Source organism: Enoplosus armatus, chromosome 8 (genome assembly GCF_043641665.1).
Source record: "Enoplosus armatus isolate fEnoArm2 chromosome 8, fEnoArm2.hap1, whole genome shotgun sequence".
Classification (NCBI taxonomy): Eukaryota; Metazoa; Chordata; class Actinopteri; order Centrarchiformes; family Enoplosidae; genus Enoplosus; species Enoplosus armatus.
The window spans coordinates 14,889,826-15,034,004 of record NC_092187.1 but is presented as its reverse complement, the minus strand read 5'-3'; the positions used below and the strand labels follow the sequence as shown (position 1 = coordinate 15,034,004).

Genomic DNA, 144,179 nt, shown 5'->3' with positions numbered 1-144,179 from the left:
CAGTTGTACACTACTCTGTGGTCAAATAATGACGTTTTTTAACCAGGAATTGGTCTCCAGATTCAATGTTGTTTTGTATCAACTTTCAGTGGAAACATATTATGATGATATTAAAGTAGATTGTGTTTTCCTATCCAAAATTCTGTCTTCCAAATGAATCATTCTAAGATAATTGTACATGTATACACTTACACGTGTGAAAGATTTTGATGTAATAAGTAACAGTGGAACATTTATTACATTGAACAGCAATTTGATGATTTATATGTATGTACATTTGGCATATCAATATTGGAAAAAACTGTTGTGTGACCCCTTTGAACCAGATGTCCCCAAAATTACAGTCACCCTCCTTCCTCCTCTTGGGGCTGAAAATGGCATTTCAGATATTTTGCCTTGTCTTTTTGCAGTCTTGTTCTTCTGCTAATTCATTCATCTTCTGTCCGTAATTCCTTCTCCTCATCTTACTCCGGAGATTTGGATTAAGTGACAGAAGAGATGCTGAGGAGGAGCCACTGGGCTTATAAGGAGAATGGGCTACTTTTTGGGTTATCTGTTGACTAAAGTGTGCGTTTGTGTGGACGTGTGTAGGACTCTGTAGTTGGGCAGATTTATGCATTACTCATGCATCCTCAGGCCGCTGTGCCAAGCCGTGTTCGGAGTGCCACTGAGTGCCCATTCCGCCCTGCCACATTGTATGTTGAGTGCATGCATGCGTATGATTCATGTGCCACTGAATTGCAGAAGAATACTTGTTTGTTTGTGATGAAAAGGAAAGAATGAGGGGTCCAGGAGGTAAAACTGAAACAAAATCAGATCTTGGCCTCATAAGCTGTTGAAATGTTCCCTTCTGTTCTGATAAAAGTAATTTCTGTGTCCATGTTTTTTTGTACGTGTGTGTTAAATGTGCAGCTAGCCAGAGTTTGTGTATACTGCAGACTCAGGTCCTCGGGTCCATTCATTCTTTTTGCCTCCTAAAGAGGCATAATTGGCAGAGGAATCCCAGAGCAAGGCTGGCAAGGATCGCATGCTGCAGCACTGTGTGGCATCCCTAGCACTGGAGGGCTGGAAGTTTTTGTAGCTGACATGAGCGTGTGTGTGTGTGTGTGTGTGTGCATGGGGGTGAGCACAGAGAAACGGCAGATACAGAGATGTGAATTGTGAATTCTCAGCTTTTCGCCTCTCTCTTTCTCCTGTCTTCTTCTCTTTACCTCAGAGACAGAAACTGCGGTTCCAGTCTGGGCCTGTAACCTAGCAACGTAAATGGTGTGTGTCTTGAATAAATCAGACCGTGTTCCTCCTCTGTCCTCCTCAGGGGTGTGTCAGTTCGCCTCACCTCCATGCTACCACATCCATGCAACCACCCACACACGCATGTGGAAACACATGTGCACGTGCTCACACGCTGTTAACAAACGCACACAAATAACGTAGTACAAAGTTGGAGAAGGTTTTATTTCTTCACTCCTTTTGTACCAGTTGCCCTATTAACCTTTGCTCTGTTGTGTTTGTTTTATTGCGCAGCCCATGTTATACTGCGTGTGAAACTGAAACAGCAGAAGTGCTTGTAGTGTCTCTGAAGGAGTGAGATCATTTGGAGAGCCTCCCTCCGTTTAGTGGGAGTTATGCATCAGAGTTGCTCGTGGTTTGCCGGGTGTCTGGTGAGTGTGGCCTGCACATGCTGAAGCCTGGAGCCACATGTCTCGTCCCACTCACTGTTGAGCCTCTGCCAAGCTCTTCACACTGCCACGTCCATCTGCACCAAACAAGGCTCAACATCGAACGCACATTCATCACACATTCTTCCAGAAACTTTACAAGTTGACCAACACAGATACACTTGGAAATGTCTTACATTATCCTAAAGTGTACAAGTCTCTTCCTGAATGCAGCCTAGCTCTTAGTTTATTTACATAAAGCTAACAGTTGTAGCATTGCAGCAAAGATTTAAACTTACAGAAATATTCATATCTTCAAAACCGGGATAGAAAGTAATTAAAAGCCACTTCAGTGCAGTTGTCAAGCGGAAATGTTTATATTTGTGCAAGAATACATACATTGACAGATAAAGATAAAAAGATATAAAGATATAATCGGTGCACAATGATGCTAAAAGTTGGTGGTCTGGTATTTCTTAAAATATTAAGTAAAGGCTTACAAACTAAGTAGGATTAAGTACATTTTTAGTTAGATATTTCCGTAAATTTTTTTTACTTATTTTGTGTAGTTCTTTACAAGACAGACTACACCTTATTTCATCATGTTATATATAAAATTGGAGCTATGTATATGATATAAGTGTTTCCCTCTATGAGCCACTGGGTAATGAGATTCCCACTACATTACTGTTCCTGCTAATTCAACAGAGATAAGATGAAGACTGTGAAATTGGTGATTATTGTGCGTCTGTATGTGTGTGGGGGCATGTCTGGATGCAAGCGTAAGTGTGTGTTAATGATAACACTGGTATAAATTTATCTGGTTTATAAGCATTGCATTATATTATTGGCTTCTCCCCCATAATGTGAGTCATTTATTCCTGAAAATTTGTGGGTGACGGCGGCGAGGTTGCATGAGGAGAACCCAATCTCCTTGTCCAAGCAGGCTTCTTCTCTAGGGGAGTCTGGGAAAACATGCAAATGAGGGGGGAGGGAGATTCGTTCCATACTGATAATTCATGGGTGACGGATGTTATGAAATGAATGTGAGTTGCTCTCCTTTCGCTCTTTTGTTCCCTTTTTAAACTTTTTTTTTTGCCGTCTTAGAGAAACGCCTCGGGCTGAGGTGCAAACCGCATCCAACTGGGCTCATGTAAATTGGCAAAGGCAATGTTGTTAGCAATGGATACTCGCCTAAGCGCATCTTCTAGTGAAAAAAAGCCAGTCGTCCTGAGTGAGGATCGCTGGGTTTGAATTCCCTCAGAGCACTGGCTGTCTCTAATAGGCCTGAAAGACTGAGAGCCTGAAAGGATGAATGGCTTTTGTTGAAGCCTCCAAGGTTGGACACAAAGAGAAAGGCAGTGGGTGCCATTTGTGTGTGTGTGTGTGTGTGTGTGTGTGTGTGTGTGTGTGTGTGTGTGTGTGTGCATGTGCATGTGCATGTCAGCTCTCTGCCCCTTATGAGTTAGATAGAAGTAGCAGGAAGTGGAAAGGGGACAGAAATACTCTGCCAGAGCTACCTCTACCTCCAGGCCAGTAAAGCAGAGCGTAGAGGAACACGGTGCGCAAAGTGACTTCAACACACATAAATACACACATGCAAAAGACACGTATACTGTACATACACACATAAAACCAGATTCTGAATGTCTGCTGAGGGGCACTCTAAACAATATAGAACTTTGAAAGCTCACTGACGTTAAGAGGTATACGCACGCAAATGCACAATACACATAGGCGGGTCACCGGTGAATATGAAGAGCACTTTGCTGGAAAAACAATGTGCTTTTCCCCCCATTTATTTTAAGGATGTGATGCTTCTGTCTCCTGTAAGCACATAAAGTGTATACAGACTTTGAAACCAGCTTTCCATCAGAGTTGTTGTTGCATGGACTCTAGTTTAGGTTGGACTACTGTAGAATCAGCCATAGTTGGTGTGAGTATGAAGAACTTTATTCTGGTGTCATATGATCATTTTGTCTGCCATGTTTTTGCATTGGACTACTGTAGATGATGGAAGAGCCAGTGAAACGTATGTCAATCACAGCTCATCTGGGAGAGCTGCTCTTGTCTGAAACCTCTGGGGAGCTGCATAGTCAGCCATTTACACGTTTTTTTGTGATTTTTTTTTTTGTTTGTTGCTCTCTTTCTCTCTCTTTCTCCCTGTCTCTCTGGGTCTGCTCTCTCATTCTGTCTCTTTTATTCTGCAATGTTTGCACTTGGGATACATAACAATGAGAACACACGCTGCGTGAGCAAACACAATCATCGGGAGCCAAAAGAACTGTAGAAAATGCGCCGAGGCTGCACTGCAGTCGTTTCACTGTACAATGAAGATTAACGGGGCAGTGTGAATCTAGCTGTTGATGGTTATAATGAGAACAAAGGCCATGATTATGATGATGGGGATGCAGGTGGCGCTGTTGATGATAATGATGATGTTGGTGGTCGTCCCTCTCCCTCAGGCCCGTGGGCCCCGGCGGTGTGGTTGAGAAGATGGACAGGATGAAGATAATCAAGCGGAGGCTGTCCATGTCTCTACGTAGCGCTCGGCCCGTCGACGACTCCCTGTCCGAATTGGCAGAACAGATGGCCTTGGATGAGCCATCGGCAGCCAGGGACAATGGTGAGACAAGTCAACAAGTGCACTCACACACAGGTATATACAAGCACCTAAGCAGACACAAACTTAAAAATCTGTCATGTGAATAACTTGTGTGTGTAATACTTGTACATACTATACTATGTGGATTATATCTATATACTGCATGTAAATACAGTGTATCCGTCCATAACAGAGGAAACAGCAGAGAAAGCTTTCGAAAAACGGCAGCAAGGCAGCGTGTGTTGTCATTATGATGAAGAGAAATTGTGTCACCTCCATAACCCTCTTGGGAGTCACACAGTGATTAGTTCGACTCCAACATCTGTTGTGGCTGGCGTCTTACCACACAGGAGCAGGCGAATCACGTTATCAAAGAGCAGTTTGCCATGTGCTCCCCCAGTTCAAGACTTCATTTGGAGCTTTTTCAGTACATGAAGAAGCATTAACTGGTGTAGTGGTTTGCAAATGATGGTGTAGGCAGGGAGAGGCAAAATAGAGGTCATAACTGATCATTACAGGAGATGCAAGAAGGTTGCACTGTCCTCCTCTCTTGTATGTCTTCCATTTACACTAAACTACTCCCTGAAAGAAAATATGTATTTGTTAAAGCCAGTATCTTATGAACAGTTTGTGCCTGTGTTTCAGAAATGTTTGTGTGTTTAATATTTATTAATATGCACTACCCTCATGAAGGCATACAGACATGCAAATACAAAACTGACACACACACAGGTTTCACCTGAGCTTTTCAAGTCATCAAGCCATCGTGACCTTCATCATCTAGACCTCATCATCAGCTTCATCGCCATCACTTCACTGTTCACTTCACTAGTTAATCGTCAGGACTGAAAGCAGCAGTATACAGGAAATGTATGTGAGCTCACAAAGCTTCGTTGTGAATTCAGTTGCATGCATTTGTGTATTCACATGAGCAAAAGAGAAAGTCTTAGCTCGAAAGTGCAAATAGCAATGTCATTCTCAGAAACTCTGGGTGCCATCTGCTGGGCATCTTCCAGGATTGCAGGTTTCTCTTTGGAAAAAAATCAGAGACCTCACCTGACACAAACACTGTGTGTGTGTGTGTGTGTGTGTGTGTGTGTGTGTGTGTGTGTGTGTGTGTGTGTGTGTGTGTCCTACTCTGGCTCCAGACAGAAACCAGGTCAGAACAGAGTGAGGGAGGTTGCCTCTGTTTCAGCAGATGCTTTTGTCTCAGAGACAAAAGAAAGTGAAAAGACAGACAGAAAGTGAGAACACAAGAAAAGTCTCAGTGTTCAAATATAGCTGTGCTGTGTTTTAGGCTAGAGATGTTGGCTGCTTTGCAGTTTGGATACAAGGAGTGATAATGTTTGTTCATTGTTGCTAGTTGTTTCGTTTTGTTAGTTGTTTATTCCAGCTGCAACACCCATACGTCGACCTTATTAATTTCACTTTCTGCCATCTCTGTCATCTTCCTCCTATTTTTACATCCCTCTCTTTAGTCTTAGCTCGAGCTATGTCAGGAAGGGAGAGGGAGCTGATGGAGGAAGTGATGTAGAGGATGAAGAGAGGGACATTAAACTTTAACCGCTGCTCTACATCTTGTGCTTACATCTTGCGCTTACAGCTCCTCTTGCCCTTTTCCCTTGCTGTATCACCCTCCCGACCCCCCACATCTCTATATATCTGAGTCAGACTGTGCAAAAGAGCGGTGAAAATTACTCCACACATTTTTTTTCACAAGTGCTAATTAGAAGCAGCGTCAACTGTGGTGCTGTCCTTAGATCTGTTCTTACACTGTGTTCTTGGAGGACCCATGTTACTGGAGGGCGAGTCTGTGAGGGAATCATGTGAGGATTTTAGAGGAACATTAAACCCTAATGCTTGAGGATCACAGTGGAATTTACAGTGCAATGTGGAGGAAATTGGGGATTATTATTGAAAGATAGGAGATGTGACATGTTGGCTTCCAGCCGCGTTCTGCAGAAAGGATTCATTAATACTAATGAACGTGAAAGACAGGTGATGATACATGCATGATGACAGGGTGTTTGTCACATTTATGATTGGATGAGTTTAGGTATTTTGCTTTGAAAAGGTCAAAAAGGAGCATTTGTTTATCCATAAGCTTAAATTTGACCCAGAGAACAGTTAGCTAAATATCTATTCTAGCTCTGCCATCGGTGATTCGGTTACTCCCTTACCTCTGTGGCCTGTTTCCTTTATCAGTCTATGACTCAACATATTTTCCACTATGCATGCCTCATGCCTCATACGCTTTCCATGGGTATTTCTATTACTGTGTGCCACAACTGTTTGCTCTTCTAACATGAGTACAGCAGCTGTATGCATTCCCACTCTACTATCTATCACTACTACACATTGTACTGTTCCTACATGTTCTGCTACCTCTCTGTGTGTGGTCTCTCTGTGACCTTGTGTCATCTTTTTTTCTCTCTCTTTTTGCTGCTTCTGTTCCCTCTCTTCTGCTATTCCTAAACTCTTCGTCCCTCTCTCTCTCCCTTTTTCCTTTATTCTCATCTTGCTTTTTTCTGGTTTTAACCCCCCCCTCTTTCTCATTTGTATCAACCTGCTGTCCCTCTGAGCCTTCTCCTCACTCTCTCGCCTTCTCTCGCACTCTCCTCCTCTCTCTCCTTCTCTCCCTGGCTGTCCGTCTGCATTGTGTGTCTCAGAGCCCATGGTGGTGTGTGCCGTGCACCCTCCCGCCTCCCACAGTGCTCCCTCCTTCCTGCGTCAATATGCCGGTCATCTGGGCCGCACCGCCCTGCGCAGAGAGCCGGGTGGGGGGCTGGAAAGAGACAGAGCCTACCTGAGCCTGCACAGAACTGGATCTCTGGGTACACACACACACACACACACACACACACACACACACACACACACACACACACATTTATACAGTGATGCATGCACACAGAAAAACATATAACTGGATGTGCTAAGTAAACTGGTTTAATTCCAAATTTCTTTATTCAGTTTGGAGAATTAAACCGAAGCCTGAAGCACATTTTATGCCAGAAGTCAGTAAGGGAGTTATTTTAAAACAAACCAGTGGTGGAAAGTAACTAAGTACTGCAGCAGTAGTAGTAGTAGTAGTAAACAAGTACTGAACTTACTACTGTACTTAAGTATTTTCATTTTATGCTATTTTATATTTCTACTCCACTACAATTAGGAGGCAAACATTGTCTTGTTGACAGCTATAGATACTAGTTGCTTGGAATATCAAGGTTTTATGTGATATAATCTGTTTATAATGATGCATTGTTACAGATTATCCAACAGTATATAAAATAGCTTTACTTAAACCTGCATGCACAATATGAACAATGACAGGAGCCATTCTGCTGCCTAATGAGTACTTTTGATACTTTTGATATTTTGCTACTAGTACTTCTGTGCTTCTGTTTAAGTAAAGATTTGAATGCAGAACTTTTACTTGTAGTGGAGTATTTTTACCTTGAGGTATTGCTACTTTTACTTGAGTAAAAGATGTGAGTACTTCTCCCACCACTGAAACGAACACACTCCCTCACATTACACAGCTAACCACACTGTTTCCTGTTTCATTCCTAGTCCAGTTTTTCTTTTGTCATTTTCTTTGTTGTAACAACATTTTCTGCATATTTTCACTTCTTCTGTGTGTCAGTATTTCAGTAAAGAGAACTCTTCTGTATCTTTTTGTCCTTGCATGCATTAAGAATAACTTAATATTCTGCTGTGCATTTCTATAATTTTATGAGTGTTTCACAAGAGCAATGTCAAGCTGGAGCAATACTGCCACCTGTGGGTGGAAAACTCACACACACGCTGATGTCATATAGATGTCAATATTGCTCACCATAAAGGAGAGAGAGTGTGTGTGTGTGTGTGTGTGTGTGTGTGGGGGGGGGGGGGTTGTGCGTGCATGCATGCATGTGTGTGGGTTTTAAAAACGTATTTACTGACACAACCTGGCTATCCTCCCAACATTTACTACCAATCTGGAAGGCTAAAACTCTAATGACCTTAATCCAACATACACAAACACACACTCACATGATCACTACACCCACACGCTCACACAATCACTTTTTCCTTCTGTCTGTCTGCATTATGTAATGGAACGTGTTGTCCGCAGCTATATGGATCCCAGTAATCTCATTTCCCACTGTGGCAGAACGGCTTATATCAGGAGCAGTGGGATGGAGTGAGGAAGGGAAAGTCGAGGATGGGGGCAGTAGGAAGACTTGGATGTTGGAGATGGCTTTAGAATGAAATGGAGCTTAGAAAATGGCGAGAGATTGATTACGGGGGAGTAAGCGATAGAAAGGGAGAAATGAAAAGTATAGATGAAAGGATGAAAGCGACAGACAGAGTGGTAGGGGAGTGGTAGTTGCACAATGACTCCTTCAGGAGTCGTATTAGCTTTGTGCCGTGTATCCCCTCCTTGGCTGAGTGAACTGCAGATAGACCACAACGGGACTCCTTGCATCCATTGAACTCTGGCTGACAAGAAAACTAGTCTTGTATCAGGAGCTTACAGTTCATTGCGATCCTGCAAGCTGGGAATATGATAAGAATGGATGGATGAAACTTAGATGATCCCTGTAAAGAAATAGGGACAGTAGTACAAGGCTGAGTATAGTTAATATCATACCTAAGTTTCAGTACCAATATCAAAACAGTTCATTTGGGATACCGTACTTTGATAAGTATAAATGTATTTTTCATTCAACAAAAGAGTTCTCAACTCTAGTTCTCAAATCTTCAATGCTATGTAAACACCAGAAGCTGTGAAAGAATTTTGCCTAAAAGAGATTAGTCTACCTGATCAAATAATAAGTAAGTTAGATTACGAATCAAACCAGACAATCAATGCCAGCTTTCAGCACTTGATGATTTTCAATACTCTGTGCTACGGATACATTTTAGTCTGTACCAAAAAAGGTTTTGAGGGGCAGCAGTAGTAGGATGCAGTCTTTGTGCTAACCTAAGGGAACAGTCTCCTGGCTGTGGCTTTTTAAGATTTGTTTTTTTGGCATTTCATACCTTTTATTAGTCAGCAACAGTGAAGAGGCAGACAGGAAATGGGAGAGAGAGAGATCAAGGGCTATGACATGCAACAAAGGTCGCAGACGGTTGCGACCATGTGGCCATGTGGCATGCGCTGTAACCATTCGGCTATGGAGGCGCTCCCTGGCTGTGGCTTCATATTTAATGAACAGATACGAGTGGTATCAATCTTACCGTCTTGCACTTGGCAAGAAAGTGAATACGCGTATTTCCCAAAATGATGAACTATTCTTTTAAACATGACAAATGTTAGAACACGAGAACGTATCGGAGCTATAAGAATGGACACAATCAAGCAAATTACTTTTCTAAAACTCAGCAAATTAACATAGTAATAATAGTTATAAATGTTTGAAATAATTTGCAATATACTGTCTGAGAGATGAGAAAAGTGTAGGGAAGAAATACCATGGAGAAATACCAGTCTTAAACCCATAGACTGTTGGTCTGGTAGAGTGACTTCATTCTGTGGCATCCACAGCTGTCTCTGAGCTCAGAAAAGGACGTAGCTTGATTCAGAACCTAGAATAGATGCTATTCTATTATTAAAATCGTGATACGATATAGTTTGAAATGTTAAGAGGTACGCTGTGCGTGTGTGTGTTTCCCACTGGTTGGTCTCGCTGACTCACTGTGTGCCACTCAGCAGTCAGAGCACGTCGCACCCTTTAATAGAGCGACATGATGATGCAATCTTTCTTCCCTGCTGCACTCAAGAGATTGCCCACCCTCTCTCTCTCTCTCTCTCTCTCTCTCTCTCTCTCTCTCGTTCCCTTTCTCTGTCTTTTTCTAAGTTGCTCTATCCATAGGAGTATTACATACACTTTTCATCTGTGTAAGTGGCCCTGACTGCAGTGTCATACGTGTATATTAGAGGTGTTTGGCCAGTAGCCAGAGCCAAAGACTTTTACAGGTTTGTGATTCATCTGTTGTTAACTGGGCCAACACCCACTCCCACCACACTGTACTTACAGTGGGGAAAGATGAGCACCGCACTTTTCGTTTTTTGCTTTTCACCGCTACCTCACTTCTTTCTATCCGTGGAGATCTGTAGTTACACTGTTGAGGATTTGTCGGCCCTCCTGTCTGTTTTCCTGAGAAACAGGACTCTGCTGAAAGCTGTCTACTCTTCACAAAACCCCGTCGCAGGCTGCTATTTCTGATACTGTCACAGATGTCTCCTCTCGTTCCTTTCTCCCTTCTGTCTCTGTCTCTTTCTCTCTACATACATCAAAATACTAAATTTAACCTCCAGATAAAACCAGAATGGGGCAAAGATAAAAGATGGAAAGCTTTTTAGACCACCCTTATCTCTCCCTGTGTATTGCACACCATGAGAGACCTCGTCTCTGCCAGGGATTTAATGTAATGCATTAACACTGCATTAATCGCTGTAGTCCTCTCCCTCGCTCCCTACACTCTCGGCCATCCATTTGCTCACACTAACCCTCTTCGCTCACTCCCAGATTGGATTTAATGAGAACAATGGAGTGGACTCCTTTTTTGTAGTTGGTCTTGTAAGCTTTTTGTGTGTGTTAGGGAGGCTTGCTGTTACACTAGCTAATGCTCGAGGCGAAGTTGTTGTTAAAGAATGCCGGTGATTTTCAGAGCTATATAGGAAAGGAAGGCGGTGGGGGAGGCGTTGGGGACCAGCATATACGGAGCCGGTAGCTGACAGTAGGCACTCCGGTCCCAGTAATTGAATAATAAGATTCCTTAGATGCAGATAAAAGGTTTAGAGGTAATTACTGCAGTCTAAATTCTCCCTCCCTCCAGACTTGTGAGTGCGTTTCTGTACACGTGTGTGTGTGTGTTCCTCAGGGATGTTATATGCACTTTGATTTTTATTGTCTCACAAGTCTGGAGGCAGACTGTGGTATTTATGGTAATTTATGGTATGTTTCAATTGGAAGGGTAGCCAAACAAATGTGACAATAAAGAACAAGGTGGCAAGAAAAAGTGACAGTGAACGAGACCTTGAAGGGAGTGAAAAGCTGCGTGAAAGTAGCTGCAGAGTGAGCGAGAGAGAGAGATCTTTGATGTATACAGTTGCACTTGTGAATACAAAGAGACAGGGAGACAGTGATGGGTGGAGGGCTGAGTGGCGAGCTTTTGTCCTTGACTTTTTAAGCTCAAGGATGCAGCACTCTACATCAATATATGTCTGTCAATGCACTGTAAATGGCCATTACTCCTGACTTGAATCTAATGTAAAGTATAGAGTAATGGGCCCAAGGAAAACAATCATAAGTATGTCTCATGTACAGTAGCTGAAGGGAACACTGTACACTTACCCAGTCCTCCCAAATATTTATTTTAATACACCGTCCACACCTAGTTAGATTAAAAGATGTGCTAGGTATACAGTATGCCAGTGATCCCACATATTTACTTATCTAATCCAGTTGTACCATTACATTTTAGCTGTCAATTATGGTTGTGTGTGTGTGTGTATAAATGGTCTTATAATTAAGTGCATCATTATTGACATGCAGGGTGTGAGAGCTTTTCTGCATGAGCGTGTTTTGTTAGTGAAGGCCTACAAGACACCCTGATTATTGACACGGAGGGAGAGGTGAGGTTTTATCTCACAGTTGTCGAACACATTTGAGGAGCAGTTTTTCAAAGTGTTAATCCGGTTTGATGCTTTATCTCGCTGACATTTTGGATGCAGTTGCCACTCGACACGTTCATGCTCTATAAACACTTCTTTTTATGTTAGTTTCTATGGTGGCATGGTCCACGGTTCCATATGAAACATAGAGGGAAATATGCATGCACACACACAAAATGGTGGTGATGTGGAAGAAAAGAGCTAATAGCCAACACACTGGCATTGGTAGCTTTTTTCTCAAAAATACACTATAGCTGAATTGTCCTTGAATAATTGAACTGTCCTTCAAAAATACAAAAAATACATTGGATTATCTTATTATCTTATTTCCAGCAGTGGAATAGGTATTCAGATCATTCACTGAAGTAAAAGCACCAATACTGTCAAAATACACCATTAAAAGTAAAAGTTCCTTGATCTTTCATGTAAAAATACAGAAGTATTAGCAACAAAATGTACATAAAGAATCATAAGTAAAAGTATTCACAGTCAATTTTATATGATTATGTTATTGGATCATTAGCCTATTATTAGCCTATTATAGTTGGTCGAGGTGGAGCTAATCTTAACTGTAGTAGTTAAGTAGTTACTGTCACTAGTAGCTATCTCTGTTAAATAATAGTAGCCTAGGGAATAAAAAGTACCAAAAGGTGCCTCTGAAATGTAGAGGAGTAGAAGTATAAAGTAGCATAAAACAAAAACCAGTAAAGTACAAGCACCTCAAACTGTGTTTGAGTACAGTGCTAGGGTAAATGTACTTAGTTACTTTCCACCGATGGTTATTTGATAGAAAACACTTCACCTTCATTGGTGAGTGTACTAATAGGTGTAATAACTGTAAAAAATCCAAGCTAATGAAGTTGGCACAAAATTTTCACTTATCCCTTTCTGTCAGTCCAATCAAATCAATACTCTCCATAACTAACAGCCCATAGCTTTACGCTTAAGATTGATCCCTCAGTGTCGTGTTGCAACAGGAAATAGATCGCATTAAGGAAGTAATGGGACCTTAAAGCATGCTGGTCACGCTATAGAACACTAAAAAAAACAAGACTTGAATGTGTGTGGTGCTGCCCCCCTCAGTCGATACTGCACATTGTTTTTGGAAGTTTGGGATCTGTACAAACACAAGTGCAGCAAAACATTCCTGCTGAATAGTTCCTTGTTTGACGAATGTGTTTGTTCATATTGTGTGTGCTCTGCAGGTGTGCCACATAGAGTCATGTATTTTGTATAGGTATGTACACTAACCGTGTGTGCAATGGCATGTGTAAGGGATAGTGTGTGTGTGTGTGTGCACGGGTTGAGGATGAATAATGGCCTGTGCTTCATGTCCATCGGCAAGGACGTAGGGAGAAAGAGAAAGAGGAGGGAGGAGAGAATGTATGAGAGTGGGAAGATGGGAGCTAGGATGCCAGAGGCGTCACTCAAAAGCCTCAGGGTTTCAATTTCTGCGCCAGGGAGTGATAAGGACGAGGAGGCTGAGGGTGGAGAGGAGGGAAGGAGCAAGAGAGAGGGAAGGTGAATGAGATAGAGCGATAGAGACGGAGTGCAAGAAAGAGGCTGATCAGGCAGAAATTGTTATCATTGCCTCCTGAGTAGAAAGAGAGGATTGTACTGTATATTCAACACCATCTCTGGACCCAGACAGAGATAGGAAGAGCGAGAGAGGGAGAGACAGAGACAGGAGGAGGGGTGGAGAGAGAGAGATTGTTATCACATGAGAGGGAGGAGAGTAATAGCAAGGTGAGGGGAGGGAGGACTAACAACACTGAAAGCACTGATAGGGGCGCCAGAGGCAAGGAGGGAGCAATCGAGAGAGGGAGTGGAAAGAAGGAGAGCAGCACAACAGCCTGAATAGAGTGGTGTGCTGAATAACATTGGAAGAACGGGGAGGACAAAGGGAAGAGATCTGAGAGAAGGAGAAAAACATCAGGGAAAAAGAAGACGGCACTGGACTGGGAATGAAAAAGTAACAAGAGAGAAGGAATAAGCTGGGAGCCAAATAGGTCAGATAGTTGAACACCAGACAGATGAAAGTGTTTTTCTGCCTGGGAGGAGCTGTAAGTTTGGGTCTCTGCACATGTGTGTGTGTGCTTCATATAGATGGAGACAGAACATCTGTTTTTCTGAGATGACAGTTTCCATCTTGTGTGTGTTGGACTGACTGCAGCATTTTGCCTACCTGCACGGTGTTTGACCTTCCTTAGTCAGCAAGCAGAGTGTGACTGCAGAGAGAGAAAAAGAGCGAGGAAAGAAGGAGAGGTGGAGAGAGGGAGTGTCTACGGAAAGAGAGAGAGAGTGCTCAAGTGGAGTAGTAGTCGAGGGAGTTGTTGCATTGTGATTAGCGTGCCTGTGCAGTCTGCGCTGTCTTCCCAATGTAAGACCTGTTCTTTACTGCATGGGGTTCTACTTGAGATACAGACACAGCCTGAAGATTGGATTTTGCCCAGAACGCTTTGACCCTCAATCAGCTTCTCTTGAAGCCCGGGTCCCACCCAGACTTGTTGACTGGACACAAAGACTGGAATGAAGTGGTTTCAACTCCTCGACAAGGCCCGTTTTTCTTTTTTTGCCCCCCATCTTTTGCGAAATGTATTTTTGAATTTTTAATCGCACTTTCAACTGTTGTGCTTTGAATCCTCTTTAACAATGGATATGTCAGGCAACCCCCAAGGGTGCCCTACTCGCGGTCCCAGTGTGGGAGACTCAAGGATGGGGGAGGCTAGAATGGGAGAGGGGATGAGAATGGGGGAGAGAGACACCCCGCTAAGGCTGTCACCTTTCCGCATGCTTCGAGTGCTGGACTCATGCCGTCCTCCAGGAAACCGTATTGGTGAGTCTCAGCACTGTCATCTCCATTATCAAGTTCATCTACATCCTGATCCTCCTTTAAATCTGATTCAATTAGAGTTCCAAAACTTTACTGATGACAGATGACAGCAATATTTATAACAATATGTGTGTATGTTTGATAGAGGTAAAATGTTGTTCAATAGATGATACTATAAGCTACTCTACATCTTCTACTTAATGGCCATATAAAGGCCTAGAATTGTTGTATTCCCATTGCATCAACATGTTACATGTCTGTATATGCTGATTTCACTCTGTGGGACATTAGATTAGGATCTCAAGAACATTAGTATCCTGAGATTTTACTAGATACAACGACGTGGATATATGTTGGTTAGCTTTCTCTGAGAATCTACGGATCCTACAACTTTGAACATCGTAAACGAACATCTAAAACATTAGTTCCTTTATGTGGCTGGTTTGAAGATTAGATATGCAGTGGGTTGGCCCAGGACAGTATGTGTGGATATCTTCAGGGATCCCACGGACTCCATAAAGAAGTGAAGTGAGACCTGAAGTTCTTCTGAATATTTTATTCATTTGCTTGTTAAGCACAGTGACTGCAGTATCTCTATTCCTGCTTCTCATGCCAAATTCAGACAGTCTGCTGTCTTTTGCTTAAGAACAGTTTTGAGAACTCCTGGCCTAAGAGCAAAAAGAAGTAAAATGATTCAGTTCAAAGCCTAGTAATAATAGTGGGCAATGCATTGGATGTGGACAGTGACTATTAATTCCACCAGTGCACCCTTGAGAAACCCACTGAACTCCATGTCTGGCCTTGCTGAGTGAGGGCTTACGACAAAAAAATCCCAAGATTTCCATTACTCTTTGAAGGGCTCTTGAAGCGAATCTTAAATTTACTTTACTTCTTTTGCCATCCTTTCCACTGGCTTTTCAATCCTTTTCTGAGGCGCTGCCAACATGTACCGGAGATGGATTTCCAGCTAAGTGGAGTACATGCAGAGTTGGGTGAGGTAAGGATAGTCCTAAAAGCAACCACTCACTCTTCCAGACGTGCTAGCAGGGAGTCAGCAACCCTAACTAGGCCAGCCTGGCTCCACACAGGGAGGCAGTGGTAGCTCATGACATTTACTGTCTGCTCTTAGTCTGCTATGGAAATAGAGCAGAAAGAACCTGCAGGAGAACGGAAAACAATGTCCTGTGTGATTAGGAAGTACGTGTGAGTGAACTTGTGTATTCATTTTGAGGTGAGAAAGTTGGGGAAGCTGGTGATAAATGCATGTACTCTAAGTGTTAGCAGAACATTGTCGTGTCATATTGTTTCAGGGCCCAGGTAATGGAATTTTCCTCCTAGGTCAGTCATCAGGTCTGATCCACCCGCATCTGCTTGACTGTTTACACAAACAGACGAGATCAGGACCTCTCCGAAAGTGAGAAAGACCTCTGACATAATAGCAGTACTGGATACTCGCTCGTCATAAGCATGTGGGCATGTGTGTGCGTCTGGTGGTATGTAGATATCCTGGATCAATTTCCCCTCACTCTGGTGTCAGTTACCTTGAGTTTAATGTTTCACCATCAGGGTTGTGAGGGTTGATTCCTGATATGACTACAGGCTGCTCAGTTTTCTTACCAAGCTATTCAATATGCATTCCCTGTTTTCTTGTGTCTGGCTTTGAGGCCACAGGCAATGCATCAGACTTGGAGACTGAAATGACTACGAAGAGATTTACTAAGCATTTACACAGATGGTTTGTGTTTGGGTTGGGTTTTGCTAATGAGCATATGCTTCTTTTGTCAACAGATAGCTAGACCAATGGACGAATGTAGGCTGAAATTAGCAGCTGGGATCTGCACAGGTAGTTGACTGTGTCAGTAAGAAAACCTCTGATGCAATTCATATGTAATGTTGGCTTTTGAAAGAAATCCATTTAAAATCTGATTTAGAATGTATGAATAGTTTTCATTGATTATTGGAAGGTTTATGGAAGGCTTAAGTAAAGTAGGGCAACAGTAGGTTTTTCATTTTAGGTCAGAGGGTGACATACTTTGACATAAATTAACCTATTCATAAATTGTGTAAAAAATATATAAATTAATCAACAATTTGTGAAATAATTGAGGAAATCATTAAAATATACCCTTGATGCCGAGAAGTAAACAAAGCTCACAACCCCTCCTAGCTAGTTAGCCAGCTAGATAGGTAGCAGGTGCAGCCTTGTAGAGTTAAGAACGTTGCCAGAGATGTTAGTTTCTATGTCTCTGTACGGTGTGTATTTGCAGGTGCAGCTAGATAGTTGATTCAGAATGACTTTGACACTGTTGCTGCTCTAGCTACCAGATGCTAACTGGCTAAATCTTGCTAGCTTAAGAGGCAGGGCGACATGTGATGAGTCCAAAGGTGAGAGGGCTGTGACAACACCACTGTCATGAAAAGTGACATTATGAAATAAAAAAATAACATTATGAAAAGTGGCATGAAATAAAAGTCTAAATAAAAGGGGAAAATGCTGTTATGAAAGAACAAACAAAAGGGGCATTTTTAAATAAAAATTAAGCAATATAAAACCCTGAAAATAATAATGAGTTGCTTTGTAATATTTTGTTTTCATTTAAACAATCAATTCCTGTGATTATTTATTTAATAATCACTTATTTATTTATTTAATATTGAACACTTTGGGGATCCATACATGCATTTTATATCATATTTTGATAGTGTTTAACAAATAAGAAATCCTTCTTGCGCCAACTATAGAAAAAAGAAAGCTATATTGAAAAGCTAGCTAGCTTCATTTTGTTGATCCATTGCTCATAGAGTCCATATTCCATCTTTCCCATTTTTTAGCCCTGAGGCAGAATCTATAGACCGGCTTGCCTTTTTCAAATCCTAACCTTGACTACATGAAAGAGACAGACACAAATGACCTAGAATCAGCCTCAGGTGGTGTTGCCCCACTCCACCGCTGACAGACAGTGCACCATAATAAATAGCTTTACCTATCCGGCTCTAAATCGTTCTATCTCACGGCTGACGTGTCACAATCACTCAAGGGACTTATTTTTTCTTTCCACTTCTTCTTCCTACCCAAACCATCCTCCCCCCGATCCCCTAATGGTCCCCCTATCTGTCACTCCTCTGCCTATGGTGGGTGTTTAAAATGTAAACAGTAGATGATAGTATGGTAGGATGTTACCAGCGTTAGGAGTGAGCTTTAACATCTGCCAGTTCCTCGTGAAGCAGTTTCTTCTACCAAACACAAGACAAACATGCACAAGCACACACACACTGTACACACACATGACCCAGACTTATTACGAACCATACACTGAAAACCAAAAAGCGATGGCTACACCCTTCCCCCCACATTTACTCACAACCCATGGAGGGAGGCAGTCTTGTCTGCTGCACCGTGACTCATTAATCAGATGGACTGTGGGGGGGAATGGAGGTGTGGGGGGTGGCAGGCAAAGATGGGAAAGCTCCCATTGCATGGAGGGTGATATCGATCTCTGACCTCCTCATCTTACCAATGGCATTTTATACACACTCGGCTCACACCCCTGCATGGCTGGTGGTACAATCCATCATCTGGGGATGGGGACCCTACTATGGCTTTCCCAGAGGGATGAATGAAATCTAAGAAAAACAAAAGGTTGTGTGGAGGGGAAGGGAGTGAAAGAGGCATAGAGCCATAAAACAAAACTAAAAAGCACTCCAAAAGTCACGAGTTGAATGAAAGTACAGTGCAACTCCTAACAAAACAATATTTGTTTGTCTGTTTGTGTTGTAGGTATCGTCCATGAGAATGTGAAGATGGGTTCAGATGGGGAGAGCGACCAGGCATCTGGGACGTCCTCTGATGAGGTCCAGAGTCCAGTCAGGGTCCGCATGAGGAACAACCACCATCGGCGCATCTCTAATGAGGTATGGGAGGCCGAGACACATCTCTCAGATTATTCCTTGGCTCTGTCCGAAAACATTCACTCCTTCACTACTCAGTATTCACTACAAACTATTATAGACTATATAGTGTGTTAGAGCGTAGAGCTAGACCGATGTGTCAGCTGATATTAGCTTATTGCACGTATAGCGGTATCGATATATATGTAGGCCGATAAGAAACAAGAAATTTTAGCACAGATGTCAGACATGCCAAGCTAGGTTTGAGGTACTTTTGAAAGTGTCTCCATTACTTAGTTTGTCCACCAGAGAGCACTGACAAAGTAGATTTTTAGAACGTAAAATGTCTAATCTAATGGATCTGTATCAAGATTGTTTGTGTTTATGTTTAAAAACAATTGGCTGACCGTTTTAAACTCTTATGGGCTATAGCAGGTTGCAAAAAATTCGATTTCGGAGTTAGTGACCTTCGATTTTACAATCATCGATTTTCTAACTCTTTGTGTTGTAGGATTATTTGAGTCCAATAATTATGGTATATACTGTGGTGGACTCGTGTACATAGTGAATAGTGAACGATTTTGGACACAGGCCTGGGCTTAACACACAATCCTGTCTATGTGAGTGCACCTGTGCTGTCTGTGGACCGTGTAAAGTTGCCATTTCTTGCTGCGTCTTGCCCCATCCCTGAGTATGTACTCATGTCTCGGCCAGAGTGTGCGTGCGTATGTGTGTGCCTGTTTGGAGGAGTTGCAGAGTGATGAGAGCAGCAGTATTACGGGAAATGCCTCTGGACACACAGGCTGCTGCCTCTGACTGCTGTGAACAGTGGAAGGGACTAATTTAGACCATTTTTACCACAGAGAGAGAGAAGGAGAAGGGGGGGTGGGCAGTGAAGGAGAGGAAAATGCTAGGGTGAGAGTAATTAGGGAAGTAGGAATAATTATTGGTATGACAAAGAAAGATGAGATTCAGAGGAACAGGGCTGGAGAGATGATAAGAGAGAAGAGGGAGAAGGAGAGATGGAGGACAAAATGACGTTGGAAGTGAACAGAAAAACAATGTTTCCTCTCAGCCACCCCCCTTGGTTCACCCCTTCCCCCCCATCTGCCTTTCTCCCCTCAGGAATCTGTCCATTCCTCTCTCCTGCTCCTGCTTTCCCCCTCCCCCTCCCCCTCCTCCTCCTCTATTTTTCTTCCTCCTCCTCCTCTGAGCATGTGGATGGCACTCTACCACGGTGCCAGCCTCTCTCCCTCTCTCCCTCTCTCTCTCTCTCTCTCTCTCTCTGTGTCAGTGTGTGTGCAGTCATGTGGCAGGTCAGAGACATGCATCGTAGAAAACGCATGTGTGTGAGTGTATAGAAAGACACGTTTAAGGAGGACAATGAGGGAGCTACTAGAGCTGTTCTGCATTGTGAGTATGGGGACACGTGTGTTTGTGTTTTTCGTGTTGGGGTCTTCATTCAGTCTATGCCAGTGAATAAGAGGGCATGAATGTCATTTTGTCTATTGTTGCTCTTTTTAAAAAGGAGTAGGGATAGCTCAGATCTGTTGTTTTGGTCATCAGAAGTCGCTGGCTTTATGAATGGCCTGAAATATGATGCATATTAATAGAAAAGTTGTAAAAAATGTGTATTTTTCTGTGAGGAATATGCAGCTTTAGTGTGTTGTCCTTACCATGTATGGTGTTGCAGTGTTTGCTTTCAGTGTGTTTTACTCTTTTATGATTCAGAAATTCAGAGGAGCTCACAAATGTGTAAATTACTCATGTTAGTGCATGTGTTTGTGCCTTATTTCTCCTAATATGTGCTTATGCTGTCTGCAGAGCATTGTTTGACGGTTTCAGTGTGTGTGAGTGTATGTTTTCAGGATGTATGTCGAAACTGTGTAGTGTGTCACTGTCCTTAGGTGATGGCTTGTATGTAATACTGCATGTATTTATGTTGCCAGTGATTTGAGATAAAACCAAAACAGGCGTAAAATCCCTCTGCCTTTCATCTTCAGGCATACACACACTTTCTACCCTCCCACTAACGCTCACATGTAAACACACATATCATTTCACACACATAACGTGGGGCTGTTGGGACTGGGCCAGCCAGCCACCGCTGCCATGGAAACAACGTGTGACTGGCACCTTGCCTGTGAATGTGTGCTACGTGGATAGCATATAGGAGTGATGCATTGTGGGAAAAGCAGCATCACACAAATTGTATTCAAGCAAGGGCCAGGAAGTGAGAGTTATTCCCACTGATGTGGAGTAGGTTGGTCAGAGGTAAAATATCAAGCATATTTAATAATCAAGACTGGTTCCAGATGTGTTCCAGATGAGTCTGTGAGTTTGGGAATAGCAGTGCGCCAACCTTCTCACTCTGCCAACAATGTATTTAGCAAAATTAGCCGGAAACTTGCCAGGATCTTGTCTGGAACTTGTCCCATCATGTAGTGGTCTTGCGCTGGCCTTTCATTCAGCCTTACTAGGCATACATTTCATCCACATCGTCATTCATCAGTCATTCACAGCAGATGGCTCATAGACCAAAAGTGTGTATTTGAAATGCAGTCACTTGACAAACTGATTGCCAGGAGTGACAGATGGAGAAAACAGATCTTTTTTTTTTGAGTGGCACAAAAGTAGGCCAAATAACCAAGGCTTGAGAAAGACTTTTGATGCCAGATCACGGTTATCGATTAAGGCAAAAAGTCATCAAAGAACTGTCAAACGGCCAAGAAATATGATGTCACATAATGTCAGCTAAATAGAAATGATGAACACAATTAATTAATAGTTATTACGCTAATCCACTGGTTAATGCAGAATCTGTTTTGAGAGAAGTAGAATTACAAAGACCAGTTGGTCTTGACTATTTTTGCTTCATTCATCTTCATTGTCTTTTTAATATTACAGTACATGTTACAGAAGACTTAAAAGATGCCAAATAACATATAAAATACATCATCTTATATTCAGGCCTCAGTGGTGTACATTTAAATTACTATGCTTAAACATGTATGAATATAAACGGAGAGTTGTTTTTAATGTGTATGGAAACCCTTACCTCATACATGCCACCACCGTCATAGGGTTTCAATAATAATAAAAGAAAATGTAACCTCTTATTTCTGTGTGATTTAAAATTTTCACCCCGTTTCTTCCCCTTGAATCCCTCTCTCTCTCTCTCTGTTTCAGGACATAAACAAACGTTTGTCTCTCCCAGCTGATATCAGGCTACCGGAGGGCTACTTGGAGAAGTTTGCCATGAACAGCCCGCCCTTTGACAAGCCCATGAGCCGCAGGCTACGGCGCGCTTCATTGGTCAGTACTCATTGTGTCTGTGTGTATATTTGCGTCTGTGTATATGTGTGCAAAACAGCTGAAACTAGTTGTAGTCAGCTGCTTTTGTGATGTGTTGGTCGCTACTTAGCATCTGCATGTGTACTTTTGCAAGTACAGCTGGGCGTGTGCTGCTCTTTTGATGTTGCTTTGTTTTGAAACAAAAGTAATATGAACTTTGAATGCCTTTGTGCACTAGTAAAATGGCTGACTAAGGCCATTATATCCTGTGACACACTGAAAACACACAAATATAGACTCACTTTAAACACACACTAAGTTATGCTATAAAGCTTACAATGGCTCAGTAGGGGGATGAATGATGAAATCATTGTGTATTATGTATCCAGGCCAAGAGCATTATGGGTATGAATCTGGGGGTGGGGGAGAGAGAGAGAGAGAGAGAGGAGGGGTTTGCTTCTGGATGGATAGAGAGGGGGATGATGGGTAGAAATAGGCAGATATTCATGAATATGCAGCATGTCCCTTTATGCCCCTTTGTATTGCTGCTGAAGCACTCCTGCTCTTTCGCTTGGTTTTTATTTTGGTCACACTTAACTCCACATTACTCGTTTGTTTCTCAGTCTTACATGCTTGCTGTTTTTAAAATTAAATTAAGTCCGCTTTACTGATACATTTTACTTTAAACACGATTACCAAAAGCCTCGGTATACTATGGGAAAGCATAAAGGATTCGCCCTCCATCATCCACCTTTTGCTGTAATTATTGAACAGGGCCGGTGCCCTGCCTCTGGCTCTCAGCTTGAGGCGATTTCATGACGCAGCTTTTCTGCAGGAGTCTCACAGAGATGAAAAGAAAGAATCTTTGAAGAGATGTTTATGGTGTAAGGGTGGATGAGAGGAAGGAGATAGACTTAAGAGATGTTTGTGTTTTTACAATGTTAATGAGTGGCGGACAGTTTCTGACATGCTTGGGTTTGTCCACTTGGGTGTGTGGCTGTGTATCTTTAGGGGTTGTTGGATGCATGTGATGCAATAGATCAATCAATAATTCAGCAGCAGTGTCAGACTCATTTGCTGCAGCTCCGCTCCTGACGAGGATTACACACCGGGACACCTTGAATTGCGCGAGAGAGCACAGAAGAGGGAGGGAAAGATGCAGAGAGGGATGACGAGGAAATATTAAGGGAATAAAGGACAGGGAGACATTAAAAAGTGGTAAGATGTTGAAAGCATGGATCAACAAATAATGGGGAGAGGAGTATTGTGTAAGAAAAGAAAAAATGGCTGCTGAGATTAAATTTAAAACCAGTCTGTACTTAGTCTCAGGTTGAATAGGAAAGGAAAGGTTTTATTTTATACACCTTGCTGAGCCTGCAGGGTGTATTTAGGAAGCTACAGCACAGCTAGATTGCTTTTATTAGAGCGGCTCATACTGTTTACTTTATGTAGTGTGGTGCACTTTTGCAGGAATATGTTCTTGACTGTGCAGTACACTTTGCACTGTTAAAAGTTTCACTTAGTATGCTTCAGGCCTACTTTTGACATGCTCTTTGCTGGAGCCTTGGAGTTAATTAGGTCGCCACTTGTATGCATTCCTCATAGATTTTAACTCTGTCTCTTAGGTTAGTTTGAGCCCCTTTAGCTGGAACTGACACAAAGTTTGATGGGTCAAAACCTAGACCAGGTTGAAAAATGTTGGCATGACAAAATAATGATGAATAAATGTCTTAACCCCTCAGTCTCACCAAATGTGAATGCAGATACAGCTGTGTCACAGAGGAACAAGTGCGCTTCATTTAAAAATGACAATGTGTGTCTGAGCACACTGATGGCTTTTGGGCTATCGGCGTGCTTGTCATTTGTTACCGTAACATAGAACATGTGTCGGGTGTCCCATAACAGATACTCACATTTGAAACCGTGTATTCTGATCTTTGAATCGCTTCCAATGTAATGTAAGTGAAGTTGGTTGGTGTCAGTTTTCTCTCATGGCTGTTGCCCGTTGATAATCAATTATTCACAGCAGTCCATAGAGATTCAGTGTTCCATGGTGCCGAGGAAAGAGATGTCATTTTATCTCAAACCACAACACTTAACCGTGTTATGCAACGCTCAGTTTTTTTCTAACCCATTCAACCCTGCAGTGGCACAATATGAAAGTTTATAACTGTAAAACTGAATGTCCAATTAGGGAAGACACTATTTCATGTGCCCTTATGCTATTGTTACTGCGTACTATTTATAATGATATTGTTGTTTAATGATGAAAACTTAAAAAACTATAGCTGAGCTCAAGTGTCGTCCCGCTCCTTTGGGTCACACCTTGTCTGTTTCTATCGGCAGGTTTACATGAAAAAGGTGACACTGTGCAAGATGTTTATTGGTTGATTGATTGAAGGCCAGAGGACTGGCTGCATCATGTTAATGAAAGGGCTCTTCTTTCCTCCCATCGCCTGCCACCTCTTTTCTTAGCAGAAGGCTGTGATTTTCCCCCTCCCACTCAGTACTCTCAATCCATCCTCTCTCCCTCCCCATCAAGCCGTCTTACAGGCGGCACAAGGAGAAGCCCTATTTAAAAAATGAAATGTGGTCGAGGTAATGGACTTTCTTCTCAATACACATTAGAACCCAGCTGACATCTCTCTTCTCACATTTCTTCCCTCTGCTGTCAGTCCGTCCATCTTTATGTCTCCTCAGTTCCTGTACAGGCTCAGACAGAACACACACACACACGCTCATTTTGTTTGGTTTTATGTTGCTTTAATTTTGTCACAAAAACTTGGTCTGACCTAGTTCTGCTGAGTAAGCTCGCTGGAGCGTTGGGAATGAAATGAACCCATTGCCATCGAAAGCATACGCAGGCGCGCACACAAACACACACACACACACACACACACACACGAAAAGGGTTGCAAGGTACACAGAGAGAGAGCATATTTGCATGCTATAAGCAGAGAGTGGGCTGGAGGTAAAGCGCTGGGCCTTCCTTTGTTTTAGAGATTTATTTACTGGAGTGGGATTGGTGTGGGGGAGGTGGCCATGTGTTTTTGTATGTTTTTGAATGTCGGCGTGTGTGTGTGTGTGTGTGTGTGTGTGTGTGTGTGTGTGTGTGTGTGTGTGTGTGTGTGTGTTTGCTCATGAGACTGACTCCCCTGCCAAAAGAGCAGCACAGCTCAGCAACAGCTCCTGACAGCCCCTGTCACAAACACAGAGATGGCAGCTGTGTGTTTGTGTTTGTGTGTGTTTGTGTGTGTGTGTGTGTGTGTGTGTGTGTGTGTGTGTGTGTGTGTGTGTGTGTGCGCAGGGCGAGTATGTTTACATTTGAGCATAGGCTGTATGTCTCATCACGAATATTCTCTTGCCTACAAGCACACACAGCCACATACATACAGTACATGCCCCTGCACACACTATACTTACATGCGTACACACACACATGCACACACGTCTCCACAGTTTGTAGTGATAGATTTTCTTTCATAATAATTATTTTCAAGCAGTGCAAATTACCAGATACAAAACAAGATATTAATTGTAAAACACAGATAACATTATGGCTGTTAATTAATTATGCCAATTGCAATTTGTGCATACCCATGCACACACACGCACTTGTTTCAGCGTGTAAGTGTGTCATCTTGTGTCCGAGCTCATTCTGACATTGGCTTTTGGGCATGCCTTTAAAGAGATCACATGCTTCATCAGCTAACTTGGTCACTGGAGACCCTCCCCCCCTTCATACGCACACACACACACATGTACACATGCGCATAAGCCGAGCATTGGCCCGGCGTTCATATTAGCATCATGATGGGATGGGCCGGCACAAGATTGAGAGAGATGGGTAGGCTCAGAACACAGATAAAACGTGGCCCTGACAGAGATAGACAAATAAGATAGGAAAAGTGACAGCGAGAGGCGTAAACACTGACAGGCCTGTGGGTATCACAGCTTGACATAGCTACAACCATCTATAATTCATGACCTCGAAACCCAGGGGCCACATACATTATGCAGATAAACCTTTATTAATTTGAATTCAGGATTAATTCAGAATTTACCATGCACACACAAATGAGGTACGCCTGCTGGATATCTATAGAAATGTTTAGAAGTAAATATGTAACCCCCATTAAGTTGTCTGGAGTGCGTGCCATATTTGTTTGTCTTTGTTATACTGACTTCCTGTGGCCAAAGAATACATGTGCAGCTGACAACGACATCACTCTGTAGCATTAAATCGACAAAGGGAGGAGGCACTGAGGAGAAATTTCAGATTAGACCAACATAGCCTTTCCTTTCCCACTATTAGACACGTGTGTCTGCGCGTCCGTACATGTAATGCAATGTGTATGGTGTTGAATGATGTTCAGTGACCCAGACAGGGCAGTGTTCATGATGCAGAGCTGTCTCAGCAGCAGCATAGCAGTGCAGCAGAGATGTAACATACTGTAAGTGTTGGAGAAGCTAATGTTTTAGCACACACACACACACACACACACACACACACACACACACACACACACACACACAGAATAACAAGGCCTGGTGACTCAGACCCCTGCAGTTGTAGGCCAAATGTTGACAGCAGTGGGACTGAAATCTGAACTAACAGCCGTGGCCCAGAGGATTTGGTTCTAGAGATAGTTAGCTTAAACATGTTGGAGTGGCCTTGCCTGGCCTACACTCAGGCTGTAGCCAAAATAAATGCAAACTGGTTGAGTGATAATGCACATTGATAGCGCTCATACCTTCCTCAACTATTTTTATTTCCCATCTTTTCTAGTCTGAAATCGGCTTTGGGAAACTTGAGACTTACATCAAACTGGACAAACTTGGGGAGGTGAGATCAATTAAGAAAATCAGCGCAAGTGAAGCTCAGCACAAACTTCTCAAATACTCTGTTTGCTTTATTTCACAACGTATTCACATGCTTTCTATCTCTGCAGGGGACCTATGCTACAGTGTTTAAGGGGCGAAGCAAGTTAACAGACAACTTAGTAGCTCTGAAAGAGATCCGACTGGAGCATGAGGAGGGTGCGCCCTGCACAGCTATCCGAGAAGGTACTGAACTGCTGTTAGCAAGTTGAAATCATGTGTTTTGGAAGTAAACAACTCATAGTTCAACACAGGAGCATACTGTCAAGAAGCTTGTAAGGTGTCGTTGGGACGTACAATACCTGCTAATCCGTATTGCCTGGTAGCTCCCTGAGCTGTTTGTGAACTACAAACTGTTTTAGTTTTGTCTGTGGTTGACTGACAGTCTCTGATATGTCTCCCTCTTCTAGTGTCCCTACTGAAAGACTTGAAGCACGCCAATATTGTCACTCTCCATGACATTATCCACACTGACAAGTGCCTGACACTCGTGTTTGAGTATCTGGTGAGTGTCTGTACTGTACATGTATGTATATTTATAGTGTGTGTCTTTAGAGGGCGTTTTATACTAATCTAAATATCTGCAATGCATCATTCTTTCTTTTTTTTCTGTCTTTCTGTCTTTCTTTATTTGCTCCCAATCAGGAAAAAGATCTGAAGCAGTACATGGATGACTGTGGGAGCATCATGAGTGTTCAAAATGTCAAGGTAATGCAAAGTAATCCATCTGTTCAGTGCTGAGGAGAAATGTGTAGTAATGAAAGTATTGTTGTTGAATGTAATCATATTTTCAATAGTTAAAATTTATGATAACCTCTTCTATCCAAGCCTCCATCTTGTCTTGATTTATACTTTGGCAAAAAATTGGCAGGCAACTTGGCTTCTGAATGATAAATCTAAAAATGTATTCTTCTTTTTTGATCACTGTGTGGTAATAGTGCCACATGTTTTTCTGTTGTAACAATAAATTATTTGGTTTATTATTGTTTAATGTGATAACAAGTGTGCAACAATAAGTCATACTAATCTCCTCTCCAGATATTCCTATTCCAGCTGTTACGAGGTCTGGCGTACTGCCACAGAAGGAAGGTCCTCCACAGAGACCTCAAACCCCAGAACCTGCTTATCAATGAAAAAGGAGAGCTCAAACTGGCAGACTTTGGTATATCACCACTTAACTAACTAGAAACACACATCAGTCTTCTATATCATCTTGAAACTTCCTGTATTGGTTTAACTTCTCAGATGCTCTAGAGTAGAGGCACCACATATGAAAATGTTGATTTTGGTGAAGTGGCAACATTTCACAAATTCACCTGCTTTATACAGACAATAAAAGCATGTTCTCTTTGGTTGCCAACCATTTTTATTGGAACATAAGTTATAGATGTAGCCCCCAGTTCTACATGTATCCAAATACCATTAGCTGGTAATTTACAGAGAGTTCAGTTTTTTATTCATCTAAAATTTATTTGATAAAAAAATATTAGAAAACACAAGCAAGAGTCTCAAAGCCTCACTAGTGGCCCCTAAAGGCCACACTGCTCCTTAGACCCAACAGGACAACATAATAAAGTGACTAACCACTCAACACTGCCCTCCTTAGGTAATAATCAAAACATGACATGCTGTACATACTCCAGTGTTCCTCTTTGTAAATTACTAAGTAATTCTGTGTTCGTCAGATAAAACAGAATCCGCATTAGGAATCACGTCATCCACTGACTTAAAACATTTTAATTCAGTGTACCGTTTGTTGTAAATTCAATAGAGTAAGAACAAAGTGTATAAGAGTCAAAATGCAAAAAGTGTTTTTAATTCTGAACTTTCATTCTGGTATGATGAGTCCTGAGGTGCCCCACAACACCAAAAATAAAAAAATAAATGAAGCAATATTCACATAAATTAACGTGACTTTTTGTGTTTGAATTAAGGTTTGGCACGAGCCAAGTCTGTTCCTACAAAGACCTACTCCAATGAAGTTGTGACATTATGGTACCGACCACCAGATGTGCTTCTGGGTTCCACTGAGTACTCGACACCCATCGATATGTGGTGAGCCAACACACATCTACAGCAAATACACACAGTTTCAGAGAAAAACACGACACTACCCCTGTTCGTCTGTCTCTTTCTTTATGACTTTTTCTTAGTTTTTGTTTTTATCTAAAGTGCTTCTGTCAATTCCCCATGTTTTTCTTTTGCTGCTGTCACTGTTGGTTGTTTTGAAACTGAACATACTGTTATTCATAGTTAAGGTGCAAAGTTTAAACAGAGGGTTGGGAGGACATCTGGGTATTTAGGGATGCTTTTGGGTTCCTATAACACATTTAACATTTGATGTACATTGTAAATTTCTTTCTGGACTCAGTTTTGGAATTTGCTTTTCCTTTGCTTTGATGTGGTGTTTTATTACATTTGATAGTATGTTGTGTGATACATGAACTCTTATAGTACTTGATACTGAAGTGATTAGACAGAAGCCATAGTTTTAGTTTTAGTTGTAGGAGCAACATTTGACACTATTTTGTTGCACTTTGCACTTAATTTATGATAAAAAACATTGTGGAACTTATTAAACAGCACTCTTTTGTGAATAGTTTTGTAGAGAACTTTTACCTCTATATTAGCTCAAATTGTATTTTCTCTTCTTTGCACTTGCATTTAAATAGTTATGGACTCATTTGTGTGTAACAACGTCATCTCTACGGCTCTATAGTACAATTTTAGGTTATGTGACATTAATGTAGTGTTGCATCAGGGTTAACAAGTAAACTAAGCAGTTTAAGCACAGTGTATGTTAATGTCACAAGTCACAACCTATTTAGGTGTTACGAGTATTATATTTTGTACTGACCTTTGTTTGCTTATTCCACTGTTCCTGTGCCTTGGTCCAGGGGTGTGGGCTGCATCTTTTATGAAATGATCACTGGCAGACCTCTCTTCCCTGGATCGACTGTGGAGGATGAGCTTCACCTCATATTCCGCATTCTTGGTGAGACCACACCAGCAGAATTCAGATGAGCACTTGCCTATGTAATATTCATGCTTCATGTGTGTGTCTACGTATATCGACTGACCCCCTTTATCTTCAACAGGTACTCCTACAGAAGAGACCTGGCCTGGTATCACCACCAGTGAAGAGTTTAAGACGTACAATTTCCCTCAATACAAGGCGGAGCCCCTTGTCAACCACGCACCCAGGTGTGTAGTTATGGCTACATGTGAGTGTTGTTTTAAGACAGTGTGAACCTAGCCTTTAATCCACACACAGTGAGATGCCCATATGAACACTGAAACAGGTTTTCTTGCTGTAATGATTTTGTCCCCCATCGCTTACATTGAAATTGATTTGGGACCGGATCTCTTAATGACCAGTACGGACAGGAGGAATGATTACAACAAGCAAAGCCTGTTGCAATATTCATATGGGCACCTGACTATTGTGAACATAACCTTTACGTGGCTGTGATATGTTAGATGTAATAAGATAAGGATTGATTTTCAGTAGGAACTGCAGTCAAGCGTTTCCGCCTCTGTTGAAATGGAACACTATACTGCTCCATATTTCTTAGGTCAGCATTTGACCCTCAATTCTCTCTTTCTGTCACTTTCCCCTCCTCTCTCTCACTTTTCCCCTTGTTTTCTGTGACACAGGATAGACAGCGATGGTCATGAGTTGCTCTCAATGCTTCTACAGGTAACCAACATTGCTCATAATGATGAATACTTTTAATATATGTACACCAATTGCATTGGATTAAAAACTAACCTGTCTTTATACCCCCTCTTTGTCGCTATGTGTCTCTAGTTTGAGGCTAAGAAGCGGGTATCAGCTGAGGATGCTCTCAGACAAGCGTATTTCAGAAGCTTTGGGGAGCAGGTCCAAACACTGGCTGACAGTGAGTACACACAGTCTGACATGTTGAACATACGCATGCAGTGTACAAACGCTGTCTCACTAACACTCTGTTGCTTTCAGCTGCATCCATCTTCTCTGTAAAAGGCATTCAGCTCCAGAAAGATCCAGGGAAGAGATCGTCAGTCTACCCAGAGTCAAGTAAGTCCTCCAAGATAGAAAAATAGAGGGGGAAAAGCAACAAATGAGGAATTCTCAGTGGGAACATGATATAGAATAGGTCTTGCTCCCTGTCCACTTCCTCTTCTCTCTCTTTTTCTCTCCGTCTTGCTTTATGTCGTCTCTCATGTCACTGTGTGGTCATACATGTCACACACAGTTTCCAGGTTTGTGCTTCCACTACATACAGATCCCAAACTCCCAATCTTTACAACATCTACTGCAGTACTCTTTAAAGCGAGTATTAAGTCCAAATACTGTTTAATACCTGTATCAGTTACAGCTGGGCTCTGTGCAGGGGGAACAGGAGATGACATAAAATAAAATGTGACATTTGTACAGATATTCACATGGTTCACAGACGATGAATCCTAATGACTTTGATGACCCCTTTACTTTTCCTCAAGTGCTACCATGAGGTTCACGTTTGTGGTTTTGAGTGAAATGTCTTGACAACTATTGAATGGATTACCATGAAATGTGGTACAAATATTCATGTCTCTTTCAGAATGAATTGTAACCACTTTGGTGATCCCTTAACCTTTGCTCTAATGCCATCATCTGGCCAAAATTTTAGTTAAAAACTAAAAACTAATGACATTCCCATCAGCCTCAACTACACTTTGTGTTTAGTGCTAATTAGCAAATGTTAGCATGCATACAGCTACACTAAGACGGTGAACATGGTAAACATTATAGCTGCTAAACATCAGCATATTAGCATTGTCATTGTGACCACGCTTAGTATTTAGCTTAAAGTACCACTTTGCCTAAGTACAGCCTCACAGAGCCGCTAGCATGGCCGTAGATTCTTTTAGTTTTTATAGCATAGTAGTACAATGATTTGTGTGATCAAAAGAACATTGTGCCATGCAGTGAACAAATCCGTAGTGAGGAAATAAATCTATCCTGCCAACAATCCACAATAGTTGGACATATACGGTATTGTGAACAACCAAACCAATGGTCAACATTGCCTGAAGCTGTCAGATTTAAAAGTATACAGTTGTTACAATGTAAAAAAAAGTGACATAAATTACACAATTGGATGTTGAAAGATGCTAAGACTTCAAGCTAAAGATGGAAGTCCCATCATAGATATTTGATAACCCAAATAAGTAGGACACCCAACCACTGAGTTAGCACTCAGTTAGATTACTTAGATTTAGACTTAGACTTTTATTAATCCCACAGCGGGGAAATTTACACGTCACAGCAGCAAAGACAGAAAGGTGCAGAAACACACAGCAGACAAGCACTGTGTCAATAAGAATTAGAAGTATTTTTTAAAAAGAAAAACAAATTACATTACAAATAATAAATACAGATATAAAAAATATGGGGGACAAAAATAAATATATACACGGAAAATATAAAGTATGTACAATTTGTGCAGAGTTAAACAGTCTTATAGCCGTAGGAATGAACAACCTGCGGTACTAAGGCTAGTGAAGTGCAGCTGAGGAGTTTTTCCTCCTTCTGAGCTACTATACATTAACTATGTGTACCTGATGTGCCTTTTTGACATTATATTAGATTTACTTCAGTGTTTCTGTCTCTATCACAGTCTCAGCCTGCGTGTGTCTCCTTCTTTCTGCTTCCGCTGCCTCTCTGTCGTGTTCTGATAAACTGTCCCTTCTCTTTCTTGGTGCCCATGCTCTCTTCTTTCGCAATGTTCATCTTTTCCTTAATCCTTTCTATCTCCCTTGTGTGCCCTACTCCAACTCCTCCGCAACACCTCAATATTCCCAACCTTCCCCCTTCTCCCCCCTGACCTTTAAAAGCGATGGCCCATAAGCTAGGCTCCGCACCCTCGCAGTACTTCCAGAGAGAAGCAGCCAATCCCAGGGCTCAGAGTCACAATCTCTCCTCCACTTCCACTGGCTGAGTGGCCCCTACCGTTCTGGTAAATACGGTCTCTTTCATTCTGTCTGTCTTCTAGCCAGTCCCCCTTCTCTTTTTTCTGTTTTGCTGTCACCTGGCCTCTTCCCTTCTGTCCATTTGCACTTTGTCTTTGTTACAATCCCACTTAATGTATGGCTGTCCCAGTTGCTGATCTGGACTATGTGTTGGTACATTTCATTTCCTTTCTTGCATTCCCTGAACACAAAACAAGACATTATTTGTTACCTGTTTGTCTCTATTTTATGTTAATACCTCTCCCTCTCCCCATTCTTGCTCCTGCCGGCCTTCCCTCACATTTCAAGCCCCGCACCCACATGCATCATCTCAGCTTTCACTTACCTTTCTCGGCGTGAGCCACTCCCAGTGTTTAATTCAGGGATGAAAGGGGCAACAATATATTCAGAACAGAGAAGAACGTGAACAGAGATCATTTGAGTCATTTGATTCTTTTCATTTGCAGTCCTGTTTAGGTTTCTGCAGCGAGAGATGTAGCCTTTTTGTTGAGTCTGTAAGTGAGAGTTTATTGTAGTGTGTGTTTGGTTGGTTGTGTGATATAAATGCATCTTCTATCAGCATGGATATGGGTTTTGTCTAACTGCAGCGTGTTACAGTTACTGGTAAGTATGATTTAGCTTTAGCAACATGAGATTACACACAGTATTACAGGTTATAGAAGTATATGATCCAGTTGTTTAAGTCTTGGCACTGATAACACCACCGCTACACTATATAGCCAAAAGTATCTGTCCACGCTTTTGTGTACTTTCAATCTAGGGCTAATAGACAATAATTTGCCACAGTTTGGGGAAAGCCTTTTCCGATTTCAACATGACAACGCTGCCATAAACAAATGTTGTTTCTAGTTTGTTGTGGAAGTACTTGACTGGCCTGCTCAGAGCCCTGAGGCAATTATTTATCAAATCTTTAAGAATTACACTTAATTATGCTCTAATGCTCAATTTAGGAAGATGCATAGAAAATCCCAACTAAATCATTGCCAGCTTTACTCCTGCTGTTTGCACCCATGACAAAAATTGGAAGAATGTTCAAAACATAAAATAAAAGTTTCAGCTTCAGCTAACATATTATTCATCATGACCAATGATATTTTATTTTTATATAATCATTCCAAGTCAGAGAAGGTGTGTGCTCCCCTTTATGTGCTACAGTCATCTTGGATCTACTCTTAACCCATTTTAGAGACTTCTTAGAGTGTTTTTAAGTCAAAAGAAATTCGATAAATAGCGGGGTTTTAAGTTTGTGACTAGGAGTGAAAAGTGAAGGATTTTTACTTTTATCTTTCACCAAAATCCAAGCCCCAAATTTTACTTTGATAAATATGGGCCATGACCTCAACCCCATAAAACACTTATTGGATGAACTGGAACAGGTTAGAACCTTATTGGCCAACATCAGTGTCAGTCCTCACTAATGCTCTTGTGGCTGATGGGAGCAAATCCCTGCAAACCAGGTTCCAAAATCTTGTGGAAAGCCCTCCCAGAAGAGTGGAGGCTGTTATAGCAGCTTATTAACGCCCTCGGTTTTGAAGGAGAGGTTCAGCAATCACATATGTGTGTAATGTTTGTGTGAACAGAAGATAAACAGAAGATAAATCAACAGCTATTTTAATAATCGATTAGTTTGATTGGTCCAGGTTCTCAAATGTGAGAATTTGCTTCCTGTGTTTCATATTAGACTAAATTAAACATTTTGGAGTTTTGATCTGTTGGTTTGGACAAAACAAGACATTTAATGACGTCACCATGGGCTAAAGAAAATTGTGACAGGCATTTTTCAAAATTTTGTGATGTTTCATGGACCGTTGATTGATTGATAATGGAAATAGCTGTTAGTTGCAGCCCTGTGTTGTTCAGTGCTTTTGGCTATATAGTGTATATTTTGAGTTGCTGGCATGGAGTGAAATGTGCGGGTGTGCGGTGGTGTGTGTTTGTGTGTCTAAATGAAATCCAAGCCTTTTTCACATGTGTCTCTCTCTCTTTCTCTCTCTCTCTCTCAGCCCAGGGGAAGAGCAGGAGGCAGAGTGTGTTGTTTTAGTGCTGGCGGGGGCGCTGAGGTGAGGAGGACAGTGACACGTGGAGCTGTCCTGTCAGACATACATTCACTGACCCTGCCACACACACACTGAAGGAGCAACACACACCCTGCCACATAAACACACACACACACACACACACACACACACACATACAGTAACATAGAAACCACACATAACTAAGGCTGAAGAATTCATACTAAAAAAGAAAAAGACTCAACCCTAAAGACAGAAAAAATTTCAAACAAGAGAAGTGCGTGATGCTGGAAGAAAAGTGGGAGAGTACAAGATTCTCCTTGCTGCTACTACGTCTGCTGTCCAGAAGAGGGCAGCGTTTAGGACGTGGGCTCACTCGGGTTTTGAACCGGACTTGCTGCATCAGTGAGCTGTGAGGAAGAAGGAGTGGAAAGTGGACACGGTTCAAAGGCAAAGAAAGAGAGAGGAAACCTGTCACTTTCTCTAGTGCTTTCCTCTCTTTTTTTGGTCGGACTATTGTTGTACATAAAGAGACTGAGCTGTAGAACTCTTGCTTTTTCATAACACGCCTCAGCCTGAATCCAAACTCTGAATATTGCACCTCAACCCTAAAACCCTCGCCTAACCTCGTGGCCCTTTATTACATGATCTTTGAAACAACACACACACACAAACACACACGCTCTCTCTCTCTCGCTCTCTCTCTCTCTCTCTCTCTCTCTCTCTCTCTCTCTCTCTCTCTCTCTGTCTTTCTGTATCTCTCTTAAATACACAAACATAAACACACACACACACACACACACACACACTGATGACTCACTTGAAAGTTCAGAGTGTGTAGATCAACGGAGTTTACAGAGATAAACTTTAGCACCTTATTGTCCAATAGAGGTCGGGGTTGCTGTCATTACGTTACCTCATCAGTCACTCAAGCAGAGTAGGATGTAAAGAACGTTCTAGATATTAGAATGAAGAGGAATCAAAATAGCAAACCAAAAAAGACAAACAACTCACTAATCATAGGACAGATGATATTTACCTTCACCGGTGGAATTGGACACTTTGCAACACTACAATTAAAAAAAAAACACTTAAACCAGTAGTGGACAGTAATTACATTTATCACATGCTCACATGCTGTAAAGAACACTACTACGCTGCAAGACGCTCTTGTTTAAGTACAGAAGAAGGACAAACTATAAGGACAGAGAGGTAAAGGAAGTGTACAAATCCTCACCTGCTTATTCTTAGACACCCCCTTCCTCTTTTGCCTTGACTCAGAAGTTGTCTTGATTTGTTGTGTGACGTACAGGTGTTGATGTTGAAATGTTCTCTTTGCACCTGATTTTTTTTCTTCTTTAGATCATAAGTAGAACATTCAACAACCCCAAAAACCTCTCCCTCGCCCAACTCCACCTGCATTTATTTTTACTCTTTTTTTTCAATCTGTATATATGATCATAGTTTTTACTTGTCGGAAGCAATGATAATTCCAGGATGCTGTTCTCAGTCTTTTACTGTGTTCCCGCCGGAAACAGTGTGGCGACTGGCTGGGGACGTGTTGCACATTCCTTGAGCTCAGGACTTATTGCTAGTGTCGTTTTGTGGATGCCGTGAGGCACAGCAGGTCTCGTTTGTCTCCCCGGTCGAACGTGGCCTGAAACTCTTTGCAAAGCTGGTTCAAAACTGTATGTGAAGAAGAAGAATCATTTCTCAGCATCAACCTGTCAGTCTTGTGTGTCATTCATTCTCTGTTAATTTGACCATAATATTGCTGTTTAGGTGACTACCTTACCCATGTCTTTACTTGCCATTTCCTCAAGCATGTTTGTGTATTAAACACAGCTGTTTTCAGTTGGTATGTGAAATAGCTGCAGCTGGAAAAAGGAATACCTCCACTTGGTTTAAATTGTGCATGGGACATTACCATATTACATGATTTTTACACCACGTTAACCTGTAATGGCTCCTCAATGAGTCTGGGGACTGTACCTTAAAAAGATGAGGACAACACAGTATTCAGCAACAATGTGACGTGCTGCCAGCTTTGGGACCAGGTAGTTTGTATGACAAATCTGACTCAGCCTCAAGCTGTATAGTACAGTTATAACTGTTATGTACCTTGTGTACCTGGGCACTAACATTTAGCAGGACTTGAAGCACTCAGACACACTGTTGTTTCCTGCTGTTATTGTTACAGGCTGCCAGAAACAACAGGACCAAATCAAGCCTCCAAGCACCAGGTGTTCAAGCACACAACTGTTTCACACACCAATCAGTTGACGCGTCAACATGTACTGTATCTGTGAGAGGGCCCGTGAGTGTAGATTGGAGTTCCCTGTTCCTCAGGCAATGACCTCGCGTCATCTTTTTCTGAAATGGATTCAGAAAGAGGTGAAGTGATCCCACGCTGCGCCTGTCAGAAGGACTACTCATTTACCCAGAGTGTGACAGTATGTAGCATGTACATAGATGATCCCTCACTCTGTATATACAAAAGTGTACAGGTTTGATACAGCTATTCACACTCTGGCTTTTTTTTTTGTCGCGTTTCTTTAATGAAAGTCATAGCAATATTTCTGTAATCAATAAAAAGCCAAGGTAATAGGATGATGAGTATGATTGCATTTGTGTTTATTTAGAGAAGGAGAAGTGACTGTGAATGATCAAACTGTGAGACTTGACTAAACTGATGACAGGTTTGTTTGTTTTTTCTTGCTGTTTTAACATGCTGGATCCAAAAGGCTGGAGTGAAGTATCATGTTGCAAAGGAGTATAACACACTGATTATTTTTGATTTTTATCAATGGAAGCCATAAAGGTCATATAAAGGTGACAAAGGTCTGTTTGTGTGCCAGGGGGTGTGTACCATGTTTGAGCACAGACCTTTAGAAGCAAAGGGGATGTGTACACGTAATGAAAAAAATAAATATTATGTAATTACTTTTATTTCTTGTCATAAATCCTTTGAAAGTATATTGCTGTGTGATAGATGCTATCCTACATTTGCATGCCCATTGTTCACCATTACACTGTTTTGTCAGTTTGCAGCAAAACCTTATTTAAATTTCTTATTTTGCTCCTCGATTTTTGGGGCAAATATGTACCAACATTTTAACTTCTGCTATAAGATCTGTGAAATCTGCTATTTGATTCAAGCTAGACTTCAGAAAATTAGTACATCTGCATTTAGACATTTCATTTAGGCTCAACCAAGTTAAGTGTGTTTGTGTGTGTTTTCCTTATAACTTACACTATACTATGTGTAAGCCTCTTAACTCAAGTAATCCAGTTACTGACTAAAAGGAAAGGAAAGGAAGATTATTTTGCTGGCACTATAGAGAGGTTTTAAATTATATCTGTAAACAATTAATGACATGCACGCACATGTTTATTCTATCATTCACTTAAGAATATATCTTATGTATGTTGTTTCTATGTAAATGTGGATTTGAATCTTTAAAACTTTGAATCTTTACTCCGTTTGAATTTGACAGAACTCCCACAATCCTCATGGTGAGATCAAAAGGAATTATACATGAACAACAACGTCCATGACAGAGAACAAGACAAAGGGGTTGTCTGTATTGTCAGCATACATAAAAAGGTTTGAGCTCATGGAGAGTCTCATATGATGACGGGTTCCTTCTTCCTTTTCACAGCTGCTTTCAGGGGACTAAGCAGAATTTGTGCAGCCTCCATCATTCCTGGCAGCAGTCGGTTATCCCGGGTGTGTCTGCATATGTTGTTTCAGATGTTGTCTTAAAGTAGTGAAATGAATGTCCTTGCAGTCCAGTGCAGAGAGGGTTGGCTAATGGCTGGAAGTAGTTCTGAAGATCTGGTGCTGTTTCAGGAGTGAGGCCATGAAGGATTCATTTACATTTTTATTCTTTTAAAGATTCTTTAGGTGAGGCTTTTTGGCTCTTGTTGAGAGACGTAACTGTGGCCTCACCCTCAGACATTTGTGCATCTGAGGCCCACGGGTTCCACCCACACAGGGCAGTGGGAACAGCGTAGCCTCGAAACTGGAAACACACATACAGCACACGTGGTCAGTACAGGTAGATGACAATGTATGATTTCTGAATTCCTTTTCTTTTTCTGTTCGTGTGTGTGTGTGTGTGTGTGTGAATATAAATGTACATGGTGAAGGATTACCTGTCTGTTCATGAAAATGTATATGATAGGGTTGTAGACAGTGCTGCTTTTAGCCAAGTAAACAGGTATGGTAGCGATGATGGGGTCAATATGTAGACTGGAGTCCATGATGACAGCAAGGGCCATGGCAGCATATGGCAGCCAGGTCACTAGGAAGGCCAACACCATCACAACTACCATACGCGCCACTTGCACCTCCACGCGGTTTGTGCTGCCAGCCTCAGATACCTGCAGCTTGGTCACCTAGGACACAAAAATACAAGCAAAGAAACTTTGTTGTGATGCTGGCACAAGCAACCAAAGTGCACACTTTGTCCTCTTTTCAGTACTTGGTTGCCCACATGCCCAACATTTACATTGCTGACCTGGCGGAGGGTCCACAAGAGTCGTGAGTAAGACACCGTGATGATGGAGAAGGGCACAGCAAAGCAAAGGAAAAGGTATATGATGATGTAGGACATGTTCCCAGCATCCCGGCTGTACCAGTTCGGGGCGCAGGAGGTCTTGACGCCCTCCAGCTCATAACTTCCCCAACCAAACAGAGGCGGGGTGTTCCACACAAACGACCACACCCAGGACAGCACCACTCCAGCAACTGCATGTCTGAGGACAGCAGAGATGGGTGTCACATGCTGGTGGAGCAAGCAAGTTTTGTACTCTGTGTGATGCAACCATGTGAAATCTTGATGGTCACTACTGTACCTGGTCTGGAACAGGACGGCACCCATGGGATAGCACACCACTATGTAGCGTTCAACAGAAATGACACCTATTGTACACAGACTTGCTATACCTAACAGAAAAGAAGGAATACGTGAAGGCAAAATAACTTTTTTGTGGAAAATATCCTGCTATTGAGCTTTGCACCAATTAATGACATGCAAATTCAGTGGTGGAAAGTAACTAAGTACATTTACTTAAGTATTATACGTGTACTAATACTCCTACTCTCCTACATTTGTCTGACAGCCATAGTTACTCATTGCTTTTCTTTAGAATTAAGATTTTACATAAAACACATATGACAACCTTATAAAATACAACACATTGTCAAAGACTAAACCAGTAGTTCCTGACGTTTTTGGTTCACGACGCCTTACAAAAGAGCAATGTCTAGTTGGGGCCCCTTGTCACATTTCAGATATCTATGAGTTGTTAGCGATTGTTAGAGACATTTCCCCTCTAAACTTCTCATTTAAATAACTTATAATTCATTTATAATGAGCTGTTTTTGCTGCAGAACGACTGCTTTTACTTGATATTGATATTTAGATTGAAGTACATTTTGTTGATGATGTCTTCATTGCTGCATTGCTACTTGTACTTTAGTAAAGGATCTGAGTACTTCTTCCACCACTGTGCAAAGTAAATCATACCAAGTTGTAAGTAACACTTAAACTTGCAAACTCCTCTGTTGCACAAAAAAAATCATGCATACTTGCTATGAATTAACTCACCAAAAAAGGCTACAGCAAAGCCCTCTAACACGCAGCCCACACGTCCCAGGCTGAAGTGTCCCATGGCACTGGTTACTGTGGTGGGCAGACCTCCAAATACAGCACAGCCCAGGTCACATACGGCCAGGTTAACCAGGGCATAGCTGAGCGGCTGTCTCAGCTGTCTGTGTCTCACCGTCACTACGATCACCAGGACATTGAGGATGATCCCCGCCACAGAGAACACACCCATGATAACGGCCAGTATTGTGTAGCCAGTCCGAGACAGGAGCTCTGTGTGAGACGATGAGGAGTTTCCGTGTAAGACAAGGGGCTCCATTTTGGTCAGTGTAGATCAGGTGAGTTCTTACTGCTCCCTGGTATGACAATAAAGTGTCAGCAGTCCATCTACAACCTCAGCTCAAAACATATCAAGTCCTAAATATCCACAAGTAAAAACTCACAACATATAAAACAAAAGTGAGAATAGAAGGGTGCTTAATAAAAAAATCCATTTAGTAATCCATCAATATTAACAACCAATGAAGTCTTTCTCTACAGATGCTGCATGTTTGCTGCTCTGGTGCAGCTGGAGAGGAGAGGCTCTCTTAATAAGCCCTGAAAGAGGAGAGGCTCCAGACCATGACATTTAATTCTTTAAAACCAAATCCGTAGATCCGGATTGTGAGGACAATAATTCTGTCTAATATCCTGTAAGACTGCACTTTCCATGATTGCTGGGTTTACAGCTGCTCCTGAGTAATGAAGCAGGGATTCAGTAACACAATATGGTTTTTAGGATCAGAGTTAAATGCATGTCTGCTTGGTAAAGGCAATAGAAGGAGCATTACAGTGAATTACTCTGCACATAGAGGCGCTTAACATTCATTCTGTGCAGCACTGCTTTAGGATTAGCTGACACATGTCATCCAAACAAATAAAATAGGGTAACTATAAAACTGTTTGGTTTTGAATCTACCAATCAATCATCAGTGAGGACTTACAGTGAACTGTTTGCCTGCATGAAACTAATACATGTGATACAGGTGTGAGCAAATGAACTGTTGTTAATAATGTAATAAAAATGTATTTATTCCTGTTATTGTCCCTCTTAAAGAGGTCAGCGGCCAAGGTCATAGGGGATGTTCTAGACCAAATGTGCTGCTCAAGGACACTAAAGCAGGGTAGATACTTGAGCATCAGTTCAGGCTCAGCATCTCTAACCAGGGCTCTACCCTGCTGTCTCGAATATCTAAATAATACTAAAACAAACACAGGCATTCCTCATTATCATAAAGACCAAATATAAGAAATATTCAGTCCCAAGAGCAACAATGACTTACTACTTTGCCTCAACAAACTATTTGTAATCACAGTTTTTGGCTTGCTGGAAATGTCAATAAGTATTTTATAATAAGTCACCTTTAATACAAGGTTTCGTCAGTGGTTAATAGGTAATTTAGTAATACTTTATAGGTCAGCTATAAGCCATTAGTAAGAACTTTTGGGTTACCAAGTTGTAAGAAATTCCTCCGCCTGGACACTTCTCTAGCTCTTTAATGTAACTTGAATCTCTTCTGGAAAAACCTGTGCACCACAATTACTATTTATTAACAATTTAATAAAATGTATGAGTGCAGGCTTGATGGCTTGTTAGAAAATGTGAAACCGACAAGTATTTATTAATGTACTATCAACATTTAAAGCTGCATTATTACCAAATAGTCTATATAGGATAAACATCGCCCAGTGGGATTTTTCACAAGAAGTTGTTCTGATTAATTGTTAATAAAGTTTATCAAGAAAAACAATGTGAACCTATACCACAGCTTGTCCTTCATCCTATCTTTTATGATCTTCTTTTGGTACAGCAAAAGGAAGATTTTTCAATTTCAGTCTTTCTTTGTGATTTTATTCTCAGGTCAGATCATAGACTGTACATAAAGCATATAGAGTCTATAAAGTATATAAATACAGATTGTACATAAAGCATATATACAGTACATAAAGTATATAAATACAGATTGTACATAAAGCATATATGTAGTACATAAAGTATATAAATACAGATTGTACATAAAGCATATATACAGTACATAAAGTATATAAATACAGATTGTATACAAAGCATATATACAGTACATAAAGTATATAAATACAGATTGTATATAAAGCATATATACAGTATATAAAGTATATAAATACAAACTGTAGATAAAGCATTAACAGTCTATGGGTCAGATCAGTTCCCCTCCCAGCCACAAGAGGGCGGTAGATACTGCAGCTGCAGCTCCAGCGCGCATTAAAGCTGCTGCGTTTGATCACCGGCGGTAAACAGTCATCATGGCTACCTCCGTGAGGAAAGCAGCCCACGACATAAAAACGCGAAAGCGGACCGATGATGTGCTTCTGTCGGAGGGAATCGACTTCAGCTCCCTGCTGCTATCTCCGGCAGTGCTGGAGGGACTGTCCGCCGCAGGCTTTCAGAAACCCTCCCCGATCCAGCTCAAGGCGATCCCGCTGGGCCGCTGCGGACTTGGTGGGTTGATAAAACTGCGTGTGCCACACTACGTGTGTGTGTGCATGTGTGTGTCAGAGACAGTGGGATAGTGTTAGTTTATGGATGTCTGTTTATTTAGCAGCTGACTGAAGAGGGTCTGCCCTCTGAATCTGCAGATCTGGTGTTGTTGTCATTTGAGCTGTAGGCTAACTCTTAGACTAAGTAAAGCAAGTTCAAGTTCAGGGTTGTTTTTATTGCGCGGTGTCACCAGTTCATACAAATTCAGTTCAAATAAACAGTGTATTAACCCACCAATGTGCACACCTGCAGGTTGCTTCTAACTCCCCTTATGCTAGTACACTTAGGCTGATCCTTAATTTCCTAAATCCCACTACTGAACTGCTCTCTATTTTTAAAAAGGCCGGGCAAAACAAGCAGTGTAATGTAGGACTGCAACTGTTATTTTTATTTGATTCATCTGCCATTTTTTTTTTTAGCAATGAATCCCTTAGTCATTTTGTCTCTAATAATAATAATGATAATAATAAATGTTTGGGAAATAGTTAAAATTGTCCATTTTAATTGATCAGAGCTTAATGTAACATTTATACATATCATAAAAATTTTTTTTTTAACAGCAACATACATTTCCCGAAAAGGCAACCCTGTTAATTTGGATAATGGCAACATTTAACCAAACCTAGCTGCATGGCTAGATACCTCCCAAAGAGAGAAAATCTTTTATTTTTGTAATTTGTGTGAACTGCCCCACCATTATTCACCTTGATTCCAAATAATTCTTTGGGAATACATTTGTTTATTGCCACTTAAAAGTTTTACTTTCAGAAAACTCTCTCAAATGTACACGTTTGGAAAGATGCCTCCACAACATGTATATGTACTGTAGTTACTTCTCACTTGCAGGTTTCCTGTGTAGTGAAAACGCTCTCATCTGCAGCTGTGAAGCAGAGCGGCGTTAATCACAGTGTACTTGAAGTTTAACTGTGGATAGGTGGCACATGATTTGATGCAGCAGATTAGGCACTCTAGATGTGAAGCATCAATATTGCACCCAATCAAGTTTAATTAACTGTGGAAGTCAAAACTGTCGTCTTGAGTAATTGTGCAGCCCTACGTTGTCCCATCTGCTGTTTCAGATTTGATTGTACAGGCCAAATCTGGCACGGGGAAGACGTGCGTGTTCTGCACTGTCGCCCTGGACTCTCTGGTCCTGGAGAATCCTGCAACTCAGGTGAGCGGCTTTACTCCAGTGGAGATCAAGATGATTAGTGAAATATTTAGAACTAATAAATATAATAATAATAAAAATATAATGTAAGAAAAAGTAAAGTCTATCAGTCTTTAGGCTTCTTCTAATCAATATTAATTCTAAAACAAGTATTCAAAAGGAAAAATTAAACTCTTATTTTGAAGTTTTTTTCCACTCTGCTCAACTTTAGCAACAACAGATGGCCATGATAAGTAATCACTTTTGGGTTTTCAGGGTCTTAATGTGATGAGTTTAAGCTGCTCAGTGTCAATGAAAGATGACAGTTATTGATAAAGCAGAGGTACGTCTGGTCTTATTGATGAACTGGCTGCATTCTAGTGCACTGTAATCTTATTAGCTGCAGGGGTCTTACTGATTGGGAACTACTCAGCACCTGTCTATCCTTAATCTGCTCCCAATCAGATGTAAGTGGTTGTTGACATCTTAACTTTCTCCACAAACCTGCAGGTTCTTGTCCTGGCTCCTACACGTGAGATAGCAGTGCAGATCCACTCAGTAGTGATGGCCATAGGCTGTGCCATGGAGGGCCTCGAGTGCCATGTTTTCATCGGGGGCAGGCCCGTGAGTCAGGACAAACTCCATCTGAAGAAGTGCCATGTAGCCGTGGGCTCACCCGGTAAGAGGCCAACAGAGAGAAACATTACCTGGTTATGTAACCGCCATGCTGCCGTTTTCCGTTTTGTAACCGTGTTCCTGGTCGTGTGCGCAGGTCGCATCAAGCAGCTTATCGAGCTGGGCATGTTGTCCACCGCCAGCATCAGACTGTTTGTTCTGGATGAGGCAGACAAGCTGCTGGAGGAGGGCAGCTTCCAGGAACAGATAAAGTAAGATGGACAGAAACATCTATAATCGTACTCCGTATTTAATTAGTTACATGATGCGACAGCAGGTCGGTGTTGTTATTTGACTTAGACTTCTTGACAAACTGTATGAATGAAATATCATAAATTGTACGCTCATTTTACAAAAAACACTTGCTGAAAGTCACCCATCTCCCTCTGCTTGTCTCTCCAGCTGGATCTTTTCCTCTCTGCCTGTGAACAAACAGATGCTCGCACTCTCTGCCACCTACCCAGAATCCCTCGCTCAGCACCTTACCCGCTACATGAGAGAGCCCACTTTTGTGAGACTCAATCCCAGTGACATGGGCCTTAAAGGTAAGACCCTGGTCAGGTGTGCCGCTATCTTTGTTACCACAAAAATGCTCATAATTTAAAGGGTTAAAGCATCGCTTTATATCGGGCACATTACTTTACCTGTCAGCTATGTATGTCTAGTTATCGTATTTAAACAGTACAGTGCAGTACAGTTACAATGACACAGCCCACCAAAAGCACTCTGGAATAAAAAATCCCACTTGCTTTTCAGTAATTTATGTTTGAATTGATATTCTATCATGTACGTTGTCCTTTTGCGCCCCCTGCCAGGCCTGAAGCAGTATTACAAGCTGGTGCAGTCCCATCCTTTACCTCACAAGGTTTTCGAGGAGAAGGTGCAGCACTTGCTGGAGCTTTTCAGTAAAATCCCATTCAACCAGGCGCTAGTGTTCTCCAACCTACACACAAGGTAATGCTTTTACCACCAAGAAAAATATACCTGTTGTGGATTTGCTCTCTGCATGATTTTTAATTGATACTGAACATTCATGATGCATGAATTGCGTTGTTTGCTCCCACAGGGCTCAGCACCTGGCAGACATCCTGTCCTCCAAAGGCTTACCTGCTGTTTGTATCTCAGGTGAGAGGGCAGTTTGGAATGAAAGTACAATAAAAGTATAATTATCCTCAGAGGGGTGCACTTGTGCATAAATGATAAGCTATGGGTGCTTTTTCACCGTTCTTGCCTCCTCTCATTGTCACCGTGTTTCATGCTGAGCGATGCACAGGCCAAGTGCTTTGTAGACGAGACCAAATACCTTTTAGAGTCTGTGTATACAAGGACATTCAGTCCTTCTGCCATGTCCGTGAAATTCAATGATAAAAGCAGTTCAGACGAACAAATAAATGGCAGCAATTAATGCTTCAAGATTATTTGCAATTTTCTGTTGATTTGATTTGCCATTTCATTATGGTTTTATTATATTATTATTTATTATTAACAGAGCTGATTTCAGTTGATCTCATTTCAATGTGACGACTTGTACAGGTGGTCTGAGTCAGGACCAGAGACTGGAGGCGATGTCCAAACTGAAGCAGTACCAATGCAGGGTGCTCATCTCCACCGACCTGGTGAGACACACACACACACACACACACACACACACACCCTCCATTGTACTGCTTTTCCATACGTCAGACATCACTAGCATTCTTGTCTTTATGTATTCAAAGTGTCCCACCAGGTTTGGGTTTTATGATCAGCTTCAGTTCTTTTATCCTGGTTGTTTTTCTCTCTGTCCTTCCCGTCAGACGTCCAGAGGTATAGATGCAGACAAAGTGAACTTGGTGATAAATCTGGACGTGCCGCAGGACTGGGAGACCTACATGCACCGAATCGGACGAGCTGGCCGCTTCGGTTAGTCTGCTTGTTTCTGCTATAACCAATCAGAATCAACTGCAAGCAGTATTGTGATATTCTCCATTTACTGTTTGCGTCTGTTTTGTGGCTCTGAATTAATCTCGATTTGCTTTGAGCTGTGAGCATTTCCTGGTTCTTCCTGACTGCATTAAAACACCATTTTGAAGATTGGATCGAGTCTCTGGAGTATTAGCAGGTTTGACCCACCTAGCAAGGTCAATAGGGTCCTAATCATCTGCATTTAATTATAATTATCTTGACTTAATTTGTTTGTTGTCTCAGAAACTGAAGGTAATTCAATTTTAGCTTGAGATTGACGTGTGTGTGTGTGTGTGTGTGTGTGTGTGTGTACCTGCCATCCTTGGACACACAGCTCACTCACACACCCTCCTTTCTCCGTCCTGTTATTTGAATGGCTTCTCATCAGGATTACGTTTTGTTTGCAGGCACTCAGGGGCTGGCTGTGACCTACTGTTGCCATGGTGAGGAGGAGAACAAGATGATGGCCATCGCTCAAAAGTGCGGCCTGAGTTTGTCTGCGTTGCCATGTGAGTCCCGCCCACATGTCTGTGAGCAGTTTTACATGCAGCATGTGTAACTTTTTTTGCTCTTTTAAGAACAAAGCCTTTCATTTAATGTTAATGTGGAAGAGTAAGTCCAGTCTCATCTGTCTTCTGTCCTTTTAGCCACCATAGAGCCGGGGTTGATGGACGAGCCGTGCGACTGGGACGTCTGCACTGAGGCTTCCACTCCAGGCCCCTTACCACAGCTCTGCTCCAGGACCGAGAAGAAGAGGCGTGCCAAGTCAGTCATGGATCAAGCTCCAGAGCACAGCAGTCAAAGAAAGCCAGAGAAGACCCATCCAGCACCCAGACTGGGAACACACAGTGAAGGGAATTCTAGAAAAGTGTCTCCTGCAAAGGACACTTTTCCACAGAGTCAGGCGACGCCGACTCGAAAAGAGCTGCAAGACGCTCTGCCGAAGATCCCTCCTCTCAGCTCGTTCAAGAGTTGTAGGTCAAGGTTTATGACCTTTGAGGAGGCTGAGCAGGACTTCCAGAGCTTCATCACCACAGGGTTGGGGAGAACAGTGGAGGTCATCAGGGACTTCAGAGGTCTAGAGGACGGTGGCCCCGATGATCAGACTGTGCACAGAGAATCTGTCCTGCTATATGATAATGGAGCTCAAAGTTTCAAACCAAATGGGAAACGTTTGAAATCTGACTTTTCACGTCCAAGGTCAACTTCTGGTTCTTCAAACTCACAGTCTGACAAGCATGATGGTGAATACAGAGCTAAGCCTCAGACTGAAGCTAGACAGACACCCACTGTGTCCAAACCAAAGGCAGAGATCACAGAATCCAAAGCTTGTACTTCTTCCGCACCTCAAATGTATCCCCAGACAACCCGTGCATCAAATGGGAGAGCTTCGTCTCCGCCCGAGCGCTACGAATCTGTACCGGCCGTTAAATCGAGCAACTGGCAACCCAGTCAGACGGCTCCCGCACAGAGCGGCAGAAATCAATCAAGAAAGACCAAAGAAGAGATTTGGAAACCGAGCACAAAGATTTCAGAGAAGACGAACACGGAGCAAAAGAGAGAAAGGGATGAAGGTGAACACGATGATGATGATGATGATGATGATGATGATGATGATGAAGAGGAGGAGGAATGGAGTGCGGAAACGTACTGGAGAGCCTGCTACAGAGCCTGGAACGACTACTACGCCTCCATGTCTCCGTTTCAAGAGCAAGGTTACCAAAGCTACTACGGTGTCGCCCACAACTGGATGGCAGCTTATCGTATGAATGCCGTCTACATGGAGGAACTCCTGAAATACTGAACTTGTCTATACTGTTAATCAGGATGTCCAGTCACGCTGCTGCTGACACATTGCACTTAAATGTTTTGAGTGTGTATTTTTGTTTTTGAAGTCACACCATAAACTGTGTATCCCAATTACTTTTCTAATAAATTACCAGCGTGGCGCATGTATTTCCAAGTCCTTTTCTGTGCTATGAATCTTGTATTTGTGTTTTTAATATGAATACACTGTGTGGAAATACATATTATTATATGCTATACAGGGCATCCACGTCACTAGCCATTAAGCTAACCGGGTGTTTAAAGAGGAAGGTGAAGAAGAGGGGGGGGGGGGCAAACTGTGCAATTTACTTTCTGTAATCTCTTCAGCAAGGTCAGACAACTCCACATGCTCCTGATTACAGGCTAATCAACCAGCTACCTACCATTCACCCAATCAGCGCTGGGCAACACAAAAGGCAAAACACCCTTGAATAAATGAATTTAAACCAGCGGCCCACTTCAGCTTATTCTGACCATCTGTAGCGTTTATGTTGCCAAGTGAACTCATCATTATGCAGGCGAAGGTGAGCGGTTCTATTGTGTTCACTCTGGGCGGCAGCACACTGATGTGTGTTGTGTAGGATGAACGACAGATATTTCACATTCACAGGCTTCATGAGAGGAAGGTGAAATTATGGACGGGCACACTTTCTGGAACGAGACAACCTCGCGCCAAGAGACTCGCGTGGGTATGATGTTCTTCATATTCAACTGCACAGTCTTAACTTTAACGTTAGTCTTGGGTTTACCGGGCAACTTGTGGGTCTGTTGGGTTGTTTTCAGGACCAAGAGCCTGCAGACCTGCAACAATGCGCTGCTGGTGAGCTTGGCCGCCAGTGACCTCCTGAAATGTTCCGTGGACACGCCGCTGCTGCTCTTCTCCTTTCTGCGCTACGGGAGGGACAGCCAGGTGTCGGTGTCTGTGTGCACCCTGCAGCAGTTCACCTACGCCCTGTGCAGCTGCGTCCAGCTGCTCACGCTGGTCAGCATCAGCGTGGAGCGCTTCCAAGCCATCGCGTTCCCTTTCCAGACCGAGAGGAGGAGAGCCAGGGTTCGTCTCTGGATCCTGTCCATCTGGGCATGCGGGCTCGTCTTGGCTATAATCTCCCTGACACTCTCCAAAAAGGCGCTTTTTTACATGCTCTGCCGTCCGCACATCGAGGGGCATGGCGACGATCTTCGGTACTGGGATCCATTTGGACCCTATGTACTGGTGCCGGTGTGGGGTTTGTCTCTGACTGTGATCGTTATCCACTACGTGCGGATATTCAAAGTTGTAAGGCAGCACCGAAAGAAAGTGTTCAATCGGGGCGTCCAGCTGAGGCCGACGGTGTCGGAACACGTCTGGGGCTGGATGGGTGTCCCTGCTTCAGCACCACGGACAGCTGCTCCGGGCGGCTCTTTCAAGTCTCTGGCCCCTGTGGGCTCCGGCAGCCCGATGCCTCCCCGCCGGACGGTGCTCTTGGTGGCCGAAGCCGGTGCTCCCTGCGCGGGCTCGTCCACAGGAGGCGCCCCGGGGAGACCTCCGGAGATTGTGGGGGCGGTGTGTCTTCTCACACCTGGGGCCAGGGAGCGGGGGAAGAAGCAGATGGAGGGGAAACTGGCCCAGCGTTTTGGGTACATAATCATTGCGTTCACGCTTTTCTGGGTGCCCATGGTGGTTATTTTACTCATGAACGTCATCTCGTGGCAAAACACGAACAAAGTGAGTGTTTCTTTTCATTAGGCTGTTACTGCGGTTGTCCATACAATATTAAAATATATGACAAAGAGAAACGCTGTACAATATACTATACAATGTACAATATGACAGTTCTGCAATAACTGCTCTTCATTTGTGAGGTTTCTAATATCTGTTCTCTAAAGATGCTGTACAAAATATGAGAGACATCTTTCCAAATAATTCAGTCTAATACAACTAAACCATAACCTCAAAATGGTATCACAGAATCCAAACTAAACACAAATTAGCAGTCTCAACAAAGAGTGAACTGAACTGAATTTTAAGGAAATTTTACATGGATTTTAAAATTGGATGCATTGAACAGCTATTTCTATTACTCAGGTCACTCAGTGCAAAGTGCAATAATGCATGATAGTAGTAGTTGATAAATCATCAACACGTGGCAAACATTCGCTGCTTCCAGCTTTACAAATGTGAAGATTTGTTGCTTTACTCGGTTTTAAATAAATGTGAACTGAATCTGTTTGGGCTTTGGACCGTTGGTTCGGCCAAAACAAGCAATATGAAGATATCACATTGCTATCTGGGAAATTATATAGGGCATTTTTCATTATTTCCTGCCTTATTTCCTGACTTTTCATTTACTGATCAAATCATAAACAAAGAATGATCAACAGAGTCATCATTAATGCAAATAAGAGATCATAGATCATAGCTGGCCTGCTGAAACATTTTGGAAAGGTATTCTGTGTTGTTGCACTGTCCTAAACTCTCTACTGTTTTCCCCACAGTTGCTGATGGAGCTGGAGACATCAGCGATGGTGCTGACCTGTGTGCAGGCTGCAGTGGATCCCCTCATCTATACTTTAGTCACCAGACAGTTTCGCACTGAACTCAGCAAGATCCTATCCTCCATCCCAGGGTGTCCCCTCAAATGGAGGGCCTGAAGGTTCAACACTTGGGTCACATGGACTGCACGAATGGGAATTGAAAGTACCACTGAAGCTAAATACACACCAGCCACTACACTTTGTGTTTACGCACTTACACACACAGAGTGATTTAGAGGCCAGTGAAGAAGAAAGCCCATAGATTTTGTATTTGTGGCAGATATAGATGTTTTATCAGGCGTTTCACAGTCGGGACACAAGACAAGGTCATAAATAATATCCAACACCTGACAAGATACGCACAGCAGTAGTCTCAACAACGACAGGTGGCATAGGAGGGCAAAGCAAAGAGTGAGAGGAAAACTGACTGAGCCCAGAAAAAATACAATCAAAGGAGAGTACATAACAGAGAAAGAGAGAGAGAGAGAGACAAACACAATCACAGACCTCTGTTTTTGTTGTTTGTGAATAAAAATGCAGTCCTTTGACACTTTGAGCGGAAATATGCTTACATAATTCAAACTGTCATTAGAAAGTGCAGCTGACACGGAAAAAAAAAAACCTGTCTTGAAACAGGGAAGCAGTAAATAAATCACGTTTAATCATTGTCCTAGCAACAAACAATACAGGGAACCTCACTTCTGCCATTACCTATGTCATACCCTTGTTGTAGTTTTCAATAGATTCTAAATGTCGGACTTGATGCTGTGAATATGAAGTCAATGTCTTCAACCCCACTTTTAAAAATTACACTGAAAAAAGCTCTGCTTGTCTGTGCTTGTCTTGTTTTTGTTTTTTTTATACTCCAGCTAAATTTGCGCACAGTTTGACTAAACACTAACACTGGATCTAGGCAGCTGTTGTCACTGTGTACAGTACTAAATTACCAGCAATAGTACTAAGTCACTGCTAGGAATATCAGCGGTAAAACACATCCTGTTCCAACTCTGCTGGGTGTTTTTGGCTTTCTTCGGGTTGGTACTAACCTCAGGATCAGAGAGAACTAAAGCACAACAGAGGAGCCTAAGGGACCTTAGGGTCTTGTGTAGTGATGCACTGATATGATACCAATTATCCTTTATATTTTCACCCATATTGGCTCATATGATATGTGTTTTTTTTGTAAGTCTTAGTACAAATGCATGTGTAAAACTGTTTAAGCTTTTCAGATGTCTCCATCTTAAGGTAATTAAATACTTTTCTAAAAAGACCATGATACATTTTGCTGCTAGTTTGACAGTTATTTTAAATACAGTCTACTTCTACAGGAAAACAAAAACTGTTTCACATCAGCTACATATGGGCAGACATAATATTAAACCAATTCCAGTATTGCTTTTGAAATATGCTCTTGGCTGATATGGACAGTATGCTGATATATTGGTGCATCTCTAGCCCTGTCTGTGTGCTCTTGATCAACATTTTACTTAATCTATACGGAGCAGAAGTGGTCTGTTGTGGCTGGAGCTGCTCTGCCCTGCTTTGGTGAAACCCCAGCAGAGGTCTCCTCCACCTAAAGACCTAACTGTAGCTGTTGGACTCAATGACATTCAAGATGAAAAAGGCCAACAGAGAGGCATCGGCTAGGAGGTTAGCAGAGCTAAAAGGTCACGTCGATAGTTACAAAGGTCAACTTTGATGGGATTTGATGATAAGTAATACTAAAGTTACATGTTGGGACTGTGAGTTGAGAGAACGGACAGAATTGCACATTTTTGGTGACGGAGATCTCTGGATTGCTCATCCAGTGTCCTCCATGTCTCTGTGGTCACCGTTACAACAGACTTCCCTGCTTTAAGTTCTCCAGAAGATAAAGTAAATAAAATCCTTTGAAACACCAAGGAGGACAAAAAGTACAAACACCAAGTTTCCTAACCACATAGAGTACACATACTCAACAACTTTGAAGAAATGCCCGCTGAGTTTGGGGAAGAAAAAACGTTGACAGCTATAAAGACTACTGAAAGCATACTGTTCACACAGGAGGTAGGGATACAACAGGACAACAACGAGAGAGAGAGAGAGAGAGAGAGAGAGCGAAAGACAGACTGAGGGAGAGAGAACGAGAAGACAGCTTCACTGGTTCTGCCAAACAATGGTCAAATATTACAAAATATTCTATTAACAATATTCACAAAGAACCCAGGCTCAGGACAGATGCGTGTCAGAAATTCTCAGCAAACGCCTTGTGCTTTTAATTGTGGCGGTTTGAATTCAAAATGTACTTTTTTGGGGGTTTCTTTGTTAGAGAATTGAGTTATTTGAGGTCTGTCGGGCCATAACAGCCCAAAGCGAAAAAGAACGGGGGGATTCAGAAAACTATAAAAACAAATAAAGCTCTTTTTACTCCAGCAAAACAGGCACATATTGTGTAAAAGGCTTGTAGCTGAGAATTTCGGACAGAAATGTGTACAATGAACCCCTCAGAGTGGCAGCTAGTCGAATATACCATATACTGAGCCATAGAGACCTCCAGAAGAATTGAAACACAAGTTTTCAATCAACTGACACGAACACACACTCTCTCACACTCTCTCACACTCTCTCACACACACACACACACACACACACACACACACACACACACACACACACACACACACACACACAGGCACATACCTCCTATCCAAAACGTCACAATTCCTCTATCTAGCAAAAATCCACATACACTCATTCACAAATATGAAACACATTGGTAACGCCATCACAGACACACCTACCATATTTCATCTTTTAACAGATTTTCACTCAAGAGGAATAATATCGGACCTGAAAAGGAATGGTGGCATATTTATCTATCAACAGGTGAGTGGACCAAAATGACACAAAAACAAAAGGGCAGGGTTAAATCAGTGGAAACAAAGTCTTGATAATGTATTATTTTTTTTAGTTTTCTTCCCTTTTCCCTTTATATCTCCTGCTTAAAAAAAAAGAAGAAAAAGACTAAGAGTCAAACTGAAGCAAAAATCATAAAAAGGTGCTTTGTGCACAGTGACACATGACTTACTCGGGGAACTCATCTCTGACACTTGGGAGGAGCACTCTCACGCGCCTCCTCATCTAAAATGACTCCCTAAACACATTCCCCACTCTTTCTCCCACACACCCACATACGCGCACACATGCATGCCACCCACTAACATGAGTACACTGTATCTAAAAGCCATCCTCCGTCTGTACAGGGAGTCCATGTCATCACAGTACATGACCAGCAGAGGGCAGGCTCCACCATGGCCAGACTAGGACTCTGAATGTCTTCTCCTCCTTTATTCCCAGTCCTCCTCTGTCCCTCAGTCTGTCTCGATGAGTCTTTATCTGTCTTTCCGTGTGATGCGCCTGCACTTAAGTCTTCACAGTGCGGACACCTTCACAACGTTCTGGTGGGTGGGGCCTGCGGGCAGATGAGCATCGCCCTCAGGAGTCGTCACTGGTGGTGTGGGAATGCTGATGATTGCTGTGGTGATCTGGCTGCTCTGGCAGTTCAGGGATGCTGGCTCGTCTACGCGCATGTTCAGACTGGAACGACTATAGGAAGGAAAGGAGGAAAGAAAATTAAGCTTTATGATGGTTTGTCTATGTAGAAACATTGCTAAAAGTTAGCCTAGACCTTTACGGGGATGGGCTTGTGACTGAAGGTTACAGGTTCATGTCTCAGTCCAGTTCTGGTTGAGGATTAGTGAATGTTAAACGAATGATTCCTTTGAAAACTATTGTTCAAGGTCAAGGTTGCTTTTATTGTTTCCCAAAGTATAATTGTTTTGGAGGGGCCCTTAAGCCAAAAAATGTCCTTTTTACTGCTTTTAAACTGAATAAACAATCCTGGAAAATATGTGTTTGAATCACCATTAGTGAGAATGGGTCAACATATTTTATGGAGCTTTAAATAAAAACAAGGTGTAATTGTGAAAGTATTGGTTGTAGTGTCAAACCCACTGAGAATCAACACCCAACTTTGCTCTACACAACTTTTAGCTGCTAATGAAACTGGTCAGTTGTTTCTTGCAAACAAACTCAGAAACAACAGAGAGCCAAAGTAAACTGTGACTGGTGAAAAAAGATGAGCTCAACATCCTGTAATAATTGTGTAGGTGGACCAATCCAGAGCTAAAAAGGTTGACTTAATATTCGACTTGCATTTGTAAGATGGCCAGAAAAGCAACTCTACTCTTGCTCTGTGTCTTTTGAATGTGTAAGTAGGCAGTTGTTTGCGATAGAGCTGCAATTATTTGTTGATTAATTGATTAGTCGATCAATCGGAAAATTAATCAACAACTATTTTGATAATCGATTAATTGTTTTTGCAAGCACAAATGCCAACAGTCACTGGTTGTGGCTTCTAGATTTGCTGCTTTCTTTGTCATATACTACATTAAACTGACAAACAAGCAATTTTAACGTGGGAAACAGGTACTTCTCAATATTTTCTGACATTTTATAGACATGAAAAGTATATGAACAAATCTGGTAATGTTGTGGGGACAATCAGAAAGTAAATCAGCACCCCGTTGTCAGCTGTCATTATAGAGGATGAAGGAAGAAAGAGCTGATCAGTGGATAATAGCCATATTTTCTTCATTGGCTCCTGAATTTTTTATTATTTGTGCTTGTGCTTTGCCAAATATCACATTCAGTTTCCAAAATGTCTTCTTGAGGCAGGTTGAAGGAAAATGAGCAGACCAGAAAAGTAAACTCTTTTATAGCTGTGTAAGAGTAACAGAATGTGGATTTCTTCTCAGCTCACCTGGTGCTGAGGGGTTGGATGTGGATGGTGCTGAGCTCCTGCAAGCCTTGTTGGTGTGTGTGCGTGTGTGTCAAAGGCTGCATGTGTGCTGGGGCACTGGCATTTGGTAAAGGGGTGTGGTGCTTCTTGCTTCGGCGGGTGCAGCATGTGCCTGTCACGCCATCTTGGCTGGAGAGGGAGGGGCTTCGAGACGGGTAATTCTGCAGCCCCGCCTCCAGGTAGCTCTGCTGGTAATACTGCTCATCCACAAACTCATGGTTCTATAAAGACAAAGAGATCGAGGCCAGCAAAGGGAGGGAGACAGAGAGCGAGTCAGAAAAAGAGATTTACAACATTTATATTTATGACCATGTACTGTATATGGCTTGATACAGCCTGTCATTTTCTGCTTCATGGCTTGGGTTGATAACTCCTCTGAGAATGTGTACTATTATTTTTATGTAGGTGTAGGTGTAGGTGTAGGTGTTTTTTTTAATGTGTTGGAACTTAGCACACATCAATTTTCCATAGTCAGTTCCTTAAAGCAGCTATAATCAATACTTTTATATTAACAATGGATCACAGGACTACATGTATGTGAAAGGGATCACTTGTAGCGATGAACCCACAGAGAATTATCACCTGATGCACTAAGGAGCTTTATAGCTACTTTGGGCTCATTATTTTGTGGTTTTGGCAACTTTACTGGGTTGACTCCACCACCGCTCTCATCAACGTTGTTTTCAGCCACAGCACGCAGCTGCTCCTAAAACCCACTGCACCTTACCTGCCCAGCTCCAAACAGCAGACAGACAAAGTTAGCGGCAAGCTGGTGAACATAGTGGAGCATTTAGCAGATTAACAGCCAGATATTTCCCTCAGGAGTTGGTGGAGAGTAAAACAGAGCTAAAAGGAGAGTGAATATTTGACTTAAATTCAAACCAGGTGGACACAAACACGACTCAACAAATTAATTAATGTTGCTCCTCAGCTGGATGTAATATTTAATGTAATATTATCCTGTTTGCCATATCAACTTCAAAGGTAATAATATTCCAGTGTTGTGTTTAAAGGCTAGTTTCAGCTGCCCTTAAGTGTCCAAAAAATATCTGTTTTGGGTTTAACTTTACATTAATGCTTTGACCTTCATGTGGTCCATTTTCACAAATATAGGTGAGAAATGAGAGTTTGGGTGTGCGCAGCAGCGCATGCTAGATTCCTTTGTTTGCCAAGTTCTGAGTTGTGCCAGGCTGAAGCAGACAGTGCGTCTGTATCACATACAGGCAGACGAGCGTGTATCATAAGGGAAATGCAGTGTACCGGACATCACGCAACAGTGGACTGCACTTGCCCATGCACATACAAATACTGTAGGTCTATACACATTAAGCCTGGCTGTTATTTTCATTTAATGATCCACAGCTGAGAGAGAAATGTATGGGTGATTGCACAACTTTGGGTTTATCCTGACATTAAAGTACTATTTTTAAATCTACACAATTTAATTTTTAACTTTCAATTTAATTTTTTTGTGTGATTCTGGAAAAAACAAAGATTGTGAATATTGTTTTGATTTATCATTAATAGATATTATTTGAGTAATATTATTAACATATTATTATTACTATTAGTATTATTAATAATAAAATGGTTTAATATGAGTGTGTGTGTGTGTGTGCACTCACAGTGGTTTTCTCCAGACAGTGCAGCAGGTGGTGGTGCTGGCTCTCTAATAGAGAGGTAGACTTGCTTAACCGCTGCTCCTCCTCAGTGGAACTCTGTAACAAACACGCACAAAATGAGTGCAATGCTACATTTTCTTTTAGGAAGACACTAATCAGATGTGGGAGGTGCGCGGCCAGCAGCTGTCTCTGTACCTGATCTGAAAGGTTCATCTTGTATGGAAGTTGCTTCAGTTGGAGAAGGAGACAAAAAGAGAACAGACGGGTAGAGTTTTACAAGTGTTCATAGTTCAGCACTGAGAACAGACACAGGGAACATTGCTATTCTGACCCTGAGAGGCAGTGGAGCCAGTGCATTGATCTGTGCAGGAAGGGAGACTTCTAGCTCAACTCAATCCTAATGGATATACAGTGTATATCAAAATTTCCATCGTGACATTTTGACTCCATCTCTGTTATTGCAAAGGCTGGCTACAGGCAACTCGGTTAATGACCTGTTTTCCATATTCCTTATTTTTTTATGCCGTGGCAATGTTTACTTGTGTGTGTATCGGTGTGTGAACAAGTGGGTGCTATTTCTAGTTCTGTCGTGGTTTGGAATACGAAGCTCATTTCTGGGCAGTGGTGAGGTGAGTCAGAGAATAAGTGGACTGTTGGGGAGCCTCGTGGATCCTATAAGAAACTAAAGAAACCAGCAAAAACAACATTTGACTGCAAATATTCAGCTGTTCATTTTCTTACATTTCTCAGTACGTACAGTATGTTTATTTACACGTTGTTTTATTAGTCCAATAAATCATTTGACTGTCAGGTCTTGAGGAGCTTGCTCTGTGCACAGAGGGAACATCATATACAGAGGCATAAACCTCAATATAATATCATAAGGCTTTTAACATTTTGTTATCTGTTTGCTTTATGTACACTCTGTTTATCAGGTAATATGTGTAACAGATGTCATTTTAATTATGTTTAATATCCTTATTCATCTAACATCGAAGTAAGGTTTTGGGAAGAGCTAGTACACAGAAAACACAGATTACTCTGCGTTATTGTTATAAATATTGGCCTTAACAGCCTTAGCTTGAGCTCAGGAAGATGTCTGTTCAGTACATTGCAGAATGCCATCATTGTTCTTGTCGGAAGTAAAGCAATGTTTCACATATACAGACTTTCAATGGGTTGCATCAGTCTTTCCTAGCAGAATCAGTAGTCGAGCTGTTTTTAAAAAAACAAAGGCACAAAATACTGCCCTGATCCTGCATGCTCCACAGCACTGCCGAAAGGCAAGTAAAATGCCATGTTTGGAAGATTTGTAGTAGCAATTTTCTGTTTGTTAAGCAGGCGGCTGGTGCTGTAAGCAGAAGCTTCTTTGCTGAGAGGGTACATTCCTGCACTGATGACTCGGTTATCCTAGCCAAGACCACTCACCTGTGTTCAGGCTGCTTATCTGTACCTAACACAGCAGTAAAACACAGGTGTTTAGGCTGAGTTATTTCTGTCCGTCTCTATACATGCGACTGAAAGCCCATATCAGCAGTTTGTCTGGAGGCGGCTATGGCTCACCACCCAGGTGGCCACCATACTGTAGAGAGTGGAAACAGCTTGATCTGGTGAGCGACAAAACACACTGTGTCGCTCTGCATGGTGCTGTACATGTTGTTAGTAAATAGCTGCCTTAGAATTATACTTAAGTTGGACAACAATTAACATTTTATTGAGCAGGCATACATCTTTAAATGAGCTGTTAACTGTTGACTTTGGACATAACCAGCCAGTCTGGGTGTCCCTAACAGCACAGACACTGTAACTGTTGCTAATTTAAAGTCCAAACTGACAATATTAATATGATAAAGGACATATAATATGTTAAACAAATGACTGTATCTATGCAAAGTAGTAAAAAGAAATACTGAAAATGTTGCACTCAGTTACTTTTGAGCTGTATAGCTACACAACATGGAAGAGTTGAAAAACTTCCCTCATTGTGGTTTTCATGATAAACACAGTAATTGTTATTCACTCATCTTATTTTTGCGTTAATGCTACGTTTCTTTATTAAAGTGGTAAAATCCTACAACAACAGCCTACTGAAGAAGTACATGCATTGCTCTATAATGATGGTCCCAAAATCCAACATTATCATTTATCTAACTATAAAATTGTTCATGATAGTCCGAATGAAGCAGTGTGCACTCTACAGGTACCTAAATCTCTCAAATAAAACCAAATCTTCATAGGGATGGAGTACTAAAACAAAACATAAATTGGTCTAAGCATCATAAATAAAACAAACAGCAAACGAACCTTTGGACACTTTGTAACTGAGTTATCTTAAATCTTAAAAAAAAGTATATACTGTGCAGGCAAACTTTACTCATGACCCCTTGATTGCAATTAAGATAAATGGAAACCTAATCCCATATATAAAAAGACGACATACATAATCACATATATAAAAACAACACTGCAGCCAGTTGCCTGCAGTATATTGCCTCTTAAGGCAATATCAATATGAAGTCAATGCATTATTCAGCTCTAGCTTGAATATAAGCACTGGTGCCGTTCAGTCCTCAGCATTGCTACTGAAGAGAGAGAGAGAGAGAGAGCGAGAGAGAGAGAGGGAGAGAGAGAGTTATAGAGACACATTAAGAAAGAGGGGGAGAGGGAGGAAGAAGGACTTGTTTTTGTTTTTGCGCTCTGTCAGCCTCAGGCCACTATAGTGCTTGTGAACCGCAACATTTTGGTGAGGCAAGGAACATCCTTGAGTTGTGTTTACATTTCCTGCTGCATTGCCTGAAGCCTGTTCCTCGGCTGGGCAGCTGGACTCAGAGATGCTCACATTAGAAGTGCAGCTTATCGAATGAGATCACAGTTAGCTGCTCTGATGGGAATGCGCTGGGGTGGGGTGCATTCTAAGAACTGATAATTAAAGGAAAGACAAGCGAGGTCTGCATCCAATGACTCAGTTATTGCCCGCTGTGAAATCCTCAGAACTGTTTCTCCAAGGCGATGCAGAGGTCAGGCTTTCTGGCTTTAATTTTTATAAGATTACAAATGTAAATGTGTTACACGTGGTTGGGTAATCTCGAGGAAAACTGGGATGAAACACAAGTGAAGCTTTGTAGTGTCTGTGTGGTTCAGAGGCTGGTCTTACCGTGAACTCCAGAGCTTCGTTGAACAGGCCGTTGCGCTTGCTGTGGAGGAAGGCATTGGAGCTTCCTGTCTTGGATATTCGTATCCTGGCCAAGCGGGCTTTCTGCAAAGAGCAAGAGAAGATAGAAACCACCTGTTAGTCAGTGCCTACACCACATCCTATGTCGGAATGATTGGGTATCATCCTGACACATCCCACTGTTTGAGCTACAGCACTTTCATATGCTTGATATTTTAGTGGAGATCTTATGGATCAAATCAAACACGTGCTACTAAAGCATTCACTCTCATCTCCTGTGATGAATTCACTCTGATCTCCTGTGATACTTATGAATGATTTATGGCGACTACACGGTAACACCTTCCTTGGTTTGAAAATCAGTTAGAGAGGCAGCAAGGGGAAGAGCAGGTAAATCCTGTATCAATTAAACAGCTTTGTGTCATTCTGTTTAAAATAATGAATTCGATTTATTTGGGTGGTTTTTGTGCTGCTATGTTATGTTCAGCAAAAGAAATGAAGGAAGTGTCCAGGCCCATAAGGCTCTATATCCTTAGTGTTGGCTTAAATGCATCTTTAGTCATCGACTCCGTACAGCATGGTTAGTGCACAGTCCAGTCCCTTTTTCTCTCACTCCCTCTCTTTCTCTCACGCTGTCAAATCTCTCCAGTGGGGCAGTCAGCAACAGAGATGAACAAGAAGAGCAGACGGAACACGAGGAGGAACAGATACACTCTGGTCCTTGGAGTGAATCCGTTATACATCAGTAGCTTTGACACAGTGGAAGGATTCTACTCCGGCGTCCTGGTTTTTGCTCTACCCGAAGCGCACTGTGTCTGCTGAACGTGTGTGAAAACATGTCTGAGTGCGCATTCGTTTGTGTACACAGGCCTGTGTGAAAATGTGGGTCTCAATAAATCTCTCGGTTACCAGAACAACTGCTTTTACAGGATAGTGCAATCTGAGTCACTCACTCCTCAAAGGCCCGCCATTTTCTCGTCAAAGTCAAGAGTTGGGTGTCAGGCTCGGTGCAGCTACAAAGTGTGTGTGTGTGTGTGTGTGTGTGTGTGTGTGTGTGTTTCTGTTGCTTCGCTTTCTGCATTTTAAAATAGAATGACGGATTCATTGAAGGGAAATTGGTAGAGGGATAATGTGAGCTGAGTAAATAATGAGCAGACAGAGAGCTTGTTTTGCAGGGGGTCCGTGCACCGCTGGGGGGGTTAATTGAGTGTGTGTATGTGTGTTTTCCTATCTCCATGTGTGCTTATGCATGCGCTCCTTGTCTTCATAGCTGAATTTCCATACAAATACATACGAGCCATATAGAACACCAGCAGAAATACCTGGGTCAGTAAGAGTATGGTGATGTATGGTAATTCAAGCTCATCCCCTCACTTGAGTTTCATTTAAAACATGTTTGTGGACCTCGTGCTGTGATTTAGTAATCTAAAGAGAGGCAGGGGAGATAAACAGGACAGCATATGAACACATGCATGCATAGCGGCCAATCTATACTATAACATCTGTAGCACAACCCCAGCTACCTTCAAACTGTTTACCTTCTCCTGCTTTCCTGCATCTTTATCCTTTTTTCTCTTTCACCATCCCTCCCTCTCCCCTTGACAAGTTTTCCTCGCTGTCTTTGTGCCCTCACACTCACCTAACACCCATGTACATTTGTGCTGGCACAGCATTCCCACAGGCCTTTTGGGATAACCCTTCTTCGTGTTCTGGCATTGTGCTCAGCCAATGGGATTGTCTCTCTGGGGTCACCATGCAAATGGTTGCCAGGCAGCGTAGGGGTAATGGAGGGGTTGTTAAGAACATGTCCCGCAAGATTGAATCTACTTCTGCAGTTCTCTGATAGATTCCCGGGGCCTTTGGGACCTGGGCACTTGTGTCTAAGGCCCATCTGTGCTTTCAGGCAGAGACACGGCACAACAGATTGAGCCTGAATTGCTGCTGAAGCATCACAGAGCACACAGAAGTGTAAGGAAACCATGGACACAGGGCTTTCACTAACACCTACACACACACACACACACAGAGAATACCATGTGGAGGGTTACATGGCCAGAAATCTGCTGCACATTCCTTCATACAGAGTCACATATACATCATATATACACATGCACAGACATGGACACAACGCAGCACACAAAGTGAAAAGGAAAGTGCTCAGCTCTATTATAGAGAATTGTAATAATAGGAGAAACAATTTCTCAGTACTGGAACAGTATTTCCCCTCACATAGAATATACGTTAGGTCATAGGTTCACAGAAAGCTGCTGATGATTCAGCATGAGGTGTTTGTTACATAAATAAAAATACTTTCAATGGAACATTTGTCTGTGGTCACTCCAAAGCAGGACCACACCAGCATCTAAACAGTCTGAAGTGACATTTGCAGGTATGTTTAACTGCTGTTCAACATGCTGCAGCTGAGCAGCTAAGTAGCTATTTAGCTTGCAAACTGATGTTAGCAAAGCACTTTTCCCCAATGAATGTTTGTTTGGTTGCTTGTTCAACAAACTAAGGTGCAGGACAAGATGTGTGTTCATGTTTGCAAGTTAAATAATGAAGGAGACTTTAGCAGGAGAGCTAATGCTGGTTGTTGTTCAAAATCTGCTGTCTAGCTGTGAGTCAGTGCCTATGATAGGACGCTGATGTTACTGCTTTGTGCAAGTATAGTGTCAAATGATGATTGATTGGCTGTATGGAAATAAGTTCTCCATCTATCTAGACAGAGAACCAACAGTATTCCGACAAATTAATGAAAAAATATGGAGCGCCATTGTGAAACCAAAAAATATAAAATTCTCACTAACACAGGACAAGTGATTTAAAGAGCAGATATGTGCTGTAGCAGACAAAAAAAAAATGCAGTTTAATTTCAGTTGAACTTTAAAGGGAACTTGGAAAAACAGTAGCTTTGAAAAATCCAAAAGACTGTAACACCTGCCAACCAATCAGAATGGTGATGTTCAATATCACTGGTTGAAATAGTCCAGATGTTTCCACATACCCAAGGGCAAATGAACTGATTCAAACGCACTGTCTTCCTCTTTGATTCCCTTCTTCCTGCCAAGCAGCCATGATTTAGGATCAATCACACTTTAAAGTTTATAGCTATAGGATGCAAGCCAGCACAAATGCTTCATTTTAAAACTGTTTGTTGCCAGCTGAGGGATCTAAACTGGTATATCCTAAAGTGATCAAAAAACGCTACATGCAAAAACGCTCAGCTCCCATGCCATACTCCGCTGAGCATTGCCAAGTTTTCTTGGAAGTTCATTTTTTTTGTTGAAAGTAAAAGTTAAAAAATTCATGGCACCTTGTGAGTTACAGCTTTGCTTGCTAGACTGCCTGTATAGGATTTGGCTGAGTGAAAAGTGGAGCAATCGAGCTATGAGACCAGATTAGGCTCTGCCTCAGGCCTGCCTTGGAACCACACAAGTGAAAGAGGAGACCATCTGATGAGGAATCACACACACACACACACACGCACGCACGCACGCACGCACGCACGCACACACACACACACACACACACACAAATAGCTGTGGAAGAGTCATTTTGTTTTGCAGCTGCCACTCATCTAAAAAGTTGCTTTTATACATGCTGACATTTCTGCCACAAGGAAATAAGTCAGCTACCTCCTCTGAGGTATGTTGTTTTACGATAACACACACACACACACACACACACACACACACACACACACACACACACACACAAAGACAAAGACAGACAGACAGTGACACAAACAAGAGGAGGGCCAGAGAGAATGAGAGAAAAAAGAGGAGAGAAATTGGGGAAAAACTGACTTTCTGAAAATCCTTCTGGGAGTTGGTGAGGGCAGGAAACTCTGGACGATGGCAAGAATTGATCTGGTGTGAATTAAGTCCTCCAACACCTCTGACCCACAGATATCTGCCTCTGTAGCAAAGACAGCTTAACCTCGGACTAACACCACTCAGAGACAAAATACCTTTGCTAAGCCTGGATTACCTCCTCTTTATAGAGAAAGGTACAGCTCTGCATGCAAGCTGATGTGATGCTGATGGGTTATTTTTTTGGGGCTTTTTTTTTTTACAAAGGACATAATTCATAGCAGAACTGCTGACCCCCCTCAGTGAAGTCCCCAGTCAACATCCCTCCATCTCTCTTTTTGGTCTGCCTTCTTGCTAAGTGCAGACGACTTTATTGATTGTCTAGAAGGGCAAAACACTCTCAGCCAGAAGTCATCTCCACCTTTTGACTTCAACCTTCTGAGGGAGGGCTAAAAACAATAGTGAGATGATTTAGAGCAAAGGGAGTGAGTCTGAGAGGGAGGGAGAAAGGAAGTGAAGAGGACTTCTTTTTGTTTTGTTTTGTTTCTGCCATGTCAGCCCCGAGCCAATGCAATGCTCATGAACCGCAACAGACAGTAATTTTACTATTCACTAAGTTTGAGGACAACAACTGGTCCAACCAGAGAAAGGTTTCCAGTCCAAGTGGGAAAACGACAAGGCAGCAAAATAAAATGACAAGTGAATTTTCACAGACGCAGGAAGAATAATGGGTAACAAACGAGATATGTATAGATTCTACCGCTCCACACCTGAGGCAAGATTCATGATTTACCGTTGAGCCATTTTGTTAAAGAAAGACCCATAACTGTTTAACTCTACATTATACAGCTGCATTTTGTCTGTGTGGTGTATATTCGTGGGTAGTTTTATGACTGTGGAATAAACTTGTTTAAATTTATCAAACAAAAAAATGAGAATGGCATATTTCAAGTTACAAAAAATGACACACAAGCTGCTAAATCAGACATTGGGCCTCATGCAAGAACATTTTTGTATTCTTATCATAAATCGCTTACTTTTTTCTGTGAACTCCACCTACAAGTGTCCCAAGTTTGATTCACTACACAGACTTCTTGTAAATCATTCATTTCAACTCGATGAGTTGCACCTGTTCATGAGGAGGAGCGCGTTCGTGATATTTCACCATTTTCATAATCAATGCCCCTAAATTGCCATATAAGGCTACTTGTTCCGCTGCGTTTCTGGGAAAATTTCATTCACAAATATGTTACCCGAGAGTAAAAAGAAGAACTTCATACGGTGGAACTTCAAGGCCTGCTGTCAAAAAATCAGCAGATGAAAACACAACAAATCTGGCAGCAATTTTTGTATTAGGGGACCTGAAACCATTAGATAGTTTTAATACCAAAGATGTCAACAACGTGTTATCAGAGTAGCGTTGTACTGTGACAGAAATAAATTGGGAACATGAAGTTAGATGCTAAAAAAGTCTTTAAAAAGCGAAGCGCTACCACGACTTGGATGGGAGGTGGCAAAGGGGATGTGACAGTCACGCATATAGATGAAAGAATATTATACAGTAGGTGATGTTACACTGTCAGATATTGTAATGGAGGATGTTCCAGTGACAACGACCTGCATATACAGCAGCAGCTCTGAGATCTCACTAAGTCCAGATTCATTCAGATTGAGGCATTATGATTCAAGTGATTGAAAAGGAGACTCTCTGTACATTACTTGTACAATAGGTCTGGACCACTCCTGAATTTCATTCGTGTCGAAGAGAAAATTGAAAGTATGAGAAAACTGGTGAAGGTGACAGATTCTCTTAAATCACTCGTACATGCCACATTTAATCTTGTATTTGGCTATAGTGAAGTCTTTTTGTTGCAGCTTACATGTGCATGGATATATCTGAGTGTATGGTTAAAAGTGGTTAGTTGCTTTTATCCTAGGTTCAAGTCCAACTGAGGAGACATATTATTCACAGAAGCAGAGGAACAGATCCAGGAGAATACCATAGGCACGCATAAAAGTTAAGCTCATTTAAATTCCCTGTTTTTTAATCCTTCTGTATTACTTGCCCTTTGTGATTCTCCATTTAAATCTTGCCCTCTTTCAGGTGTACTATTCAGAATTTTATTAGACCTACCTGAGGATATTATTACCTTTATGCAAATTAGCTCTGAGGAGCAACAAAAGAGTAACCCCTGCAGATTGGACACATTGTTTCGGATCACTATATGGGATCATGCATAAAGACAGAGAAGGACTTAAACTCAGTGTGCAATTCATTGTAGAACAACAGTAGTAACACCGAAGACTATAGGGAGGCAGAATAGAGAATATGTCTGTGTCTCAGCTGTGTGTTCCTCCTGCGCCACACAGCAACTAGTGGCATCCTCATGTATCTTTCCTTTGTGCAGTGAGATAGATCAGGGGCTGTCTCTCTACCACCACCCAGATGGATGGCTAATTGTAATGGGAGCCCAGAACAGCTAACAATTAGACCTGAATGAAGATGGATGTGAATGGGGGGTGGGAAAGGAGGGGGAAAGCATGTAAGGAGAGAAAAAAAGGGGAGAAAAGAGGGGGCTGGGAAATGCTCAGGGACTAATTCTGCACCTCCTCTCCTCAATAATTCCCCCTTCCTGTCTGCTCTCCCCTCGTCGTTTAAGTACTGTGAAAGGCAATCTTTGATGGCTATCCTATTTTACTCTCACTTAAACACAGCGTTATTCTGAGAAATGATCTGAGGAAGAATGGATTTTCTGTGAAATAAAACCACATGCAGGTAATAAATGCTGAACAAATCACGTTTTGCTATAGTAAATGACCAGTGACACTTCCTAAATGGTTGACTTAATGGCTGATAAGGTCATATGTCATCAAGGTTATGAAGCATTAAAGAACATTACATGTTATGTAGACGGTAGTAATGGGCTATTGAGGGATATGGCATGCCTACGTAATTCATGACTCGGGTGAGGCTTTACAAATCACAGTTGTCATTAGTGAAAGAGTGGACCATACAATGGTAATGGCTCTATCATACACCCTCTACACTGATCTTTTATAGTGTGAGAGACTGCTGAGTCAAAGAACATTAAAGTTATGTCGTGTAACATGTAATGAGCTAAACACATATCAGCAGCAGTTGGTATAAAAGGCAGTAAAATCCATTGCAGTTACTACAAATAATACAACAAGACTAAGAGTCTACGACAATGCTAGCGGCTCTATGAGGCTGTACTTACTGTGGGCACAGCAGGGCTTTGAGCTAAATTTTAGCATGCTAACACGCTCACAATGACAATGCTAACATGCTGATGTTTAGCAGGTGTAATGTTTTTCAATGTGCACCATTTTAGTTTACCCTGTTAGTGTGCTAAAATTTGTTAATTAGCACTAAACACACGGTAGAGCTGTACCTGATGGGAGGGTCAGTAGTTTTGCAGGTATTTCGTTAAGATCTCGTCAATCACCAAAGTATCTGTATAATGTAATATCTGCACCAAATGTCATGGTCATTTATTCAATAGTTGTCAAGATATAGCACATGAACCTCATGGTGGCGCTGAAACGTCAGAGGATCCCCAAAGTCATCAGGATTCGTCCTCTGGGAACCATGAATGTCTGTAAAAACTTCCATGCCGAGCCACCCGATAGTTATAAAGTGGTGGACAGACCAAAACTGCCATCCATAGAGCCACGTCACTAGCATGGCTAAATAGAGGCAGAACGGGATGGCTGTAGTTAACAACCACCTGGGATGTGGAATCAAATCATTTCTACAGCATTTACCACTAAAGCTAGCACAATATGTAATTCAAGACATACTCCGCTGGTTTTAAGCACACAAGATTAAATGCTAAGCAACACTTAATCCTGCGGGCTAATTAAAGACGGAGATGGTACACAGATTGCATCTCCTAAATACTCTAGAATATCACATTTGCAAACCTATCATCATACTTGGCACTTAGACCTTCATTTGCTGTCGTAATAACACTCTCAAGGATCAAGGCATCCAGGTGGAATATTATCATGAAGGCAATGAAAAGGCGTTTGAGTCATGCTGTTATGAAATAGAAGAAACCTATCCACTGGATGTATGGGTGCTTGAGCAAATCGCTGACCTCACTGCAGGAAAGCCAGAGAGGCATTCAAGTGCCTGAGGGAGTCGTTTAGTACTAGTTAATGACGACAGCACCGTCATGCTACACTGGTCGGGTGGTGGGTACCTTTGGGGGTGTGGGTGCCTGGTACTGAGGGGTGTTTGGGACACTGCACCACACTGCGGCTCGGTGGAGAACACACAGGAAGGTGGGACAGATCAAGGGCAGGCCTAAACTGACAGGAAGCATGGTGGACACACACACACACACACACACACACACACACACACACACACACACACACGGACGTGGATTCATGCGCTTTAAACAGATGCACATACATACACAAGCAGACAGACAGACGCACACCTTCCTTCCAGCCAGCACCTCATCTGGGTGATGGCTATTTCAGGAAAGAACACAGCATTAGGACACACATCGCCTCCAGCTCCCCCTCCCTTTCTACTTTACCCTGCTCCCCCCTTCCCTCTGGCCTTCCTCGTCACTGCTCCTCTCCTCTCTCTTTTCTGCATCAACACTATACATCTCATCGGTTCCAGCCCGTTTTCAATCTCGATAATTTTCACAACCTTCCAACCCTCTTTGCGTCTCCTCTGTGTGTCTTTTCCTCCCCACACACTTGGCTGTGTTACGCCGGCGTCTTGCTTGGCAGACAAGGTTACAGTTAGTTAAGACTGGGCAGCGGTCAGACCACGGTCAAACTGCAGGACTTTAAACAGATTTAAACTACAACCAGAGAGCATGTGCCGAGATGGATGGCAGTAATCACAGAGAGTGTGTGGGGTGGGGGTTGGGGAAGAGGAGAAGGAAAAAAAGCCTTGCTAGCAAAGGTGTGAACGGAACGAGAGTGATGACAGAGAGGAACGGACTCTGAAAATATGTGTCAGTGTGTGCATGTCTGCCAGCTCCAAACAAACACACTACTATCTATCTCAGGAGAACAAAAAGTGTCAGGCTTGCCCTCAAACTATGATTACCAGCCCAGTTCTGTGTGTGTGCCAGCTGATGCTGCTACCCAGTTTGGCTCATGGTCACACCACAAAATGATTCTTTAAAAGGTCTAAAGGCTGGGCTATTTATCCAAAGGAAGATAGGATCTTTAAACAGTTTAAACACGACTTTACATAATCCATTTATAAATGTGTACCTGTGTGTGTTTTTATAGCTGTACCTGCAAGGATAAAATCTCCTTACAAGGACAGACCAACAAAGAAAATTATGTAAAGAGGGGAAATTGCTGATATTAACTTCTTTGACAGGCTATTTTAGGATTTAGGCTTGGGTTTTTGGGTAAAATTGAAGTAATGGTAACATTTAGATTGTGGAGTTTAAGGGATAGTTTGATTTGGTAGAATTTGATATTTTACATAAAAATAAGAGTCAGAACCGCAAGCTTGGCTCAGATCAGGTCGTGGATGTCTATGGGATCAAGAAAGAGCTCAATGTTGTAGCTTTAAAGCCTATGAACATTGATTTCACATCTTAATATTTTCTCCATAACATTAAATATTCATAATTCAAAACTCAAAAAGTGAGATAATCTGTTTCTTTAGGAATCGGTGGGTAAAGCTGATCAGATTTGACTGACAGTGACAAAACCAACAATTCAATTCAGGTTTTGACTCAAATGTTGCAAAATTGTCATTGGTGCATGGGAGTACATGACATCTTCTTTTTCCAACCTAGCCCCGCCCACTTAAAACCAGTGAGACAGGCACAGGCAGAAATCTCTTGTGAAATAACCAATTTTTTTTTAACTTTGGCAGAAAATTCATGTTCATTCAAGACCCCATCACTAATAGTGACAAGCTGATCTAGAAAATATATGTTTTAGGGTCTCAACAATGTTTTCACAACAAGCTGGTATCACTTTCTGATAATTTAGGTTTTATAATTTGTAACTGTTAGCTTTATTAATGGTTTATAAATCATTTAGTTATGCTTTGTAGATCAGGTACAAACCATTAATAACACCAAGTTTTGGGCTGCAAGTTGGTGTAAAATCCCATTGGCTTTTGTTTATCCTTTCTACTAGGTAATAATGCAGTGCAAAATGCAAATGTTAGTAATGTGTTTCACATTTTCTAATAAGCCTTTAAGTCCCTAGTTATACATGTAAATAAGTTGGTAATAAATACATTTTGTTCCAGATACGTCACAGGTTTTTCAACAAGGCAAGTGCCTCATTTTATTTCGGATAAATTAAAGAGAACAGAGAGCAACCCAAAAGTTGTTCTTATTAATGGCTTATAGCAGATCTATAAAGCATTAGCTGATGATTGATTAACCATCAATAAAGCCATTAGTTATAACTTTTAAACCCTTATATCTTTACAAAGGATACCTTTTAATAAGGTGGTACCAAAAGTCCTCATATTAACAAAATCTACAAACAGGAAATTGACCTGAAGTTTTATATAATCTCCTATTTTCTTTGTTAATAGTAGAAGCAGCAACTTTATATATATATGTAAATGACAACCTGCTGTTAATGTAGATCAGCCATCAATGTCTGGAGTTTAATGGTGGATTTCCTTACTTTGGGGAGGAGCTGGCTCACATTGAAACCTGGGAATTGTGCTATGCTAGGCTAATCTAGCAAATTATACTTTAAGATGCACCCAGAGACATTGCAAGGTATATATAAGTATTGCCTGACTCTGTTTGAGAGGGACAAAGTCCTCCAAAATGGATCTACTTATGCAAAGCAAAAGGGAAAACGGGAAGGTCAGGGTTTAGGTATGCATGTCATGGGAGAAGGTCCATTAAAGTATGGTGATACTCACTGAATATGTATCTCACACTTGCTGTTCATGTGAATGTAAGTCTATGTGCATTATACACACATCATCATTAGTCTCAGGGAAGACCTGAACCCTGTGGAGTCCTCCCCTCAGGGCTGGAGGTCTGGAGGTCCAACCCTCCGGGGCCCAGTTGAAGGAAAATAAAATTGTGTTCACCTGTACCTTCTGTGCCCGCCGCTTGTCTGCTCTCTGGTTCTGGTGATAGATGCGGCTAAAGTTGGACACGATGACAGGGACAGGCAGGGCAATTACCAGCACCCCACTCAGAGAGCAGATTGAGCCAAAGATCTTCCCTGCAATCGTCTTAGGAACCATGTCTCCGTACCTGCGAGAGGTGACAGGGAGAAAGAGAGAATGAATTTAGTGAAACGTCTTATTATGCATTTAATAAAATCTGTCTGTGGGAGCTCAACCTTCAAGTCACGCACAGCTGACTGGAGGTCATTCACATCACACCACACAGACACACACACCCACCAGTTCAACTTGCTGCCCATTCATTTCTGTTGTACAAGGCTTTCATCTTTCTTTTTAGGCTTCTCCATGCTTCATGTGTCCATCCCCACCAGAATAAGGCTTGACCTGCTGACTCTATCCCACCCCAAGAGGGAAAGAGAGAGGCTCCTATCAAACCTCCTCTGTCACTGAATGGCACAGTAAAGTCCACTGACTCATTCACTGAGAGCAGATACTATTAACCTTTCGAAAGGAGAAAGAGGAGGACACGGTGAATGCCAGGGACATTTCCCAAAAGTCATTTAGCCCAATTCAATCTGAAATATTTGCAAGTCAAAAGCAATCTCGTCCTGAGTTCAAAGACAGATAACACAATTACAATAACAATATTAAACCCCCACTTTTTTTTCTCAAGGAAGAAACAACACTGCTGGAATCAACAGAGGATGGAAAGAAAGACGGAGGAGAATAAATTCAAAAGCTAAAAGAGCACGACTTAAGTTGGAAAAGCAACCTTTATTTCTAATAGTGTTCATTTCTTATTCATGAGTAAAAAGTGCAGCTAATTTGTTCTTGTTTTCCAGCTAAACAAGAAGTTCTGCTGAATTTATTAGAACAGATTCCAAGTCAGACTACAAACAAACCTGAAACAAAAAGCCTTTAAGCATCCAGCATTATATATAATTATGTTAAGACTGATTGTGGAAAGATTTCTATTCCAGTAAGGTAGCAATTTGAGCATAAATCTTTTGTCCTTCATAGTGAGTTGTACTAACCTGCAATTCACAGTTAAAATAAATCTAACCGCAAGAATTACCTCCTCAGAATTGCAAGCAATAACTTTTCCTTTGTATTCATCAAATTTATTTCATCATATGAAAAACAGCCTCATTGCAGCCAGTGGACTCAACGCAATTTAGCTGTAAATTCTTAAAGCCAATCCTAGTTTAGTTTTATATCTCTTCAACAGATATTTCTACAAATCCCCATCTCAAACTGTGCAATTACTGCAAAGCACATGTTGATGTGTGCATTTTACAGATTCTCTTGGGTAAACAGACAAATGAGATAATGATTCATGGACACTCATCTGTGAACATATCTCAGTTTGGTTGGCGCTGAGAGGCTGGAAGGAAAAGTCGCAGCAGAGGCAAAGCCAGAAAGACAGTAACAAAATTGTGCAAGGGGAATATGTCTCTTCTCCGTCTCGTCACACTCGCTCCTGTAGAAAGCAATGTGACATGAAAATTGAGAGATGTAGTTGTGTCAGTAAGCTGTAGTGTGATTACACCACAGATAGGTGGAATTACAGAGAGGTTACGTTACCTCGTGCACTAATGGAATCACACACATATACTATACACAAAACACATGTTTAAATACTGTGTAGGGAGTTTTGCATGTACATGTATCAGTGGTACAAAGTACATTTACTCAAGTACTGTATAATACTTACAGTAAGTACACTTATGAGGTACTTGTACTTTACTTATCTAATTTTATGCTACTTTATGCTTCCACTCCACTACATTTCAGAGGGGAATATTGTACTTTTTACTCTGTTACATTTATTTGGCAGCCATAGTTACTTTACAGATGAAGATTTTAAAAACCTATAATGAGCATATAAAACATAATGCATTGTTATACAGTAAATTAAACTACCCAACAGTATATAAAATGGGTAGAATTAGCTCTACCACAGCCAGCTACAACATTAAAATGCTGCTTACAAGTTAATGCACCAGTAATAATAATCCACTAGTACAATATATAATAATGCAACACTGACAGAGCCCATTTTTCCTGTACTTTTACTTTAATACTTTAAGTACATGTTGCTGATAAAACTTCTACTTCTACTTACATTACATTTTGAATACAGGACTTTTTACTTATAACAGGCTATTACACTGTGGTATAAGAATCGCCTGTTTACTTGAGTAAAGGATCGTAATACTTCTTCCACCACTGACATACAGTCAGCTCCCAGTTTATTAGGTACACCTAGCTAAAATGAATGCAGTCTAGTACAACAGTTCTGCAATAAACCCTCCATTCATGAAGGGTATAATGTTCAGTTTTTTGTTGAAACTGTTATAGAGAGGTGTTGATTCAACTTTATTAAATTAGGTTATAATGAGGTGTTTACTTAGTGTGCCCTCATTGATATAAACATAGTGGACAAACCACTAGAAACACTGCAACTCAGCATAATGTGATGCAACCCAACAGCACACATCATTAAGTTGAACCAACACCTCTCTAAAACAGACAAACAAAAACTGAGCACTAAAAACAGGAAAACCACAGTTACCGTCCGATTGCCCCATGGTTTTGAGTATGTTTTCAAAAAATGTGTCTTTTCCATTGATCTTTCATCAACACTGTAAGTTATTGTGTGACAGATGGGCACATTTTCACATGATAAAATAGCAGTTGGCATTGGTCCCCTGATGCATCTGCAATGTATATTATAGGCCCCTGTAGAGTTGGCAGAGTGCAGATCTACAGTCGTCAATCAGCCTATTACTGTTGCTAGACAGGCATGCATATGCAAAAACTGACTCTCAAGCACACACACCAGTCTCAACATTGAGAGTTGAGTTGTGAATTTTTTTTTTCAAAAACAGAAATATTCATCAGTGTCTACTGCTGTGCTACTCTGTGTCCTGTTTGAACAGCATGCTTCACAGCAACCCAACAAAATGAGGGGTAAGGCCATTTGTGTAGTAATGACATTAAACAGCTAGAGGAACCCTATCAATACTTTAAAAGTTCTTCCCAGTCTTGCAGATATCCAGAAACATGTTTCCAAACAGCACTCATCAAATTCATTCACTTTGACAGATCACAGAGAATAGTGCTGGTTGTTATTTGAGGACTTGGCAAACAGTACCCAAGAGGCTCTCCATAAATGAACAATAATCTGCTTAAGACGTTGTGCTCATGATAGTCGTTTTATAATCTAATGAAGCACTTCTGTCACAGTCTGTTGGAGATAGTAAAAATGCAAGATGGTAACACACACAAACACACATTAAACACAAACACACAAAAAACCCATTCAGTTCATTTTTGGGGAAGGAGATGAAACAACAGACGAAACCTCATATTCATTAGTCAAAGGTTTCGGCAAAAACAAGCTCAATATGAACCATTTAAGTGAAGGGTGGGTTTCACTTCAACTAAGCAAAGCACTGCCCACACACAGTGAACCGCTGGTCCACAGCCATAACTGAGAGTATACTTACAGAGAACATTCATCATCCCTTCCAAGAACTTTAATGGCCTTTTTACCCAAATTAGGCAATAACAATCCCATCAGTGGTACAGAGGCCCTATCACTACAAAACATTTCATCTCCTCTCCTCTTCAGAAGATGTTTCCATTAGGAGGAATGAAAAGCTAATCATATTCATCTGCAAGCCTTCTTTAATGGGATCCTATCAGATTGCCAGATAGAGGCCCTCCTCTCCTAATACTACAGTCAATTTGCCGCTCCCATTTAGTCAAGCTGGCCTGTCTCTGATGATACCATCTCTGAGCCATTATACATGGCACGGAGATAAAGCCAGGCTTGCACACATTAAAGAAAGAGAAAGCTGTAGTAAGTGGCGTGATGGTGCGCATGTGCGTGTATGTGCATGTGATAAGCGAGGTTAAATGTAATTTCTTCCCTTCCTGCCTTTATGAATGCTGGGGCCATTTCTGACTCTGCAAGACTTCATTGAAAGTGGGAATGGAGGTGGAGGTAAATGCCTCAGAAAGGAAGAAGATGGATAAGCAGCAAAAGGAAGTCTACTGGAGGGAAAGATATTTTATCTGCAGATGCAGTGCCACCCAGGAGTTTTTTTCTCCCCATTAGCCCTCTTGCTCCCTCCATGTGCACAAACACACACAACTGTGAGTTTGCTGTGTATCATATGTGCATCCTTACATAAAAACAAATACAGGGGCACCCACGTACACATGCAAACACTCAGGTCAAGTGGGCAGGTCGGTCCTCGGTCAGGGTTGTCACATCCTTTCGTAGGAGGGCTGGGTCTCTGCGGGTTATATTAATAAAGTCTAGGAAGGATAGATGGGGGGTTACTGAGTGGGACTGAGTGCTCTTGTGAAGGTATGTATGATGGATGGGCTTATCAGAGATGGTCTGAGGGCTGACAGGCACACAGATTTGTGATGATGACAGGTCATGTCATGTCAGGTCAGGAAAGCAAAGCTCACCCCCTGCTGATGAACTCAGCCAGCATACAAGTATATACAAAACAACGAGTATACGGAGGCCATAGTCAAGAGGCAACATACACAAACATTACTTATACAAATAACATAAATACATGCTTTGTAAAATATATTTTATTGTATGGGTATACTAAAAACCATCTGCACAATAAGCTTGAGATTAACTGATCTGAGCCAAAGTAAATATTTATTGCTGGAATTTGTTTTCACTCTGTGGATCATAAACCGATTTTATGTATGTGCTGCAAGATCATAATGCCGTTTTTATTGATATGTTCAGGAAAAGGGAGGGAAAGAGAGAGAGAGAGGCAGGACAGAGACTTATGAAGTGTTGAGGGTTGGGTTTCCATTTACAGACCAAATCCCACGTGATTCCTCTGCAATTTTTCTCAGTTCCCTTCAGATATAGCTTAAGTGATTCTGTTTGGACCAAAAGCCCTTGCGGCGGATTGACCCCCTGGAGGACTTAAATCACCTACTGGAGGAGGCAGTGTTCCTGAGTGGGTTTGTGTGTCTACTGTATGTGTGACTTGTATGTTAAATCATTATCAAGTCACTTATCATAGTTCTTTCTGCCAGCAAAGCTAAAAAACAGGAACTGTTATATTTACATATAATATGTCAGTATATACTGTACTGTTATATACAGGGATTGTTTGTTCATTTTAAACCATTCTGAATCTCTCTTTTTTTAGCTAATTTGAATCCTGGATGAAATTGCTGAGGAAGCTGGGACCCTTCAGCACCATGGACAGCTACTATAGCTTCTGTCTATACTCTCCTCATACTGCTGAATACCAACATCTGTCTGCACCAGTCTTCAACTCCTTGTAGATTGTAGCAGCCTACATGTCTTTTATGTTTAAATAGCTTTCTAGGCTACAGGCAAGTGTTTTGTTAAATAAAAGGGGGTGGTCAAAACTCGTACATGCTAAAATATCAGAATCAGAATCAGATTCTGATTCTATGTGGTCCATAGTTAAAGTCTTAAAAACATATTTTTCCTATCTGCTTCCTACTATGTGATAACATGCCACACAGACACAGTATTTTCTGCCCATGTCAGACCAGTTTTAGTCATTTCACAAGAGAGATTTCTGTGTTTCTTTTTTCTCTGTGCTTTTCTCACTGGGTTGAAGTGGGCGGGGCTCTGTTGGAAAAAGGTGACGTCATGTACCTCCCTGCATCAATCAGGAGTATTCGAATCAGAATCTGATGACAATATATGACAGAATATATGATACTCTATCAGGATATGGCAAAATCCCATATGAAATGGTCAAATTGAGAATTGCTGTAACTGCACATTATTACATTACAGGAAGACATGTCAAAAACTACTACTGATAATTATATCATTATGATATGACTTCACCAAAAACCAAAAAATAAATAATATCACCCAGCCATAGCAAAACCAATATAAAAGGTCAATGCTGCTCCAGACTCAGAAATATGACGTTCAGTATGATCATAATGCTGTCCTACTCCCACTACAACATCAAATATTGCTGTATTGATTAAGAATATGTAGGCGTAAAGTAATTTCAGCATATTCATCAATTCATCTTCACAGGTGAGCTTCACTATATAAAAAAAACATGCATTACAACAGTGGCCATAAATGATGATGCCTCATAAAAATATCCATAAATGGTAGTAGAGTTCCATTTTCATAGGGAAAGCTGTCACAGGCCAATGAAGCTTAGCTCATCTGGCTTCAGCAGAGTGAAAGATCGTCTCTCCAGGCCTCTAACCCTCAACCATCCCTCCATCTGTACTCTCATCTGACATTTCATGGCCAGTCACGCAGATGGAAGTAACTCTGATGACACATGGCTCTTCAGGGATGGGACAACCATCTATAATCACCCCCAGAAATGTCACCGCAGGGAGGCAAGAAATAAGGAGGTGGAGGAACAACAGGTAGGGAGACGGATAGAGAAGAAGAGGGAGAAGATAACATAAGAGAACAGCTGAGAAAGAAATGAGTTGACAGAAACAGACTGAGATTCAGATAGCGTCAGTGCTAATAAGCAGAGAGTCGGATATGTTTGGTTAAATATGCCTCAAACGATTTCTTAATATGGATTAAATCGGATACAATGGAGCTATAATAATCTCAGCTCTCCCTTAAGACAGCTCAACACAGACACGAACTCTGATTGTGATCCTGATTTGTGGGGCTCGACTAAGACTTAACTCAAGAGAACTGATTGCTTAACAACTGCGATTATTAAGAAAGTCAAGACGGTTCAAAAATAGTTGTCTGAGGATGAGGATGTCTCACAGTAAGAGTTATATTCCAGGAAAACAACTGGAGAGTTTCTGAACAGATGACATATAAAGAAATGAAGATCCAATTCAGTTGCATTTGGGGAATTTTTTGGAAACCTTTACAGCAAGAGTGTGTATCAGTGCAATGGCTAATTCATATTACTAATCATTATTACAACAAAATGCAGTTCAGATGGGTGGTGTGAGTATGGATAGCGGGGATCTTTGACGCAAAACAAAACTATTTGGTACAAAAAGTACCAAATTGCAAATGACTGCACACAACACCCTTCCTTGCACCGATCAAACAGCCCATTCAGAGGCCAAGGCTAAAGAGATAAACAGAATAAAAATCAGTAATGTGGTTTTTTCACACCAAGAGGCATCATGAGGTACAGTATACAGCCCCTGTGTGAATAACTGCTCTTTGAATGGCATGTTAATTGCAGCAATGACCTTGATTTGAACAACTCTACAATAAAAACTGGGGTATTGTGAAAGGCGGGAACAACGCCAACAGCTGAAATCTAAAACTTGACCTGGGAAAATGGCTACTCTTATAGCTCCTCCAATACATTTACCGTCATTCACCTCAGTGTAATGCTTTCGTTCAACACCTCTTATCATTAATAGTAGACTAAGTAACCTATTGTGTTCATTGTACTGTGGGTGGGTCATCAGAGCCTGGGAGATATTGTAAGGCTGAAATGAACCACAGTATTGCTGTGCTATTAAGGACTTATCCCTGCACTGACTCTGTGAATATAACTGCATTATAAAAGAGCTGTTGCAGCATTTCAGCTCCAATTCCAATCTCTCACGTGACAATGCATATGTGGGAGACATTGCAATTGCAATTTCTGCATAGCTATTTATGAACCAGGTAAATGCTTAGGTTGCACCATGGAACTGTTTTACCTTAGAGGGGTTTTGTTTTATGTATGCTATTAACATTTGCTGCCAGAGCAACGCTATGTTTCCTTTTATAGGGTATGTAACAAATAACCATCTGTGCCTGACAGTAATAGAATTATTGCAACAAAACTTTTTAACCAAAGAATAAATAGAATCACTTCGTTACTATCTGGTCATTTTAGCTAGATTGCCATTTTACATCAGAATAATTGATCAACATATATTCTCGTCACTTACATGCTACATTGTGACAGTCAGTGTTTTCTTTTTCGTTCACGCACCAAAACAACCAAAACTGCAAGACTGTGGCAAAATCCAGTTTCTTAGCCTGCCAGGGTGCAGTGAGAGGCAGGCAGGCATGTAGGCTATTTCCTCATTTACATTTGTCAAGTGATGAGAGGGGAATGGGAGAAAGAAACACACAGATAAGTTGATAAAGTGAGGGGCATTACTCTCACACCGCACTGCACACAGAGGAAAGGTCATTACCATCAGTCACTTCACAACCAATCTTACAGTGAATCACACTGAGGGATTGCCACCATTTCTCTGTAACACACATCCAGTTTGCTACATTATGACTTGGAATTGGACTACCTTTAACACTTTGTATAGTTTCATCCCAACATTGACTTTTCACACCTTTGTATAATTGATTTACTATATTACTTCTGACATGAATAGACATTTAACAAAATAACACTCAAAGTAAAATTTAGGGGGGTTCTTAGCCTCGCTCTTATGTGTTATTTTCCATTTACTGTGTTGTGGATTGTACCCACATAATCTATCATCACATTAGTTGTCCATGTTGTATGCCTGTTGGAGGCTTGCAGAAAAAGCTTAGTGAATTCAGATTAAGAGGAATCAACATAAGGACAGAGCAAGCAGAAATCATCACAATGCTGAAGCCAGTGCTTAATGTGCTCATTGCTAATGACATTAGATGGTGTTTTCCCAACAAAACACATAAAACACATAAAAGGACTCAATTTCTGCATCTTTAAAAGTTTGCCCTTAGAGTAGCTTATTTCACTTCTTCTAACATGTTTGTTGGAGACAGTTTAAAAAGGGTTAGGGGTTAGGGTTTAATTTAAAATGTCCTCAGCACGACAGAGCATTTCTATGTCTTTCAGCTTATTGTTTTGATTTTATGCCACACAACTTTACTGCTTTTGTTTACTCAGTGAAAAAGCTTTGATGAACCCACTGCAAGCTACCTGCTCAGCAACAACCAGCAGACAGTTGCCGGTTGGTGCTGGTAAACATAGTGGACCATTTAGCAGCTAAAGAGCCACATATATTTCTCTGGAGTTAGTGGAGTCCAAAAAAACAGAAATAAAAAAGGGGTGAAAATAATCCCATTCATCCGGTGTACAGAAAGCAGACTCAAAATAATTGCTAATGTCGCTCGGTATCAGCTGGATGCGTAAATAGGCAACTGTTTGCTAACAACTGTTTGTCATATCAATTTAAAGGGTGATAATAAACCAGTGTTGTGTTTACAGCTTGTTTCTGCTGTGCTGTGTTAATGCAGGGTAAAGGTTTAATGATAAATATATTTTGGAGTTATTTACATTTTTAACAGGTCGCTATAACACTCGACAAGCAACTGGTGGTTATCACCCACCCCCCACTGGTGCTCCATCCAGGCACCACTACATTGAACAAATTTAACTTTCGTGCTCCAGCAACTAATGGCAGTGAGTGGAAAACCCAAATACAAGCCTCTAAACATCACCTAAGAAACCTACACGTGATGTTACAGATGCTGTTTTCTAGAAGAGTCCCATTAAGCAGTGCGAGCACACTCACTTGCCAGGATGTCGGTGAATAATAGCCAGGGACCCTGTTACAAGCTTTGCTCATTTGTGTGCGAGCATGTGTGTGTCTGTGTGAATGAGTGTGCGCGCCTGTGTATGTGTATGTGCCTGTCTTTGTAATTAGCGATTACCAGACTGCTATCAACAGAATGCTTCAGTGAATCCACTTTCAAGAGTAACCAGGAAGTGCAAACACAATTACCAGAAGAGAGGGAGCATAACAACATTTAAATATGAATTACATCTGAGAGAGGACGAGTCCCCAAAGCTTGCACTACTGACTGCCTGCATACTGCCTAATTCACAGAAAATAGCAGTGCCATTACCACATTTGTGCATTTGCCTGTGTGCATATCTATGTGCATATGGTAATTTTGAATGAATGCGAGTGTGGTTAGGTACACACTCCTGCTAATAGGTATCTCTACAAGTGCTGAAATACTTTCAAGCCTCGGAGGGCTGATACGAGTGGATGTATGGATAAAACCAGTAATGGCTGTTGGTAATTGAAACAGGAACCCATCTATCTCTGTGAGCTTGGGTACATTGAGCAGTGTGTCTGAGGCAGAGGAGAGGAGCAGAGAGGTGGAAGAGCTGAGGCACAATAACCTTGATATGTGGTTCAATTAAGGTGCTAATGAGAACGAACTGCGGTCAGTTTGAAACATGAATCTCTGGAGAAATGTTTGAATTCTGAGATTGATCTCTTTTGTTGGATGCAAGACAACAACAAAATATAGTATACTACTATACAAAGGCAAAGGCAACTACAACCTGCACAAGTCTTAAATATTATGTCTCCAATAGTGTGTGACATTAGAGTCAGCAGAGTAAGGAGAGAGGTGGGGAGAGAAAAAAAAGGAATGAGACAGCAAAAAGGAATGAGAGAGCAATTACAATGTCAGCCACAGAATTAAATCCAAAGTAATATCTGTTGGGTGGTCTTTGTTCCAGACTGAAATATCTGAACAACTATGAGATGGACTGCCACGGAATTTTTCTACAGACATTCATGGTCCCCAGAGTTGGTGATCCCTTGACTTTAAGGGCCACCATGACGTTCATGATTGTCATGTTGTCTTGACAACTATTGGATGGAGGGAAATTTGGTACACACCTTCATGTCCCCCTCAGGATGAACTGTAAGGACTTTGGTGAACACTTCAATTGTCATCTAGCACCATCATCGGGTAAAACATTAAATGCTATCCTATACTTTGTCTTATCACCAACTACCTGCACAACGAATGACATCAGCAGCAGATGCTAACATGCTACACTAAGACAGCCTCACCGAGCCGCTGGCATGGCATCATCCATATTTTTCTTGATTAAATGTTAAGTGTTACTTAAGTTTATTGTTCAACTGTAAAATATCCTACCTCAGTACAAACAATATCTTTGCATCCACAACTCTGTGAAAACTGAATTTAAGGGATCCTTCCCCAAATATATTTGTTTACTACTTGTTCATGTACGAATTAAACTAGTCACGACATTTTCAAAAGCATCAGCTGATATATCTTTATTAGATTTACTCAGAAATACCTATATTGGTATTGGCCTAAAAAGGTTGTGCTTCTCTCTATTCACCTGTTTTTGTGTGTGTGCGAGTGTGTGTTGGTCAAGACTGCTATCTGGACAGAAAGGTGACAAAAATTACGAAACTGGATAAAAAAAGGATGGTATACTCAAATTATCTGCTTTAGACTACAAATATATATTTTTTAACACATGTTCCCAGTTCATTCCAGCCCTTCCATGTCCTGCCTGTGCTTGACCCCTGCTGGAACTGATGTGCAGAGATGAAAAGAAGCGAGGCTGTGTGGAGAGATAAGGCTAGAGCTGAGAGAAGAGAGAAAGAGAAAGGTCAGAGCCTGTGAGTTCAGGGGTCATCTCCACTCTGCAGTGAGCCCACAGTCATAACAGCAAGGTGACCGGCTGGCTGGTCCCAGCACAGATTTCACACAGGGATCAAAGACAAGGGACAGACACAGAAGAGAGAAAAAAAATACATTAAAGGATGGGGAAGAGAGGGAAATGCAAATGTGGAAAAAGAGACTGTAGCGAGGGGGAAACAAAAGGGTGGGGGGCACTGCTGTGGGATTCGAGGGTGACCTCGGCAGAGACAAACACCACATGAGAGGGAGGAGAGATAAATTGATAGAAAAAGGGAGAGAGAATAGTAAAGCACATTTCAGGACGTCAGATCTACTCTGACTCCCATTCAGGTCACAGTGATTGCATTTGTTTAACTTGGCCAGACCATTTCCTCCTGTCGTAGAGTCTGGACGTGTGTGTTTCTATGTGAGTGTTTGTGCCTGCAATCCCTACATTTAGTTACGGTCTCTTTGTGTTGCTATTTTTAAGTTTTTGCACTGCATGTAAATGTAAAAGTAGACAGTGATACAATTATTTTTCTACATATTTTTCTTCAGGTCTCCGCTGGCGAGCTACTGCCAGATTTTCACAGCTTAATTCAATGTCAGTGTGTCAATAAGTAACCAAATGTGCCAGCAAACTCAACGTAAGGAATGCTCTCAAAGGTGCGGGTGGTGCAGCAGGTCTAGAATGATTGACGTGACTAAAAGTATCGAACTACTGAACTTTTTCCCAAAAGGACATGGAAATTAATTAAGCTCTGTTCCTGCCTGCGATCCCGTGTAGCCATTTTCCATGCTACACATCCTGTAGCTGACTTTGCTGATTAAACTGTTGCCGATCCAATCAATTAAAACAGCAACAGATCCATAGAGACTACCGTAAGCCCGTAAGTCTCAGTAAACGCCCCCCCCCCCCCCCCCCCCCTCCCCAAAAAAGAACACTTTCTCATCCGTCCTCCATTTCAACACCATAGCTGGCTCTTATTCTCAGTTCTTTGATGTTGCCTGTTGTCATGGGGACCTCAGGAGTGCTGCAACGCTGAGCAGCATACAGAGTGCCATGTCACAGCGGTTAAAAGGGTTACATTAACATCAGCGGCCAGTTACATTAGAGAGGGGCTATATTACCCATTAGTGGTAGCAAAACACATTTGTGGTAGCAGGGCCAGCACGGTTAGCATTTAGCACTAATCTAACTTATCAGGGGTGAACACCTAGCCCATTTGGTTTAAGTGTAATTCATACTCAACTAGTTTCTGAGAGCCACAACTTCAGAGGCACTTTTCTTTTTGGTGTTGTACAGCTTTAAACTACACACTATTGAGTTAAAAATGTAGTAAAAATATACAGACGAGGGACAAATTAAAGGGAAAACCTGAATAAAAGAGTGGAGAAATCAAATCAAATGCAGATGCTTCCATGCACCAGGGCTCACTGAATAGTTTGGTGAGTATTAAAGTGAATAAAATACTACTGCCTTTACAGTCACCAGATCTCATCCTCAACTTTTATCTTCAAGTGATGTCTGTGACTGTCTCTGATGCTGTATGTCCTTTTGTTATGTCAGACTATGCATCTTTTTCTTACTATGTTCTGTAGTCGGGTTTCCCTTGCAAAAGACATCTTGATCTCAATGATATTTCTTGATTAAGTAAAGGTGGTATGTATAAATGAGGGAATATCTTGTGGAGGAATGCGGTTCATCCCTCCAATAGAGTTCCACAGACTTGGCAATGAGCATTGAAGCTGTTCTGACTCCATACTGAGACATTACATGTTGGTTTTTCCTTGTCACCCAGCTCCACTTTACACAACAGAGGAATATTCAACAAGGGTTGATCTCGCTCCACTGCTGAAAGTGAATTCAGGGGAGAGCAGGAGTTGATACACGCAATTTGCTGCTCATCCCCCCTTGAATCAAAGATGTCTCTGTCAGATTGTTTATCTGTGGCCAAGAATATTGGCTCGCTGCAGGCCGTGCTTATCACACACTGTTTTACACTGCCTGACTTATTGACTGCGAACATGGCCAACGTGGCTCTTCTCATCAGTGTCCGGCACAACGGCAGCATCGACTGCTGATCTATGACCTAGTCTGATGGGGAGGCGGTCAATGCAGCTAACTAGAGCTGGCTGCTGCCTCTAAATCGGCTTTAGGCTGGTCAATGTGCTGTCCAGTCAGAGTGTCTGAGATAACAACACGTCATCTCAACTTGACATGTCTATCCATGAAAAGTTAACAGGGTAAGACAGAAACTAGTGGATGCTGGATGGGCAGCACCTAAAATTATGTTGTACATACTAAATGCAAGAATCAAAAGAGCGTATAAGCAGCAAAATTCCCCCAAACCAACCGTGGCACTAGTTGACAACCACAGTCAGCCTGTCAGCATGGGTCAGTGTTTGTGGATGAAGGTAGCTGTCTGGATGTGTGTGTTAGTAGAGAAAAGTAGGCTGCAGGAGAAACTAGGGCACCACTGAGACTCAGGAGAGGTGTCTCCAGCCCAGCCTCCTGTCCTATTTCACCGCCTGGCGAGACTGGCATGTGTGTTGGTTGTGTGTGCGCGATTCAACAGAGGGAGCACCCTGGGCAGTCAAGGGAAAGCTTCAGGCACAGGAGGCAGAGAGATAACAGGTGAGCTCCAGGGAGGCTACCTGTGGGAGAGAGGAGGCCCAGTGACAGGCCTCTTTGCTGGGGTGGAATGGATGTGCAGAAGCCCCCAGGGCATAGACCAAATGTCAGACGGTCTGTGCACACATACTGGAAAACTGCTCTGAGCTTTATGGGAATTTGTCACCTGTGTGTGTGTGTGTGTGTATGCGCACAGGCATTTGCCCGTGTGTGTGTATGCTCCAACTGGGCAGATGACTCACAACAGGAAAGAGAGCCGAACAAGGCAGTACAGACAGGTAGGGGAAGTGTGTATGTAGGTGTTTTTGTTTGGCTGTGTGGGTGCAAGAACTAAGCTGTCGAGTATCACTGTAAATATATGCTGTACAGTTTCACAAGTATGCACTATACAGCACAGCACATACTGTGCTCCCGCACCCACAATCACACATAAACCCACCCACTCATACACACACATGCACCCACCCACACGTGATGTTTACTGTACTATGACAGATATTATTCATATCTATCAGTCCCTGCTCTCCCCTCCTCTGGAGCTTTCCAACACATCACTAATTCATCCTTGGCATTTCCCCCCTTCTAAATAAGGGCAGCCTTTGAACTGACATGCTGGCCCTTTACTGCTGGGCCAAGTTACACCCCAGCTCCTCCTGTAAGCCTATATCCTGGCAGGGTTCATCCCACACTGCAACTCTACCCTTCAATGACCGGCCCTTGTTATTGAATCAGAATGGAAATGTAGGTTAATGTGCGAATCGTGCACAGCTACTTGATCTTTGACCGTGCCGGTCTTGCAGCACTGTCAACGGCAGCGCGTAGTCAGGTGGGTGTGGGTGCAGTGTCGGGTGGCCAGGTTAGGTCTTGATGGGGGAATTAGCTGGTCATGTATCCTGACATGTAATGAGGACTGGGTTTGTGTTACAGCAACTGTGGATACAGCACACTGCAGACTTAAGTAACGCAGTTAGAGTCAGAGCAGGAACTACAACATGTGTTGGGGAGTCACTCTACATGGAAATACTACAACTCACCAGATAATTATCTTTTGGAAAAACTTACTTAAAAAAGTAACATGAAAACACTTAAAGAGCAACTGGTCTATTGCCTGTTGAATTGGATACTCAGGTGAGGTCTTCGGATGTAGTGCGGCACAGAGAGGGTGTTTGAGCTGACTTACTATTACATTTCATGTATTGATTCTGTCTGATTGTGTCTTGACTGATATAGGAGTGAGAGAGAGAGAGAGCAGCGGGTGGGTGGAAGTGCAGAAAAGAGGGCAGGCTACAGGGAGACACCATTATATTTTAATTTCAGAGAGGTCAGTTTTTCCTCAAGGTCAAAAATAAAAATAACCTTCAAAGGAAGAGTGGGTCTCTGTAGAACTGCTGTGGATTAACCCATAGCACAGAAAAGGCAGCATTTTCCACATTGGCAGTTTGGGCCAATGAAAAGGACAGCTTGTTAACATGCACCATAAGCCAATTAGTAACCATGGTGATGAATGAAGAAGGAAGGAAACATGGTGTCTTTAACACAAATAAGCTTTCAGATCAGAGTTTGTGGCGCATTATACCTACTCACACATATGTAAATATGACTTGTATGCATGCAAACATATATATGTGCATTACACACACACACACACACACACACACACACACACACACACACACACACACACACACACACACACACATTAACCGGAGCCTGAGGATGATTTAAAGCCTCTGTGTTGTAATGGGATCAGCTGAGAAAGATGGAAGATCAGGGAATCCAGGCATCACAAATCATTTCCATCACACATCAGTGTTAATGCCACTGATACTAATCCATCAGACAGCCGTCGCTAATGCTGCAGATTGGCTAATCTATCAGGTTGTGCTGCACGCAACGTCCCTTCCCCCTGACTTCCTTCCACACGTGTGCACACATGTACAAACCACATTCACAAATGCACTTTAAAAGCTTGGCAGCGATGAGACAGAGCAAACTCTTTCATGGTTTTCTCATTCGTCAACGCATCCAAACACATCGGTCAAAAACACAACAAAACATTACACCACGATGTCTTTCAGGCTAACCACAGTCATCAGAAAATATAAGGATGTTAGGAGACTCTGAATCACAGCGTTCATCGCAATTCTACACTCTACAAACTATCAGGGAAGAGATATTTGATTCTAAAAATGTGGAGAAAAATAAGTTTATTGTGAAATAAACAAATCTCCACAGTGCGCTTCAATAGATGTCTTATTTAGTCGCTTGCTCTTTTGATCGCCTCTTAACTGGCTCTATGTCCACTTAAAGGGATTGCATTAACCTCTGCCACTCTCTGTGGGCAGATGAGCTGCTCCCTCACCCTCCCTTTAAGACGTGCTCTGTATTAAACTCTTTCTTCTTTGGCTGGGATCCCTGTCTGGCTCCTTTCCAGACAAACACACAGATACACATACTTAGAAAGCGAGACACAGTCTGGTGTATTCTTGTACAGCATATCACCATATAGGATCTGACACTTCTCTGTGGCCAGGTTGCGGTGTTATGCTTTTTTGAAGGCACTTGGTCATCTTGCACCTTTTAGAGGGATAGCTTTGATACTGTGATATAGGAGAGTGGACTGAGGCTGAAGGGCAAAGAAAAAGAAAGGGATGCTTATTAGTTATATAAAGAATACACATGCTTGTGTTATGTACAGTAGGTAATATGTCTGCTTATTGGAAACAATACAGTTCCAGTTCTGTGGAAATGCTGCTTACCTACAACGCATGTTTTCCCTGCAAAGGTTGGACTGACGTACATTTGCACACATGCTCATACACCTACAATACTTATTGTAGGTGTATTGTACCTTACTTTCCTCATCCATGTCTCTCTTGTATTCTCTCAGGCTAGCTCAAATCCTCCCAGAAGACTTCACATCTCTTAGCCCACCTGTATCTGAAGCGTGTGCAGATTGCCTGACAGCCGGCGTGCCTGGTCCTCTCTACTGCTCGGCTCTGCCCTGCTCTCTGCCCTCCCCAGCTGGCTGTTCTAGCCTTCTGCTCCCCTCCTTGCCGTCTCTGCACCTAAGCAGCTGGTGTGCCAGCCCACTCTCCCCTTGACCGGCTTGGAATGAACACATCTCTTTCCTCTAAATATGGTGTTCTTCATTTTTTCCCCAGTCTCTTTACCTTCCATCCGGCCACACTAATGTGCATTCTCCACGGAGAGGTCACTTAATTTTAGCAAAAGTACCCCAAGACGCAATGATGGAGGCAGTGAATGTGTGCACATGGATAGAGCATGCAAATAAATGCGGGAAAACGAAGCTGAAGAAAAAAAAAGAGAAAAGAAAGCATCTTTATGTGGAGGCAACAGCATTCACAACAAGAACAAACACGACTATGGCCCCCGACCTTGGATAATGGCAAGACATCATGTCTGTTCCCAACATCCGCTATTGCACCATCCCAGACTAAAAAAGGGTCAGCCTCTTGCACAAATGAAACCCTCATCAACACTAATATGGAGAGCAGAGAGGGAAAGCAGCATGTTATTTATAGTGCTGTTAATGGTTGCAGCAGCAGGCCTGTTCCCTCTGTGTTAGCACATGCACAGTAGCAGAGATGCACAAACAGAAAAATCCACACTCTTGAGACTGTGTGCCAGCGACACACACACTTGCTGCTTACATATACATATTTGCAGATCCAGGCAGTGTCACACACACACGTAAACACAAACACACACACACAGTGCTACAGTACAGTTCGACTGTCACGGCCTGACATTCCTTCCACTGAGCTGTGTATGTTGCGGCCAATCGCCCTGTCAAAACATTTCTAACACTGCTGGGGAAGGAATATACAACTCCAAGACCAGACTGTGCAAGGTCTATCACATGCACACACATAGACACACACATAAAATACATCTCCAGCCACATACAAAAACTCAGGTACACATCACTGCTGTCTATCTAAAGACAACAAAAATATATAAGAGGGTTGAAAACATACTAAATCTGCTGTTTGTGTCTCCCTGCCGAGAGAACAGAGAGCAGCAGGGAGCCATTGAGTCACTGCATATAAACTTTACTGCGTTCTACTCTATACTCTCTGCTCTGTGTGTGTGCATACTGTTCAGTGTTTGCCTGGCAGCCATTGCTGAGGGCCATCCTAGTGAACCTTAAGAGAGAAGTTCTGAGATTTTCGGCTAACCTAAGGGGACCTTGATCAAATAAATTATTTCTCACTTTCTGCTTACTGAATGTTCTGCTAACTAATTGGTGTCAACAGAGAGCAAGATATTCATTTAAAATCCTGTTTTTAGTGCACTCTCCTGACCAAGTAAAAATAATTTAAGACAGATTTACTTGAGAAATGGAAGGCAGAGCAGTCCCGTAATGGACACAACTATTATTTCTGATAAACTGTCTCTAATGAGAGTTCAACATTTAGATGAAGATATTACTGTTCCTGTCTACATGAAGAAAACTGCCAAAGATGCTGAAACGCTGAGATGCTGAAATGCTGTAGAAGCCCTAACCCTAACCCCCAGTGTTTGTAACAATGTGCAGTGTAACCTATTAATTTGGTCACCAGCTTCAAAATAACCAACTTACAGGGTTATGGAAAAAGTACAGATGAACACTTCATTCTCCTCAGTAAACATTTGGAGTTAAGCTGAAAGCTTTTCCATTTCAGAGACTGCACGTCTGCAAGAGAGCAGCATGAACGTGTGTAACTCTGCATGACTATTATCCCATTTCCATATTGGCCTGTCTTATAATTTGATATGATTGAAGCAGAAGGCACCCTGCTCCTGCCTTGTATATTGTTTAGAGTGTGTGTGTATATGTGTGCGTGCAAGCATTCACTGTATGCACAGTAGCAGCAAGTGCAAGGACATATGTGTGTAAGCCTGGAGCACAGAAACAGCCTTTGGCCAAATACTCAAACTAAGTTAGCCTCTTTGCTACATGGCGGGGGGCTGATCTAGGAGGTTTACTTTAGATGTGCAATTAGCATTCTTATATACAGTACACACAAAGCAAACACTTGCTATCGCTCACATCCCATCTCTGAACGAGGGCTCATGTTAAAGATGACAGGACTGATATTTCACCACACGTCAAATTGGTTTTTACTCAGATGGCGAAACATGCCCAAAAAAACATACCAGGGGCTCACGGCAGAGATGGTCACAGGCACGTTATGCTCTGGAGTCAAACTCTGCACGCTGACCTTTACAAGAGCCAAATTAGATGTTACACTTCATTCTATTCAAAACATTAACCTCAGCCAAAACATGGCAGTTAAGTCTTCTGTCATTCAGCCAGTAGACTGCAAAGGTCTACCTACACCCCGTCCCCTGCTTGTAACCCGATGACCATGTCTGCTTGAGAGTGACTTTACTGAAAACTAAACCTGCCAAACAGGCATAAGGGCACACACACCAGTGAGGGCTGCGTTGGGCTAACCACAGGCTGTCTGTGTGGCTGACGCTCCATTGTTTAGTTCCACACAATTACATTCACAATAACCCAGAGCCCCTCAGGTCCCTCGCAGCCAAAAGCTGTGTTCCATTACACAACACTCAAGCCCTGTTCCAAAACACCCATAATTGGCTGAAATGTAATCAACATACTGAGACCATTAGAGTTTGTTTTAAATTAACTGCTAAATCAGCAAGTGGTGCAAACTTAAACTTGCTAAAACTCACCAAATTCAAAGCTGTGTGCGCCTGGAGTCCCGGGCCAGCTGCTGAGACACCCCAGGAAGGGAAAACAGAGAGCAGAAGTCTGTGAGGTGATGGCACTAGTGAGCCATACCGGACCTTTCTGTCCTTTCTCCTTACTGCCTGTGAGGGGACCTTGGACTGTCACGCTCTGACAAACACAATTAATTGGGGCAAAATGTGATGCCCTTGGGGCTCCAATGACTCCTGGCTCATTTAATCTGTTCTGCTTTCAACCTGTATCCCCCTCCAGCATGGTTTTAGGCGATGACTGGCTTGGGGCTGCGGTGGCAATACCCTCTTCAGGAGAGTCTTTTGTAGGGTGAGAAGACACATAAACTAGAGATTTATTTTTCACTCCCACAGGGCTATTTAAGAAAGAAGATTTTTTTTTCTGGCTCTAAGGGAGAAACAAGAGAAACAAAGATGACTTGAGAAAGAAAGCGAGATTAGATGGACAGAAAGAAATTTAGGACAGGAGTCTGTAACTACTGTATAGCCTTGCACAAGTATTAGAATGAATTCTTGTGATACGCTAAAGTCTAAGCAGAACGTAATATATAAAATGAAAGAGAAAAAGATAAAGCGAAGTGACATAGCAAGACTGAATGTAAGCAAAACTGAAAAACGCAACGCAGCAAGAAAGGGAGCAGCTACGCTGCGAGAAGGCAGTAAAAGACAGAGCTGGGGAGCTAAATTCAGCATGCAGGGCGAGCTCCACTGAGCCAGAGAGAGTGAGTGTTTAAACAAGTGTTGTGACTCCTACACGGCCTACGCTGCATATCGAACCGCATCAGTACACCACAGAACAGGTCTAGCGGGTCATCAGCAGCAACAGCAGCGGCAGCTGAGAATAGCCTTGTAAGGCTTTGCCGACTGTCAGCCTGCTGCTTGGACTCCAAATCAGTAAGCGCTGGCTGGCTGCAGAGCAACAGTGTGGCGTTTCATGTGGAGCTCAAGGGGGATGATGGGAGGTGTGTGTAGGGTGTATGTAGGCTAGCGGCACAAACACACAAAGCAGGAAATTAAGGAGGAGGAAACACAAGGGCATCAAAAGAAGGAGATGCAGGAAAATGCAAACACACTGAACAAAGAACGTACAGTATTATCACGGTAACGCTTGTCTCTGTTGTATAAAAAAATGCTGCATAGAGACATCTTCATAAGCAGTAAGTGCTAAGACAGTTTTGGTTTAGGGGCATATGAATGGAAGGTAGGGAATAAAGCATGTCATTGTGCCTAGATGAGCAAAGCCTCTAAAAATATAACTGAGTGTATTCTTCCATTATTCTCTTTGAGCACAGTGGTGAGGAGTGTGTGTGGGAGCAGGAGCATGCGTCTTAATGAGGATGACATCACCTGTGAGTACTACATTTAGAAGAAGGAACCTCATGGGTAAACATTTGTGCATCACACATGTGCAAACACACACATAAATAATATGCTACATCATTGTTATTTGGTTGAGATTCCTGCGGCAGCACCTCAGCTTCACATTATCTCATTAAACAGTAATAACCAAGTAATTACTGCCCTTCATAATAATGTTTAAAAATCAGTTTAGACTAAAAACTGTATTGCAGTAAGTAGCTGGTCCAAAAATTGTGTTTTTACAGACACAATAACTGCTCATTGCTTACTCATTACACAACAGTGGCAGATAGCTTCCAAATAACAAATGAAAGCCTTTCTGCTTGTGGTGGCCAGGCACTGTTTCTGTGCTGTAGTTCAAACAAGCCTAGCAAATTAAATAACTGTCAGCATTACTACTTACTTAAAAGCAAATAGTCATTATAAAACACTTAGTTGTAAAAGCACATGTTCATACTGTATTTGTGCTGTTCTACATTTCCTAGTTATTGTCATTTAAAAACACAACTTAGACACTTACTTTTAGCCATTACTTGGTAATTACTCAAGCAGATGTACAGTCTAAATGTATGAAAGTTCCTCTTTGCTAGCTCTCTATGATAATGGCATAAATGAGGAACTTCTTCCTAGTCCTCCTGACACCCTTTTTTTTTTGGCTGATCTATCTCCTCCATATACCATCACACTGTGTCTGACATGGTGCACTTGCCTTGGCTTCAACGTTTACAGCACAATTTGTAGCACCACAGAAGTGCCACAGAAAAGATGAAATGAGTGAATAATTCATCCTGGTTTTTCTTCTCCCCTGGTGAGAGAGTGGTGCAGCTCCATATCGTGGCCTGAGGCCTTCTCCTCTCTCTGTTGTTATAGCTAAAGTTCTGTGTGTTGCCTCACATGAACATGAATCTAACATGAAATGCAAAGAATGTTTGCACAGGCACAGGCACAGCCTAACCCTTGCATATGCAAAAGAGATTTAGTAATGGAGAAGGGGTGAATGAAGGACTGATCCAAAAGGGCAAGACAGAAATAAAGAAAGTTTTACATTTTGTAAGGCAGCAGTGGAAGGGAGACTCTGATTCATCTTATCCCCACTGAGAACAAGGGCTCAGAATTGTGGCTTACAGTCAAAGGGGAGAGATCCCATAGCTCCTGAAGGCTAAGGCTCACAAAGCCTCTCATTTCTGTGGCCCCACTTTAACTTGGACCCTGTATTGTATTTGAGGTCTTACACTTTATGCTTTAACCATAGGAAGAAATCTAAGAAAAAAAAGTTCGAAAAGTTTCAGCTCTGCTTCAATGTGTAAGTGTCCAAGTGTGCACGAGTCGAGCCCCTTTCAGACCAGCACAGTAATCTATGAATGTTGTCGGCTGTACATGTTTGCATCATGTTTGAAAAGGACCTTGAGTATTACTGTTAAAGAAAAGCTGTTACATTGCCAGAGAAGTCATGCACAAGATTATAACATATGATGTAGCACGTTAACCAAACACAAGAGACCTGACAATAAACCTCCTGTGCTGCCTGGTCTTGTGTGCCAGATGTCCAATAACACATGAGAAGCTCTACCTGGAAACAGTTCAGTCAGGTTTGAACAGTCAAGATGGAACTTTTCTATAACAGAGACATGCGTATATGTGAAAGCCAAAAGGCCATACTTTACCTGACAGATGAACCTATGTTACAGATTCCATATCTGTAAGTAACTACACAGAGAGAAAGCCATGACAGATGCAGTGCCCTGAGAAGTCAGGGGAAAGCTCTGGGGCCCTGCAGGGAACGAGATAACAAGTGAACTTCAGGGATTCTACCTGGGACCTTTTCTTATGTTAGGAATGGCAGAATTGAAACCCCTATGGGGATGGCTCTTTTCCCAGGAGGTCTGCTGCTTGGAACTGCATTGTTACACTACTACCTGTGGCCATTTACTACACACACACACACACACACACACACACTCTCTCTCTCTCTCTCTCTCTCTCTCTCACACACACACACACACACACACACACACACACACACACACACACTCACAAACACAAATACACAGTGACACTTACTGCATTTGGCATCTTTCAGACAGCTTAGAAATGAGACGCCTGCAACACTGCTGCCGTCGTGCTGGCATCATCTCCAGTTTTCACTTTCTTATAATTCATTATCACCCGAACAACTGTGTTACTTCCTTCACATCTTCTGTCACAACCCAGCTTCTATAAAAGACCCTATATTCATAGAGCAAAGTCATGCTTTCATATTCATGCATGATATCTCAAATGAGCCCTGACTGAAAGGCACTGGTTGCCTTCGAGTGGCCTTTGAAGTACGAACAAAGAGAATTCCTGCCCTTCTCACCACTGACGGCTTTCTTTCTTTTTTGTTCTCCCTCCCTTTTTTTCTTTCCCTAAATAGAACACCTGTAATCACCTATTCCTTTTTAACTCGCCTTCCCTGTGAAAAAGCACAGGTGGGGATTCATAGCTCGTCACCTTGTTCTTCCCTCAACACTTGGCTAAAGTACAGGGAGGGTTAAAAACTGTGAAGCTAAGGAAATCTTACTTTATCCCTTCTCTGTGACTTTCTCTGACTAAAGTTACTCTCTTATTAGAGAGGCTGAGAGGGAGAGATGATCCAGGGAGGCGGCAACATCAAGCATGCTGTCTGTGTTACAAATTGGATCGTACAGATGCAAACCTGCAAACACAGATGCATGGCAGCATTTTGTACACGCACAACAATACAAACAGGTGCACAGAAAAGGCCATCACACAGCCTTGCAGACACACAATGCTCCCACCAGGAAAGGTGCAAACACACTGACCTCTTTTCAGGCCTGTGGAGTCGCACCTCTGTGCTGTGAGCTATTTTTAGCTTTTCTGTCCTCAGACAGTTAACCCACAATGCCCTTACATCTCACAAAGTGTATGCCCCTAGTGGGACATATTCAGTGTTGGAACAGTTTTCATCTCAGGCTACACACACAGTCATGTATAAGCATACACTTGCGTACACTTGCTGTAAGTGCTGTGCTCAAAAAGTCCCACATCTATGTAGTGTTAAGTGTAATGGATGCGTTTCTTTCTGTATGCCTGTGCTGTACATACAGTGTGCCTCTTTAGAAATACACTACATGGCCAAAGGTATGGGGACACTCTCACAAAGTATGTGTAAACGCAAACATTACACAAATATATGATTGTTAAAGATCTCGTTCTCCAAAACCATGGGTGTTAAAAAGCTGCCTTCACAGCCTATACTCCTCTGGGAAGGCTTTTCACAAGCTTTTGGAACCTGGCTGCAGGGATTTGCTCCCATTTAGCCACAAGAGCATTAGTGAGGACTGGCACTGCTGTTAGGCGATAAGGCCTGGCTCACAGTCGGCGTTCCAGTTCATCCAACGGATCTTTGATGTGTTTGAGGTCAGCTTCCTGGGCAGGCTAGTCAAGTCTTTCCTCACTAAAACGACAGAAAACGATCTCTTTATGGATCCTGCTATGTGCATTGAGGCACTGCTATGTTGAAACAGGAGAGGGTCTTCCCCAAACCACTGTCACAAAGTTAGAAGCACGCTATTACCTAAAATAGAAAGCCTGAGATAAAAAGTAAAAACTATACGGACAGGGCATAAGTTGTAATATAATGCATTATTGCAGTGTATTATTACATATAAAACTAATATTTGATGATATTCACTTTTTGATAGTCATCTCTCAAAGTGTATAATATCATGTCAACTTGGCAAACAGTTGTACTACGCATAAGTATTGTATTGAATTGGAGATATGCTAAGCTGTCTTTATGTCAGAGGCTTTAAGTCAGAGCCCATACTGCTGTCAAAATTTTGTTTAATAATGCATTCATCTCTCCTCCGAGACCGCTGCAACCCTGCCTTTATCCTCCACTCCTCAGGAGCCTGCGGCCACACACTGCTCTCTCTGCTCTGTGTCCCACATTGCTGACCAACTCTCTTTGTCTGTGTTTCTCTGGGACACTGTCAGTCCTTCCCTCTCTCCTTGCATTATTCTCTTTTTATCTTTTCAAACTGCACTGACAAGATGCGAGAGGGCAGTGCTGTTTGACCTTGGTTTTTATGTGAGAAGTGTATGGAGGTGTGCATGCATGCTTGTACAATAATTGTGTGCGTGGTGTGAGAAAACTGACATGTTATCTTACGGGAATCAGCATATGCTGTCATATCGCATTCTCTCAGAGTCTGCACCCCCCGCCCTCCCTTTCATAAGGATGTGGGAGACTGCAAAACGAGAATGTGGAGGATGTCAAGAGTAACGGATTAAAAAAAAAAATTATCTGAAAAGCCTCTACCTTTTATTTACTACTAACCAATGTTCAAGGAGAATGTGATGTTTTTAAGAGCTGGAATAGCCAAATATCCTGCATAAAACATTTTGTATCTGCAAATATTTTGATGTTCTTAATGTCTGCAGTTATAGTAGACATTTGTTTTTTACATTTACTAATTTTTGTCACATTTAAAATACAACCCTACCATCTAAACTACTATGTTGTTTAAAATAAGTCCACAGCCATGGCCTCTGTGAGGCTAACCTTAGGCACAGACAGCATGCTAACATGCTCACAAAGACTATACTAATATGCCAACGCTAAGTTATCAACACACAAGGTAAGATTTTGATGTTCACCATCTTAGTTTAGCAAGTTAGCATGCTAACAATTGCTAATTAGCACTAAACACGCAGTGCAGATGACACTGATGGGAATGTCATTTGTTAGTATTTGGTCATAAACCAAAGTAATGGACAAGTGGAAATTTTGACATGATGATAGTGCTAGATCAAAAGTCATCACTAAAGTTATTACAATTCATCCTGAGGGTGTGCATCCAATAGTTGCTGAGACCACAATTGTTGATGTGCTGGTTGTAATAGTGGAAAAGTAAGGGGACAAGTCGAGGAGAAGCTTAGACAATTACTTTAACGTTAAGAAAGACCAGTATTGTTCTTTAAATAGCGAGACTGTTCTCTTGGTATTACAAAATAATCTTCATCTTTATTGTTCACTGTGGGTCTGGATGTCTTAGGGTTCAGAGCACTTAGCCAATCCAAGCTCCCGATTTCAATCCCAAAGGCTTTATCTGTTCTGAATGTTCTGAACAGCAACATGAAAAGATTTTATAGATACTGTTATGACAAGTTTTATTATCAAGATCAACGCTATAATAGAGGCATAGAGAAAATCAGCCCCTGTGCTGTGAAAAGTACCGACATGAATTATGCAACAGAGGAGGAGTATGAAAGAGAGAGAGAGAGAGAGAGAGAGAGAGAGGATAAGCTGCCACACACACATGCATGAGTCGTCACACACACACAAAATTCCTTTCCGAACCCAATTAGGCTCTGTCTGTCTGTTTGATCCATGGCACTGCATGGATGCAAAATCAACACAAACAAAAGCACTCCTCTGGAGATTACATAACCCAGTATAATGTGACTACCTCTCTCCACTCTCACTCACTTCTCTCACCTCTATTTTTCTCTTTCTCTTTCTCTCGCTTCTTCTCTCTCCTCTCTTGCTCATTCTCTGCTATTAGCCAGTGCCGATGCCAAGCATAGGCGTGATGTTTTTTTTAAACTTTTTTTTATTTTAATGCAACACAGAAGGAGACGATCAGACAGATTGGGAGGGAAAAATAAAATCTGAACTTCATGATAGAGACTAAGCAATAAAACTAATACTGCGTGAGAGCTCCAGAAAAAAATAAATAAATAAAAAAACACAAACTTCCAAGGTGAAGGTATTTTGAGCTACCAAAGCCAAAATTAATTTCCCGGAGGTCATTATAAACGAAATGCAGTTCAATGAATCAATATGGTGTTGAGCCAGGAAAATACCTGTACTGGTGAGAAGAAGACAGCAAGGTGAGAAGAAAAAGCAAGAATAGAAGAAGGTAAATTCATCTATAACACTTGTACAGTAGATGCTGCCTCTCCTGCTTCCATCTAATCCAGGATTTGATGCTAAAAGAACAGGAGTTCAAGGTGTGGTTGATGTCACATTTTTCTATTTTTTGACCAATGTGTTTAACTCTTCTTTAACTTTCAGGCCATCCCAAGTTTCTCAATGTGTTACCACACTCACTGAGAGTATGATAATATTATACCTTCAGTTCAGATCAGATCATTACTGTCCCACAAGAGGAAATTCTTTTTGCAACAAGGCAGCATAAAAGCCTAACCAGGCACAAAGACAACAAATTAGCTTCAGCTAGGGGCCCTGGATGCATTACATCTGTTGCATTGCTTATCTGTGAAAATGCTTATCTGCATGGTCCCTCTTAAAGACAACATGAATACAATAAAAACACAATCACACAAGTGGAGAAATTAAGAGTCCTGGTATTATAGGCATAACACAACACAATAAAAAGTTGAGAACACATGACACTAACACATACGCACGATATGGACAGTAAAATTACTTCTAAGAACTAATTGTTCTCTGGCATCTGGGGAGCAGCTCATAACTTACAATAAGACCAGTGCTGTGGGCAAATGGCAGTAATATCTACCTAACTTTCCTGCTCACACATACGGACTCTCACACTGAAGGTGCAGTAGGATGCAAAAGTCGCCCAGTGGTGCAAGTTGGGAAAGGTTCAACTTTATGTAACACGCAGGAGCAGCAATCTGGAGACTACCAATCGAGACTGATTTGATTTTCTCTGGAAACAGGAGCATCATTGTTTTCTACTCTAACTCAGCTGTATAAAAGTACTTCAAACAAGCTGATCGTTGTGGTCAATGGCTTCCCAATGCTCTATATAGTAATACAACTTAAATGAGTTACTAGTAGCTAAGTAAGAAAAACAACGCATTGAAACATATCGCTCAGAAAATGATACCTCATCGCGCACCAGTATAGGTGGCAAAAGGAGAAAATAACTGCTCAATCGGAGCTGATGTTGGGCAGTTATTACCCACAAGACACCCCAATGAAAATACAAACTCCACACAGAAAGGCCTCAGTTGCCCCCAGTTGGGTTTGAACCTAAATATTTCCTGTCTAACGTTGCAAGAAAGCCGTTATACATACTACATTGAACTCAAATAACATTCTTTATGCTTTGAAAGGTAAAGTGACTGTATATCACCATAAAGAAGATGTAACTGTCATTAAAGTGTCATCTGGCGCCCCGCCATACTGTATTCAAAGCCACGTAGGGATTATTAGTGTCACACATGAGTCACCGTCCCATCTCCTCTGGCGACCTTTTGCCGTTCTAAAAACTAATAGTGCCTTTGAATTTCCATGAATCTCATTGTCTTTATCAGGACGGATTGATGCCAATTCACTGTGTCTCAATTTGTCTCTCTGGAGGCTCCTCACCGTGTCCCCCGCTACCTTTCTCCTTCCAATGTGCCAGCTGATGAATCCTAAGTGCTGAGACCCACTTTATCAGTCTTCTGCCTTTCATCATGTGCCCTCTGTGGATTCGCACACAAGCCAGTCATAAGTCATTATTTGCCAACATGCACATCATAAAAAACAAAGTCGTCCTTTCAACAGAGGCGGACTGAGAGGGCAATAAATACTGTGGTGACTTCAGTGTTGTTAGTAATGGTGTCAGACTTTGAGCTGAGAGTGAGGCAGCAAGGTAAAGCTAAAAGTAAGCAAAAAGCATAAGGGATTAACTATAACTACTTTCTAACAGCATAAAGTGATGGTGCATGTGTGTTCACAGTTTTTAGTCGCCAACATGGAACAAGAAATATGTTGTATTCAGTGTTAATGTCTATTACGATAGCCTCCCATCATTTTTACAGCAACTACAGCAATGACATTTTTCATTTTTCACACTGAGTTAGCGGGTAGAAAAAGTGCACTTAAAGGGGGTAAAAAGGTTGGCATGTACTAACATATATGAACATAATCCCACATTTCAATAAGAGACCATTTAGGATTAGTTCAGAACATTTTGCCCCTCAGCAAAAAAAAGTAATCTCTTTTCACCTTCTCACTTCCATCTTCCATGCATTTCCTCGCCTTTCCCATCCCCTTCTAAAAAGCCACAGCTGGCACAGCCTGACACAGTGTGGCATTGCCAAATAGTGTCCATTAATGTAGCAGACCCACTCTGCCTACTGATGGCTAATACCTGCTAGTGGGTGTGAAAAGTGCCCAGACTCATCTATAATTACTGATTTACCAATACTTTGATCGACTCTGACTCTGAATATGAAACAGCCTCCAGCCCCAGCAACTATCAACATCCAGAGCAGGGGCTAAGATGGCCATGCTGAAGTCTGTGATGACGCAACGCTGAAATGTATTTCTTAATGACAGAGTACGACTCTGGCTGGCTCTGCGCGCCAGTAATGAGGCCTGTGTACGATGAGAAGCTGGTTTTGGACAGGAAGCAGGTTGTAGAAAGCATTAACAGCCTGCCTTTTATGCAAAGCTAAGTGATAATAGAAATGGAGTCAGGCTATTTCCTGCCTCCACTCGGGTATTACTGGGGATGCATAGAGTGCCGCTGCTCCCTCTGGATTGCGCTAATTGCAGTATTTGTCAGTGGTTCCATTAGAGAACATTTCAGTTCCACACAAGTTATTGTAACGTGCTTGCAAGGCACAAAGAAACCATGAGTGGAAAACTACTCCACAGATATCCCTGTAAACAAGGCCGATGAGCAGGAACGGTAACATGAGTGTCTGATTTATAATTCCCCCGTCTGATGTGCAAGTGTCGCTGCAACAAGGTTTTAATTGGTCTGAGGGGGCAAAATCTTGCACGCTGGACACAGGAGACGCATAGACTGGCATATGGATGCTCCGACTCACTCCCTGCTTCATCACAGCACTCACAAACACATATACATGCACACACAAAAGCCCACATGCTTGTATTCAACCAGTAGGAGACATTCCAGTCAGCTGTTCTATATTTACATCTGCTTCCTAATTACAGCTTTTCCTGTCCATCTATGTGGATAAGATGAACCATATACGGATGAGGAAGTATATAAATAGCAACAGCCACACATACACACACATATATATACAAAGACACCCGCCCACACAAACGCAGGGCAGTGAATATTTAGCATCGCAGAACTGATTCTATCATCCAACAACAGGCATGCAACATCAGCTGACGTCAGTATGATGATGACAATGTTACAACAGACAGCAAACAGTCTATAGATGGCTGATGAGGTGGATAACGTGGCAAAACACTGCTTTCCATAAGTCAACCACTGAGTCACAATAGTATAGCCATATATATATATATATATATATATATATATATATATATATTTGCAGGACATCAGAAAAGATAGGTGGTATGTTAAGCATGGCTGCATGATATAGCAGTATGAGATGCAACTGAACAAAGAAGTATTTAAATCCAGACACAGAATTATGTTTTTGGAGGAACAAGTTGAATTTTGGTGGACGGCACAACACTTTGATGCACAGTAAGGCAAATGCCTCAACTGTTTCATAGCGAAAGCAGTGCTGCAGCATGATCTGTTTTCATCAGATCGCTGGAGCTTGGAAAGATTTAACTGTGTAGCCGCGGGCATGTGGAGTACAGTACATGTTGAGTTGAGGTAGCTACCAATTGTAAGTATTTGCTTGATAAAATTTGGTTGTAGACATTCTACTGTGATTGGTTTGAGATGATGTAAAGGAAGAATGGACTTCATTATAGCTCCATTAAACCAGGGAATCTAATATTGCATCATTTTATTGTGTGTTTATTGTAGAAATTCATATTGCAACAAAACAATAATATATGATACATTGCTGAGACCTAGCATAAAGGGAAATAGTGGGAGCATAGGAGAACCAGTCTTGCTACAATGGAGATCCATGCTCAAAAGGGGGGGGGGGGGGGGGCAGGAAGGTCAAGGCCATCTGACCTCAGGAGCGAGCCAGTGTTTGGCGTGAAGCTTCCAGGGGAGATGAGGGAGGGCAAAGGGTAAGTGATGGCAGCAATGTGAAGGCCAGAATTTGCGACCCCAAGCTGGAAATAGCCACATGACCACCACCTCATCATCAGAGACATGCTGCTGAGCTCATGTGGTCAGTTACACATGCATATACCGTACAGAGTGCATGCACCTACAAGCACTGCATAACACATACATCATGCGAACACACTTAAATGAAATATTTTGTGATTTCATCAATACTCTGAAACATTTTTGATTGACTTCATTCTGTTCTAGCAAGAGTTTGGCCTTGAGAGACAGAGAGAGAGAGAAGTCTCCTCTTCTGTATAAAGCTTTGTCTTCAAGGGAAGATGTGATGTAATGGATGTATAATGAGGTGTTGATGCATAATCTGGGTTAAGGCCCCGCTGTGCTGGATAGAGGGGGTAGAGTATGACAAGGGAAGTAAGCATGGAGCTGGAAATACACAGCAACAAGACCCTCAGATGCTACATCTGGAGTCACCATGGCAACCATTTTCCCAAGAGTAAGCCAGCTGACAATCAAGTCTTGTTAAAATGATATTGTGTGTGAGTGTGCGTTTGTGGACGCTTTGTGTGCGTTCCTGTCACCAGGCTGACAAGGCGAGACAGAGTTTAATCTCAGCAGATTAAGTGTGTCTGTGTTTATCATAAGACTCCCATAAAAGACAGTGCGGGATCACAATCAAACAGGATTTATAGGATTTCCACGCTAATGGCTGGCCTGTGGAGGATAGCGTGGCAGAAACTCTAGACGGGAAAACGAGAGGGGCGAGAGGAAAGAGGGTGTGAGAGACAATGAGTCGAGAAAGAGAGTGAGAGAGAGAGAGAGAGAGAGAGAGAGAGAGAGAGAGAGAGAGAGAGAGAGAGAGGGGAGGACCAAAGGGTGAGAAAGAGGGTCATGGGAGAATTAGAGGGAGAAACAGAAAGAGAGACAGCAGGACAGAGGCACAGTGCATGGTTTAATTAGAGGGGCTATAAATAACCTGGGGCCTGACATTTGAACATGGAGACCTACTGAATGTCTCTCTGTGTTTTCTGCTAGATGTGCCTGATGTTTGAACACATGCCACCAATTTATGTGCTCTCTCTCTCTCTCTCTCTCTCTCTCTCTCTCTCTGAAACTTGTCAATGCTCTTGTCTCTCTCCCACACATGCAGACCCACATGCACACACTCGTCAGTCATGTCTCCACATAATCCTTGCTATATATGTATCGGGAGGGAGTGAAAGTGACATATCAAAAACAGGTTTTTCATTAGCTGTCAGGAAGAGGAATGAACACACAGACAGACTTGACACCCAGTATGATGTCAATACCCAGCCACTTATAACTCACGCTGACACCCAGCGCCAATCTCCTGCACTGTAAAACATATCTGTCACTTTCTGTTGATATGGGAACACAAACTCTGCAAAAGAATTGGCGACAGGTCTATTACACACAGTACCAGTAGAACATTTTGGGTCTCCTTCTCCCATTCATTCTGTGTTACCCCTGTTTTTTGGTGATTGTAATGCTTTTATGTAATTTTGCCTGTCATCGTGTCCCCTTAAAAAGCCTTCATCTACAGTATCTCTAGGAAAGTTGCTAATGGAACTCTTGCCGCTGCAACATGAGGGATGGGCAAGAGATCCGAGTTGGAGAGCTGTGAAACAACATTATATGGATGACTAGGAGGTAGCTTTAAAGAAGGGAGAGCAAAAAAAAGGAAAGTGGAATAGGTCTTCCGCATCTCTCTGTCAAAAGAGGAGGAAAAAAGAGAGGTGTGGATTGAACACACAGGAGAATGCTGCTGAAGTGAAGGAGGGGACATGGAGGTTGTTCATCTCTGTCTCAGGAGAGCCTACCTGATTTGCCAGCAATAAGACCAGTCATTACTCACTAAAGCCCAGTGGTAACACTTCCACACACCCCCCCTCCCTCCATCTCTACTTGTACCCATCCATCTCTCCCTCTCTTGAATGTGTACAGAGGGTGCTAAAAACATGCAGAGGTGAGGGAGCAAAGTCGGCCCCAGACACGTATGGACAGATATACAACAGAGTGGAGGACAGCTGATCAATAGAGGAGGAGCAGCGGTGACCGGATGAGATCACAGTAAGAGGGAACACAGTGAGAGAGGAGCGAAAGCAAGGGCCTTCCAACCTGAAATAGGTCTTTGCGAAGCTGGTAGATGTCATTACTTTTAAATAGATTTCACATAATGCTATTACACATCCAAATCGGTGAGAAGAAAAAGAAAGCTATGGTTGCCTCCATCCATAATCAGTAGCATTTTCATAACAGTATTTGTTTACTTTCCCTAGAGGGGGAAGAAAAAAACAAGTAATTATTACAGCAGCTTTCAGAATGAATGAGGTGGAACCTGCCTCAAACTTTTGGCGAGCTCTGCTAAGACCTTGGTTCTATGCCGGGGTGTATTTCAGGTTGAAAATGTGTGCTTTTGTTGCATGTTGAACAAATGTTTGTGTGTCTTTGTGAGGCCGAATTGTGAGTGCGTGACTATGTGTGCTTGTCGAAACCTTTTTTCTCATTCAATAGGCTGGTAATAAGGTTTTAGTCTGCCAATATGGTGCAGCTGATAAGCACAAAGGCCAATAATCCATACAAATATTAGCCCAGGTTTCGGAAATGGCTCAGTTGAATGGGAGAATTTGTGCACGTCTCTGTGCATGTGTGTGTGTGTGTGTGTGTGTGTGCGTGTGTGTTGGCAGTTGTGTGTGCATTGTGCATGTTTGCTTACACACTTATTGGACCATTTGAAAAACAAGATTTGCAATCAAAATGGACAAACAAAAAAAGCTTTATTGAGTAGCTGGCAAATTTCTCCGTTTTGTGCACATGCACATACACAGCCAACAGAGACTTAATAACCCTAGTGGGCCTCACATGTACTGATATGTGTGTGTGTGTGTGTGTGTGTGTGTGTGTGTGTGTGTGTGTTGTCAATGTGACACCTGTGACCCTTATATTTGGATCAAATGAAGCAGTATAGTGTGCGCTGTCATGGAGGAGCTGACCTATTTTCCCAAAGTTCAACTGGATATGACTGACCTCTCCCACACTGAGCCCAGAGTGTGTATGTGTAAATTAGTGTTAGTGTGTGAGTATTTGAGTACAAATTCTCGTCTTGAGGTGTACACTGTGTGTACATGTTGTCTTTTTATTGTTCTGAATTTCTTCATGGCTGTTTATTTTATTTCTCTACATCCCTGGTCCAGATTTTGTCAACATCTTCTTTCTCTTTTTCCTTTTCATCTCAGAGACCTAACCTATCATTTTATCCACACTGTATACTTAAACCATAATGACTCGTACACGCTGCACTCTAGTCTTACGCAATACAGCATGTAGTCTTGATAAACACCCCAAAACAAACATTCAGGTTTACACATGGCAAATGTGCAAAAACCAGAGATTTAATACATTTCATCCCCATCTATACTAGGGCCTAAATGGAAGTATTCTCATTATCATGAGAAGCCAAATCAACTTTGATTGATATTTGCACTCATTATTCGTTCAGAGCTGCTCTGAGGGAACGTGGGGCCTCTGGAACAACTTCTTAATAGAAGATATTTTCTACCCTGTGGTATGGACAGCTCGAACCCACTAATTTTGTTATAGATCCCCTGAAGGAAGTCAATACTTTACCAGGTTGAGGTCAATACATTTGCACCTAAAAGATCAATAAGTCGCTAACACTGAAAGTGCAAAAGCCTATATGGAAACACACATGTTCTTTTTTCTAGTTATTTCTCTGTAATCTGTGTTCACAAACCCGGCAGACACCACAGCCGATGTTACCCAGTTTTATTTCACAGGCAATGCTCACTTCTTGAGATTTGAACAAAACCTAACACAAAATAAATCAACTTCCAATCCAAGGTGCTTCAAAGTATACTTTAGAAAATGAATGTTGAGCCCAAGGCAGAAACAGCATTTCAACAGAAAACAATTCTTGAATAAACTGTGGGTGGACAATGCACTACAATACATATTTGTCATGTCTGTTTGTACAGTATTGCTCAATATGGGCTGTTGAAGAAATTCCCCTACTGTACCAAAGCACAGTAAAAAATGACTCACGCTCTGCCATACTGATATTTAAGATGATACCGTGTATCTGTTGTCATATCTGACTTTTCTCAAATATTCTCGTGGCCAGCCAGACGTGCCTGGATCTCCCTCTCTCAACACATAAACATATTTCAGGCAGAGCATAATAAAGCAAGCCCTTCTCTCTAAAAAGCCATGCCAAGCCACAGGAGCAGTGCTGTTGTGCTCAACTGTGGCCCCCAGGTAGCCACTGTGTTACTGTATTAGCCAGGCCAGATCGCTCTCTGTGGCTGCTAATGTGGGCACTCAGGAAGACTGGACTCCAAAGTAAGTCAGTGGAGCATGGAGGACACACACACACACACACACACACACACACACACACACACACACACAGACAGACACACAATAACCCACACACATGCATGTTTCTTGGCAATTGTACCATCTTTGGGCTGAGAGACTTTCTGGGTCAGAGTAATGCAGTTAATTTACCAAGACAGGGTAAAGGCCGTGAGCGAGAACATTGTTACTGGTGAGCAATACCCCCCACTCCAAAAAACATCACACACACAAATATCCTGATGCATAATGTCATACACATTAGTACTCAGGTTGAATGCTGTGTACTTGCTTGGTGCTGCTGCTTCTGCTGCAAATGAGCCATTTGAGCTAATGATTTGTTTCTATATAGAGCTCTTCTAAGAGCTGTTATTGATCTGTCTGTCTACGACCATAGGACATTGCGCATGGGTCTGTGTGTCTGCCTAAATACGTGGGTGAGCGACACAATAGTGTGACTGTGCCTGCATGCACGATGAACACGTTAAAAAGCAACGCGCTGACATAGAGCAGCATCCCTAACAATGCCTTTTGAGGACATTTGTGCACATTTAAGCCCCAAATCCTCTTTGACCAGAAATCCTCCAGAGGACACAAGGGCAAAAGGTGAACAGCAACAATCTGAGTTGGATTTACCAATTTTACCAACATGTTCTCTGGAAAGCGAAGGTCACTTAGTGTTAATTTCAGAGATGATTTCTGCATGACTGTGTGTCTCTAATTTCAGTGTGTCAGCAAGTTGTGGCTGTCTCCAGTGGTCTCAGCTGCCTGTTTGAGTATGTATATAAAGAGTGAAAAAAGAGACCTATGTGACAGTGTTGCACTGGCACAGAGGACCCTTGCATTCACAAACACATACACAATCCCACATAGACAAACTTGCACATGCACACACTCTAGCACCTGCCAATACAACATGTGTATAGAGACAGGGGGTCTCTTGGGAGGCATTAATAAGTCACGTGATGCGGGTAAACACGCAGCAGACCCAATTAAACACACTCAGAGACAGATCATGAGGAGGAGAATGTCGCAATGCTCAGTCGGACGAATGGTTGCGTACTTTACAGCTTTTATGATAGCCAATAGGAAGAATGTATTTCGGATACATGTTACTGCCTTTCAACAGGCTCACGATAAATCCCTATTTCCTTCTGTGACAGGAAGAGCGATGTGGCGCACATTACCTCAGGCAGCGGCAGGGCAGCCTGAACGCCGCCTGTTTGTCCATTGTGAGTATCATAGATTGCAAAGATGTTGCGCAGCTTTCGGCCCTCCTGCCTTTGCAACATACCATCTTTGTCATTGTCATTTCCCTTGAAATTGAGGTGAAGGTTCATTGGTTCCTCGTTACTCATCACAGACCGCAGCAACGCAGGGCCAGATCTGGTGTCAGCCCCACACTGACAACGCTGATCATCGAGAACGCCCAGCGGTTGGGTTAATACAGGTTAAATTATCAACACCACAAAGAAGGAAGCTTGACTAATCACTCGGTTGATGTGATTTCCCATTCTCTTAGAAATGAATGGAGGTCAAGCTGCAGCAGGTTGGTCCAGTCTCTCAGCAAACAGACGTGCACGTGTGCGAGTGCATGTGCATAATGGCTGGAAAGCTGCTGGGCCTCTATCTCCTGCAGGAGCCTCACAGAAAAACTGTTCATTTTTCATTACTGACCATAAAGAAGGGGCATGATTCAATATTATGGTAATAAATTGCTTCCACCCTTAAATATCTCACTCAAGGGAGGAGCGGCGGAGCTTAGACACGGCACAGCGCCAGACAGTCTTGGCCTACACACACATACACACACCTTGATATATACAATAGGTAGGTTATGTGCATGTCCATTTATTACAGGAGTATTCAGGCTTGTTTTGTTTTTTTTACAGCCTGGGTCCTATTTTCATATTTTTCTCCATCGTTCTTATCAGTTATGAACATTTCACTCTCGAACATCAGTGGTGACAAATGGGCATGCGGTGACATTTTCATTATCCATTAATCTGTAGATTATTTTCGCGACTATTTGATTAATTAACCTCAATAGTCTATAAAACACTAGAAAACAGTGAAAAATGTTCATCATGATCGCCCAGAGCCCCATGAATATGTCACAAAATGTCAAATGTTCACTATAATGTAAGATACGAAAAAGCGGCAAAGTCTCACATTTAGAAGTCAGAAACAGAAAAAGTTGAACATGCTTAAAAAATGGAAAACTATTAATGTATTATCAAAATAGTTGCCATAGTCATTTTCTGTCAATTGTCTGATTGATTAATTGACTAATTGTTGCAGCTCTAAACACATTACTAGAGCAGAGACAGTACAAAGGAGAAAGGTTTTGAAACAGTTTTACCATCCGTTTTTGGGAGAGAAACATTAAAATTATTACCTGATCTGTCTTGAAAAAGACCTACATTAAGTTTGACCACAGCTTTTCATCGGAATAAGTGATGATCACCAACAATCAATAAAGTTTAGATGATGTGGCCAAACCCGGGGATCATTTACAACTCATGGAGTGTCTGACCACTCCGTTATAGCAGTATCATCACAATCCCGGTTCACAGCTATTAACTTGGTGAGTCAAATGTTATCATACCCAATAGGAATAATGGCGAGTGAATTTCCCTTTCACACTCACACACACACACCCACACATGCACGCACACACACACACACACACACACACACACACACACACACAGATGTATGCACACATGTGTTACTATAACATCATAAAGTTCTATACTAAAGTCTCATGCTAATGAATCCCACTGAAACCCCAGCACTTGTAGTTAAGCCTCATTGCCTTACACTGACAGTGTTGTGAGTGCTGAAGGGCTCCCTTGCGTCTTCCCTCCCATCCCCACTCCTTCCTTTTTGTTTTTTTAAACTCCATTCTCCTCTCCCTCCTTACTTCATTCTGTCCATCTCCAGCTCTCTGAGTTATTGTCAGCGCAGACAGGGAGCCACGCCGCATCATTAACCGCCTCTCGCAGTACAGTCTACACCCCAGATGCAGAGAACAAGGCTTTTATGTGCCGGCTGATGGACGGTCTAATTCTCTATTAATGGGGGCAACGCAGCCTCATTGCTCATTAAAAATGAATGGAGACAAGCTCTCTGCACTGATAATTACACATACACACACCTGGGTACGGCCGACCCTGCGTAATATGGACAACAGTGGGCACTTAGAGAGACACATACAGGGAGATGCAGGCAGAGGGGACCAGACACCGAGAATAACAAGGAGTCACCAGCATACAGTACAGGTACAAGAATTATTTTAGAAGAATAACAATAAGGTTGGGCTTCCAGGAGAGAGACAGTCACACTTTATTGGGATGTCTCTCCGGCCATTTTAATAAGGCATAATGGAGAGACTCAGTGTTCTAAAGCAATGAAAGCAGCAGGATTTGCTTCATAAAAAGTAAATATAAGCCTGTTGAGTAAATGAGAGACCCCGCCAATACAAACCAAGATTCTACACAGAGTCAATACAAAAAAACACATGTTTTTAAAAAGGATTGATGCTGGTAGAGGAGGAGACACAGAAAATAGTGTTACAAGAGACCATGGATTTATTCCAGCTATGTCAAGTGGGATGTGGTTCTTCGACACAAAACATGAGGATGATTAAATATTTAAAAAGTAAAACATGAGCTGACAAGAGAGTGCACAGCAGCAACATACTGAAGCTAGACTGAAGTACTACAGAGAGAATTAGTTAAAGAGAGCCAGAGCGAATGCATTGAAGAGAGTGGAGGTTAATGACGGCTGTCTTCGCCTCCATAAAACAACTGTATGGGGGTGCTGCCATTATGCCAAAGCAGGCAGGTAATTAACTAAAATGCCTAATTAATTCTAATGAAAGAGAGATGCAGATGAGTGAGGCAGAAATATGAAATGATGACAGTAAGAGAGGAAGTGACAGTGACATTAGGAGTGAGAGAGGAAAGTGCGGCGTTCACTGAGTCAGGCCTGGCTGGCATACAGCACACAGTAGCACGCATTCAACCGTGCAAATGTGACGGTTTGTTCAATTACAGCTAATTTATGTTTACACAGGAAAGCGGAAAGGAACCTAAACAGGGCCAAACAGCCTCGAGGGCCAAAGCTATTAAATAAAGCAGCCTTTTTTTATTGATCGACTCGAATATTAAAAGCGCAGCCACCATCAAGACCTCCTGTTTAACTATGCTCACATTAGAGGCAGAGACACAGTGATAAATTGCCTTGGGATGACGGGAGATGCCTGTTCTCCAAGTGTTCTCCCCACATGACACACTTCCACCCGAGACCGTTCCCTGGCTAAAAGTGCTGAGCTGTGACGTCTGCTAAATCGCAATTAAACAGGCAATCTGCTCAGAGCTCGTAAATAAAATCAGCTCGACACAAATAATGCAACAGACTCATAGTCATGTACCCACACCTAGAGTCATTCATCAATGTCCGTACATGGGCTATAAACAATATTCATGCTTTTTTTTTAAATTTACAATTATGATTTTGTCATTTGACCTGTGGGTTACTGTAATCAGCCAATATTCCAGAAAAGTGTCAAATGTAGTTTAACAACTCTGCCGAAGCAGAATTATAATAGAGATGCTAAAGCAGAGTTTAATGTGAAATGACAAACATGCTTCTCTTTGTGAGAGATAAACATTCTTTGAAGGGGCAAAACACAAACGAACAGAAGGCAAAAATACAACTGAACTAGATGGCGTAAGATGTATTACAAGATAATATGAAAAAAGTGTCATGGGGGAAGTGAGAGTGTGGGACGGTGTGTGTAGCTGCCTTTGTATAGTAGTAGTAGGTATATTACAATGTGTATGATAGAAGGAGAGACAGAGAGAAACACACAGCTGGCTAAATATTAATCTATTCCAGGGCGAACACATTTTGTCTGTGGGACAGAGATAGAAATGTTAAAGGATAAGTGGTGATTTTCTATATTTTTCTTATTGTCAACTATTTCAGTGAAAAGACCCCAGCAGACAATAAATTGATTCTACAGTACTAACAAGCATTGTCTGTGTATACAAAGCCTGACCAGCATGACTTATTCCTCTGTGCCCTGGACCTCCATTGTTGTCCAAAAACTATTAAAAACACATCAATGAGACACACTGTTGCACTGGGTGACATGTTCCTTCACCACATATACTGCCATAAATACTCATCAGAGTACCAAAATCTGACTAAAACTACAGTGCCCAGCTATTTTAGGTAATTATCTAGCCTTAATTATTTAATGATCATTTTTAAAGATTTGCATCTTCAGTAGGAACAAAATGTCTTGGGGCTGAGAGCCACAAACAGGGAAGGGGAGTCAGAAAGAACTGACAATAACAAAAAAAAAAGTAAATGCTAAATGTTAACTTGCTAATTCAGATGCAAGTAAACTTACACTACATTGTGTAGTCAACTACAGTGTAGTCAACTACACTGACGAGTCCCGCCGCAGAAAGCAACTGATGGCCGGGTGAAGACTTGGTATTTAGTGTAGCTGCTGTGGTGACAAATCCAAGTTATACTGTATATTTCAGTACGTAAAACATGTTAAGGACACTATTCTGCCACAAGCAGTTAATTTCAGTTAAACTTTCCATTGCTAGTAGCAACTGCTGCTGACACAGTTCAACTGACATTGTTTCTTCCACTGTTTTGTTAGATCTGTGAACAAAGCAAATACTTTTATCTACTCTTCAAATGCACTTGTTGGGCCATTATCTGTAGCTATAACATGGTCGCTGAGAATTCAAGATTCTGATTGGCTGGCAGGTGTGGATTAACTTTTAGTTAACATTAACTGGAATATCTCAGCCCCAGGAACTATATTTTTATTTATTTTTAAACAGAAAAGAAAAGTCAAACTTATTCATATAAGTAAACGAATGAATGATATTTTTAATTTGATTCTATATGGTGTTTTGTTGGTAAGGGGCCATTGTATATACCCTCCAAACAGTTCTTTGTCCCGCAGGTATTATGCCATACGTACTTTATTATAGCTATTTTGTAACTGTTGTCTGTAATTTGAGGTAATCAGTTTAATGTTAACTAAGCTTATACTTGCTGTTTGAGGCTAATTTTACCCTTTTACTTTTCTTTTGTATTATTTACTAGATACTGTTCTTCTTGTGGGGACTTAATGCTGGTGATACTTTCTTCCTGGCATGATGAAACTAATATGACAGTTACTGTACTTTTGTTAATCCAGTGTTCTTGTTATAGTACCAATTCATTTTTTTTTTTATAATACCTTTGGTCTAACACACTTTCTGATTTGTAATCATCCTTGAAATTGTTGTGTTTTATCCAGTGCTGATTTCAGAGTCATAATTGCTTCCAGTAAAAACAAAGGTTAACTCCTGCCTTCAACTTTTATTGGAAGTGTGTTTAGCTAGTTATATCGATGTGCACCTACATGCAAAGAAAGGGCAGACGATAGCCTTACAGTCGTGGAGGTTACAAGGTAACAACACCCGTTCTTACGTAATTGATAATAAACTGATGAAGCCCAGGCAGTGTCCTCTACCTGTGAAGAGGGAGAGGGTGGCTGAGGTGTGCTGAATTTCCCCACAAGCGAAAGCTACAAGCGAGACATTCCCAAACTGGTCTTGTCTTGTGTGTTGTCCCTTGGTACCAACTGTACCCATGAGATTCCCTTCCACTAAAGCCCCAGGCCAGAAGAACTTGTCCAGAGAAGATAAATAACACCTTTCACTTCCAAAAGTCAACTCAACTGGATCCTTCCACTGATGCCTTTCATTAAACATTACAGGTCTGTGTTCAGATTTAGACTCCCAAGAATGTTTCTTTGAATTTTATAATGCACAAATGATATTGATTTAGGAAAAAGAAAACAAGTTAATGGAAATGGCACAAAAAATATTGCCTCATAACACACATGCTATTTTCAAGATATGAAAATGGTGTTTTCAGTTGATGAAAACATACATTTCAAGGATGCATAATGTACCTCTCATTCAACAAAATACTAAGTTATTAAAAGAGTAATTCATGCAATATCACCTTATCTGCAACCAAAGCATTGCACTTCTCATACCATTATTTCCATTCTGTCTTTGAAGAACAGTAATGACTTCTCTCTACAGGATTGAAACACTTTGTGAACAACGTAATGACAGAAAGGATGAGACATTCTCCAACACAAAATTACCCAATACAAATTGCAGTATGACGCAAAAGAGCTTGAAAGCAACAGATGACATCCTATTTCAAATGGAAAGTATTCTGCTCAAAATGACAGTTGTACATCAGATATCTTGGTCCTTTCTGCGACTCTCGGCTGGTGGAGGATGAGGACTTGCAGAGCTGAATAAATGAGTTTAATCTTCATTCATTTTCCTCACTTTAACAAAACATCCCCGACTGATGAAGCACAAAACAGGAGGCAGAGAGTTCTATTTTCTGAATCTCATAGTAGAGGCCACTAAATGAGTTAAGGAGTGCATAAGCACACACACACACAAACATGCACAGAAACACAAAAGCCCTGAAAACCAATCGGATAAATGAATAAAGATAAAAATCCCAATTGTGTCAAAAGCTCTGTCTGGAAGCCCTCTGGCTGCAGGGTTAATTTGTCAGGTTTATGTGTGCGGGTGTGTGTGAGCATTTGTGCATGTTTGTGTGTCTGTGCAGGTGAGAGAGATGGCCCTGTCTGGCCGCTACTCTCCGACCCACAACCACGGGCTACAGATTCTGGATAATTCGTCATATTCATTATTCCATGGGCCATGAATACCAAAGAGGGAGAGGAGAGAGAGAAAGACGCAGACAACCAGCCAGCCACGACAATGAGCCCTATTTACCCTATCACACAATCTGTTAGCACCGACAGATTACCCCACATCACTGGGCCCAACATTAGTCTTTGACAGCGAGCGCTTCACACCGCTTCCCTCTCACTCCCTTGCACTCTCTCTTTCCGTCTTTTATGGAATCCAAACAGTTTCATATTTCCATCAGACAAAGATCTGGGGGATTTAACATCAGGTTTGACAGGGAACATAAGTAAACAGTTATTGAAGATGAGAGGAGGCATTGTGAAGCATTGTGCGATGAAGGAGAAGGTCTTGACTTTCACAACCTTTCCATTGCTGCTTTAGGCTGAAAATAAGTAAACAGTAAACAACAGGGATCTGAAGCGATGTCAGGCTAACCTATGTACTCAGCTTTTTTAAATAAAGGAAAATGTGGAGATGAAGCATTATCTGAGGCACAGACTTATGAGTCAAAGCTACTTTCTTCTTTTTTTTTTTTTACATGTTTCTCACATATCCACATCCATGCCTATATCCAAATGACACAGCCACAAAAGGACACACACACATTAGAAATAGCAGCACAGGATGACAGGCAGGTGAAGAGATGAGACTGGAGCAGTGACATGTGGTTACACATATGCAGGCAAATTATGCCACAACCTGGTTTGCCATCGTTTTCCAGCACGCCTTCCATGTTGACATCATGCTAGAACCTGTTCTTAATTTTCACTTTTACTTTCCATCACTCCTGTCCAACCTCCTCCTGCCTTCTTCTTCTTTCCATTTCCCTCCCTCCATCCCTCCTCACCCCTCCCTCTGCACCCTCTGACCTGAGAGACAGGCACCTCCACCTGGTTCATTATGTGTCTTAGCGTGAGACAAGCCTCTCCTGTTTTGCTCTGACTCCCTCCTGGGGTGATCCAATCCTCCCTTCTCCTGAACCCCACTGCTAAAAAGTCAGTGGTTCAGGCCTCCCAGGACAATATCAGGTCTGCTGTCCATCTGTCATGGCAAAGCTTGCCAGAATGTTGACTCAAATGATCATTGAACCTACTGCTTAAACATGACACTAATACAACAACAAGTCCATTGCTACTGGAACATGAAAGAGAATTTGCTCTACCTTAGCTGCTATAAGATACGCTAATATCAAAAATAACCCAGTGAAAAGATACTGGGATTGCAGCCTATTAAAGGAGCTTCTAAAATAATTAAGTGTTAAACCCCTCCACACTACAACTGCTCCAAAGAACATATGAAATAAAAGGTGCCAAATTGTGGCTAAAAGAAGAAAGACCTTGCTTCAGCTCATTTGTATTTTGGGCATATCTTGATGAAAGTAAAGGAATTGTGTGTGTCACATGGGTTTGCGAGCATGTGTGGAGTGCTGTGCTATGCCACTGTGAGCGCACAGTCATCTAATCTAAGATCAAGCAGCCTTGGACACCTCCTTACTGGTTTCCACTGGGATCAGCATGGAAGGCTGGACTCGATATCCGTCCATCCACATCACTCGTTCTTCCCTCCCTTTCTCCTTACACAAGTCCCTCACGTCTACTTCTACCGTATCTGTTCAGTAGCTGTTAGTTCTCCTTTTCTGTACACATACCAGGTCTTAACTTTATTTATACACGGGCATCACTTTTACAGCCCCATGAGCTTAAATATCTCATATGTCTAACGTCAGTATGACATTATGACCATGTAACATGCTAATACAAACGGAAAAAGAAACAAGTAAATCTTATGATGCTTCCCTGGAGAAAAGCCAAACTGCAGATGTGGCAGCCTTCATACAAGGCCAAGTATAGAGAGTGTGTATTTGGTATTCTAGACGTAAGCCTGGCGGCGCCTTAAAAATGAGCTTAGATCACGTTCGGAGTCCCGTTGACAGCACGTGAATCAGATGAGTTGCCATTAATGATTCACAGTGGGTCTGGATTAGCTGGAGGTTCCTGGCAGATGAATGAAGCTATTTTCTAGTTGCTCCAAGGTTAGCGAGACCTCAGCGAGCGTGCTCCTGGGGCTAGCTCAGCTCCATCATTACAGGCCCCAGCTGCTAGCTAAGTTACTACTCTCAACCCGAGGCGTGTCATTCATCCATCTGAAGACAAGAGGGCGGGAGGAAGGGACACAGAGTGATTCATAGATACTGATTTGAATTGTGGCGTTAGGCGTAAGGCTGTTCTTCGTTTTTTCGCGGCATCCTTAGCATCCTTAACCTGGCTTCTGTCCGAGGTTCAAATAAATCTGAGTAACTCTTTGGAGTCTCCTGAAGTCACTGCGCCAAGAAATGGTCCAGCACCTAACCACCCATAAAACCCAACTTGTCGTTTTCGCACTTTTTTTAGCAGATTAACCAAACGAGACATAATATGTTAAATAGTGAACTTGAAAGATGCTGGTAGGTGGATTGTTTTTTGTTGGGACAGAGCCAGGCTAATTGTTTCCTCCTGCTCACAGCCTTTATGCTAAGCTAAGCTAAGCCAAATGTCTCCTGGCTGTCGCTTCTTATTTAACGGACAGATAAGAGAGTGGTATTGATCATCTCGTTAAACTCTCAGCAGGAAAACAAATAAGCGCATTTTATAAGGCTTATAAGGATGAGCATCAGCATTTTATGACATTTTATAGACAAAAAAAAATAGACAATGAAAATATTTAGATACAGATGTATTCAAATCAAATTCATTTTTACTCAAGATACAAAGAATGCATAATCCCAGACACACATACATGTCATTGTAGAGGTCAGAGGTGGGGTTGGGGGTTCGGTGCCTTGGTCAAGGGGCGCTGAAAGCCACAGCAAACCCTATATGAGCCACCACCCAGGCAACCAGCTGTAATACTTTCTACCTCTACTGCCTGCTCCAGCCACAATCTCTTCTTCATTCATCCATCTCCATCCCTTCTGGGAAATCGCAGTTGATCCTTTCTTTCATATCCCCACTCCTTTAACTCTCTTCCCCCATTTGTCCATTCCCCTTATCCTTCTGAGGCAGACTGGGGAATTTACAATCAATCAGTTATCCATCATTTGTGTCTTCTCTGATCAATCCCAGCCACCTGATCGCTTTCCCGCTTCTTTCTCCATACCCCTTTATCTTCCTTCTTTCCATGCTTCTCCATTTGTTTTTTCCATTTGCTCCATTTGTTTTTCCACCCTCTTTCCTCCACTCACTTTTGTTGATTTCCCTCCCTCCACTGGCATGCTCTTTTAAGGGAGCACTGGATCAAAGTCATGAATAAGGTGGGTTAGCCACAGGCATGTAAGCTGACGGCTTATACTCTCCTCCTACCGCCCCCTATTAACACACAAACACAAACACCTGCAACTTCCCACTCAGAGTCTGACTAAGACTCATGCCCACATGTACACACAAGCAACACAAACACTAACACACACACACACACACACACACACACACACACACACACACACACAGTCTTCTATTGTGAATATAGAGCCCATTTCCGCTATATAGGCTAATTCCCCACTCAGATCAGATGTCTGGCGTTCATTGATGTGGGAGGAAAATAAAAGCACAGATTTCAGAGTGTGGTAATTCCATTTCCTTTACACATATCGGTGCTCTCAGCAGGGCAGAACGCCACAGGGGTGCAATGAATAAAGGGATGTAGAAATAGTCATGAGAAGTGGCAGTTACGCATGTACCGGTACCACTCTTCCGCTCTTATACCAAGGATATACATAACATGTGAGTGTGGGCCAACATCAAGAAAAACCTGATACTGACCCCTTTTTGTAAAAACACATTCACATTCACACTGCTGCATGCAGCCCCTATATGTGCTGTAAATATGACCACAGACTCAAAGCAAGATGAAGAATGTTTCAAGATGAATAAGTGGGCCAGTGTTGGGCAATACCAATGCTAGTAGGGCTGTCACTTTTTATTCTTAATTCAAACCACCGTTCAATCGTGGAAAAATCGAAATATCAGACAATTAAAAAATTGTCAGAATAGTCCTATAAGTGGGCCGTGCCTTATACTCCAGCGGGGGGCGCTCCTAGAAACCACTGACTTGTAATGTTAACTTGTCACTCAAGTAAGGTAGCGGATGCACCTTGTATCAACAGAACATATTGGATTTCACATGGTGAAATTTCCTCAATTATAAAAAAATTCTCCAACATTTTATCAAACCTCTATTAATGCACTCGCTGCAACCAAACAGCGCCCCATTCATTCTTGAGCTCCACAAACGAGGCTTGGTCACTTCGCGGCCAGCAGCAAATACGTCTTGTCGTCAAATACGTCTTGGTTGTGTCTGAATTCATTCAAAGCCATTACAAGTCCGTTTGAATCTCCTCAGAGTTGATTTTTTAAAAAGCAACTGCACTAATCCTTCAGTGGCAGGTTTTTAAGAAAATAATGACTAAATAATACTAAATGTTAAAAATAAAAGAAAAAGAGTGAACCTGAGTAATGATCTAGACATCAGATGTAAAATGAAACGAGAGAGGGTGATGACCTGCAGTGTATCTCTGAATGTGTGTCAGACAGCTTGTCTGTATGTCCATCTTATGGCACCTGAGGGGTGAACTGCTGTCAGTGCTGCTATTCAGACAGCCTGTAGCTCAGGGCTCAAGCAGCCCATCTTATTCACATGAACTCTTCTAAAAGAGAAACTAAATGGTGCAGCTTGTAAAGGGACAGCAGCTGCGGAAAAAAAGTATGAGGGTGTACATGAAAAGAGGAGAGATGGGAGTCATACAGAGTGGGAAGGCGTTTAGATAAAAGGAAAAATGAAGTTGAGGACTTGAACCCCGGTAGCTGGAGACAGAATTAAAACATTTAGATGGAGGGAAGGTAATACGAGTGACATGTCTATGTGTTACTCAATCTCCACATTATGAGTATCCCACTCAGTGTGATCTTCCCATAATCTAATCTCTCCAAAGGTACAGCAGCATGTGTTTCCAACCCTCTCTGACTCTTTTTACATAATCAGGGCTACTTGACCTACCATCTCTTTCTGCGCCTCCTCACTTACACAACTCTCCCACCTACGACACTCTGCATCTTTTATGTCCAAGAATCATGGAGCGGAGAGAGGGAAGAGAGAGAAACAGAGCTATCATACTCTAACGTCCAAATATATATATATATATATATATATATATATATATATAGCTGTCTGCTACTTATGAGTAATAAGTAGCAACAGAGCTTATGAGTAATTCACTGAGTCAAATGCACATGCCTGTTCAGAGCCTGCAATACAGTGCGTTAAACCACAACACTACAAATGGAACTGTATTGTGTGGTCATCTTTAATGTAGTGGGGAAGATGTAACAAAAACATTTCAAATTTGTTGTGGTCCCCCAAATTCCTCACTGCTGTTTTCTAGCTGCCTCCACTCCTCTCTTTTCCACTTATCATCTCACTTATTGTGTCTTTTCAACACCGACGACGACCCTGATACCAAAAATAGCTCTTTCCACCTCCCACCCGCATCATCGGGACAAGGGCTCGTGGAAATGGGTCAAGAGGGTGAAAGTCAGCCCTCGTCAATCTGGAAGATTCTGTCAGCAGGTTGCCTGCATCCACTCCTGTGCCAGCGCTGCCCCTCTAAATGACTCTGCCATGACAACCCTGTACCAATCAAAAGCACTGTTCTTGTGACCCCACGAGCTACCTGGAGCTCCAGTGAAGGTAAGAGACAGACGGACTGATTACACAGTCTGTCTCTAGGTCATCAAACAGCCTTGTCTAACCCTGTCTAGCCCATCTTTCTCCTGCTCGTCTTTTCTTTTTTTCTTTTTTTTACACCCCCCCTTTCCTGTCCGAGAGGCCTCCGACCCCCATTACATTTTTGGTAAATATCACAACAGCCCTTTGAAAAGATGATTGATGGCAGAGTGGGAGGAAAGTGGGGAGAAGGAAAAGAGAAGGTGTGAAAAGGAGGAGAGCATAAGTTAACTGAGCCGGTCTCAATGGGCTCTGAAAGCAGATTGAATGAACCAGCAGACTGACAGGTGGATTGAACAGAGGAGATTGGAGGGGACATTTGTTAAAGTCAAAGGGAAAGAGAGGAAGAAATGGAGGATGAGGCACTGGTGCACTGGTGCATTGCTGCATGCGCAAATAAGTATGTAATGGGTCTGCAACTTTCTCCATCTAGCCACCTACCGCTGTTACAAAATTGTCACCCCTGAACAGGAACTCAACACACATACTGTGAATGACACACCACGATTACTCCAAGTTATAGTAAATTATTATTTTATAATATTTTAAGATTATTTTCCAACCATCAAGGCAGAGGGTAATTGCTTTGCACAGTGACAAACTGCTGGGATCAGTGTGGATTTAAGTTACCATATCAGTTGGAAAATTAGTAAATATTATTAGTTAATAGTAATCAGTCTTTGGTTCCATGTTGTGAAGTGAACGCTCACACTGAGCCAGTCAGCTTTGGCACATTATCCCTGTCTTCCTCAATATCACTGGTGTGAAATTAATGACTCCTGCCGTGAGAGATGGGGGACGATGCAAAATGATGAAGGGGCTGATTTTTAATGGCAACAAAACCACCATGCATCACACATGCACAACCAACAGCACACACATAAAACATAAATGCACACTTGAAGAGCACTGACTTCTCTAAATGGTTTGAGTTCAATTAGACTTATCTTTAATGCGACATATCAATCTTAAATGTCTTTCTTTCGCTGCAGTGGAGAAATCAAAGAATAACATCCAGTGTTTGTGCGAGACAGATTGTATCAATAATGTGTGTATACGGTACATATGTACGGTATATACTCATACTCCAAGGGCATTTGTGTGTGTGTGCGTGCATTATTGTACACAATGGCCTTCCTTCTTTCACAGACAGTCTACTCATCATGTCTGTAGCTCCCCGTCCTCTGTGCTGATGAATAATAGATAGTGGCAGTACAGTAAGAATCAGAGACAGAGCAATGATAGATGGATGTTTCATGCTGCCATTCGTTCTTTATATGAATGTCGGCGGTATCTCCATGCCTGTCTGCTGCTTTCAGCGACAATGGCACTCCGTCAACGTCCTGTGCATCTTTCATGTGCATATACCCTTCCCCACAACGTCATTTTTTCCTGCCTGCCCTCCATTCTCATCTCCCTCCATTACTCCACACCTTCAAAATAATAACACATGAGATGGAAACTTGCGTGTCTCTTAACAGATGTTTCATTCAGCTGTAATGATTCGATATTGGAATGGACTGCTTTGACCTGATGTGCTCTTCAGCCTCTGACAGCTGTATTGCTACAGGGTCCTACCACCTATATGGCTTCTAGCATTAAAACAAGACTTTTAAAGAATAAATAACACATTCTTCCTCTTACAAATAAAAGGCTGAATTCATAAGCAACAAAACTAGCCCTAGCTTAATTCAATGCAACTACTGTACAGCTTTATTTGGTCTGGTATCACAAGTAGCTCACGGTGGCTAATGTTAATACATTTTAGATGTTGTATAACAGTGAATTTGCTGACTTAATGACTCTTCTGTTGTAATGCTACATTTTAGCATCTACCATTATATTGTCATTGCGACTTGTGAATAAGGTGGCTGGTGTTAAGCAAGAGTTGCATAGTCTTGCTTTCATGGCTGTGGGTATGACTGCATGCACACACTGAAAAGAAACTGCAGCCACACCATCCCATATATGCAGAGGAAAACTGAGGTGAGACTATTGATTTTGTGGAAAAGAAGAGGCTGATAACGGATGTGTGAATTTGTCATTCGGGGAGAGCCTCAAAGGGAAATGGCCAGTGCAATCATCAGGACGGAGGAGCCTGTAGGGAGGCATTCACACACAAAAACCCGCGCATACACTTCGTTATAAAGACACAGAGGAGAGGAGGCACACGACAAAGATACGAAGAAAACAAATAGGAAGCTCGGAACTAATGGACCAAGGAGTAGACGTCCAATTTGTCTCACACATACATCAACCCAAACCTCAACCAAAAGCTGACAAACGGACCTTGTGAAAGCCGAGAGCTATTCGGAGTAACAGCTGGCTCCCGTCTGTGTTTCACATAGGTGGCGTCATACATAGCCATGTAGATGACAAACTTATCGTGATAAACAGTCACACTGTTCAATTAGAGCCACAACAGGTGTCTGGTGTAGACAGAGGGCACACAAAGTGAGTCACTGTGTATCAATCAGATGCGCCGTGCAGAATGAAGACAAGTTTGATTGACTCCTCTTTGCTCTTGAAGAGAAAAAAAGGAGGAATAAAGAGAAACACACTCTTGCAACACTGTTTTATCAGGTCACCTAAGTAATTAAACACATCCAGCTGTGGTTACAAGAGAGAGAAAGTGAGAGTCAGAGAGGACAGAAAGACATAGACAGTGATATCGAAACAGACGGAGACGTATCTTTGGAGCAAATTTGGGATTAGGATATATTAAAAATGGTGGAGAGGGATCTTAACAACTCTGCTGCTGCAGCTCTGAATGTGTGTGTGTCCGTGGGTGCGTGTGTGTATGCGTGTCATAACGACGTATTCAACACATAATTCTCATTTACAGCCTAGGGTTACCACGGCAACGAAAACAGCCCGAGCAGCAGATGACATGTTTAAAAATATGACACATAAAAAAAGATATCACACCTCATCGTCGTGTGTGCTTTTCGACTAGCATGTGTGTGACCGCGTGTATATTTCTGCAGGGCGGCGTGTGAGAGTTGTGCTGTATGAATGTGAAGGGGGCGGGGAGGAGACAGAAGGAGAGGGATGTGTTGAGAAACGGGAGAAAATAGGAGTGAGGGGCTGATGATGGGAGTGTGGATGGTGTCTATTTTTAGCCTGCATGTGTGATATATGCCAATAGGTGTTCAAACCACAGTAAGAGAGGCTTTGGCAGGCTATGATACACCTATTCTGTTCATTTTCACTTTTGAAAAGCAACACCAACTTTATCTTGTGTCATTAAATTGCATTTCTGTAGAGATAAAACTACCGTAACTAAAATAATTACAGTCCATTTTTCAGATTGGCGACTGACGATAACTGTTGCCCCCAATATTTTCTTTCCCTGCCAGGAGGCGAAGGTGCTGAAAGCCTCCATAAAACCAAGTAAATTGAATGTGCTGAAATTAAATTGAGTGCACTATGGAAGCAGCGGAGAGGAAAAAAAATCATATCATAATGAAATCAAATCAGGATTATATCCATAAAGCCATTCAATCACTCGTTAATCCCAAAATGATTGGGCTTTGGAAGAAAAGACGCAGAGCTACACATACACGCGCTCACGCACATACACACACGCACGTCAGATGGATTAAGTGACATCAATCAATAAATCCCAATCGTGGAGCAGTATCAAAACATCCGGACAGTAACAGATCTCAAAGGCCATGCTAAACACAATAAATGGGTCCAGAGGTAGGACACTATTATGAGTGATAGCGCAGAGAAAGTCTGATCTATTTTGACCAAATTATGGCTTCCCTTTCTGCAATACATCTTTTGTTTGTAATGCTGCAGTGCAGGGGCCACTATCACTTATTGGATTATATGGCTATCACATCAATCACTCCGTTCTGTGACTGGCCTCCACTTACTAAAGCATTTAACTGATCATCCTCTCATAAATGGCCTGATGAATTGCACCATCCTCTGACTTTGGTCTAATCATAATTGCATCTGTCTCCAATGGAGACGGTCTCTTGTCCCTTTCTGTCTCCGTCTCTCTGAATCATTCTCTGGGGGGGGGGTCAAGCACAAACAACAGAGCTGAGCATGGCTGGCAGGGACAGAATGATTCACACAATATTATCAGTATGCATTGTAAGTAATGTATCATTACAATTTTAATATTCAAAGCATAACAAAATAACAAGACTAATGGTCTACAGTCATGCTAGTGACCCTGGGAGGCTGTACTAAGGCGTCAGCATAATAACATGCTCATGCTGACAATGTTAACATGCTCATGTTTAATGGGTATAATGTTTAACATGTTCACCATGTTAGTTTAGTACATGCTAACCTTTCCTAATTAGCACGAAACACAAAGTACAGCTGAGAGTAATGGCAATGTCATTAGTTTTGCAAGTATTTGGTCATAAACCAAAGTATTGGACAAAGTGAAATTGTGACCTGATGGTAGCCCTAGAGGAAAAAATTCATGGATCATCAAACTTATCACAATTAATCCTGAGGGGGGCATGAATGTCTGTACCGAATTTCACAGCAATCCGTCCAACAGTTGTTGAGACATTTGTCTAAAAAACACAGATGTGAACCTTATGGGAGTGCTAGGGGAAAAGCCAGGGGTTCACCACCACCATTAGGGTTAATTGTCTGGGAACTATCACTGTCTGGACCACATTTCATGGCGATCCATCCAATAGTGTAATTGTGTAATAGAGATATTTCAGTCTGGACCATAGAGGTAAAACGACTGACTGACATTGCCATCTATAAAAGCCACACTGCTGCTAGGGTGGCTATATATATACTGTATATATGCAATATCAATATTTTAGCTATGGGCCCCATGTCTACAAAAACAGGCCTCATTCTAAATATGTCAACACCCTCGGGTCTTGTTGGACTCAGGCTGAGTTGCAGACCTCTAGTATAATCACTGCAGCCTTGTTTAGTTCATTAATTTAGTGTCCACACCAGTGGGGGCCACATGAAGATTAGGAGGCAATCATGACCATGAAAACTAAAAATAGCGGTAACAAAGCCTCAGAGCACAATAATAATGTCTTTAGTCAAAGCACAACAAGCACAGGTGAAAGAAAGTGAGGATTTCCAAGCTGTTTTATTCTACCTGGTTACGAATAAACAGTAAGATGTAAACAAATACAATAAAATTGAGAGGAAATAAGAAGCTTTTCTGTAAAACAATAGAACCATCATCTGACATTTTACAAACAGTCTATTTGATAGTCTGTGATGGCATGCAAACACTTTGACTAGTTAGGCCAACAAGTCTCTGCACACTGTGGAAGCTGAAGCTTTTTTTTCACAATCTTGAAACAACCATAAGTTCTGCAGAACCTGCAGAAGATATTTCACCACTTTGAATCTGCTTCTCTTTGAATGAATACATGCACATACGAATGCCCGTATACATGCACACATAGACAGACAGACAGACACAGGTACACATACACAAACACATTTGGAACGACAAAGCCCTCAATAGCAGCCATCTGTGAATTTCTAAAAGCATTTGGCCAGGTTCTTCATATCAGTCTGCTTGTCCATGAGGCCTGGCTCAAATCTGTTACTGTTTCCCAGCATGCCCTCTGTATAGAACACACATCAATGACCTCACGGCTGGAGACTGGAGCACAGGCCAAGTTTACGACTAAGAGCTGCTCTACAGGAAGAGGAAAAACACAGACACACATACAAATACAAACACCACTTCTCTATCTCTGCTCTTGCTTGATCTTCCCTAAAAACCTTAGTTTACTCCCTGACCATATTTCCCCTTTCTGCTTCAGTGTCTCTCTCTCTCCTGGTGGGCAATGGACTGCACTTTTCAACCTCATCTAGGCAACTATTTGTTTCTCAACGCTGTCTTTGCATCCTCTCTTTTTTTCTTAGTGAAAGTACAGGGCACATTGGTCAAACTCACTAATGATGAACAGCAATGTGAAGAAACAAGACATCTAACATTTACAAGTCTTCAAAGAAGGTGTAAGCTCCGCTCTAGCTGCTGGAAATGCTGTGGGTAACAAACAGGAAACAATGAAGTGAAAGTTGAAATATGCGATTCACAAACCAACTTCTGCTAATTATAGCAGCCCCGGCCTCATCTGCATCTGTTTAAAAGTCACAGCTCCCCTACGGTACAGCTATAGAGCACCACCAACACAGGAACACTGTCTCCACACTTCTGGAAACGTGTGTGATGTGTTGTCGTCTCTTTTCTGCCTATCACTCTAAATTGCTATTCCCTCTTGACAATTTGCTCCAGACTTTTTGGCTCATGCATACATGCAACTCATCAAGTCATGTGTGAATAGAGTAGAACTCATGGAAATACAGAGGGGAGAGTGTCCAGAGGCGCGTATGGCCACAGTGTGCCCGGCCATGGGGAGCTATTGGAAAGCTGTTGCTCCACTTGCAGCCACCTGCTGCCAGTATGGTCCACCTGGCCTGGGAACATTCATTATGGTCCAAAGCACTTGACCACAACATCCATCACCGCAGTCTGATCTATATCCACCCATTAGACCGCCGCTATCATCACCGTCCAACACTGATTAGTCACACTGGTAATATGAATGGATAGGAACCTGGATTGCATAGATAAATCCCCCCAGGATGGTGCTGGTGTTTTACTCATGCAGACGACTCATTCAGCATGCAAAGCGTCAGTTGTACAAGAGGAAGACAGAGTGTTGTGGTAAGTGGATAGTGGAATATTCATTTTCTTATGTTGGGCAACAGGGTTTGTGCATCTCTCAGAAATGCAGAAACTATCCAAACATGTTTTTTGAATTGAACGTTGATGAGTCATGTTGGACCGCTTGCTAGGTTTGAGCGCTAATAAGGAAATAATGTATTTTGAAATAGTAACATGACATTTTTATAACCGTCTTTTTGGCTTGCAGCAAATGATAAGACAGAGCCAGCAAATCTCAAAAAAACTGTGTAATCTGCATAAAGAAAATGGCAGCGGATGGAAATACTTGTGTTTATTCTCGTATTATCATTCATAGACCAATGTTATTAGTGTTATTATTTTTATAATGGACAATTTCATTCTGGTGTGCCCTGGGGCGGAAATTTTCAGAAAGCCAATTCATCCAGATATAAAAAGGGATAAATGAGGGAAATAGTCTGCTGGTATCTTTTATAAGTAAAGTCGGGCTATTTGTAAAAGCTCAAATCAGAAGTAAGTCTTTATTAGATTGTTGTATAATCGTTTTAACAGCAACTGACATGTTTCGCATGCAGTTTCTTCAAGAACCTGAAGAATTTACTCAATATCAAGTGCATTGGATTTGTATTCTTAAACTTCTTTAAATTGCATCAGCAGATTCAAGTAAAAACATTAACACTATAAACAATGTTGTTGTGAAAACTCGTGTGACCCACGTTCATCGTAGCAGTTCATTGAGAGTCTTGTGGCAGTGCAGCAGTGGCCACCAACATAAATTTTTTTTATATTAGATTCTTCCTCCATTATATTATCACAATATCGTGTGATGCCATTAAATCTAAGGGAGATTTAAAGTTACCAAAAATTGGATACTGCCTTTCCCTACTGTGATATCAGCAGTGAGTCCCTTTAGAAAGACACACAGTTAATTCTCATTCTACCAGAGCAGCAGAAGGAAATTTCCTTTAACTTTATTGAAGCACAGGCTCTGCTGAGAGTTTTTGCACTCATTACCAAGAATACTCTCTGAATTATGACAAGCCTCTGAAATGCGATTAAGTTGTGCAGCAGTTGTTCCTGTGTATTTGTATTTTTATATATTTAATAGAGGCCAACATGAAGACAATGGGTTTTATATGTCCTAATGCTTCATCCCATCTCTTCCTCATCCCTCGCTTTTGTAGTATTAATAATGAACAGCAGATCATTTTCTCTTTCACCTGCCGGAGAGCAGCCGACATGCCGGAGAGATGAGCTTCCCCTGTTGTGTGTCTACACATGCCCAAGACCATTGAGCATAGAACACAAACTGATAAATTGATTGTAATATAGCCTGGTTTGAGTGGATGTTGTGCCTGTGGGTTGCAGCAATGCTGGTTCAAAGTTGCATGCACGCGAGTGTGTGTGTGAAAGAGAGGAGGGAGAAAGAAAGAGAGAGAGTATATGCAGGCTTCTTATGGACTGTATTGCATTGCAATGCACATGTTAGCAGGGAAATGTTCTACTTTTATGATGAACTCTAAAAAGATTTTCCAAAAAAAAGAACATTACTTTGTAGGAGAGAAGAGAAAGGAGAGGCAGCGACAGTGATGGGGCAAGTAAGAGTTAAGACGCAATGTGTTATAAAGAGAAACAGAGAAAGGAAAGAGATAAGAGAGCTTATAAAGTGAGATTGCATTTAAGATTACACATGAAATTGCAATTTTTAGTGTTTCCCTACAAAATTAAATCTTTATCTATAAAAATGACATCTAAAGTAAAATGATTTATGGTACACAATGAACAACGCTGGTTTAAAAAGATACGAGGATAACACAAAGGTGAAATCAGGTTTTTGAGTTTCTAAATAGACACTTTTGCAGATTAGATTCTCAATGAAACATCTGCTGATTTATTTCATGCTATGACTTCATGTAGCCTGTAACATGCAGCCAGTAAATACACATTCATTTTTTGAGCGGAGACTGAATGTTATAACTCCCTCACACTCAAACTGCCACTGATATGTACATTTAACAGCATCATATTTCCAGGATAGACCTCTTCTGTATTACACACTGCATCTGGACGTTGAGGTTATGTCCTCTCCACCAAGCCTTTGCAGAGAAACAAAATCAATTTGCTCACGCTGCGCATGTGTTCAATTGTCCCTCACGTGTAAGATTGAAGTGTATTGTTTATGTATACGATACCAAGGTTACGGACCGACTCCCCTACACGGCTAAAGTGGTTTCCTTACGGTGCATTCAGCATGATTTGTTACCAACAGCAAACTGATAGCTTCACTGATTCCCATTGCATATCTGCTAGAAACTGGATGGATTTATAAGCTCTCAGTTTTGAGCAGGTCATTGATGTGGTGTTAATTCAATGCTAATAAGATTAAAACATAATGCAGATTGTCTCCTGTGAAATGAGGCTGGTGAAAATCCTTTGAGGAGACTTCTTATTGAGCGGCAGTGGACCATGGCCACGCTCCTCACAGAGCAGAGAGGTAGAAGACGGGTTACTCACGAGAGGGGGTTTGGAAATTGAATTAAAATTGCCAACAGTAAACCTTTGAAGGGAAAACGGGCTTACGGAAATCTATTAATGGTGTTAGTCCATGACTTGACTTTTATGCTCTTCCCCGTGCTTGGCGCTGTCAGATGGCACATGGCAGGGTTAATCCCTCAGCATGGGTAATCCCCCAAAGACATCTGGATCAAAAAAGTTGTTTCCTACTTTAGAGAAGGACACGTCCTACGTCACTGTACCGACATGAGAATGACAATACACAGTAGAGAGCTCAAATATAATAATATCAGTATTGGGCACAATGTTTAACCATTAAGTGAGGAGTACGCTCAAACTGCGGCAAATCACACAGAAATCCAGTAAGATCATCCTAAGTGAAGCCTGTCAGGATGGTGAGAACAGGAGAAGAGAGAAGAGGACAACCCACACACACACACACATAGACACACATACACTAAAGCAGAGGGAATAGCTCCAGAGACAAGCATTAATCCACACAGATTTAGTGTAGCAGAACAATTGCTTTTGTCACCCTGGGTAATCAGCACAGAACACAGTTTATGAATTACAGTACGCCCAGAAAGCCATAGACACAGAGAAAGAGAGACAGAGTGTGTGTGTGTCTGTGTGTGTGTGTGTGTGTGTCTGTGTGTATGTGTGAGAGAGAGAGTGACTGAGAGAAAATGCATGTATGTCAGTGCGAGAGTGAGAGCACCAAAAAATGGAACAATGACGTCTACCTGTTCAAAAGCCTTGGCTGTGAGTCTGGGAAGATTAATCAGAGTCATTCAGACAGCGTTTATCACATTCTCTACAGGGAAATGAGAGGCGATTTATTTCTATAACTTGGCCTACATATATGGAGAACTATCACTCACATTCACTTCAGCCCCCATTATCCACTCAGTAATGAGCGTGTCTGCCCAGTGGACACAATACTGTCTAATCCATAATTGTTTACATTCTAGTGTTTGCTCACAGCCAACTAAATCAAGGGCCACTCCAATAAAACCACGAAAACAATGCATCACTAAGTGATGGTGTAATCGTCCTCTTAAATCAGCCTTTACTTGTGCAACATAATAAAATCAATCCAAGGAGGAGTTAGCGTTTACACTATCAGGTATATGCACTTCAGGGATCATTATTTATCTTTTTTATCAAAAGAAAATAAAAATACAATTTAGCTAAGCAGTCATATTTAAATGGTTGTTGTTTTTGTAATTACTTTGAGGGATTCTGGTGTATAATGAGCACATTGTTTAGTGTCACTTATTTTTATTTATAAGTTGGGTTATATATTTATTTATTTGACAGTTGAACTGGGGACATTGCCTTTACAGGAATGTAATGTGTCTTCTTGCAACAGGAAACACAAGTAAACAAGACTAACATGCTACCATTCTCACAAAGATAATACTAACATGCTGATGTTAAGCAGGTATAATGTTTACCATGTTCACCATCTTAGCATATTAACATTTGCTAATTAGCAGTAAACACAGCTGAGGCTGATGGGAATGTTATTATTTTTTCAGGTATTAAGTCATAAACCAAGGTGACACATAAAATGTCGACCTCATAATGGCGCTACATGAAAAGTAAGGGGATCACCAAAGTCAGTAGGCTTTATGCCATGCCTAGAGCCATACCGCTAGCATGGCTAAAAATTGGCAAAAAAACAAAGCTTCACAAACTTCACAATCAAAAGTCTGAATACTGCAGGAAATGATAAGAAGGGGTTCAGGGTTTGGTGTCTTGGGTTTGCTTTTACCATGTGTCTTTAGATCCACTCAGTGGGTAGCAGCAGCCATCAGTTGTCCAGGATGTTGCTAAACACCCTGGAAACTGATAATCACCGACTCATTTTCAGACTCCTCACTGAGAGCCTGCTGGTAATTGAATTGGAGGAATGGGCACAAGTGTAGTGGGCTTGGAAGGACCATAGCTGAAGGCAATCAGCTGTGACAGACACTGAGAGAGAGACAGGGAGGGAGGGAGGAGGAGAGGGAGAGAGACAGTTTCTATAATGAAATGTTCACACATCTGACATACTGGGGGTTTTTTTTGCTTCAACACCTTGAGCATCACTCCAATCACTTTTGTCCAGTTAGTTGAGATGAAGTTAGTCAGGACACAGTGTCCTATGACAGGCAGCATTTGCATGCATGTCACGTCAATGTTGAAAAAGGGGGTGGCAAAACAAAGCACATGCTTGAAGTACCTCACTGAAAGACCCTCCCTGTCAATTACCCTTCACAGTCACATTGGCCACAAAAAAACTCCCTTGGCTGACAGGTGGCCACGTAAATGCATTTTGCAAAAGCTTGAAAGGCTTGGCGCTCGATATCTCTTTTCAAAAAAATGGGCAACCATCCAGATCTCTGCATGAAAAGGGGGTAAAATACATACCAACAACAAAACAGGGGGGCCTGACCGAGCATCTAGCTGAGCTGAAAAGAATCATTTCAGAGGCAGATTTTGGAAGGCAGACTGGGGTGCAGTATTGACTTGTGTGACCTCAAACACAAAAACACAAGCAGCAGGCACCAGCTTTACTAGCTAGTACATTCGTTCTTTTTGACATGTTTAATCTGGTCTTATTCTCCATATAGAGGTTATTGATTGTTTGCAGATTTCTTTTGAGGACCAATTGCTGACAGAATTGACCATTTTCAGCTGCTGTTGTAATCAAGGACAGATAAAGGTTACTATACAGGTTCCGTTACTTCTACTACACCTTATAAATAAAGCATATAATCTAAAGACTGGTAAACTGTAAAAGAAGAAGTCACTTTCAAATCGTGCAAGCAGCCGGAGGACAACGTCGGTCTGTCTGTTGGTCCACCACTTCAGTCCAACCATTGGATGGATTGCCATGACATTTTGTACAGACATTCATAATCCCCTGATGATGAATCCTAATGAAGTTAGTGAACTTCTGACTTTTCCTCTAGCGCCATGATGAGGATGACATTTTTGGTTTTGAATGAAATATCTTGACAGCTGTTGGATGAATTGCCATGAAATTTGATAGAGACATTAATGCTCCCCGACAGGATGAACTGTAGTAACTTTGGTGATCCCTTAACTTTTCATCTCGCATCTATCATCAGGTCAAAATGTTAGCATGCTTACGTTGGCTTTTGGTTCAAAGCACTACTAGAACAAAGTACAGTCTCACAGAGCCGCTAGCATGGCTGTAGACTCTTAGTCTTGTTTTCGTCTTCTTAAGAACGGCAAAGCAACATAACATATATAGTATATTATATCATATATGATACTATGCTCAATCCTATCTAATCCTATTTTATGTGCAATCAAGATTACAAGGCCATCATTCCATCCAGAAAAATAAGTGTCCAGAGTCAATTGTCCTGATGCTGATAAAATCTACAGTTTTAGTCTGAATTTTATTCCGTTTTCAGAGCATTTAAAAGCAAACAACCCCAAAAATGTTACCTACCCATTTCACATTCATATTCAGGTGCAACATTTAAACACACAGTTTAGATTTATGACATCTGCCCCTGTGCTCTGATGCGTCTGACCACCAGGAAATAAACACAGTATCTCTGTCGGTAATTGAGGCAGTTGTAAAATACATTCACTGGTATGAGTAGAACACACTGTGAGTTATTATTGTGTACCTAGAAACCATGGACCTGGAAAATTACTTTAGTGATTTTTCTGCGTTTATAACAACCTCACTATCACACAATCAGCAGCCACAGACATAAGACTAAATGTGGAAGCACATAATTACAAGGTACACTGAGTTACAGAGCAGAACATACTAAAAATGTAAACCATATGCCTTCACAGTGGGACACAAACGCACCAAACACATTGTTAACATTACTTCAACGTAATCAAACATGCCTCAGGATACACATCGGTTCAGAAGAAAACAAGAAAAAGAAAGAAGAGAAGGTTAGGGGTAGTGAATGAGGGAGAGGGAGACAAAAAGAAACGTATACAGCTATGCAGCCCTGTTAGTCTGTAATGACTACATACCAGAAAACAAAAAAATCATTGAAATACCATAGTTGGAAAACTATGGTATTCTTAGATTAAAGTTATTTACCTATTTATTTACCTGTTTTGATTTAAACAAAAGGAGCAATAAATCATTATATTTATTTTTGTTTCTCCATTACATTTACAGAAAATGTACTATATCACAATATACAGTAGATTGATATCATGATATAAAATGACATGTAATGTGATGGATGTATTGCCCACCACTATAAGCATTAATCTCAAAGTGCAGCTAATGCTGACAGACATGAATTCATTAGTTTTGGATGCATACCATTAACCAAATGGTAATCCAGTAGATAGGATTCGCCATTTGGAGACAATAAATGTCTTCACCAAATTTAATTTGACTGTCAATATTTCAATCTGGAGCAAACAGCAGACTGACTGACCAACATTGCCATCACAAGAGCCATGCCAGAGACACAGAGAGAAGGAAGAAACTAAGGTGAGGGGTGAAAATGGACTGACATTTCTATTTTGTGACCTCTTTTCTGTTGCTTTTTCTTTAGTAGTGGTGTAAAGGTGGAAAGGGGTCAGGGGGACTCTCTTTACTCTGGAAGGGAGACTGAGCTAGAAGACAGGGAGGGTGCGGAAAGACAAACTGCGGGAAAATAACAGCTGGGAGGTCAAAGTTTAGATTCAATTCTTCTGATATATGCTTTTGTGAGTATGTGTGGTAGTGAATCTCCATTATAAAGAATTATTTCAGTATCAGGGAGTTCAACTGGAGGTCTATGTTCTATAGAAAGCATCTCAAGGCCAAAGGTGATTGTAGATGTTACTGAAGCTTTTTAATGCAGTCACACTCCCTCTGGATTCACTCTACAGCCAGACGACAAAGATATTGTACACAAATGTGGCTTTTATCCTCCACAGGAATAAGAAAAAGAAATGTGGACAATCTGTTAAGTCCACGATTTATTATGAATCTGCAGTTCTGTTATGTTTTGATGTTAGGTTCCTCCCACCACTGTCAGTGTAGGTAGGGAAAATAATTCATGACAAGCCCCGATATATTGAAATTAAGTTATAAAGCCTTTCCAGGCTCTTAACTGTTATTTAAAGTTTGCAGACTTGGCTGGATTCCTGCCAAATGCCTATTGTACTATAGCTTTTATTGGCCGTTTGTAAAAGAAGAAAAAGAAGAAAAACACAAAAGGTGAGAGAAAAAATAAACAGGACTGTGCAAAGCCTACAGAGCACAGAAAAAGCCTTTTGCTATTCCTGACATGTTGTCAGAAAGTGAAATCTTTGACCCATGACTTTCTGTCTATTAAAAAGGTACTGTGCTCTATTTTTACATAGGCTCCAGAATATACTTCTGTCCGTTAATGATACGCAATGAAATGTTTTCTGGCTGTAAAACAATGACTTCTGCTCTAAAAAAGGTGGTCTGGTATACAATGTATCTGTGCTGATGTATTGCTTTGCATGTTCTCGGCTCCATTTCCACCTGTTATTAGCATGTGATCTGTATCTGGATAATGACACCTGATCCAAGGGCCTTTGCATTTATACCGCTGTCACTAATTTGTGTTTTTGCTTAACCAGATATCTAGATACAGATTGCATGTTAATGCCAGGTGTAAATGGAGTGCCAGTGGTAATTACCTGCTCAGTGCTTTGTTTTACACACTGAGATAAGTAGTTGTTTTTGCTGCTCTAGGTTGGTTGACAGTAACAGTTGTTGTCCTGCATTTTCTAAAGACAAGAAAATGCCAGCATGACTGGCTGCTATGGGTTATTTAAACTGAAAGCTTTTCTAGACATTGAGTTTAAGCTGGTTAGTTCAGCACACACTGTTACACTCTTCAAGCACTTATGGTCTTATTGCTACTAAAAGTCTGCCTTAACTTAAACTGACGGTGTTGTCCACATTATGAATACTGAGGAGTAATGTAAGTCGCTCTGGATACGAGTGTCTGCCAAATGCTGTGACTGTAAATGTTGCCTGGAATATCTCCATATATCAACCCCATGTGTAAATCCCTTGAAAACCCATGATAATAGCTCTTACTATTTTCATGAATAATTAATCTTGATTTAATGAAGTTAAGGGTATTGAAGGGAAAAAAATACTTTGATTTATTTCAGTGTATGCACTGGAGTGCTTTGACTGTACATGCAGAGTAGATTATTTGCATAGCATCGTATATTTCCGTACATGGTTTCTAAATAACCAGAGAGCTAAATGCTCTCATCTCACATTTCTTACATGCTTGGCATGCACTCATGATCTCCTGTCATTACGCAAACTAAAAATAAGTCTTAATTGATATGATTGAAGATCAGCTCACCACTAATCTTGACCTTAAAAAAAGAAAAGGTTACGAACAGACCTGGACCTAAATCACCATGGACAAATTACTTCCTTAACTGCTCTCATAAATCCATGATAAAGGATCAGTGACATCACATTTAGGTGCTATCTTCCATTCAAACTCTCATCACCCATTCTAATTAGTAGCACTAGCAATGGCCACCACATTTCACACTACTGCCCAAATCAATATTTGCTCATCTGCATTGATCATCATTTTTTACAAGCTGTTGGCTCCAAAAACAAATGCTTTATAAATCAGAGCTTGTGAAAGAGGGTGCATACTTTAGAGACACGCACATGCACACATTTATAGGCACAAGTGAACACGAGCAGGCACCCAAAGACAACCCCCACAAACATCGTCTCCATGCACACGCAACCCATGCACCACAGCAAACAACAGAGTACGTGAAAGGTCTTGTGTGGTTGTCTGGGAGACAGAGAGCAGTGCATTGATCTTAGAGGAGCAGTGATCAAAAGAAGCTGGTCTTTGATTGGGATATTAGTCATACTCAGGCATGGCTATGCTAATGACTACGACACATCCAAACACTCTCACAGCTCTCATCAATACTTATGTATGCAATATATCCCAATGAGTCCGCAAAGATGACAAGATGCCTAGAGAACGGCTGACATGTTTTGTTACGTCTATTAGAGTGCATTTTAAGAGAGCACTGGAACTGGTTGGGTTTCATTGCTCAAACAAATATACACTGTTTTCTATATCAAAGAGTTTACAGCCTTGCTGACTACAAGACAACACACACTAATTATATAATAAAGTCTTGGGCGCATTAGTGCCAATGTTGATCTGAAAAAGACTAGCTTGGTGTGAAAATTTGTTTACTGTACTTAAGCAAAAGCGTTTCAAATACACAATATTGTCCTAGAAAATGTTTCCCAGACAGCCAAAGTCAACTTTGAGTTATTGTCTGGAAGGTTGCGAGGTGGTCGAGGTTGACAGGTCTACTTTGAATCAGTCACAATTTATATGTCAAATGAGTGCCATTGAATCAACACTGTGTAAGGGTTATGTTTTCAACACTGAAATACTAATATTGAATCAGTGTTGTCTCAACGTGCCTACTGCAAACTTTCAAGTTACATGAGGACTGGGGAACAACCATTTTAGGGGTGTGTGGGACACATTTATTTGAAATAACGCACTGTGATATATGCAACTTGTTTAGTTTCAGATGACAAAGAAAACTAAATCATGTATATGTAATGAGGAAAACATCTAAAAGTCACTTTGGGAGGGAAATAGCAAAGCAAATGGGGGACAGTCAACCAGCAGCAGTGAAATATGTTTTTAAATGTGAAGCCTCTCTCATTGTAGTTGACCTTTGACCTTTTGTGTAAAAAATGATGTAACCTATTAAAAATCTATGTGAAATTATGTCATAATTACTGCATCAATTCTTGAGTTACGGCCAGTGACCTTGACTTACATGCTAAACAAGACACAAAGATGGATAGATGTCTGTCAAAAGAACATAAAATATTCATCAGGTTTGACTTTATTCACTCAGCATGACATTATGTTCATATTAGCTGATGTTGTTGTTTTGCCCTAACCAATCCATAATGTATCAGTATCGGGTGGAGTATCTATCCCACCAATGTCAACATTCTTAATCCCGCCTACAAAGCTTTGATTGGTCAACTGTTTCTCCTAGCAGCAGAAACAGCCATCAATGACCACATCACCAGAACTACATGAATCACTGGACAAATCTGAGATTTAGGCAGCTATTCAGGCTATGCTGGTTTTAAAGCTGCAAATAGTGGTATACACATTAGCTATGATGGCTCACTATAATGCTAGTTCCTCCATCAGTCACAAGAGCCTCATTCTGTAGTGGACCCTTTGAGTCCCACCAGCTGGCTGATGGCAGCAGACCGGCGCTGACGGTTGGTGGTTTCTACAACAGTTGGAAATCCCTGTTTACTCTATCTGGCTAACAGTAGAGAGAGGTTTTTGGGGTAAGCCGCTCCAAACACTAGTGGGCATCTTTATGGCAGGCTTTCCCAAGTCCTCCTTGATCAGATAAAATTCGACTTGACAATCAGCACAGAGGCCTTTTAAGAAGTGAAAACATTTGCTACTGCGTTTAGAGGTTCAACTGCAATAATATCATACACTTACTATGATTAAAAGGTAAGCCATTAAAGCATTTAGTTCAAAAAAAGTCTCTAAATAGATCATGATGAATAAATGTAATAAAAACAAAAGACAAAAAGTCTTGTTAGAGATCATTGCGAACTTAACTGCTGGACTGGGAAAACTAGCACAACTAAGGCAAAATTTCTTCCATTATCTTCCTGTGTCTCTTTCACAATGTGAATAAAGATGTGAACTACATGGAGTCTAGATGGACCGGTAATGAAAAGCTGAGGTTTAGCAGTTGCTGCGTGTCTCTCACAGACACCCTCTCTGCCTCCTCCCCAGCCAGACCACAGTTTATAATACAGGTTCAACCAAATATGACAAATGCTCAAAGTTATTATCACTCAAAGGTCAAAATCAATTTGTTTAACAACCTCGGGAACAAAATCCCTCACAGGTCCTATTGCCTAAGTGTCTCTGATTTAACTAAAGCTTCACCACTGTGTGCCTGCCTGCCTACCCCTCATTTGCAGGATTTGAGCTAAGCTTTTTAGCTGTGCTATAGAGTGAGCACAGGGCTCCAAGGATGGCAGTGTTGGTTGGTGGCTTGCTATGGTTTAAACCTCTTTTTGTACAGTTGGTCTTCAGGAGCAGCACAGCCTCTAGGGTCTGCTTTTTTGAGGATTTTAGACTCTTATCTTGTTTGTACCAAAGCCAGTTTATACCACAATATGTCCCCTGCAATTTTGTCTTGCAGTAATCCGCTTCTGATATGACTAAAAAGTTAGATGCAATAAATAGATGTCCGATTGTAGCTATTTTTCTATCCATAATTTCCTCCCTCTCCTCTCAGCCCATAATCAATATCCCTTCTCTTCTGACATGCTGTTGTCATTAGAGCAACTTCCATTTCCAGGAAGAAAGAGGAGATCTGGACTTCAAAAAGCTATTCACCTGGTATTTCATTGTCCATTGTTGAAGGGGGATTATGGATTCTGATTGAGGCCGGCTTATTGTCAGATAATCAAAACACTCAAAAAGCCACAGCGGGCGACCAGCACGTACGTGGCACAGATAGGTCACCCTCTGTGCTGTGTGCCATAGTGCTAATGAAAACAGGTGTGTGCATGTAAACACACAACCTGACATGCACACACATGGACAAATCAAAACACACACAGCACAAACACCAGGGCTAAAGCTTACAAGTTAAGAGTAAATTAAATATGAGAGTGCGGATGATATGAGTATCTCCACAAGGAGAACAAAGCAGAACACACTCTCGACAGCACAACACTAAGCCCTGAGGCAGCTAGACAGGAAGACAAGAAGTCAAAAAAAAACATTGTCTGTGGGAACTGGCTTTCATCTTGTTTAGTCAGATGAGTATAAATTGCTGCACAGCAGACAGTCAACATACTTGATACACAGATTTCAATGCAAGTTAGAGGAGGAAAGAGTGGAACAACTTTAAACACAGATGGTACTTGCAAATCTGAAATCACATTCACTGGAAGACCCCGTGAAACGGACTCACGCCAACATGCACACAAACGCTGTATGGTTAGTTTGTGTGTGTTTATGACGTCAACCAAGAGCAGAGACCAGAATGTCAGGCAGGTTTACATTAGTCAGCAGATGCAGTGGGCCACATCATTAGTCACTCTGACACCCACTTCTAGCCCCTGCTTTATTGATGAGACCAAACTCAACAACTACCCCTCCCTTTAATACACACACACACACACACCCTCCTCGTCCACAATCCTACTGTAAAAGCAACAGGAGACCAGTTTAGCGTCTCAGGTCTCACTCCTGTGGGACGAGACAGGTACTGTGTGAAAGACTACGGGCTAGAATGGACAGCAAAGCAAGCTGTTGTTCATAAAATGAACAGACAACAGCGCAGAGAACACTGTGCTATTTTCCACAATTCAGTGGCTACTCATCCATCCACAGACCAAACAACCGATCCAGAATCAAACATCTGCTCAACACCAGATCTTCTGGGCAGGTTGTGAATGGCAGGGCACGATAACAGGGTGCCAAGTGTGTCACGGCAATGAGCTCAGAGCCATTTATGGCCTCCATGACTCTGACATTTAGCAGGATGCTGCAATTTGTTAGCCTCTCAGTCTGACTCACACATCCACAACAGGGGACACTCATGAAACACATTACCATTAGGCATAATAGTGCCGCATCACAGAACTGTGTGTGTGTATGTGTGTGTACGCAGTGTAAAATTAATGATGTATGTGTGGTTCCTCTCACTACCATAAAAAATGACAAAAATGAAAATGGTGGAAATATATGATGACATAAAAATGAAGAAAAACACGTTGGGAGACGTAACAAATGAATGCATCAAAATACTCCTCATGTTCATCTTGAAAAACTCAATCAAAGCCAAATCATGACCTTGTAAAAAGGAAACAAAAACTACAGCCCTGGGCAACAGGTTAATTAGGAATTCAGTGAATAATGAAAACATGTATGCCATTTAAAATTGTGTGTTAATAACTAATAATAATTATCTCTGCCTGTTACCCAAACGCAAATAACTGAAACACTTACTTGCCTCTTAAAACAATGGAGAGCATTTTAATATTCCGCATCAGAGCCTTTGTAACAAGAGGCACTTCATTTTCAAGGCCAGCAACTAGAGTAACCCACAAAGAGTGAGTGAAGGAGGAGGAGGAGGGCTCTTAAAATGCAAAGTCACTGTTTCAGTTCATTCTGAAATCAAAGAGCAGTGCTGCTAACCACAGGGCAAGTTGGAGAGGGACATAATGGTATAATCTCTGTTTCTCTCTATTTCCTATCGAGTGTTTTTGTTTCACTAAGATGCTTTCAACTTCCCCCTTTTCTCAACAATCTCCTATGTCTCTCTCTCCCTCTTATCGGTGATGTATAAAGGGCATGTGATGGCACAGCCATTACTGGGTTGGGAACATCTTGATGGCTGCTCTTCCCCCCAGAAGAATACCATCAGTTGTAACAACACAGTGGACACTAGTCTAGTGAACAGTATGATTCCTCTGTAGTCTCTTATCATTATGCTGAAACTTTGTAAAGTATGTCTTGGAAAGAGCTGCACTGACTTCTGAAGCAGTTGTAGGTTTTTGGGCCACGAAGTCAGACACACATTTCAATTCAAATCATAATCAAACATTTACTCACACGAAACAAACCCAATTGCAAATACACATACACACACATTCGCTTGCACACACACACACACACACACACACACACACACACACAAAGCACCCGCAACCAGATAAAAGAGGTGTCTGCTCTGCTCTTACCCGAGCGTTGTCATAGTAACGATGGTGTACCAGAAGGAGGCTGGGATGCTGGTGAATTTGCTGGAGCTTGAACCCTTCTCTGCGTAGAACATGACGGTAGCAAAGATAATTATGGCCATAGTGAGGGAGAAGAGCAGGAAGCCCAGCTCCGAGGCACAGCTCTTCAGAGTGTAGCCTAGGATGCGCAGGCCCTGCGAGTGACGGGAGAACTTAAAGATACGGAACACGCGGAAAACACGGAGCGTCACAAAAGCGCCGCTCACGTCCTCGTTGTCAGTCATCACCAGGCCAATGTAGTAGGGCAAGATGGCCACCACATCAATGATGCTCATGACGGACCTCATAAAGCGGTAGCGGCTGGGCGCAGCAAACAAGCGCATCAGGTACTCCACGGTGAAGATCATGACACAGGCCGTGTCCATGCAGAAAAAGGCCACGGTGTAGCGCTCACCACATGGTACTTCCTTCTGGTTGGGCACCGTGCCACAGGGTACCGTCTCCACCACATTGGTTATGACGGAGACAGCGATGAAGAAACCCGTGACATAGTAGAAGACAAGGGCCATGGTGGAAGTGTGGGGGTTCTCGAAAGCCCGCCACATGGTCTCCCTGAAGGTCATGTTGGGCAGCTTAGCGTCCTTGTTGTCCTCCTGGTCATCCATCAGACGCTCTGCATTCTCCCTCTTCCTATCCTTGTACTCTTCATAGCAGCAGTCACCGATGATCTCTGGGACGATGCCAAAGAAAGCCAGCTCCTCATCATAGGAGGAGATGCACTCGTAGCGTGGGTAGTGGAGCTTGCCTGTGCGGTAGAAGTTGAGCACGCTGCGGAACACGTCAGGGTCCCGGTCGAAGAAGTACTCTTTGGTCTCCTCGTTGTAGAAGAACTCCTTCTCTGAGCTCCCCAGCAGGGTGTCTGGATAACGGTCCAACGTGTTCCTCCAGGTTTGGAAGCGCCGTCCACTGACATTAAGAATGATTTGCTCATCCTGCCGCTTGTTCTTCTCAGTGGGCGCCACTGGCATGGGCAAATTGGCCACAGGCATCCAGCCGATGGCTGCCGCCCGGGCAAAGGGAAGCCATGCCGCTACTCCCGCCGCCATGCTGTGTCCGGCTTGGGGTGTAGGGGGGAACAAGTCCAGCGCCTTCAAAACCAGCTTGGCTTCAGCTCATTCACCATCTAAAAGCGAATAGAGCGAGAGTTTGTGAGGATAGGAAGGAGGGGAGTACTGTTTTGATCATGAGAGGGGACGAGAGGGAAAGCAACAATGAGACATAGAATAAAAAGGAGGGAGAATTTAAGATAAATGAATGTTACAGATGTGGAAGAGAGGAAAGTGATGTTAAAGAAACAGATTTCGTGGAAAATATGAGCCATTAAAAAGGGACAGACAAAACATAGACAAAAACTAACAACATAACTTGTATTGGAACAAGGCAGTCTAGCTGAGATAGCAAAAAAGTATCTTAATGGAAACACAATTTAACATCACACTTAAGTTGAAAACCCTTTGCAGTGCTCAATATATATAGTACATATATATACCATCATGAAGGCATATATATATGATATATTAAGCTTCAATGTGATTACAGGGACCTACTGCAATTTCCACTAAGTATCATCTTCCCCATAATCAGTTTCGAGCTATATTTCTCAGATCTTCTCTATTGAGTTACAATAAAGAAGCAGTCTTCTCAGGACCACAGCTCACTGCATCTTATAGTTTAAAAAACTGAAGGCAAAGCAAGCAAAGCAACTGCATCATAAAAGAGGCGGCATTAGTATTTTTTTTGGTTGAACTATAAACAGGCACCTTTACAAGGCTGTATAGTCCTCTTAGAGGAGAGATAAAAGCAAGAGATCCAAAACCTGTTGAGTTCCAACTCGAACACAGAAGCTGCATCTTTATTTTACTCCAAACAAGGAAAGTAGCTCGTGATGATTCAGATCCAATTCACGACTCAATTTAGTTGCATGTGATCCCATTTTAAAGAAGCATTTTTTGACATTTCTAGATGACAAACTGGCGACTGACACGGAAAAACAAAGCAAAAGCGATGCAATTTGCCGAACAGGTTGATAACTAAACACAGCTTGTTTTAACAGATTTATCTGCGCGACAGTGTTTTGAACTCACCAATTCAAAATTCTCCATCCACAAGAAACACGACCTTCTTCCAGAGCAGTTTAGTAACAAGTCGTGGGGTTTGGTTATTTGTGAAAGCGTGTCTGGGAGGAGAAAACAAATATATATGTACCAGGAAAGAAGAAGTTATTTAACGAAGAGGAGAGCCACATTAGACAAACGCTACCGCTGAGGTGAAAGCGGAAAAGTACCGGAGACGGGCGTACCACAGCTGTTTTAATTCAGTTGCCATTATGCGAGGGGAGAAATGATGAGAGGACTCCGCCGTGGAGACCGTCAAAGGTTGGCTTTTCGAGATGAGTGGTGGGAAGAGACGGAGGAGGAGGAGGAGGAGGAG

At 41.8% G+C, this 144,179-nt stretch overlaps 5 protein-coding genes across 5 annotated transcripts in view; 3 read left to right on the top strand and 2 right to left on the bottom strand.

Annotated features, from left to right (window-relative positions):
* The window catches only part of LOC139289471 (cyclin-dependent kinase 17-like), a 36,877-nt gene extending 1,348 nt beyond the window's left edge, over positions 1-35,529 (top strand). The window contains exons 2-17 of the mRNA XM_070911081.1: positions 4,124-4,284; positions 6,933-7,097; positions 18,541-18,674; positions 21,840-21,965; positions 26,734-26,790; positions 26,897-27,011; positions 27,236-27,330; positions 27,471-27,533; positions 27,864-27,987; positions 28,760-28,880; positions 29,723-29,820; positions 29,924-30,029; positions 30,483-30,525; positions 30,637-30,727; positions 30,808-30,885; positions 34,826-35,529. Coding sequence (XP_070767182.1) covers positions 4,155-4,284; positions 6,933-7,097; positions 18,541-18,674; positions 21,840-21,965; positions 26,734-26,790; positions 26,897-27,011; positions 27,236-27,330; positions 27,471-27,533; positions 27,864-27,987; positions 28,760-28,880; positions 29,723-29,820; positions 29,924-30,029; positions 30,483-30,525; positions 30,637-30,727; positions 30,808-30,885; positions 34,826-34,863 — 1,584 coding nt within the window. The 5' untranslated portion in view covers positions 4,124-4,154 and the 3' untranslated portion in view covers positions 34,864-35,529. The remainder of the gene's footprint in view (positions 1-4,123; positions 4,285-6,932; positions 7,098-18,540; positions 18,675-21,839; positions 21,966-26,733; positions 26,791-26,896; positions 27,012-27,235; positions 27,331-27,470; positions 27,534-27,863; positions 27,988-28,759; positions 28,881-29,722; positions 29,821-29,923; positions 30,030-30,482; positions 30,526-30,636; positions 30,728-30,807; positions 30,886-34,825) is intronic.
* Positions 35,530-38,721: 3,192 nt separating this feature from the next.
* On the bottom strand, positions 38,722-40,780 carry parapinopsina (parapinopsin a). Its single transcript, XM_070910047.1, has 5 exons — positions 40,453-40,780; positions 39,698-39,788; positions 39,361-39,598; positions 38,996-39,238; positions 38,722-38,862 (listed from the first exon to the last, which is right to left on the bottom strand). Exons 1-5 carry the CDS (start codon positions 40,769-40,771, stop codon positions 38,722-38,724), a joined length of 1,032 nt encoding a protein of 343 aa, XP_070766148.1. The 5' UTR covers positions 40,772-40,780.
* Positions 40,781-42,774: 1,994 nt separating this feature from the next.
* On the top strand, positions 42,775-48,728 carry ddx20 (DEAD (Asp-Glu-Ala-Asp) box polypeptide 20). Its single transcript, XM_070910046.1, has 11 exons — positions 42,775-42,970; positions 44,089-44,183; positions 44,670-44,838; positions 44,932-45,046; positions 45,237-45,379; positions 45,650-45,788; positions 45,901-45,959; positions 46,368-46,450; positions 46,631-46,736; positions 47,186-47,287; positions 47,426-48,728. The coding sequence occupies exons 1-11, from the start codon at positions 42,775-42,777 to the stop codon at positions 48,580-48,582; spliced, it is 2,364 nt and encodes a 787-aa protein (XP_070766147.1). The 3' UTR covers positions 48,583-48,728.
* Positions 48,729-49,239: 511 nt separating this feature from the next.
* LOC139288460 (D(2) dopamine receptor-like) lies at positions 49,240-51,236 on the top strand. The gene is made up of 2 exons (XM_070909763.1): positions 49,240-50,310; positions 51,081-51,236. The coding sequence occupies exons 1-2, from the start codon at positions 49,240-49,242 to the stop codon at positions 51,234-51,236; spliced, it is 1,227 nt and encodes a 408-aa protein (XP_070765864.1).
* Positions 51,237-54,529: 3,293 nt separating this feature from the next.
* LOC139288925 (A-type voltage-gated potassium channel KCND3-like) lies at positions 54,530-142,795 on the bottom strand. The gene is made up of 6 exons (XM_070910386.1): positions 141,693-142,795; positions 71,653-71,815; positions 60,743-60,837; positions 57,585-57,675; positions 55,921-56,180; positions 54,530-54,704 (listed from the first exon to the last, which is right to left on the bottom strand). Exons 1-6 carry the CDS (start codon positions 142,793-142,795, stop codon positions 54,530-54,532), a joined length of 1,887 nt encoding a protein of 628 aa, XP_070766487.1.
* Between the last annotated feature and the right edge of the window lie 1,384 nt (positions 142,796-144,179).

What these genes read in the sequence shown, in the direction of transcription:
- parapinopsina (XM_070910047.1), bottom strand. Translation starts at nt 40,771, where the DNA reads ATGGAGCCCCTTGTCTTACACGGAAACTCCTCATCGTCTCACACAGAG. An exon ending in GCCGTCCTGTTCCAGACCAG is followed by an intron (nt 39,599 to 39,697) that starts GTACAGTAGTGA and finishes TGCTGTCCTCAG; the next exon opens with ACATGCAGTTGCTGGAGTGG. An exon ending in TCTTGTGGACCCTCCGCCAG is followed by an intron (nt 39,239 to 39,360) that starts GTCAGCAATGTA and finishes TTTGTGTCCTAG; the next exon opens with GTGACCAAGCTGCAGGTATC.
- ddx20 (XM_070910046.1), top strand. Translation starts at nt 42,775, where the DNA reads ATGGCTACCTCCGTGAGGAAAGCAGCCCACGACATAAAAACGCGAAAG. An exon ending in TGGAGAATCCTGCAACTCAG is followed by an intron (nt 44,184 to 44,669) that starts GTGAGCGGCTTT and finishes ACAAACCTGCAG; the next exon opens with GTTCTTGTCCTGGCTCCTAC. An exon ending in GAGTTTGTCTGCGTTGCCAT is followed by an intron (nt 47,288 to 47,425) that starts GTGAGTCCCGCC and finishes CTGTCCTTTTAG; the next exon opens with CCACCATAGAGCCGGGGTTG.
- LOC139288460 (XM_070909763.1), top strand. Translation starts at nt 49,240, where the DNA reads ATGGACGGGCACACTTTCTGGAACGAGACAACCTCGCGCCAAGAGACT. An exon ending in CGTGGCAAAACACGAACAAA is followed by an intron (nt 50,311 to 51,080) that starts GTGAGTGTTTCT and finishes TTTTCCCCACAG; the next exon opens with TTGCTGATGGAGCTGGAGAC.
- LOC139288925 (XM_070910386.1), bottom strand. Translation starts at nt 142,795, where the DNA reads ATGGCGGCGGGAGTAGCGGCATGGCTTCCCTTTGCCCGGGCGGCAGCC. An exon ending in ACAAGCGGCGGGCACAGAAG is followed by an intron (nt 60,838 to 71,652) that starts GTACAGGTGAAC and finishes TGCTCTTTGCAG; the next exon opens with AAAGCCCGCTTGGCCAGGAT. An exon ending in ACTGTCTGGAGAAAACCACT is followed by an intron (nt 56,181 to 57,584) that starts GTGAGTGCACAC and finishes TTGTCTTTATAG; the next exon opens with AACCATGAGTTTGTGGATGA.